The 144,179-nt window shown below is 37.9% G+C and overlaps 1 pseudogene; it reads left to right on the forward strand.

The window, feature by feature from the left end:
• The first annotated feature begins 11,348 nt into the window (after positions 1-11,348).
• Positions 11,349-91,153, forward strand: LOC110543175 (large ribosomal subunit protein uL1m-like; annotated as a pseudogene).
• The last annotated feature ends 53,026 nt before the right edge of the window (positions 91,154-144,179 follow it).

The raw sequence follows: 144,179 nt of genomic DNA on the forward strand, positions 1-144,179 counted from the left end.
AGCTGGGAGTTCCAGATTCTTAATCAAACTCTAGTAAAAACTCCAACTACCATGCAGCTTCTCTGGGCTCTCTTCTATCATCCAATGCATTGGTGATGTGGAGAGACTGAGCTTAAGCCCAAATAAAGCTCTTTAGTCTTGCATACATGTCTGGCTCCTGATGGTCTTTGGGGACCTTAAGCAAAACATTGGGGGTCTTGTCCAGGATCCTCAAAATCCCTTAGGAATCCGATACGTGGAGATGAGCACTGGTCAGTAAGTGAGCACTGTGTATGTGTCTGTCCTTGTCTGTTTGTATCTCAGAGAAATTGGTTTATGTTTTGTGTTTCCTTATGTCAGTAGATGTTTCTGGTGTCTACTTTCTTGGTCATGGTTCCTTTTGCAAAAGGAGTTGAAACAGGTATTTGGGATTGGTGGACACTCAGTATATCCCCAGGCCCAAGGAACAAAAGGCCTTTGAGCTACCTCTTTAGGAGGACCCCAGTTCTCATTGGTTTTGGGTTTGGAGAGAGCCTGGAAGCTCTCAAATTGGTTCTGGATCTGGCAAATGGTACTGCTGTAATTCTCTGGTAGATGAAGTTTCTGCAGGGAATGTTTTGGTCTATTCCTGAATGTCCTTGTTCTTTTTTTTTTTTTTTTTTTTTGGTGAGATTTCGATATTAAAAGCAGCAAGGAAAAAAAGTCCAAGAATTATAAAAAGGTAAACCTATCAGAATCACACCATATTTTTCAACAGAATCTATGAAAGCCAGAGGGGCCTGGGAAGATGTCATGCAGACTTTAAGGGAACACAGATGCCGACCCAGACTACTATACCCAGCAAAGCTTTCAATCAACATAGATGGAGAAAACAAAATATTCTATGACAAAACTAAGTTCAAACAATATCTACACAGCAACACAGCCACACAGAAGATACTAGAAGGAAAACTCCAATCCAATGAAAACTACACACAAGAAAAGATAGGATACAGATAAATTCACAACAAAAAATTTAAAAGAAAACAAGCAATGAATCACAGTAACACTAACAACTCCATAATAAAAGGAAATAACATTCACTGGTCACTGTTATCTATCACCATTAGTGTATTCAAGTCTCCAATAAAATAACACAGACTAACAGAATGGTTGCAGAAAGAGAACCCAATATCCTGCTGCATCCAAGAAACACACCTCTGTAACAAAGATAAACACTATGTCCGAATAAAGTTCTGGAAAAATGCTTTTCAAGCAAACTGACACAGAAAAAAAAGCTGGGGTAGCTACTCTAATATCTAACAAAATAGACTTTCAACCAAAATTCATCAGAAAAGATGAGGAGGGACACTTCATTCTCATCAAAGGAAAAATCCACCAGGAGTACATCACAATCTGGAACATCTATACCCCAAATATAAGAGCACTTACATTTGTGAATGAAACATTATTAAAGCTGAAATCACACATCAATCCCAAAAATTTAATAGTAGGAGACTTCAACATGCCACTCTCACCAAGAGACAGATCATCTAGACAAAGCTAAATGGGGAAATACTGGCACATACAGAAGTGCTAAATCAAATGGTCATAATAGATGTCTACAGAAATTTTCACACTTCTTTTCAGCACCTCATGGAACTGTCTCCAAATAGACCACAAAGTTGGTCACAATGAAAGCCTCAACAGATACAAGAAAATTGAAATAATCTCTTGTACCTTATCTGACTACCATGGACTAAAGCTGGACCTCAACAACAACAGAAATAGAGCAAAAAGCCTAAACACATACATAGACACTGAACAACTTGTTCCTCAATGACAGCTGGGTTAGGGGAGAAATAAAGAAAAAAAAAAAACACTTCCTAGAATTCAATGAAAATAAAGGCACAACATGCCCAAACTTATAGGACGCAATGAAAGCAGTGCTAAGAGGAAAATTTATAGCAGTAAATGCCTTCAAGTAGAAATTTGAAACATCTCATACAAGCAACTTAATGGCTTGCCTGAAAGCCCTAGGAAAAAAAAAAAGAAGAAGAAGGAGATACTCCCAAGAGGAGTAGACTGCTAGAAATATTCAAGCTCAGGGTCAAAATCAAAATATTAGAAAAAAAAAAAAAGAAAACAATTCAAAGAATCAATCAAACCAAGAGCTGGTGCTTTGAGAAAATCAACAAGATAGACAAACTCTTAGCCAACCTAACTAAAAGGCTGAGAGAAAGTGTGCAAATCAGCAAAATCAGACAGAAAAAGGGGGACATAACAAAAGACACTGAGGAAATTCAAACAATCATTAATTCTTACTACAAAAGAGTACATGCCACAAAATTTGAAAATCTAAATGAAATGGACAATTTTCTTGATAGATTCCATTTACCAAAATTAAATCACGATCAAGTAACTAGATTACATAGTCTTATATCCCCCAAGAAAATAGAAACAGTCATCAAAACTCTCCTTTCCAAAAAAAAAAAAGCCCAGGGCCGGAATGTTTCAGTGCAGAATTCTACCAGACCTTCAAAGAAGAGCTAACTCCAATTCTTTTCAAATTATTCCACAAAATAGAAAAAGAAGGAACATTACCAAATTCATTTTATGAAGCCATAGTCACCTTGATACCTAAACCACACAAAGACCCAACAGAAAAAGAGAACTTTAGACCTATCTTTCTTTTGATCATTGGTGCAAATATATTCAATAAAATACTTGCAAACCAAATCCAAGAACACATAAAAGATATCATCCACCATGACCAAGTAGGCTTCATACTAGGCATGCGGGGGTATTTCAATATGCAGAAATCCATCAATGTAATCTATGATACAAACAAACTGAAGTAGAAAAACCACAGTATCATTTCCTTAGATGTCGAAAAGAAGCATTTAACAAAATGAAACACCAATTCACGGTTAAAGTCTTGAATAAATCAGGATATAAGACACATACCTAAACATAGTAAAGACAATGCAGCAAGCCTATACCCAACATCAAACTAAACAGCGAGAAACTTAAATCAATAATACTGAAATCAGAGACAAGGCAAGCCTGCCGATTCTCTCCTTATCTCTTCAACGTAGTACTTAAAGTCCTAGCTAGAACAATAAGACATCTAACCGAGATCAATGGGATACATATCAGAAAGGAAGAAGTCAAAGTATCACTAGTCATAGATGATATGATAGTATACATGAGCGACCCCAAAGTTCAAACAGAGAACTCCTTCAGCTGATGAACATGTTCAGCAAATTAGCTGGATTCAAAATTATCTCAAAAAAAAAAAAATCAGAAGCCCTCATGTATTCCAAAGACAAAAGAGCTGATAAAGGGAAACTATACCCTTCACAATAGCCACTAATAACATAAAATACATTGGTGTGACTTTAATTAAGCAATTAAAAGACCTGTTAAAAAAAAAAACAAAAAACAAACAAACAAAAAAAACTTCAAGACTCTGAAGAAAGAAATTGAAGAAGATATCAGAAGATAGAAGATGGAAGGATCTCCTGTGCTCATGGATCAGTAGGAATAACATAGTGAAATGGCATTCTACCAAAAGCAGTCTACAGTTTCAATGAAATTTCCATCAAATTCCAACACAATTCTTTACAGACATTGAGAAAAACAATTCTAAACTTCATATGGAAAAACAAAGAAACCAGAATTGCCAAAATGATCCTGTATAACAACAGATTGTCTGGAGGTATCTCCATCCCTGATCTCAAGCTGTACTACAGACCAATAGTAATTAAAAAAAAAACTGCATGGTATTATCATAGAAACAGAGTGGTAGATCACAGGAACCAAATAGAAGACCCAGAAATAAACTGACACACCTATGTATACTTGATTTTTGATGAAGAAGTCAACCATAAAATGGGAATAAGACAACATCTTCAACAAATGATGCTGGTCAAACTGGATGTCTACATGCAGAAAAATGCAAAAAATAATCCATATTTATCACCTTGCACAAAACTAAAATCCACGTGGATCAAAAACCTCAACATAAAACCGGACACACTGAATTGGTTAGAAGAAAAATTGGAGAAGAGCCTAGAACTCATTGGCACAGGAGACAACTTCCTGAGAAGAACACCAACAACACATACTCTAAGATCAACAATCAATAAATGGAACCATATGAAACTGAAAAGATTCTGTAAAGCAAATGACAGTGTCCTCAGAACAAAATGACAATCTACAAACTAGGAAAAGATATTCACCAACCCAGTATCTGACAGAGGGTTAATATCAAGAATATATAAAGAATGAAAGAAGTTAAAAAAACAAAAAATAAGTAATATAATTAAAAAATGGGGTACGGAGGTAAACAGAGAATTCTCTGTAGAAGTATATAAAATGTCAGAGAAATACTTAAAGAAATGCTCAACATCCTTTGTCATCAGGGAGATGCAAATCCAAAGGACTCTGAGATTTCACCTTACACCCATAATAATGGCTAAGATCAAAAACTCAAGTGACAATACATACTGAAGAGGATATTGAGAAATAGGAACCGTCTTCCATTGCTGGTGAGAATGTAAACTTGTACAACCAATTTGGAAATCAATCTGGCCCTGTCTCAGACAATTGGGAAAAGTGCTTCCTCAAGATCCAGCTATACCTCTCCTAGACATATATCCAAAATATGCTCAAGGACTGAGTAAGGACATTTACTCAAACGTGTTCATAGCAGCTTTATTTGTAATATCCAGAACCTGGAAACAACCCAGATGTCCCTCGATTTTAGAATGGATACAGAAATTGTGGTACATTTACACAATGGAATATTAATCAGCAATTAAAAACAAGGAATTCATGAAACTTGCAGGCAAATGGTGGGATCTTGAAAAGATCATCCTGAGTGAGGTATCCCAGAAACAGAAAGTCACACATCATCTATTTGCACTTATATATTGATTTTAGACTTTTAATATATGATAAACATACTAAACATACTAAAATATGTACACCTTAAGAAACTAAGGAAGAAGGAGGATCCTGGGTAAGTTGATCAGACCTCACTTAGAAAGACAAATGGGATGGACATTGGACGAAGGAGAAAACAGTAAACAGGAAAGGAGCCTACCGCAGAGGGCCTCTTAAGACTCAATCCTGCAGTGTATCAAAACAGATGCTAAGACCAACCTTTGGGCAAAGTGCAGGGAATCTTATGAAGAAGGGGAAGATAGTAAGACCTAGAGAGAACAGGAGTTCCACAAGAAGAGCAACAGAAGCAAAATATCTGGGCACATGGTTTTTTTTCTGAGACTGATACTCCAACCAAGGACCATTCATGAATATAACCTAAAACCCCTGCTTAGATGTAGCAGATGGCAGCTCTGTTTCCAAGTGGGTCCCCGAGTAAGGGGAACAGGGACTGTCTCTGACATGAATCTAGTGGCTGGCTCTTTGACCGACTCTCCCCCCTCAGGGGGAGCAGCCTTGCCAGTCATTGAGGAGGACAATGCAGACAGTCAGTCCTGATGAGACCTGATAAGCTAGGGTCAGATGGAAGGGGAGGAAAACCCCCCCTATCACTGAAGTGGGAGAGGGGCATGGGTGGAGTTGAGGAAGCGAGGGTGCTATTCAGAGGGAATGAGAGAGGGGGCTACAGCTGGGATACAAAGTGAATATACTGTAATTAATATTAAAAATAAAAATTTCATCCCAATCCCACCTTCTGTCCCTCATCTCCTCCCTGCCCCTCTCTAAATCCACTGAGAGGGGAGGTCCTCTTTCCCTTTCATATAACCCTAGCTTATCAGGACTCATGAGGACTGTCTTCAATGGACTACCTCAAATAAAATTAAGAGAACCATTTAAAAAATAAAAATTTAATTAAAAGTATGATTTAACCATTGGTGAAACTTGAATTTAATTAAAACCAGTAGAGCCTTGTATCATGGTGGTTCAAGCACAGACCATGGATCCCTGTTAGTGGAGCTGAGCCATGGTCCACATGCCTTATTCCTGTAGCCTTTAGCTGTGGGTGTGAAAGAGCCTACTGGGAAGGCAGGTAGGCACACAATAATGGTCATAGCCATACGAGTTTCCCTCCAAGAGGAAAAATGGCAGCAGTGGCCACTTCTTTTCTGTGGGTCAGAATGAGAGGGCAAAGATGAAGATGTACACCAAGGGATGGCTGTAATATGTGGCATCCAAGAGCAACAATTTTAGCAAGTACCAAACTCCTTTTGTATGATCAACAGATAACAAATTGCTTGAAATTACAGCTGAATGAAATAAGCAAAATTTTGTGTATATGTTTTAAATATATGTATGGCCATTACATGTTTATATTTGCCTGATCATAAATGGTTAATATGCTCTGAATATCTTGGTTATAGATTAACAGTTATTGAATATGTTTAAAGGTTAAATTCAAACTCTTGTTTTGAACATATATATGTGTGCATTTGTGTTTGTAACATCTATAGGAACTCGGACGTTTATAAATAGCAACTTTGTAGTCTGCCATGTGGTGCAACTCCATTTTAATATTGCCACATGGTATTGGGTAGTGTAAGAAAATAATTGCAGAACCTCTTAGTCATAATGAATTCTGTTTATCATCCTATCTCCTTTTAGACTAAGAAGACAAGTCTCATTTTAAATTGGTATGATTTTAGAAATTTAATTTTTTACATTGATAAAATTTGGTTTTGACTTTTAAAATTATGGTTATGCTTTGTGACTTCACTCCTAAAAAGTCGTTTATTTTGATGTTGCAAAAACAGATTTCTTTTAAAAATATGTTTAAGGTTATGAAACATTTTAAAATTTATCAGGTATTTTACAATAATGTCTTTATGGATTTTATATGTATAAAATTTCGAGTTGTGTTTTATAGCATGCTGTATGTGTGATTCACCCCTGGTTTATAAAGTTCTATTCAGATTAAGAGGCTGATTTGAAGTGTTTGCTTGCTGCCAGTTCCTGCATGAATGCATTCATGCTCTTTATTTCTGGCTGATATGTTTGGTGTGGTCAGAATAGTAAATATAGTTTGAAATTGTTCTATACTGTCCTATTATACACTTAGTTCTAAAAGTTATTTGATTACAATGTTAGAACTTGGTTACAGAAAACTGTAAATGCTCACAGTGTTATACCTTGGGAAGTAACAACACCATCAGTGATACCTAATAGCAATATTTTAAATTGCCAGCCACAGCTGGTAACATGTGACTAGCTACTATGTTAGTTCAGGGATAAAGAGGTTGAAGCCGTGGTTTTTCCACCATATTTGTTTAGGGCTGCCAGCTGTGTTTAGTTCCCTGTTTAGTGCTACAAGCAACTTCTGTACTTTAAATATTTTTCTGTTCAGTCTTAATAATACAATGTGGTAGGATCAGCAACATTTGCTAGCCCATCTGTGAACTGTATGGTTAAAAGTTTTGCTTTGATTTTAGTTCATAAATATATTTAAAGTTATGCTAATGACTGCAGTGGGTTACAAGATTGAGCTTTCCTTGTCTCTAGTTTATGTTTTCAAGGTTGAGCTTTCCTTGTCTCTAGTTTATGTTTTCAAGGTTAAGCTTAGGATAGGTAACTACAAAGTTTGCCTACATAGAACTACTAGAAATAGATAAGGTCCTAAAACACTTATTTAAAGAATATGTCACAGATTATTGCACTCTGTTTTACAAGATGCAATTTACAGCAGATAACTGAAGACAGGTAAAGATTAATTGAGATATGGTAGCCCTCAGGCTTGTCAGAGATCTGATGAATATGGCATCCAATGCATGTAAATTTTACTGTGACAGAGAGTACCAAAATCTGGGCAGTAACTTGTCAAGGTCTCTGAGAAGATTTGAGCACAGTGACAGGTGACTTCAACTCTGGATTGTTTTTTGCTAACCACTGGGCAAGACTGCCCCAACTGACCAGCTGCTAGGGCCCAGCATAACCTGTGGAAAAAGCTGTGGACATCTGGAGATTCATGGTTTCACATTGCTGAAGCTGAGATGAGATCAGTCTCTCATGTTCTTTTTTCCACTGAAACAATTTCTCATCTTCTGTGACTGATGGCCAGACTGCCTCTGCTTGTGATGCCATGTGACCACAGGAGCCAGGGACAACTGCCTAAGTGGCAGACTGACTAGTGGTCTTTGTCATTTTGATTGGTACATTTAGCTTTCAATTTATCCTTCTCTGTCTCTGATCATATTGATGGCTTAACTAAGCTAATGGTAGGTTTGCAACTAAAGAGCTGACAGTTAGATCCTCTGTTAGTTCATTAGTTATTTCATTGGCTAGTTAAAACTCCTAGGTACCAGATTTCTTATTTAGAAAATCAAACAGGTTTGCCTTGCTCACAGGCTTCATGTTTACCGCCTGTGTCTTATGATAAAAAAAAATAGATAGAAAGATGTAAAGTTTATGTAAGGTTTCAGGATATGTAAGTTTAAGATATGAGGGTCTAAAAAATTGAGGGTCTAGGAAGATGTTTCAAAGTTCGTAAATGCAAGGAAGATTGAGGGTCTAAGTAGGTATTTTAAGGTTTATAAATACAAGTTGTAAAGTGCCAGTGGCTCCAAGAAGATGTTTTAAGGTATGTGAATATAAGTTGTAATAATGTAAATAGCAATTTAAGCATATTGAAAATGTAAAAGAATTCAGATTTCTATCCTCCCTTTATGCTATTGTTGTACATATGTTGTTATAAGATTGCAAAGGTTCAGAGTTTTGACATTTATCAATAGAGTTCTAATAAACTGATGGAGCACTGACTGCTTACTATTCCATGAGAAAGCTCGAGATTTTAATTTCTTTTTGGTTGTCTTCTGGAAATAGACTTAAAAGTGGACATTTGCTCAACCATGTTTGTAGCAGCTTTATTTGTAATAGCCAGAAGCTGGAAACAACCCAGATGCCCCTCAACTGAAGAATGGATGCAGAAATTGTGGTACATCTATACAATGGAATACTACTCAGCAATGAAAAACAAGGAAATCATGAAATTTGCGGGTAAATGGTGGGACCTGGAAAGGATCATCCTGAGTGAGTTGTCCCAGAAGCAAAAAGACACACACGGTATATACTCACTCATATAGACATACAACGTAGGACAAACCCACCAAAATCTATGTATCTAAAGAAACTAAGCAAGAGAGAGGACCCTAACTAAAATGTCCAATCCCCACCTGAAAGGCAAAGAGGATGGACATCAGAAGAAGAAAATAGGAAACAACCTAGAATCCTGCTACAGAGGGCCTCTAAAAGCCAGAAGAAGAAATCAGGAAACAAACTAGGAACATACCACAGAGGGCCTCTGAAAGCCTCTCGCCCTGCAAACTATCAAAACAGATGCTGAGCCTGATGGCCAACTATCAGGCAGAGTGAATGGAATTTTATGTAAGAAGTGGGAAATAGTAAGAGCTGGAGAGGACAGGAACTCCACAAGGAGAGCAACAGAACAAGAAAATTTGAACACAGGGAACTTCCCAGAGACCCATACTCCAACCAAGGACTATTCATGGAGATAACCCAGAACCCCTGCACAGATGTAGCCCATGGCAGTTTAGTGTCCAAGTGGGTTACATAGTAATGGGAAGAGGGACTGCCTCTGACATAATCTGATTGGCTTGCTCTTTGATCACCTCCCCCTGATGGGGGAGCAGCCTTACCAGGCCATAGTAGAGGACAATGCAGCCACTTTTGATGTGAACTGATGGACTAAGATTAGAAAGGAGAGGAGAACCTCCCCTATCAGTGGACTTGGGGAGGTGCATACATGCAGAAACGGGAGGGAGGGTGGGATCCGGAGGGGAAGAGGGAGGGGCGTATGGGGGGATACAATATTAATAAAGTGTAATTAATAAATAATAATTAAAAAAAGAAACCAGAAACTTCCACTTCAAAAAAAAAGTGTCTTCTCATCATGCTAAAACATCTCCGTCTAATGTGTATACTAAAAGTCATATGAGTTTTAGGAAATCAAAAAGTCATAAGATCTGGATATGCCAAAGATTAAATTAACCCCAGATGAGTTTTTCGCTTGGTATTGGGATTCCTCACTTTCTCCACTTACCAGATAAATTTTAACTTCTGTCTCTAGTATAAATTTGTTTCAGCAGACTTTTTTCCTAGCTGACAGACTCCATTCAGGGATCAGCTATACATTGTGATCTGAGATTTGAAGTTGCTGAAAGCTGATGTAAACCAATCCAGCTGATGTGATGGCTCCCTGTCTCTTTAACTAAATATCTAATTAGATGGTGCCCCTGTGCCTAGCTTTTGACTAGCCTTTCAGCCTTCCTGAGTCCCCAATATCTCCTTCCCAATGTCAGCCTTAAATAACAGAATAAGAGAAATTCATTAGGCCCTTATCCTACCTAACAGGCTAAAATGCACAATCAAAGGGGCTCCCTGGCATAAGGAATGGGTTTTTTATATTGTCAATTGATAAACTAGTATATAGGCCCTTACTTGTCCTTCTTCTAGTCCTGCTTTGTGCCCCTTGCACTATTATTTCTAGCATTAGAAAAGTCTCATTACCAGCCCTTGAACCCATCTCAAAAATTTGAGATTTTATCCCATTCCAAGGGCAAAATGAAAGGGCCAGGCCTTACCTCCCCCCCAACCCCCCCCCCAAATCATCCATCCCAGAAACAAGGCCATAAATTTCCCTACTCAGGGGACATCCTGAGAATAACTACAAAAATGGTAAAGTATCTTATATCAGGTTGCGACATTTGTGCTGGGCAGCCTGCCAACCTAACATTTCTGGGGTCTATAGATAGCTTGCTCAATGTTAGTTTATGTTAGTTAGCCTATCGCTTTGTAACAAGCTTGCCCTTGCTGAATGTCACCCAATCAATCATACCCAATTGTGTAACTTCTAAGCTGGAAATTCCAATAAAAAACCCTGCCATGCAGCTGCTCAGGGCTCTTCTTTCTGATCCACTGAGTTGGAGATGGTAGAGAGACCAAGCTTAAGCCCAAATAAACCTCCTTGCTCTTGCATATGTGGTCCAGCTCCTGGTAGACTTTGGGGACCATAAGATCTGGGCATAACAGCCTCACTTGAGAGGTTTATTAGGGTAGAGGAACACAGAAGCAGCTTCTGGCAGAAATGGCAGAAAGAAGAGTGAGCAAGGGAAAGAGGACGAGTTCTTTTCTAAGGTGACTCTGCACCTTAGAAAGGTAGATGTGTGCTTTGCAACTCTAACACAACTCAGCACATATTCAGACACCAGCACATGGTTCCTGGTAGCTGGGAAAGTTATTTTGCTGTTTTGCTATTGTCAGGTTTCTGGGGCTGATAGCAGACCTGCCTGAATACTAATATTCCTCCCTTCTTGATATTATTTAAAAAAAATGAAACTAAAAATTGGTTGATGTTGGATAGGTATGGGAGCATGGCTGGCTCTTCAGACTGTTTCCTGCTAATTAGGGATGTTGTCACTCTCAAGGTACAGCTGGTTCCCACCATCAAAGTATACCAGATGGCCATCAGCATCAGGTTCTGTGGTGAGAGATTGATAGTCCTGTAAAAGTAACTGATTAGTTTGATTAGAGGTGTTTTTTTTTTGTTTGTTTGTTTTGTTTTGTTTTTTTACATTTGTCATTGGAAGAATGTAGGGAGGAGGTTAATAAAGCAGGATGTGAACAGAAAAATAAAATAATGAAAAGAAAAGGGGTCAAAAAGGGCAAAATCTATAAAATCTATTTCCATACAGAGTTCTTAATAATCCAAGTATTAGAGGCATCTTTGCTTTTATAGGCCTGTCTGAAGTTGTTGAATTTTGTCCTATATTATACTCAACTGTTTGACATAGAAGCAACATTCCTCCTGGAGGAAAATGCAAATAGCGCTTTCTTTTGCCAAGAGGACATCTATTCCTCATCAGCTTTGAAGTAACAGAGCTATCAGGGAGTTGATTTGTCCCTGAAGAGTCAGTATTGTCTGAGCCACCTGCTGTAGATCTTGAATAAACTGGAATGTAACCTGGCAATTCCGAGTTAGTGAGGAAGTCAGCCCAGCTGTCCCAGTTCTTATACCTGCAGTGATTCCTGCAACAGCCAGAAGGGGCAGGATTTGAATTGCCCTTTTATCATGCTATGATAATTATGCTGTGATAATCATGCTGTGATTCATTACTAGAATCGCTAAAGACTCCTTTCCATTTATTACCTCCAATTCAGGGAAAAGAAACCCCAGAGTGCAAACTCCTGACCAACCAATGGGTAGGCAATGGTAGACCTGAGTACCACAAAGAATACAAACAATGGAGGTGTTATGGACAGTAGGTCATTGGGACTGAAAATAGTTTTGTTAAAGTAGAGGAAATCTAATTATCCCACCAAACATGTCCCAGATACTCAGAAAGTTTGCCATGCCAACGAGGATGATATGAAAAAGGTAGCAGGTTATAGCAACAACAGAGTCAGGGCAGGTAGTTAATGGTGAGGTAAGGCCATCTGACAGAGTCACTGGAGAAGCTGTCAGTGGCAGTTCTGAGTTGATTCCAGGTGCGACACAGAACCAACAAGTTATAAAATGGCATGGTTGGGTGACATTAAGGAGCTTGTATCCTGAAGTCAGAGTCTGAAGTGGGAGGCGAAACAACAAGTTTCTGTTATATAGGAGGGGGGATGCTAGAAAGGCAATGACCTCAGAAGAATGTCTAATTACCTTTTCTACTCTTCCCATCCCCAGGGATTGGTTAATTGAGACTTATTTTCTCTGGATATGAATTATAATTTTCAGTAACTGAGGAGCGTAGTGGTGGTAGAGTTTTTCAGTGATGCCTGTTTCCTGTCTGAAATTCCAAGTGTCTAAGATGGAGAAGAGAAAGAGAATCTTTATACAGATGTAGAAGCTCTGTGTGTGTGTGTGTGTGTGTGTGTGTGTGTGTGCTGGTATGTGGAAATGGTATGTGAGAACTTCCTATCTGTCCAGTCATCTTTTGCAATACTCTGTTGTTTGGTCCAAGAGAAACAAAACAGTAATTCTATCAAATAAGAAAGGGGGGATGAATGTGGGGGTTATGGAGATTTTAATCAGCACCTGAGAGCCTCCCATAGAGCAATTTCCTGACCCTATTTGGAGAGGTTGTTTGTTATCAATGAGGTCCTCTTAAACTTGGAATCTCCATATGTAAGCAGTACTCTAGACAGAAATAGATAAGAGGGAGAGGACCAAAAATATGTATTTAATCCAGTAGGGTCAAACATAGCTGCTGAAGTGAGGCCTCATTTTTTTTTTAGGAATTGAAGATAAGGTCATTGGTTTCAGTGTCCTCTAAAGCTTAAGAGAACAAGGTCTTGTTGGAGTTATAGTAGGAAGGAAAATTGTCTTGAAGAGGGGTATAAAAGGCTTGAGGTGAAATAGGTGAATCCAGTAAGGGAAACACTCAAGCATGGCAGCTGTGGGAGTCACAAGAATTACCTTAAATGAGCCCTGCCATTTAGGAAAAAGAGGTAAAGGATGTTGGTCTGGGGAGGAGAGAGAGAAGAACCTGATCTCCAATTTTAATAAGAGATGGACAGGAGTTAGTGTGTAGCCATGTTAAACAGTGGTCAGTAAAGTTCCACAGGAGAGAACAGAGGTGACAGAGTAAGGGAGTGAGGAGGTAATCAGGGATAAGCTAAGATTTAGCTGAAAAACCTGGGGGAAGGGGGAATAACCGATTGTCCATACATGAGCTCAAAGGGTGAGATGGAAAGGGGCTTTTGGGGAGAGTTTTTAGCCTAAAGAGGGCCAGGGGGAGGAGGTTTTTTTTTTTTTCCAGTATAGGTGTGAAGTTCCTATGAGTTTGACAAGGGTGTTTTTTAAGGTTCTGGTAGTTTCCTTTACCTTTCCTGTGGATTACAGGTGGTATGGGACATGAAAATGCCAAAGGATATTGAGCAATTTAGACAGATTCTGGGAAACTTGGGAAATAAATTCAGGACCATCGTCTGACTAGAGGGAGGTGGGGATTCCAAATGTGGCATGATTTCACAGAGAAGGAGATCAGAAACTGTCTGAGCTTTCTTTTTAATAGTTGTGAATGCCTCTATCCATCTCACGAAAGTGTTCACCAAGACTAGGAGGTAATGAACATGTTTGACTGTTAGCATATGGGTAAAATCAAGCTGCTAGTCAGTACCAGGGAGAGAGCTTAGAGGTATGGTAGAAGATGCAATTTCCGTGGGTGAAGAGAAAAAAGAAATTCAGTTCTGCCAGTCTTTAGGGAGACCTCACAAAGCGCAGGAGAACTAGACGTACAGGGGCAAAGTTGGCAAAGAAGGTCGTCACTAGCAGTGCCATGATCCACAGGAAAGAGTCCCAGGAGGCATAGTGTCACCTAGTACTAAGATTTTCTCATACTTCTAAAGTGAAAGTAAAGGAAAAGCCAAGACAGTGTCGGTAAGAATAAAAAGATAATTCACCCAAGGGAAGTCATCTGTGTGTGGGTAGGCAAGGAGGGCCAACCATAGCCTTGAAGGCCGTGGTTGGAGGGTACCTCTATTCCCCACAGAGATACCAGTTAATCTCTCAGAAAAAGGGGAACATTTATGACTACCATAGAAGGGAACTCACCAATCCTCTGGTGCTGGATGTATAGATGCAGTGATCAGGTAGGCGGAAAGAGGGCTTGATACTAATTGAAGGATAGGGTCCCAGCCAAGCAGATTTAACCCTTAATGGTGAGCATGAATGATGGAAGAGCCTATCCAGGGTTCCAGCACCAAATATTGGGATTTAGGCAACTGAGTGAACAATGTAATCCAGGAAGTCAGGCACAAAGCAGGCTTCACATGAGAGGTTTATTAGAGGAGGGGAACACAGAAGCAGCTTCTGGATGAATGGCAGGAAGAAGAGTGAGCAAGGGAAAGAGGATGAGTTCTTTTATAAGGTGACTCTGCACATGTGCAGGAGGTATATGCGTGCTTTGCAGCTGTCATAAAGCTGCCACAACTCAGCGCGTGTTCAGACACCAACACATGGCTCCTGATGGCTGGTAAAGATGTTGTGCTGGTTATGACATGTTTTGCTAGTGCCAGGTTTCTGGGGCTGATAGCAGAGCTTCATGATTATTAATAAATGCAAATTTTAAAATTTTATGAGACTAAAGAATTAAAAGACAATTTTTAAAATCTCATATTTTGTATGAAATCTATTGTAAGCAACATACTTGAAATAATTACCTCCTATTGGAGCAACCTATTCTATGCTAAGTTAAACTGTGATTAAGGGTTAAGAGAATAAAATGATTCTGTATGTCATTCTCTAGTAAAGTCTTATTCAGCTTTCTTAGATGTTATACAGGGTCTTCCATAAAGCCACAGGGAAATTCAGACAGCTTTAATATTAAAATCTTATCATTTTAATATAGGATCCTTACAGCATTTGCTGTGCTATTCTTTAATATGTAAAGGAAAACCTACTTTAACTTACATTTCCTGGAGCATAACCTGTCATGTAGTTTCTTAATTGCTACGAAGTTAACTCTGGATGGAGGGTAAGCAAAAAGAATATTTGAAATACATCATAGTTTTATTCTCTGGAGGAGCATGCTTTTGTATTATCTTCCACTTTCTCAAATTATTCGAAACTTTCCTTAATTAAAAATATATATGGGGTCTGGAAACATGGTTAATATAGTTTTGTGTTTGACAAGCTCAGAGCTCTAAGTTTCATCTTTAGCTTATTCTAAACTAGGTGTGTGCCACAAGATTGTGAACACAATATTCAAAGAAGAAGAGACAAGACAATTAGTAGTTCAAGTTCGTCATCAGTTGCATAATTAGTTTAATGCCATCTAATGCTACATTAAACTCTTTTTGAAAGAAGAACAACAGGGTATATATAGATAATTTTTGTGAGCCCTCTTTAATTCTTATGTTTCTGTTTTAAAAGCAGCTTCTTACTGTCTTCTTTTTGACTGCCAAGTAATTATACCCTTCTATCATGGAAGATAATTTCTATAATACCTGAATTGTGGCACTTTATTTTATACCTTTCAAAAGATTATAACTACACATATTTTTTTGTACTTTCAACTTTTATTTTGGTGATTTCTTCATACTCATGTTGGTCATTTGTACACTTTGTGTTGCTTTCCTATATTTAGTAATTTTTATACATTCTGCATAATATTCAGTTAAGTGCCTTATACTTAAGAGCTGAAAAATCTTTATTTTAGTTGTTTTGATGTATAACTGACATTTAAAAAATTCAACATTAAATGTATCTTAGTTGATGTATTTGTTCCTCTTGAAATATTTTTTTTTCTTTCACAATATCTTAAGAAAAAAAAAACTTTTAATTTAACCAAGAAAATGAAAGACCCATGTAAAATGATTTCCTTATTCTATATATATTAAATAATACAGGAAATTGTTATGGCAGCAGATAATCATAACCCAGCTATTTTCCAAATAAAAGACACAGAAATTTTTTAGTTTTATAATAAGCCTTAAAGCACTAGAGCTGGGCAGATTTCAACCATCTATACTATCTTGTCTTGCTCCCATTAAAAATCCCAAATACTGTGCATGTTCCATTTGGACTTTTTCTGCTCCATCAGCCAGTCCTCAGAGCAAGCTGCTCTTGACTACATGTTCCTGGTTAGCCCAGGGTGACATGCTGTCTCCTCTCCATTTTGTCCTCCTCCTCTTTCTCTTCCCATGGTCCTCCTGAGATCCTTTGCTCTACCTATCTTTCTTCTGCCCATGCCAGACTGTCAGCACATCTGTATTAACAAATCAGAGATAATTGGAGAGTATTCCTTACATCACATGAATACAGTAGATGGTTCAACATATGTAACAATTCCCTTGGCAAGATGGTACCCAGATCTCAGGGCATTAACATCAGCATCTGAAATCACAGTACCCAAGGTCCTCCTCCAACAGGCCCATTTAATACAAATTTCAAAATATTGAAGGAGGAAGTACAAGAAGACATCAGAAGATGTAAAGACTTCCCCTGCTAATAGTTAGGCAAAATTAATAAAAGGTGCCGCAACAATATAAACCTGTATATAGATTCAGTGCAGTTTCAACAAAAATCACCACTCTACTCTTTACAAAAATAGAGAAAACAATCCAAAAATTGTATGGGAACATGAAAAGTCCCAAACAGTCAGAGTAGCCCCAAATAAAATGTATACTACTGGAGATATTATGACAGTTTCAAGTTTATATTACAGAGCCATAGTAATAAAAGCTAGTGACACAAAAACAAATATATAGAGCAGTAGAATGGAAGACCTAGATATTAGTTCACAAAACAACAGCCATTTTATTTCTTTTCAGTGTCTAATAATACATACTGAATAAAAGACATCCTCTACATGGGGATAAAATTTAATAGTTACAGGTAAAAACTGTTAAGATAAAATTTCAGTAAATCAAAAAATATGGCCAAAGATTCGCAAATGGGACTTCAAATAAATTTGGAAGTTTCTGCACAAAACAAGTAGCTGTCTATTGAAAAAAAAAAGGTAGCCTTGGATTGGAGAAAATACTTGTAACTTATACTTTATGGCAGAGTTTAATATCCAGAATGTACAAGTAACTCAATAAAAACTAAACATTAAGAAAACAAACAACTGAATAAAAAAATGGGCTCTATAACTGAAAAGAGAGTTATTAAAACAAAAATGTTAATGAATGATAAGCACTTAAAAGGAGTTCAACATTCATAAGCTATCAGAGATATTCAAATTAAAATACTACAGTCAAGATAGCTCATATTGAAAATAAATACTAAATAATAACAGATGCTGGCAAGGTTGCTGAGAAGGAAACCTCTGTCAATGAAATGTGTGTGTGTGTGTGTCCACTATCCACTATGAAAATCAGTGATGATATTCCTCAAAAAAGTAAGAAACTGAACTACTATATGACCCTGATTTATCCATCTTGGGTATATACTCACCTGATTCTATATCCTACTACACAGATACTTACGTATTCACATTTATTATTGTTAGAAGTGTAATAAACTAGATATCTATCAACAGGTACAAGGATAAAGAAAATTTGGTACATGTTTACCATAGAACAAATTTTAAACATTATTATTATTATTATTATTTACGGTTTCTTCACTTTGTAACCTAGTTGTATCCCCCTCCCTCATCTCATCCTGGACACACCCTTCCTTTCTCTTCCTCTCCTATTCTTCTTTCCTAGTTCACTGATAAGAGAAGTTTTTCCCCTCCCCCCCCCCAGGTCTGACCCTAGCCTATCAGGTCCCGTCAGGACTGCCTGGATCCTCTTCCTCTGTTGGCTGGCTAGGTTGCCCCTCCAGGGAGAAATGATCAAAATGCACACAATCGAGTTCACGTCATGCACTGTCTCTTCTGCCCTTACCCACACAGTGACTCAGCTGACTGTAGGCTACATCTGAGCAGGGAGTCTAGCTTCTCTCTATACATGGACTTCAGTTGATACATCAGTCCTTGCAGTTGGCCCTGGGCCCAGCATTTTTGTCTTTTTTGTTCTCCTTGTGGGGCTCTGTCTCCTTAGGGTCCTTCTATATCTACCTTCTTCAAAAAGACTCTGTGTGCTCGGTCCAAAGTTTGGCTGTGAGTCTCTGCTTCTGTTTCAAAACCCTGATGGGTGGAGCCTTTTAGAAAATATCTGTAGTAGGCTCCTGTCCTGTTCCCTCTCTTCTACTGCTTACTATGTCGATCCTGTTTTCCCTTCTGAGTGAAAATTAAGCATTTTCTCTAGGGTCCTCCTTGGTTGCTTCTTTAGGTATGAAGATGTTTGTCTTATATTATATGTCAATATCCACATATGAGTGAGTATATAACATGTATGTCTTTCTGCTTCTGGAATACCTAACTCAGGATGATCTTTTCTACTTCTCACGATTTTCATAACTTCCTTGTTTTTAATTGCTGAATAATAATCCATTGTGTAAAATGAACCACAATTTCTATATCCATTCCTCAACTGAGGGGCATTTGGGTTGTTTCTAGCTTCTGGCTATTACAAATAAAGCTGGAACAAACATGGTTGTACAAATGTCCTTGTTGTATACTGGAGCATATTTTGGATATATCCCTAGGCTGGATATTGAGGTAGCACTAGTCTTAATTGTCTAAGAAAGAGCCAGATTGATTTCCAAAGTGGTTGTACAAGTTTACATTCTCATCAGCAAATAGAGGAAGGTTCTACTTTCTCCACATCTTCTCCAGCATGTGTTGTCACTTGAGTTTTTGATCTTATCCATTCTGATGGGTGTAAGGTGAAATCTCAGGGTCCTTTCAAATTGCATTTCCCTGATGACTAAAGACATTGAACATTTCTTTAAGTATTTCTCTGCCATTCAATATTACTCTATTGAGAATTCTCTTTTTAGGAATGTACCCCATTTTTTAGTTAGATTACTTATTTTGAGTTATTTATTTATTCTGGATATTAGCCCTCTGTCAGATATAGGGTTGGTGGAGGTCCTTTACTAATATGTAAGCAGTCAATTTGTTCAGACAAAAGTGTCCTCTGCTTTACAGAAGCTTTTCAGTATCATGAGGTCCCATTTATTGATTGTTGATCTTAGAGCTTGAGCTCTTGATGTTCTGCTCAAGAAGTTGTCTCCTGTGCCAATGAGATCAAGGCTCTTCCCCAGTTTTTCTTCTAACTGATTTAGTGTATCTGGTTTTATTTTGAGGTCTTTGATCCACTTGGACTTTAATTTTGTGCAGGGTGATAAATACAGATCTATTTGTATTTTTCTACATGTAGCCAGCCAGTTAGACCAGCACCATTTGTTGAAGATGCCATCTTTTTCTATTGTATGGTTTAGAGATCTTTGTCAAAAATCAGGTGTCTATAAGAGTGTGGGTTTATTTCAGGGTCTTCTATTCGATTCCATTGATCCATCAGTTGGTTTCTATGACAGTGCTATGCAGTTTTTATTACTGTTACTCTATAGTACAGCTTGAGATCACGGATGGAGATCCATCCAGAAGATCTTTTATTATAGAGGATTGTTTTAGCAATTCTGGGTTTCTTGTTATTCCATATAGAAGTGAGAATGTTTCTTCCAAGGTCTGTAAAGAATTGTGTTGGTAATGTGTTGGGAACTGCAATGAATTTGTAGATTGCTTTTGGTAAGATGGACATTTTTACTACGTGATCCTGCCAAGCCATGAGCATGGGGATCTTTCTATCTTCTGATATCTTCTTCAAATTCTTTCTTCAGAGACTGGAATTTTTTTTTTCATACAACTCTTTTACTTGCTTTGTTAGAGTCACACCAAGGTACTTTATATCCTTTGTGCCTATTGTGAAGGGTGTTGTTTCCATACCTTTTTCTTAGCCCATTTGTTTTTTATTTATTGGAGGGCTACTGATCTTTTTTGAGTTAATTTTGTATCCAGCCACTTTGCTGAAGGTGTTTATCATCTGTAGGAGTTCCCTGGAAGAATTTTTGGGGTCACTCATGTATACTATCATATCATCTGCAAATAATGATAATTTGACTTCTCCCTTTCTAATTTGTATCGCCTTGATCTCCTTTAATTGTCTTATTGCTGTAGCAAGGACTTCAAGAACAATGTTGAAGAGATACGGAGAAAGTGGGCAGCCTTGCCTTGTCCCTGATTTCAGTGGGATTGCTTTAAGTTTCTCTCCATTGAATTTGATGTTGCCTATAGGCTTGCTGTATATTGCCTTTTCTATATTAAGGTATGTGCCTGATCTTCAATACTTTAAACATGAATGGATGTTGGATTTTTTCAAATGCTTTTTTAGCACTAAGAGATTATCATGTATTTTTTTTTCTTTCAGTTTGTTTATGTGGTGGATTATATTGGTGGATTTCTGTATATTGAACCACCCCTGCATACCTGGGATGAAGCCTACTTGATCATAGTGGGTGATATCTTTGATGTGTTCTTGTATTCTCTTTGCAACTATTTTTATTGAGTGTTTTTGCATCAATGTTCATAAGGGAGATGGCCTGAAATTCCCTTTCTTTCTTGGGTCTTTGTGAGGTTTAGGTACCAAAGTAACTGTGGCTTCATAAAATGAGTTTGTGGAATAGTTTTAAGAGTATTGGTGTTAACTCTTCATTGAAGGTCTGGTAGAATTCTGTGCTGAAACCATCTGGCCCTGGGCTTCTTTTTGGATGGAAGACTTTTCATAACTGTTTTTATTTCCTTAGTGGATATAGGAATATTTAATTGATTTACTTGGTCTTGATTCAGCTTTGGTACATGGAATTGATCAAGAAAATTGTTCATTCCATTTAGATTTTCAAATTTTGTGGCATATAGGCTTTTGTAGTAAGACCTAGTGATTATTTGGATTTCCTCAGTGTCTATAGTTATGTCCCCCTTTTCATTTCTGAGTTTGTTAATTTGGATAGTTTCTCTTTGCCTTTTAGTTAGTTTGGCTAAGGGTTTGTCTGTCTTGTTGATTTTCTCAAAGAACAAGCTCTTGGTTTCATTGATTCTTTGAATTGTTTTGTTTCTAATTCATTGATTTCAGCCCTGATTTTGGTTATTTCCAGCCATCTACTTCTCTTTTTTGTATCTACTTCTTTTTTTTTCTCTATGGCTTTCAGGTGAGCCATTAATTAGCTTGAATGAGATGATTCGAATTTCTTCTTGAAAGCACTTACAGCTATGAACTTTTCTCTTAGCACTGCTTTCATGGTTTCCCATAAGTTTGGGTTTGCTGTGCCTCATTTTCATTAAATTCTAGGAAGACTTTAATTTTTTTCTTTATTTCTTCTCTGACCCAGCTGTCATTGAGTAGGAAGTTGTTCAGTTTCCATGTGTGTGTAGGTTTTTTTGCTATTTCTGTTGTTGTTGAGGTTCAGCTTTACTCCATGGTGATCAGATAGGATACAAGGGATTATTTCAGTCTTGTATCTGTTGAGGCTTGCTTTGTGACCAACTATATGGTCTATTTTGGAGAAGGTTCCATGAGGTGCTGAGAAGAAGGTAAATTACTTTTTTTTGGGTATAAGGTTCTGTAGATGCCTGTTAAGTCCATTTGATTCATGACCTCTGTTAGAGTTATCGTTTCTTTGTTTAATTTTTTTTTTGTTGACCTGTCCTGTTTTGAGAGTGGAGTGTTGAAGTCTCCTACTATTAATGAGTGTGGATCTTTGTGTGATTTAAATTTTATTAATGTTTCTTTTACAAATGTGGGTGTCCTTGTATTGGAGGCAGAGATGTTGGGGATTGTGATGTCGTCCTGGAGGAATTTTCCCCTTAAGAGTGAAGTGTCCTGCCCCATCTCTTTTGATTTATTTTGGTTGAAAGACTATTTTGTTAGGTATTAGAATGGCTACTCCTGCTTGTTTCTTGGGTCCATTTCTCTGGAAAACTATCTTCTAGCCCTTTACTCTAAGGTAATGTCTATCCTTGTGACTTAGGTGTGTTTCTTGTATGCAACAGATTGTTGGCTCTTATTTACACATCCATTCTGTTAGTCTGTGTCTCTTTATTGGAAAATTGCATCCACTGATCTTGAGAACTATTAATCATCAGTGGTTGCTAAATGCTTTGACATTGATGTTGCCTGTGGTAGTGTGTTTGTGTGCTTGGCTACTTTTTGTTTTGCTGTAGTGAGGTTATTTTTTTTCCTGAAAGTAGTTCATTTTTTGGGGTTCTATTTTTCCTTCTGGTATTTTCTGTACCACTGTTTGGTGTGTATGTATTGTTCAAATGTGTTTTTGTCTTTGAAAATCTTGTTTTCTCCATCTATGAAGCCTGAGAGTTTTGCTGGATATATTTGCCTGGGCTGACATCTGCGTTCTCTTAGGGTCTGCTTGATAACCACCCAGGCCCTTTTGGCTTGCATAGTCTTTGTTGAGAAGTCAGCTAAGATTTTGATGATTTTGCCATTATATGTTAATTGGCCTTTTTCCTTGCAGCTTTTAGTAATTTTTTCTTTGGTCTGTATACTTACTGTTTTGATTACTATGTGGAGGGAAAATTTTCTCTTCTGCTCTATTTTATTAGGTGTTCTGTAGTGCTCTTGTATACTTATAGGCCTCTCCTTTAAGTTGGGGAAATTTTCTTCTATTATTTTGTTGAAAACATTTTCTGGATCTTGGAGACGGGAAATCTTTTTCCTCTATTCCTATTATTCTTAGGTTTAGTCTTTGCATGTTGTCTTGGATTTCATGGATGTTCTTTGTCAGGAATTTCTTAGATTTATAATTTTCTTTGATGGATACATCAATTTTTTTTCCATTGTATCTTCCACAACTGAGATTCTTTCTTCCATCTCTTGTAGTCTGTTGGTTATGCTTACCTCTGCAATTCCTATTTTCTTCCCTGAGTTCTTTCTCTCCACTATTTCCTCCATTTGTGTTTTCTTTAATTTGTCCAATTCTATCTTCATATCTTGAGCCATTTTGTTGATTTCCTTCACCTGTCTGACTGTATTTTCTGGTTTTTCTTTCAATTCCTTCACCTGTTTGTTTGAACATTCTTCTGTTTCTTTTCTTTCAGTGATTTAATCATTTCCTCTCTGAAAGCCACAAACTGTTTGGCTGCAACTTCCTGTATTTCTTTATGGATGACCATAAGCTAATTTTATCTTCTTCTAATTCTTTATGCATTTTATTTGCTTCCTCCATTAACCTCTTCATAAGCATAGATGTAAGGTCATCTTCTTGAATTTTACTTATGTTAGGGTGTCCAGGGCTACTTGCCCCTGGATGCCTGGGTTCTGGGGAATTCCATATTGCTTTGCCTTTTGTTGATTGTGCTTTTAGGCTGGCCTCTGCCAGTCTGTCCATCTCAAGTGTTGTCTGTTAATTTCTGGTGCCTTCTGGAGTCCTGGGATGGGAGATTCCCCTCAGCAGGGTTCTGAAGAAGATCTCTTCAGCTTTTTGATCATGGTCAACTAAATGGTGCTGCTTCTCAGGAGTTGTCACAGTTTACCTCAGGCATTTGGACTTGTGTGGTTACTGTGGTGTTCAGGAAAGCTCTCCTCTCATCAGGAGAAGTCCTAGAGATGGCTGCCTTACTGCTGGATTTCTTGCTCTGAATTTAGTGGGCTGCAACTGTAGCTGTTAAGCTGTACTTGCTGGGCACTGCCATTGTGAAGAACCATGGAGTCCCGTGGTTTCATCAGTTTAGCTAGATATAACTGGTCACACCTTGGAACAGTGTCTGAGGGCTGCTCCAATGACTTTTAGGCTTTTGTTGGTGTGAGGTTGGAGCAGTGTGCCCCAGTACCCTAGCTGCAATCATCGGCAGGTGAGCACAGCACTCATGTGTGCAGTAGAAGGCCAGAGCTTAGGGCCTGTAGGAACCCAGAAATTTTTCTAGAGCCGGGTGTCCTGAGGGTTGGAACCGATGTTTTTCCCAAGTCTATGGTGGTTTTGGTTTTGCAGGTCTGTTTGGGATGCCAAGTAGAGCAAGCAGGCACAGGTGCCTGGCTCCTCCTTGCAGGTGACTGGGAGATTGGGTGCCTGGGCGCTTGCAGGAACCTGGGGAGTTTTGCAAAGATCTTTCCTTTTTGTTTGTTTGTTTGTTTGGGTGGGTGGGGGGATATCACTGAGTGTTCTGAGGTCAGACCTGCTCTTCTGCTCACTGTGGATTCCACCTAACAGAGAAATTCAGTCTCTGGTGCCCTGGGGACCTAAGTTCTGTCAGGGATGGTGAGTCAGACGTTCAAGTAGGACTCTGTGCTGGCAGCTAAGCACCCTTCTTTGGGCTGGCACCTGGCTGTCCACTGGATCCGGGTCTTTTTCCAGGGATTGTCTGAGTGACCTAAGGTCTTGTCCTGATGGATTCTTGTGCCTTGGGGTTTTCTCTAGACTGGAAATCCAGTTCTCTGGTGTTGTGGGGCCCATAGTTCAGTCTGGAACAGTGATCAGAGCACGCTGGCAGTGTGTGGCTCTGAGTTGAGGACTGAGCATCTGGCGGGCCCAGGGAACTGTTCCATGTTTTAGCTGGGTGACTTGAAGCTGATTGAATCACACACGGGGGGGGTGCTCTTACCTGGGAAACACAATGACTGGTGTTTTAGGGCCCAGAGTTCAGTCTGCTTGTCACTGTGCAGCTCCTGCTGTGCTGTTGGTCAGAAAGAGTGTCTTCCAGGTGCCACCTTCTTGGATCCGCCCCCACAAAATAATTCTTAATGCCATTTTGCTTACATTCATAGATCAGTGCTTTGCTCAGCCATCATCAGAGAAGCTTCCTCCTGTAGCAGATGGTAACAAATACAGATGTCTACAGCCTAAAAATTTGCAGAAAGTGAGAGACATTTAACCCTAAGTGAGATGTCTCTATCAAATTGTTCCCTTCGTGTCTCAAGGAACTCTGTGAAAAAGGAGACAGAAAAAGAGTAAGAGCCTGAAGGTATGAAGGAAAAACAAACAAATAAACCAACCAACTAACAAATAAACAAACAAAAACCCAAGGCTTTGTAAACACAATAGGACCAATGGATATATGAATTCACAGTGGATACAGCATCATGTACAAGGCCTGAAAGTGTCTGTACCAGATGGGGCTTAGAGGAGAAAGAAAGAAATGAACATGGGCCTCCATCCCTAGCCAAGAAGTTACATCATTTTGATAACCACTTAAAAATGAAAATTTAGGAAGTTTCACCTGGGTAACAAACTATTATTTAACTATAATTTGAATGCTCAACAGTGGAAGGCCAACAGAAAGAAAACTCATGGGCATTTTTAGAGGTTGTTTGTCTCAAAATGTCATGTCAGAGCTTTTTTTTTTCCTTTAATCATTTTATTTGATTCTCTCTTTTTACCCTATAGGTTCTTGGCATCCAACATATTGTTTTTATAGAATGCCTGAGTGTACCAACAAGTAGGTCACTTTGTTCTCTTGGTACTTGAGATCTTTCCTTCTGTTTTGTTTTTGGGGTTGTTGTTATTGTTGTGTTTGTTTTGTTTGTCTTATTGTGTTAGTTTTTGTTTATTTTTATTTTATAGTGTCTCTTAGAAGCCTTTCTGTTTTCTAGTGAGAGACAGAAAAGGGGTTGATCCAGATGAGAGGCAATCTGAGGAGGAACTGAGAAAAGGAAATGGAGGGAAAATAATAATCAGGATATATTATTGAGAAAAAATATTCAATAAAAGGAAGCAAACATAAAAGAGGACAAAGAAACCGGAAAGTAACTGAGATTAATATTTACAAACCCATGGTTTCACATATAGTCCGAGTTAAAATTAGTTGATCACAAAGCAAAACAAAATAATATGAAATAAATACTGGACAGAGACCTGTAGGAAGGACGGGGGGTAGCAGGAGTATGCAGAAAACAAAAGATGGTGAAGAATGAGAATAAACAGAATGTACTCTGTAAATGTATAAAATTATTAAAGAATAAATGGAAGCAACTAAAAATGGCCAAAAATTACTTAAAGTTTATTTAGAGTTAGTATCATCAGGATATAGATAACTGAGTGAGGATTCTGCCGGAAGAAATGAGAATGAAACAAGGTACAGATTGAGATCAGACTTTAGGGAATCTAATAACAGATGGTTCATTGTCAGCATATTTAAAATATAGTATTATTTTGGAAAAAAGTTTCCAGGCAACAAATATTCCAATTTCAGGTACACAATAAAGATTAAAGTGTGACTATATTGAAGCTCTTTCCAAATCTGTTTCTGTGACCATGGAGGTAGGTTATATCTTTAAAGGTCTAGAACCTAACATGGAATCTGACTAATAACATAGAGGTAGCAAGCTATAAAGTATAGGTGTCATCTCCTCTAAGGGTAGGTAATGGGCTAGGGAAGGAAGAGTCTATTATACTCATTGTAGAGAATTTGGGTGAGGTCTGCCTCCACAGATAGCAAATTGGACACCGGTTGTTAACAAAATCCACTCTACAACCTTCTTGGCCAAAAAACGGGTATTTTGTCTCCTTCAATGAGAAATGACTGCTGAATATTTAACATTCCTGGTTTTCTTAGTGAATTGTGGGCACAAGAAACTGTGCTTCCAAAAGATAAGTAGTGTGTTTATTTTTATTATTCTGTCAACTGTATTTGTTTCTATGTTTGTTACATTTATACATTTTTATTAGAATAGTGAGATAGGTTTTGAAAGATAAGTTGTGGAATCTTATACCATATTATCTTCTAAAAAGCAATCATTATTTAAAGATAGTCTTAATTAATTTGGAAATTAAGCTTAGTTCAACTCTTATTTTATGAACATATGAACCTTTTGAACCATCAGGAATTTTCTGGTCCTTTTATTTGTATAGATATATTATGTATACTTGGAAAATTCTGCACTCTATTTATTATGGATAATACCATATTAATTAAACATAATTTCTTATAAGAGTTTTAGCATTAGGTACAATGGCAACATTAAGATAATTGTTAGAGTTGCTTTACACATTCAAAATCACTAACCATTAGAGATGCATTATACATTCAAAAGGACTGCTATCTGCAGCATTGGCACAATTGAAAAATCTTAGCAACTGTGTTACACTGTTAAACCCTCTGAAGCAGGGGACCCCATTTCACAAGGTCATAGTAGCAACCATAGAAACTGTGTAAACATAACTTGTATTTGCCTAATGCAATAGTCATTGTGGAGGCTTACTGCCTCCATCTGCTAACCTTGGCCTAGTCATGGATGCTTCTAGAATCCATACAATCTAATGTAGGCCTAAAATGTTTTCAGATTCTGAGACTTACTGGGAATAAAATCACCCTTTCTTAGTCTATCTGAACTCTAGCAGACTGGTTCAACACATCTGTTCTGGCTCAAACTCCTCTCCAAGCTGACTGATTCAATCTAGCATCTCTCAATTTCTCACTGAATTGTTCTCCTTGGCCTAAATCTAAATTTTAGCAATCTGTTCTACTCTTATGTCTCCTTCTCATTCTCTGACTCATTTTGTCTTCACCTGTGTCTAGATTGTTCTCTCTTCAACCTCTCTCTGTAAAATTCTCCCAGTAAAAACAAAACAAAACAAAACAAAAAAAACCTCTGAATTCCACAAAGCCAACTGCCAAGGAACTCACTACACTACCTCTCATCTCACTCTCACCTGAAACTTACTCTATACCAGACTAGCCTGGAACTCAGATCTACTTGCCTCTGTCTTGTGGGATTAAAGTTATGTCATGTCTATATTCCATCCTGATGACACAGGCCTAGAAGGTCTTTAGATGTGATCTCTTGCTAGATCAGCCATGTTCTGAATTAAAATCCCTCTACAGGAATGCACCAAAGTTACATATATAGTTAATAGGTAACCACATTTTTACTTCCAGATGGAAAGGCAGCTATGGAATGGATTTTTGACAAAGGAAAGACAATTACCCTGATATCTTTATTATTCTGGAAGAGACAGAGAATGTTGGGTAGGAAGGGGGTGTTATTACAAGAATTGTCTCATGTGATTATTATTTGATTATGTAGATCAAGCAGTTCTTTATAACCTGGCAATGGTGGCACACAGCTTTAATCTCAGTGCTCAAGAGGCAAAGCCAGTCAGATCTCTGAGAGTTTGACTCCAGCCTGGTCTACAGAAAGAGTTCCAGAAAAGCCAAGGCTACACAGAGAAACCCTGTCTTGCAACAACATCACAACACAAAACCACAACAAAAAGGAAGTCCTTTGATACACGCCATTTGAAAACTATGGAACCCAAAAAGCAAATGACATGCCAATCAATGTATAAAGGCCTAAGGATAAATGGTGATTTTTTAAATCTATATCTGATTCCAAAGCTCTGGAATCAAGTTCACTGATAGTCTGAGGAGAAGGTAAATGTTTCCACTTTAAACAGGAATGAGCAAAATTACGATTTCTTCATAAAATTGTTCCACTATGGTTTTCAAGGGATTATGAAGAGTTTAAGTTAGTGTGGGTATAGTTAGCCTGAGTATAACTCCATTTTAAAGTAAAGAGCCATTTTGACTGGGAGTTGAATTCAGGTACCAGGAAATATCACAGAATGTATACCTGGCAGAGAACAAAGTTAACTCTTCTAGCAACAGCCTCCAGGAAATATAACAGAATAAATGTTTCATAGAAAATGGAGACAAACTCCCTGACAATAATCAATGGAAATTGGATGGGAATCGGTTGGGAGAATTCTCCTCAATGTTTCAGATATGGTTTAGAAAAATAGCCATTGTGATTATATGCCTTAGCCATTGTGAATGTGTGCCTGAGAAAAGGTCACCCCGTCCTGCTAAACTTCACCCAGTTCTGTATCACCAAGGTTTGTGCCCCCTGCTTGCTGCCATGGAAACCCCCTGTTCACAGACTTTCCCTTTAAAAATTTTGTTCACTCGGAGATTGGGGTCCCACTTCTCTACTGCTGTGTCAGTGAAACTTGGCTCCCGAGTTTGAACACTCTTGTAATAAAGCTCTCTTGCTATTGCATTGAGTCATCTCCTGATGGTCTCTGAGGGTCTTGTGAACCTGGCATTATAATTAGATGATGCACATCAGCATTGGTGATAGAAATCACATTTCCCCTATGTAGAGATTGTTATCATAATGTCTTTCATAAACAGCCTCACTGTCATACTTGAAATCTAGATTTTTATGTTCCCAGGTACCTGTTAACTTAGTCAAGATTGCCCATAATGAATCATCATGACAAACAAAGGAAAAATTATCAATTTCTGGTGTATTATAAAAAATCATGGCAGACATATTTACAATGAAAAAAAAAAACAGAAAAAAGCATAGTGTCATATGACATTTTGTTAAATTTTATAAGAAATTTTTAACATTTTGTAAGACATTTTATGACATTTTGCTAAAAGTCTTAAAACCCAGGTTGAATCTCACATATTTGTACATAGGAAACTTAAAGAATTTTCTTACAATTACAAATAGGATTGGGCAAAATTTGTATATATCAATGCTTACAGAATAAATAAAAACAAAACAAAACAAAATAAACCCCAGAAAGTCCTGTGTACTCATATTATCCTTTTCCATGTAGTGCATGCTATATTTCTTCTTTGGCCATCAGTGATCCTTGTCTGATATGGGGGATAGATAATCTAGTCTCAGACAAGGTAGATCAGATAATGTCATTCTGCTCTGCTCTAAGACAGAAAAAAACATAAGGTTATTAGATAAATATTTTAGCCTGTTTGATTGGCTTTGAAATGGGAAATTTCTAGTTTTTGTGCCTCCTTGGAGAAAACTGTAATTCATTTTTCTTTGGCATTCTTTATTTTATAAGAAAGAGTAAGAGCAGAGACTTGGAAAAAGAAGATCACAGAGAAACTTTGTTTTCAAGGCAGCATCTTAGGTCTTTATAATGCAGGATTGTTTGACTGCCTACTATCCCTTGAGTATGTTTTTGTTTGTTTGTTTGTTTGTTTTTTGTTATACCAAGTCTCACCTACTGGAGTTGAAATTACTGCCAAGAATAAAGACATCAATTAAAAGTATGAGCATATTAAATGATCCCAGACCCCCCCCAATAAAAATCATTTTATGTGTGGGCCAGTGGTCACTCATTTAATAATTTATTTGGGGGGTTGCTTATCTCAGAGTCACAATTGACACTGATTTACTTGAATAAAACTTCATCATGGTTCCTTTGATAATTTGGTACATGTGGAACAAAGTTAAGTACAGTTCTAGGCCTGTTCCAACTTATAGCATGTTCATTCAACCCATGCAATAAGTCATTACTAATTTCTGATGTCTAAAAATGCATAATAAAAATGGGAATAATGAGCATTTAGCAGAACATTTATTCTGGGTTAATGACATAATGGCTAAATGTTAGTATACTTAAGAAGATTAAGTGGAAACACCTAAATCTTTAACAGGTCTGGCAAGATTGATGAGACTAAAAAGAATTGATGGGCTATTTGTAAGCTATTAAAATGATTGTAAAGCTACTTCATGCCCTTTAAATAGTACACACGTGTGTGTGTGTGTGTATGTGTGTGTTTGTGTGTATGTATGTTCTGTATGTGTGTCTGTGTCTTTTTATCAAACTGTCCACAAGAGGAAATTGAAAGTTTTTCTTTTTTACCTCAAAATAGAATCAGAATATTATATATATATAAATACATATTTATTATATATTATATATATTATTATATATAATAAATATATATATATAAATATATTCTATTGTTTTTCTCTTATAACAGTACCATGGCCACTAGGACATTGTGTGTAACATTTTATTTTTCCACTGAATCAACAACTTTATATGAATCAGACTGGGTGAGAAAAGTTACCAAATATTATGGATATCTATCTAATTCTACTCCCTAGTGAATCACGGAAGATAACTTGTAAACAAGATGATAAGTAGTTAGTTTATTATTTGGCATAAATCACAGTGGCAATGTTGTGTGTATGTTTATGATGACAGGGAGCAGGTTATACAGACTCACTGATATCAGAAATGATATGATTCTAGATCTTAGCAACCAGGAAATACTGCTTAAATCTCTGAAACAAGGGAGCCAATTTTCTTAGGCTACTTGTGCCCTATGTTTTTGAAATGAATGCATGGATTCATAGAAAACCATTAACCATGACTTCATCTTTTTGTTCCAGAAGCTGTCCTTTAATATTTAGAGCAAAAAGTCAACCTTAGTTTTATTCATTAGCTTTCCCCAAAATGTTTGAAAGTCATATTCGAGACATTATCCATGTTCTTGTTTTCTAAGTATTCTGATTCCTGACCTCTGGAAACTTGTCTTTGGTGAAGATGAATGAAGCCTGTGGGCTCCAGAGATAGTAGAATCAACTAGCATGTTTATTAGAAAGAAAAATTCCAAAGCAGGAAAGGGTCCAAGAGAGGGTGCTATCCACACAGTAAGGATTGTGTGCCTCTCAGTAGTTACAGGAAAAAGTGAACAATAGTGGGTTAAGAGGCAAAATCTGACCTGCCTTCCCTGGATGCAAAAGATGGGTGATTTCTTCCTGCTATAGAGCTTTGTTATAAACTAAGATATTTATCTAAATGTCATCAACCGGAAATATGTTGATATTTGGAACATATACAAACAAAAGAGTTTTGATTCACGCAGCCTCTGCAAATAATGTAAGAAGAGTTTCTCCAGATGGTCAGGGTTTTGCTGGGGTCAGTCCATAACTGACTAGTCCCCTTTGTCATCTGCTCCAGTTTTGTATTAACTGTTGATGAGAAGTACAAAAATGGTCTTGATTGCATGACCATGGATGGCATGGATTGTTTTGTTTTGTTCTTTTTTGTTTGTTTGTTTGTTTGTTTGTTTTTTGTGCTGTTTTTGGAATGGACAGTAATAGTTACAGAACAAACTGTCACTGTAGCCCACCAGAATGTCAAATTAGAACAAATTTATTTTCTAACTGGCAGAATATCTTTATTGGCATTCAGACATATATACAGGGTGAAATGTAAATGAAATGGAATAAAGTAACCCCAACTTAGGAGGCTAAAGTAAAACAAAAGTAGTTCTACATTCCTGGAGAGATAGTATTACATTACTGCTACTACCAAGGAACATATATTACAGCACAATTGGGTCAATGGAACTATGGTCACAGGTTTCAGTGTCCTTCCCTAAAAGACCATGAGTAAGGATATACTTACAGAAACAAATTCAAGAGATTCAAAGCAGGACAATTTAATTTTATTTCTGCAGAACCAGGCAGACTAAAGAAAAAGCAGATTTACTGCCCCAAAGAATAAGAACAAATTTTATAGTCTTGAACTTAGGTCTGTTTTAGCCATTGCTTATGTACTGGAAGGCTCAGTCATCCTTCCTCTAGGGTAATCTCCTTTCTTGGAATTTGTTATTCGTTAAAAGATAAATATTTTTTGTTGTTGTTTTAATTAAGTTCACATTGTTTCTATTTTTGCATATGTTTAACCTTTAGGTCAGCCTTTAGGGAAACACTTCTCCTTTTGACCAGACATAATTGCCCCAGACTCCTATTTTATATGTCTTTCACATGTCACAAGTCAGATACTTAACAGGTTTCCATTCTAAAACAAGCTGACAAAACCTAGATGAGTAGATATTCAGTGGTAGCAGAGATGGAGGCCCAAAATTCCTGCTTCTTACATTTTTTTGTAAATTTTAGTCATTTCAAGGTACTATAATCTTCCTTTTTTTTTTCTTTTACCAGTCTGACCTGGATTTTCAAATGTCTCAAGCAAATGTCATAATAGAAATATGCAATGAGATCCTAATCCTAATTTTGTTTATGTTTTTTGTTGTTGTTACTTCATTTTTTAATTTTTTTAATTTATTACAATTTATTCACCTTGTATCCCAGCTGTAGCCCCCTCCACATTCTCTCCCAATCCTGCCCTCCTTTCCTTCTTCTCCTCCCATGACCCTTCCCCATTTCACCGATAGGAAAGGACCTCCATTCCTTCCATCTGACCCTAGATTATCAAGTCTCATCAGGACTGACTTCATTGTCTTCCTCTGTGGCCTGGTAAGGCTGCCCCTGTCCTCAGGGGGGAGGTGATCAAAGAGCCAGCTACTGAGTTAATGTCAGAGACAGCTCATGTTCCCCATACTAGGGAACCCACTTGGAGACTGAGCTGTCATGGGCTACATCTGTGCAGGGGGTCTAGGTTATAGCCATGCATGGTTCCTGGTTAGAGTATCAGTTTCAGAAAAAGACCCCTGTGCCCAGATATTTTGGTTCTGTTGTTCTCATTGTAGAGCTCCAGTCTCCTCTAGATCTTTCTATCTCCCCCTTCTTTCATAAGATTCCCTGCACTCTGCCCAAAGTTTGGTTATGAATCTAAGCCTCTGCTTTAATTCTCTGCTGGGTAGAATCCTTCAGAAGCCTTCTGTGGATAGACTCTTATCCTATCTTCTTCCTTGTTTTCATCCTCTAGTAATTGCTAAATATCCTTAGTCATCAGGGAAATGCAAATCAAAATAAACATAAGGTTTACCTTACACATATCATAGTGGCTAAGATCAAAAACTCAAGTGACAACACATGCTGGAGAGGATGTGGAGAAAGGGGAAACCTTGTCAATTGCTCGTGGGAATGTAAACTTCTGCAACCACTTTGGAAATCAATCTGGCACTTTCTCAGACAATTAGGAATAGTGTTACCTCAAGATCCAGCTATACCACTCTTAGGCATATATCTAAAATCTGGTCAATTATACAAGGACATTTGATCAACCATATTCGTGGCAGCTTTATTCTTAATAGTCAGAATCTGGAAACAATCCAGATGTGCCTCAATTGAGGAATGGATACAAAAATTGAGGTATATTTACACAATGGAATACTACTCAGCAATTATAAACAAGGAAATCATGAAATTTGCAGGAAAATTGTGGGATCTAGAAGAGATCATCCTGAGTCAGGTATCCCAGAAGCAGAAACACACACATGTTATTTGTTCACTTATATTATATGTAAATATTAGACATATAATATGGATAATCATTACAAAATCTGTACACCTAAGGAAGCTAAGCAAGAAGAAAGATCCTCGGTAAGATGTTCAATCCCTTTTCAAAAAGGCAAAATTGATGCTATTTTAAGACAAAGTTTTGCTATTTAGCCCAGGCTGGCTTTGAAATTATGATCTTCTATCCCCAGGCTCATGAATGCTTAAAGTGTTGAAACATACCACCATACATGGCCCATAATAATGGTCTTTTGTAATGTGACATTGCAACACTTGATCCAGGCAAGGCTTTCCAGAAGACTATATATGCTCTCAATAAACGTCATAGGCAGTACTCATTGCTTTAAGGAATCAAAGGAAAAAATGAAAGTAGCACTGTGATGCCTGTGCAATCTCATTTTTGAAAAAGAAACTCTGTCATAAGGGTATATGACCTAGGTATAAACTCCAGTTTCAAAAGGTAGCAAACACACACACACACATACACACACACTCACTCACACACACACACACACAAATTTGCCTCTACCATTTACCTCTGGTAATATTTAACCATCACCCCTAGCAATGGCTAATCAGTGAATACATGAAGTTTACCAAGGTGTTCTTTACAACAGGATAAGTAAAGCAGTTAGTTTGGCCCTCTGGGCAAACAATTTCCTCCTGACACCCGATATTTGCTAAATATCAATCAATCATGAAACTGCTAAGCTGGAATTCCAGAACCTTGATGTAACCTTAAACAAAAACCCCTCTCTCCCAGAGCTCAGTGCTCTACATTCCAAGAACCACTGTGTTGATGACTGTGTGGGGCTCAGCTTGACCATGTAATTAAAAACAACAACAACAACAACAACAAAAACCTATTGTATTTATATCAGAATCAGCTCCTTGATAGGCTTTGGGGACTGTGAGACTTATAACATCTTGGGGGCTTGTCCGTGATCCTGAAGACCCTCAGGACCCCAGAACTGAAGGGTTGAGGACTGGCCAGTAATGGTCTTGTCTGTATCTATTTGTGTCTGTTTGTCTGTGTCTGTCTTGGTGCTCCTCTACTTTCTAATTTGGGGCTTAAGGTATCTGTAATCTGTGTTGTCTGAATGGTCAGAGCAGACAACCTGGACAACCGAGGGCCACAGGAGCCTGGAAGACATTCTAGACCCCATCAGAGGCAACAAAGACAATCCTAATGTTTTTGTAAGGGAGAATAGAGCACTTTCGTTTTCTTTGATCTCTGGAGCTCTGTGAAAGAAAAAAACTGGTTGCTCTCTGTAGTGGCAATTAGATGATGCTGCTGTACTGTTGATTTTTCTGTGGCAGAAGAGGATCTGTTGTCTGGTTCTCTGTGTGGCTTCTTATCTTGTCTGTTGTTGCCTGTTTTTTTTTGTTGTTTGTTTGTTTGTTGTTTGTTTTTTGTGACTGAATCTAACAACATGGGTAAGACTCCTTCTAAACCCCTACACTTAATTCTTGCCAATTTCAGGGAAGTTAAAATGAGATCTCGCAATTTTTCTGTGAACATCAGGAAGGGTAGGTTAACAATATTTTGCCGGTCATAATGACCTACTTCCAAAGTGGGCTGGCTCTCCCAAGGGGTCATTTGATTCTGATATTATCCAGTTGGTTGAGAGGATCATCTTTGCCCCCATGGTGGTCATACTAGGTGCCATACATCTTGATTTGGGAAGATCTAGTGAATAATCTCTCTCCTTGGGTCAAATTCTCCCTACCCCCACAAAAGTCAAAGTGATGGCAGTACTGGAAAAATAAATGGCAGCTCTCAAAACTCTCAGACACCCAAAACCAAGCCTTCAGAGCCACTATTTCCCGTTTTGCAGGGCAGCCTGGAGGAAGATTTGATTATTTCACCACCTCCTTAGATATCCTACCCCTGTAACAGGCATCACCCACAGAGGGAACTGAGGTGGATCCCATACAACTAGCAGAAGGGTCAGGCCCAAAGGCGGAATCTGGACTAGCCCAAGGGACAAAGAGCAGCCTCACCAGAGGCTCCCGATTCTACCATCATGCCCTTGAGGGCACCTAATCCAACTGATGAGCATGGCAACCAGCCTCATCAGTATTGGCCTTTTAGCACTGGTGATCTTTATAATTGGAGGTCTCAGAACACACCCTTATCTGAGAAACCCAACGACCTCATTAGTTTATTAGAAACTGTCTTGTTTACCCACCAGCCCAACTGGGATGACTGTAAACAGTTATTACAGGTGTTGTTCACCATGGAGGAAAGGGAAAGCATCCAGAAGGAAGCCAGGAAATTGGAATCCTACCATCAATCAGGTGCAATTCAATGCTGGTTTCTCCTTGACTAGACCCACCTGAGATTATAGCACTGCTGAAGGTAAGGGGAGGCGTCTGGTCTATCACCAGGCTCTGTTGGCAGGTATCAAGGCAGCTGCTCACAGACCTACCAATCTGACCAAGGTATACAATATCAGTCAGGGACCAGATGAGAGGCCAGCTGCATTTTTTGGAGTGGATCATGGAGGCTTTCTGTAGATATACACTACTCTGTCCAGAATACAGGGATAATGTGGTTGCAGTGGCTATAGATTTTTTTCCTTTTTTTTATTATTATTATTGTTTTACATTTTATACACTTTGTATCCCCCCCCATAAGCCCCCTCCCTCCTCCCCTCCCGATCCCACCCTCCCTCCCCCTTCTGCATGCATGCCCCTCCCCAAGTCCACTGATAGGGGAGGTCCTCCTCTCCTTCATCTGATCTTAGTCTATCAGATCACATCCGGAGTGACTGCATTGCCATCTTCTGTGGCCTGGTAAGACTGCTCTCCCCTCAGGGGGAGGTGATCAAAGAGCAGGCCTATCAGATTGTTGTCGGAGGCAGTCCCTCTTCCCATCACTACTTCCCACTTAGACACTAAACTGCCATGGGCTACATCTGTGCAGGGGTTCTAGGTTATCCCCATGCCTGGTGCTTGGTTGGAGCATGGGTCTCTGGGAAGACCCCTGTGTTCAAATCTTCTAGTTCTGTTGCTCTCCTTGTGGGGTTCCTGTCCTCTCCATAACTATATCCCACTTCTTACATAAGATTCCATGCACTCTGCCCAACAGTTGGCCATAAAGTATCAGTGTCTGCTTTGATAGTCCACAGGGCAGAGGCTTTCAGAGGGCCTCTGTGGCAGGTTCCTAGGTTGTTTCCTGCTTTCTTCTTTTTCTGATGTCCATCCTTTTTGACTTTCGGGATGGGGATTGAGCGTTTTAGTCAGGGTCCTCTCTCTTGAATAGTTTCTTTAGATGGACAGATTTTAGGTTTATCCTATAAGTCTATATGAGTGAGTATATACCGTGTGTATCTTTCTGCTTCTGGGAAAGCTCACTCAGGATGATCCTTTCCAGGTCCCACCATTTACCTGCAAATTTCATGATTTCCTTATTTTTCATTGCAGAGTAATACTCCATTGTGTAGATGTACCACAACTTCTGCATCCACTCTTCAGTTGAGGGGCATCTGGGCTGTTTCCAGTTTCTGGCTATTACAAATAAGGCTGATACAAATATGGTTGAGCAAATGTCCTAATTGTGTACTTGAGCCTCTTTTGGATATATGCCTAGGAGTGGTATGGCTGGATCTTGAGGAAGCACTATTCCTAGTTGTCTGAGAAAGAGCCAAATTGATTTCCAGAGTGGTTGTACAAGTGTACATTCCCACCAGCAGTGGAGGAGGGTTCTCCACAACCCTCCAACATGTATTGTCACTTGAGTTTTCCATCTTGGCCATTCTGATGGGTGTAAGGTGAAATCTCAGGGTTGTTTTGATTTGCATTTCCCTAATGGCTAACGAGGTTGAGCATTTCTTCAAGTGTTTCTCTACCATTCGATATTCCTCTACAGAGATTTCTCTGTTTAGCTCTGTTCCCCATTTTTTAATTGGATTACTTGCTTTGCTGCTTTTCAGCTTCTTTAATTCTTTATATATGCTGGATATTAGCCCTCTGTCAGATAAAGGGTTAGTGAAGATTCTTTCCCAATCTGCAGGCAGTCGCTTTGTTTTGATGACGGTGTCCTTTGATTTACAGAAGCTTTTCAGTTTCACGAGGTCTCATTTATTAATTGTTGCTCTTAGAGCCTGTGCTGTTGGTGTTCTGTTCAGGAAGTTGTCCCCTGTGCCAATGAGTTCTAGGGTATTCCCCATTTTTTTTTCTAGCCATAAGTGTGTGGGTTTATTTCTGGGTCTTCTGTTCAGTTCCATTGATCCACCACAAAACAGTGCGCATATTTCAAGGAAGGCCACTGTCATAATTTCCCACAATTTCTTTTTAGGTATACCATGCCTATATCTCTTTTTGTTGCTTTCTCAGCTAATTCTTCTAATAGTCTTTTAGTTTTCTATTTTCCATTACTATTTTTAAAGTATTATTTACCCCATTAATTCTTCTTTTTTACTTTTTGTTCTTATCTTTAATTTAAATATACATATATCATTTAAAATATATACTTCTAAAAATGCCTCGATCTGGATTATTTTCCATTTAATTATTTTATTTATTTTCAATATTCCTCACTACTTATCAAATTATTACAGTTATTATTATGAGTTTTATTTTTAGCTTTTAAAATTATTATTACAGTTTTATTTTCAGCTTTTAAAACTTGGATTATTTACCATTTTTTGCTCTGAATTTTGGAATTAAATATTTTCTATAAATACTTTTATATGCAAGAATCTTGTTTGGAATGATAAAAAGCAGTTTTATATTTTTATTTTATGAGATTATAAAATAATTTTACTATGTCCCATTTCCCTTTCCAACTTCCAATGCCCCTGTGTACCTACCCAATGCTTTTTAAAAGTTTGGCTCCTAGTGGGATCCAAGATGATAGTGACCAGGGTGCACTTTATCTGAGGGGTAGAGTATCTGAAACTCTGAAATTGGTGAGGGGAAGAACAGCTGAAGCCAGAATACCAACATTAAGGTTTCCTGGGAGAGATATGACAACCTGTGAGCTGAGAACATTTGGATCCAGGTAACCCGAGGACTTCTTCAGGGACTGAGAATGGCGAATATTCAATCTCCCTGCACTTCCCCTTGATGTGCTTCCTTCCTCAGAAGAGGCAGTCCACAGTGCCCTCTGCTCCTAACATAGAACTCTCTGCTCAGTATCTGAGACAGAGAAGGCAAGCCTTCAGTTGTACTGCCCTCCTGTGTCCTGGGTCCTTGAGCAGCTCCCAAGAGCCTCCATACAGAGATACGTACCAGCCTCCCAGTTCTGCAGCTGCAGTACTGCTGAGCTGACAGATCTCCTACACTCACATTTGCCATGGAAGGCACAAATCTGAGAGTAGAGAACAGTAGTAACCACTGTGCTTTCCTAGTAGGCCTGCTAGAGTGTGAGTGCAATTTCAAGTGAGTACATGCAGAGCCTCAGATCCAGGGTCCCTCTTTGCTAGCAGCCAGACATCTGATCCCTCCCACCCACAGCTCCACTGTGGGAACCATAGGGATTCTTGGGACAGAGTTCTCAACATTGAAGACTCTGTTCTGTGGGTCTACCAGTTAAGTCCAGACAAACAATTCCTAGAGCCCAGACAGATCTGAATACCAGAAGGAAAGTATGACAGGCCAGTATGGCACTAAGGTATTCAGGGAACCTGTGCATGTAAATTATGCCTGTGAACAGAGCCAGTGACTACACCTTCTACAGAGCCTGCACCCCTTCCAGGCCCACAATCCAGGCATCTACACTCTCTAGCACCTTGTCCTTCAAGGCACACTTCCACACATGCACATGCCCATGCTTACTCATTCACACTTGTGCACATGCACTAGGACAGTTCTCCCTTAGCTACAGCTGAAACACCAACACACACTCTCAAACCAGTGGACTACTCTCATCTTCCCTGAAGAATACTCCAGAAACCAGAGAAAGACCTGGTCAAAAGTATAGACTCCAAGAACAAAAAAGAGGTTGGCATAAGAACACATCAAACAAAAATCAGGACATTGTGGCTTCACCAGCAACCTCCAAAATAAATGGATATTTTAATCCATCAGAAACACAGGAAAATGATTTTAAGTCTATGCTTATCCAGTTATTAGAGGCCCATAAAGAGAAAAAAAAATCTCTAAAAGAAATACCCACATAAATGGAGGCAAATAAAGAGGAAATGAACAAAGCTCTCAAAGATATACAGGAAACTACAACCAAACAAATAGAGACACCAGTAGAGGCATAATGAGTGGCACATAGAAGGAAACAAACAAAAAAATAGAGGCCAACATAGAAAGACAAGAATCCACAATCAAACAGATGGAGGAAATGGTATAAGACAGGAAACAGAATATTAAAATCAATAAAGGAAACACAAAGAAAACCCTGGAGCTCAAGGACCAAATATATCTAGCCACAGAGGTCTTTTCTGAGACTGACACTCCATCAAGGACCATGTATGGATATAACCTAGAACCTCTGCTCATATGAAGTACATGGTAGCTTAGTAACCAATTGGTTTCCCATAGTAAGGGGAATGAGGACTATTTCTGACAGGAACTCAATGGCAGGCACTTTGACCTCCCCACCCCCAAAGGGAGGAGCAGGCCTGTTAGGCCACAGGGGAGGACTTTGCAGCCAGTCCTGAATATACATGATAAAACAGGGTCAGATGAAAGGGGAGAAGGTCCTCCCCAATCAGTGGACTTGGAAAGGGGCACAGAGGAGATGAGGGAGGGAGGGAGGGTTTGGGAGGGAATGAGGGAGTGGGATACAGCTGGGAAACAGAGTTAATAAAATGTAACTAATAATATGGAGAAAACAAAATATTCTATAACAAAGCTAAATATAAATAATATCCATGCAGCAACCCAGTCCTACAGAAGAAAATAGAAGGAAAACTCTAATCCGATGAAAACGAGTACATGCAAGAAAACACAGGATATATATAGACTCACAACAACACCAACAAAAAAAATTAAAAGAAAGCAACAATAGAAACATAGTAACTCTACCAATTCCACAAAAAAAAGGAGCTAACATTTGTTGGTCAATCTTATCTATCAATATCAATGTACTCATGTCTCCAATAAAAAGGCACAGACTAACAGAATGGTTGCATCAGAAACCAACATTCTGCTGTATCTAAGAAACATATCTCTGCAACAAAGATAATCACTACCTCAGAGTAAAGGGCTGGAAAAGTTTTTCAAGGAAATGCACACAGAAAACGAGTTGTGGTAAGTATCCTAACATGTAATAAAATAGACTTTCCACCAAAATCAATCATAAAAGATGAAGAGCAACACTTCATTCTCATTAAAGGAAAAATCCACCAGGAGATCATCACAATCCTGAACATCTATGATCCCAATACAAGAGCACCTGCATTCCTAAATTAAAAATTATTAAAATTATTTAAAGCTTAAATCACACATTGGTCCCAACACCTTAATAGTGGGAGGATTCAACACTTCACTCTCACTTCACTCTCACCAAGGGACAGAACATCTAGACCAAAGCTAAATAGGGAAATAATGACACTTACAGAGTTCCTAAGTGAAATGGACCTAATGTCTACAGAACTTTTCACCCAAATTCAAATGAGTATACCTTCTTTTCAGCACCTCTGGGAACCTTCTCCAAAATAAACCATATGGTTGGTCACAAAGCAAGCCTCAACAGATGCAAGAAGATCAAAATAATACCTTTTTCCTATCAGACCACCATGGCCTAAAAGTAGACCTTAACAACAACAGAAATAACAAAAAGCCTACATACATATAGAAACTAAACAACTCTTTACCCCATGACAGCTTGGTCAGGGAAGAAATTAAAATAAGTAAATAAGTAAATAAATAAATAAATAAGTAAATAAATAAATAAGTAAATAAATAAATAAATAAATAAAATGAATTAGAGACTACCTTACATTCAATGAAAATGAAGGTACCACTACCCAAACTTATGGGACACAATGAATGCAGTGCTAAGAAGAAAGCTCATAGCAACAATGACATCCAGAAAGAAATTGGAGACATTTCATACAAGTAACTTAAGGCCACACCTAAATGTCTTAGTAGGAAAAGAAACAGAAAACCCAAGAGGAGTAGATGATTGGAAATAAACTCAGAGCTGAAATCAATGAATTGAAAACAAATAAAACAATGCAAAGAATCAATGAAACCAAGACCTGATTTTTTTTTGATAAAATCAACAAGATAGACAAACCCTTAGCTAAACTAACTAAAAGGCAGAGAGAATCTATACAAATCAACAAAATCAGAAACTTAAAAGGGGATATAATAACAGAAACTGAGGAAATCTCAACAAAAATTAGGTCTTACTACAAAAGCCTATATGCCAGAAAATTTGAAAATCTAAATGAAACGGACAATTTTCTTGATAGATTCCGTTTACCAAAAGTAAATCAAGATCAGGTAAATAGACTGAACAGTCCTATATCCACCACAGAAATAGAAGCAGGCATCAAAAGACTCCCTCCCACCTCACCTCCCAATAAAAAGCCCAGGGCCAGATGGATTCAGGGCAGAATTCTACCTTAACTTCAAATAAGAGCTAACTCTAATTCTCTTCAAACTATTCCACAAAAATAAACAGAAGTAACATTACCAAACTCATTCTCTGAAAACACAGTCACCTTCATAACTAAAAACCACAAAGACCCAACCAAAGAAAAGAGCACTCCAGACCTATCTCTCTTATGAACATTGATGAAAAAATACTCAATAAAACACTTGCTTACTGAAACCAAGAACACAATCAATAAATGGGACTTCATGAAACTGAAAAGCTTCTGTAAAGCAAAGGACACTGTTGTCAAAACAAAATGAAAACCTACAGATTGGGAAAGGATCTTCACCAACCCTATATCTGACAGACGGCTAATATCCAGTATATATAAAGAACTAAAGAAGTTAAAAAGCAACAAATTAAGTAATCCAATTAAAAAAAAATGGGAAACAGAACTAAACAGAATTTTTGATGGAGGAATATCGAATGGCAGAGAAATGGTTAAAGAAATGCTTTATGTCATCCGTCATCAGGAAAATGCAAATCAAAACGACCCTGAGATTTCACCTTACACCCACTAGAATGGCTAAGATCAAAAACTCAAGTGACAGCACATGCTGGAGAGGTTGTGGAGAAAGGGAAAACCTCCTCCACTGCTGGTGGGAATGTAAACTTGTACAACCACTCTGGAAATCAATCTGGAGCTTTCTCAGACAATAAGGAATAGTGCTTCCTCAAGATCCAGCTATACCACATCTAGGCATATACCCAAAAGAGGCACAAGTACACAATAAGGATATTTGCAGCAGCTTTATTTCTGGGAGCCAAAGCTATCTACTGAAGCCAAAGTCAAACAGTGAGCCAAAGCTATCTAGTGGAATACCTTGCTATCTTCAAGGAGAAGGCATGGTAGAGCGTGCCCACTAAACAATTAACATTTACTTGCAAAAAAAAAAAAAAAAAAAAAAAAAAACCACTCCCCTGGACACCTAAATTTTCTGAAAAATTTGGATAAGCATGGTAAATCTGCAACAGATAGATTTTGGCATACAAAAGCCAAAAAACTTTTGCTAAAGTAAAATGGAGAAATCCTTTAACAAATCAATGGCATAGACAAGACCCTGTACTCATATGGGGACAAGGAGCAGTCTGTGTTTCTTTCACAGGAAAAGGATGCAGCTTGATGGCTAATGGGACACCTGGTGCAACAAGTGGATGAGGAGTTTTCTCCTGACAATGATAATAATGTCAAAGGAGACCCCTCCAGTCAAGATGACTGCTTATATGCTGCCCTTAAGGAAGAGTGCTGCTTTTACACAGATTACTGGGATTGTAAGGGACAGCATGGCTAATGTTTGGAAGGCTTAGAAGAGAGAAAGAGACAGAGAGAACAAGAGAAAAGTTGGTTTCATAATTGGTTTTAAACCTTTCCCTGGCTCACCACCCTCCTTCCTTCAATCTTGGGACCCTTGGTGGGTTTCCTTCTCCTCGTATCTTTCTACCCATGGGCCATTAAAAGACTTACTGGCTTTGTAAAACAGCAAATTGACTCCCTGGCATCTAAACCCATACAAGTTCATTATCACAGACTTGATTTGGCTGACAGAGGCTTAGCTGAGCCGGAGGAAGACTGCTGACAGTCCATCACATGGGTCTTGACTGCTTATGTTTGGCTTTCATGAGAACAGCATGAAACTCAGATAAATGCTTTCCTGGGTACCTGTAATGGGGTGCAAGATGACATTGCAAGGGGAGGGCATAATTGCCCGCTTCTGAGTCCCCTGAGGAGCAAACCTGATTGCATAGAGGTTGGTGTCTGATTACCCCTAACCACAACCTGCTGGGGATGCCCTCATGTGTTGATGGGGTCTTCCTCTCCTCCCAAAAAAGGCACACAAAAAGGCTGCAAAAAGCCTTGGGAGGATTAGGTCACTACTTCCCCCCTCTGGTTAATGCCCATCATCTGCAAAAGACCTCATGTCCAGAAAACTACCTGCTAGCCTCTTAAATTGTTTTAGAAGGGAGGAGATGCCGGGAGCCAAAGCTATCTACTGAAGCCAAAGTCAAAGCTATCTAGTGGAGCCAAAGCTATCTACTGAAGCCTAAGTCAATTAGTGAGTCAAAGCTATCTAGTGGAGACAAAAGGTGTTTGCTAGGCCAAAGCCAAATAGTGAGCAAAGGTCATTTAGTGGAGACCTAAAGCTATTTAGTGAAATTTATCTAGGACCCTAACTCATGTGAGGACATCCGTTTGTTAGAGCATGTGTGAGAAAACATCCCTAAGGCATCTTGCAGGTGCAATATTTAACCCATTTAAGCACTCTTCCTGTCTCCTGCAGCAGCTAATCACCTTCCCCCTTTTCCTGCCTTTTCCCTATATAAGTTGGGTAAAAATTTCTAATAAATGAAGCCTTGATCAGACAAGCAGACTTGGCTTTCTTCCTTGCACTTCCCGTCCCGCCCCCCCCCCCCATTCCTTCCATTCTCCTCCCTTAGGAACCCTGTTGAAGCCCCCCTGGATGGGGCACTTTATATTTGTAGCAGCTTTATTAGTAATAGCCAGAAACTGGAAACAACCAAGATGCCTCTCAAATGATGAATGGATACAGAAAGTATGGTACATTTACAAAATGGAATACTACTCAGGAATAAAATACATGGAAATCATGAAATTTGCAGGAAAATGGTGAGATCTCGAAAAGATCATCCTGAGTGAGCTATCCCAGAAGCAGAAAGATGCACTTGGTATATACTCACTCATATAGACATATAAGATAAACCAACTAAAATCTGTACACGTAAAGAAACTAATCAAGAGAGAAAACTCTGGGTAAAATGCTCAATCCCCATCCAGAAAGGCAAAGAGGATGGACACCAGAAGAAGGAGAAAACTTGAAACAAGTCAGGAGGCTGCCCCAGAGGGCTCTGAAAGGCTCTGCCCTGCAGACTATCAAAGCAGATGCTGACACTTATAGCCAAACTTTGGACAGAATTCTCTGAATCTTATGAAAAAAAAAAAGTGGGAAATAGTAAGATCTAGAGAGGACAGGAACTCCACAAGGAAGGCAACAAAACCAAAAAGTCTGATCACAAGGGTCTTCCCTGAGACTGATACTCCAAACAAGTAACATGCATTGAGATAACCTAGAACCCCTGCACAGATGTAACCCATGACAGTTCAGTCTCCAAGTTGGTTCCATAGTAATGGGAACAGGGACTGTCTCTGACATGAAACGATTGGCCTGCTCTTTGACCACCTCCCCCTGACAGGGGGCAGCCTTCCAGGCCACAGAGGAAGACAATGCAGCCACTCCTGATGAGACCTACCAGATTAGGATCAGAAGGAAGGAAAAGAAGCCCTCCCCTACCAGTGGACTTGGGGAGGGGAAAGTGTACAGAAGGGAGAGGAAGGGAGGGATTGGGAAGGGAGAAGGGAGGGAACTAGAAAGAGGATAGGATATAAATAAAGTGTAATTAATAAAAAATAAAACAAACTAACAAAAAAGATATCATCCAACATGACAAATAATCTTCATCCCAGGTGTGCAAGTATGGTTCAATATACGGAAATACATCAATATAATCCACCATATTAATAAACTGTAGGAGGAAAAAAAACACATGATCATCTCATTAGATGGCAAAAATCATTAAACAATATCCAACACCCATTCATGTTTAAAGTCTTGGAGAGATCAGCGATACAGGGCTCATACCTAAATATAGTAAAGACAATATAGAGCAAGCCTATAGCCAAAATCATACTAAATGGAGAGAAAATGAAATCAAGCCCACTGCAATCATGGAGAAGGCAAGGCTGCCCACTTTCCCCCTATTTCTTAAATATAGTACTAGAAGTCCCAGCTAGAGCAATAAGACAACTAAAGGAGATAAAGTGGATAAAAATTAGGAAGGAAAAGGTCAAAGTATCACTATTTGCAGATGATGTAATAGTATACATGATTGATTCCAAAAATTAGACCAGAGAACTCCTTCAGCTGATAAACATTTTCAAAAAAGTGGTTAGATACAAAATTAACTCAAAAAAATCAGAAGCCCTCCTGTATACCAAAGACAAAAGCACTGACAAAGAAATTAGGGAAACCACAGACTTCACAATAGCCAAAAATAATATAAAATACCTTGGTGTGACTCTATCCAAGGAAATGAAAGACATGTTAAAAGAAATTCAAGCCAATGAAGAAAGAAATTGAAAAAGATATCAAAAGATGGAAAGATATCCTATGGTCATGGATTGGTAGGATTAACATAGTGAAAATGGCCATCCTGCCAAAAGCAATCTAAGATTCAATGCAATTCTCATCAAAACACCAACACAATTTTTAAAGGCTTTGACTAAACAATTCTCTAATTCATATGGAAAAAGAAAAAAAAAAAACACAGAATTGCCAAAATGATTCTATACAACAACAGATCTCCATCTGTGACCTCAAACTTTACTACATAGCAATAGTAATAAAGACTTCATGGTACTGGCATAGAAACAGAATGGAGGATAAATGGAATTGAATAGAAGACCCAGAAATAAACCCACATACCTATGTATTCATGGTTTTTGACAAAGAAGTCAAAACCATATAATGGAAAAAAAATGGCATCATCTTTAACTAATTGTGCAGTTGTAACTGGATGTCTACATGTAGAAAAATTAAAATAGATCCATATTTATTACCCTGCACAAAACAAAAATTCAAGTGGATCAAAGACCTCAACATCAAACCAGACACATTAAGTCTGCTAGAAAAAAAAGTGGGTAAGTGTCTAAAACTCATTGTCACAGCAGACAACTTCCTGAACAGAACACTAACAGCACAACCTTTAAGATCAACAATTAATAAATGGGACCTCAGGAAACTAAAAAGTTGCTATAAAGCAAAGGACACAATCATCAAAATAAAATGACAGCCTACAGACTGGAAAAGGATCTTCACCAACCCTATATCTGCCAGAGGGCTAATATCCAGAATTTATGAAGAACTCAATAAGATTAAATGCAACAAATAAATATTTCAACTAAAAATGGGGTGCAGAGCTAAATAGAAATCTCTATAGAGGAATATAGAGTGGCAGAGAAACGCTCAAAGAAATGTCCAACTTCTAATGGGTGAAAGGTGAAATCTCAGGGTCGTTTTGATTTGCATTTTCCTGATGGCTAATGAAGTTGAGCATTTCTTTAAGTATTTCTCTGCCATTCGATATTCCTCTACAGAGAATACTCTGTTTAACTCTGTTCCCCATTTTTTAATTGGATTTACTTGGTTTGCTGATTTTCAGGTTCTTTAGTTCTTTATATATACTAGATATTAGCCCTCTGTCAGAAAAAGAGTTGGTGAAGATTCTTTCCCAATCTGTAGGCATTCGTTTTATTTTGATGACAGTGTCCTTTGCTTTAGAGAAGTTTTTCAGTTTCATGTGGTCCCATTTATTGATTGGTGCTCTTAGAGCCTGTGCTGTTGGTGTTCTGTTCAGAAAGTTGTCTCCTGTACCAATGAGTTACACCCGTCAGAATGGCCAAGATGAAAACTTAGAGTGACAACACATGCTGGAGAGGTTGTGGAGAAAGGGGAACCCTCCATCACTGCTGGTGGGAATGTAAACTTGTACAACCACTCTGGAAATCAATCTGATGCTTTCTCAGACAACTAGGAATAGCACTTCTTCAAGATCCAGCCATACCACTCCTAGGCATATATCCAAAAGAGGCTCAAGTACACAATAAGGACATTTGCTTAACCATGTTTGTAGCAGCTTTATTTGTAATAGCCAGAAACTGGAAACAGTCCAGGTGCCCCTCAACTGAAGAATGGATGCAGAAGTTGTGGTACATCCACACAATGGAATATTACTCAGCAATAGAAAGCAAGGAAATCATGAAATTTGCAGGTAAATGGTAGGACCTGGAAAGGATCATTGTGAGTGAGCTATCCCAGAAGCAGAAAGACATACATAGTATATACTCACTCATATAGACATGTAATAGAGGATAAACCTACTAAAATCTGTACATCTAAAGAAACTAATCAACAGAGAGCACCCTAAATAAATTCTCAATCCCAATCCAGAAAGGAAAAGAGGAAGGACATCAGAAATAGAAGAAAACAGGAAACAAGCTAGAAACCTGCCAGAGAGGGCCTCTGAAATGCTCTGCCCTGAAGACTATTAAATCAGATGCTGAAACTTATGGCCAACTGTTGGGCAGTGTGCATGGAATCTTATATAAGGAGTTGGAAATACTAAGATCTGGAGAGGACAGGAACTCCACAAGGAGAGCAACAGAACCAGAAATTTGAACACAGGGGTCTTCCCAGAGACTAATATTCCAACCAAGTACCATGCATGGAGATAAACTAGAACCCCTGCATAGATGTAACCCATGGCAGTTCAGTGTCCAAGTGGGTTACATAGTAATGGGAAGAGGGACTGCCTCTGACATAATCTGATTGGCCTGCTCTTTGATCACCTCCACCTGAAGGGGGAGCAGCCTTACCAGGCCACAGAAGATGACAATGCAGCCACTCCTGATGAGATCTGATAGACTAATATCAGAAGGAAGGAGAGGAGGACCTCCCCTATTAGTGGACTTGGGAAGGGGCATGTGTGAAGAAGGGGATGGGAGGGTGGGATAGGGAGGGGAGGAGGGAGGGCCTATGAGGGGATACAAAGTGAATAAAGTGTAATTAATAAAAAATTTTAAAAAAATTATAAGACAAAAAAAAAAGAAATGTTCAACTTCCTTGCTCATCCAATAAATGCAAATCATAACGACCATGACATTTCACCTTATACCCTTCAGAATGACTAAGATCAAAACTCAAGTGGAAATACATATTGGTAAGGATGAAGAGAAAGGGGAACCCTCTTCCACTGCTTGTTTTAATGTAAACTACAACCACTTTTTTAATCAAACTGTCACTTTCTCAGACAATTAGGAATAGTGCTTCCTCAAGATCCAGCTATACCACTGCTAGGCATATATCCAAAAGATCCTCAAGTATATACCAGGGACATTTGGTCCACCCTGTGTGTAGCAGCTTTTTTCGTAATAGCCAGAACCTGGAATCAACCCAGATGATCCTCAACTGAGGAATGGATACAGAAATTGTTTTACATTTACACAATGGAATACTACTCAGCAATTAAAAGCAAGGGAATCATGAAATTTGCAGGCAAATGGTGGGATCTAGAAATAACATCCTGTGTGAGGTATCCCGGAAGCAAGAATACACAAATGGTATATACTCATTTATTAGTGGACATTGGACACATAATATAGGACAAACATACTAAAATCTGTACACCTAAAAAAGTCTAAAGAAGGAAGACCCTGGGTAAGATGATTAATCCTCCCTAGAAATTAAAACATGATAGGCATTGGAAGAGGGAGAAACAGAAAACAGGACATGAGCCTACCACAGAGGGCCACTGAAAGACTACCCAATAGGATATCAAAGCAGATGCTGACACTCATAGCCAATCTTTTGACAGAGTGCATGGAATCTTCTGAAAGAAAGGGGGCATAGAAAGACCTGGAGGGGAAAGGTGCTCCACATGGAGAGCAATTAAAACAAGAAATCTGGGCCTAAGGGTCTTTTCTGAGACTGATAATCCAACGAAGGGCCATGCATGGAGATAACCTAAGACCCCTGCACAGATGTTGTCCGTGGCAGCTCAGTATCCAAGTGGGTACCCTAGTAAGGAGAACAGGGACTATCTCTGGCATGAACTCAGTGCCTGGCTCTTTGATCACCAACCCCTGATGGAGGAGCAGCCTTCTCAGGCCACAGAGGATTACAATGCAGCCAGTTCTGATGAAACTTCATATGCTAGGATCTGATGGAGGGGGAGGAGGTCCTCCCCTATCAGAGGACTTGGAGAGGGGCATGGGATGAAATGAGGGAAGGTGGGTGTTTTGGAGGGAATGAGGGAGGGAGCTACTGCTGGCATACAAAGTAAATAAACTATAATTTTAAAAAAGTAAAAATTAAAATTTTAAAAAATATTTGTCTCCTCTTTTTTAAATAGTTGATATCTATTTCTATTTCTCTGTATATATCTGTTATCTATCTTGTGTGTGTATGTGTGTATGTGTGTGTGTGTGTGTTTGTGCTTCCCAAAAATGTAAATACCAACTTCTCAGTCTGTATAATGTTACTTGTATTATGTTTTCAAGGATGGTTCAATGGTATTGGATAACTAATTGGTCTGTTCATTCCTAGGGAAAACTTCTTCTCATATTTTCAGCTTCCTTAGCTTCCTGTTGTTCTTTGTGTAAAGATAAGGCCTCAAGGGCTTGTCTTTTCCAGTTTAGCATGTCCATTGGTGTCCTCCTTGTTCAGCTTACATTAAGGCATTCATATAGTTAAGAGTATAGTTCCTGATATTTGTAGAAGACCCAATCTCATAGGAAATTCCCTCTCCCTCTAGTTCTTACTATAGTCCAAATCCCTTTCTGCTATAATACTTGTGCTTTGGTATAGAAGTTACATTATAAATGTATTAGTGATAGTCTCCACTGCCCTGTTTTTTAATGAGTTGTGTTTTTCTTTATTGATATTCATCCATTGCAAAGAGAAGTTCTCTGAATGAGAGATTAAAACTATATTTATCTATGGGTTAAAAAGACAAATATCTGGAATAAATTTATAAATTATACTGGTTTAGTAAAGTATTGGTTGTAGGTTTTCCTCCATAATACATGACTTAAATAACCAGAGGTTGTTGACTACATTTCCGATATCAGGCATGATATCCCAGTTGTTGAGCAGGCAGGCCTTACGGCCAATTAGAGTGCTATTTGTTGCCACTGAAGTGCCATTTCTGCGCTATTAGGGTTATTTACCATGCTTATTGTTGTGGTTCATAGACATCATAGCTAAGTCAGACTTAGTTCCTTTCCTCCTTTACAAGCTTGCATGGTGCCCTCTATTACCAAAAAAAGCTAACATTTAGGGTAGAGACACTTTTGGGTCAGACTTACCTCAGGGACTCTAAGCCATAAGTCCAAAATGCATGGTATATTCAGCAATAAGGACTTATATTGAATCTCTGGAGGACAACCAAGTACAATAACATTTGCCTGTAGAATTTTTGGATTATCTTGGAAAATTGTGATCAAAAATTTAAGAGGATTTCTCATATTCAATCTTAGGTAAATGGCTTCGGGAGGAAGTATTGTTATCCTACATTGGAAAGTTATACTGAACTACATATGTAAAATTTTATTCAAATGTATGTCTGTTATAGGTACTTTTAGGTAGATGACCAACAATATGATTTCTTATGATTTTTTTATAATATTATTTACACAAATATTGGTTAACTGATAGAGAGGAGTTTTCAAATATTGGTTAACTGGTAGAAAGGAGTTTTGCTGAGCTTAAAATGACTTTATTATGTAACTTGATTTGCCAAATTTAGATCAATGTGACATTGAGGGTTCCTAGACCTTTTCAGAATTTAAAGATCCTGAACCACATTTTTTATTGGTTTACCCATATCGAAAAATTTCCATAGGAGATATTGTTATCATAACATTAGGAAACAGGATAAACATTTTGTGCATAACTGATTATATTTTCAGTGCACTGTTTTAATGCAATTGCACTCTTATATAATTCACTGCTCTATGTTTATCATATACCAGTCTATGACTTTATATTTTCTCATACGAAGGGCATTAAAATTAAATAAATCTATGTAACGACATTGCAAATCTTTCTGGTGTTTCTAAGGTTATCACTTTAATGATAAACTGTCTACTTAAAAATTTCTGTCTTTGTCTCAGATGTTCTTCTTCATTGTTATACTTTTTTTTCTGATATTCATTTCTTTAACCTTTTATATCCAGGCCTGAGTTTTTCCTATTCACTTGCTGTTTGCATGCATGTTTTACTCTTTAGTTTATACTGTTTTGGATTTCTGTTTTAGAAGTATTCTAATCTGCAGATATAAGCTAAATAGTTTTACTTTAGAAAAATAGAAAAGAAAACATAGACTGGTCATTTTATTTATTTATTTATTTATTTGTTTATTTATTGCTAGAGAAAAGTGTACATCAGGCAATCCATTAGTTTCTTTATGTAAGACATCATTGAGTTTTATTGAAAAGTTTGAAAAAAAAACTTCAAGTCTGGTTTTATGATGAGATCTTTGATCAAGGAGTTTACTTTTGTGTAGGGTGATAATTATGGAATATTTTGCATTTTTCTACATGTAGATATCCAGTTAGACTAGCACCATTTGCTATCTTTTTTCCAGTGTTTGGTTTTGGATTCTTTGTCAAAAATCAGTTTTCCCTAGGTGAGTAAATTTATTTCTGAGCCTTTGATTCAACTCCGTTGATCCTCAAGTCAGTTTCTAACACAATACCATGCTGTTTTTATTACTATTGCTCTATCTTACAGCTAGAGATTAGGGATGGAGATACCTCTACAAGTTCTTTTATTGTACAGAGTTGAGCTAGCTATACTGTTTTTGTTGTTGTTGTTGCTGCTGTTTATTTGCTTTTTCCATATGGAATTGAGAATTGTTCTTTCAAGCTCTGAAAAGAATTTTGATGGGAATCATATTGAATCTGGTTTTGGTAGGGTAGTCCTACCACTAGGTTAATTCTACTGATTGATGAACATGGGAGATCTTTCCGTCTTCTGATTTCTTCTTCAATTTCTTTCTTCAGAGACTTGAAATTTTTTTTCATACAAGTCTTTCACTTACTTGCTTAGAGTCACAACAAGGTATTTTATATTATTTGTGATATTGTAAATGGTGTGTTTTCCCTAATTTCTTTTTCAGCCCATTTGTCTTTTGTATACAGGACAGCTAGTGATTTTTTTGAGTTAATTTTGTATCCAACCACTTTGCTGAAGGTGTTTTTCAGCCAAAGGAGTTCTCTGAATTTTTGGCATCACTCATGTATACTATCATATTGTCTGTCAGTAGTGATACTTTGATTTCTTTTTTTTCTAATTTGTATCCCCTTGATCTCCTTTAGTTGTCTTATTGCTCTAGCTGGGACTTCCAATACTATGTTGAAGAGATATGGAGAGAGTGGGCAGCCTTGCCTTGTTCCTGATTTCAGTGGGATTGATTTAAGTTTCTTTCCATTTAGTTTGATATAGACTATAGGCTTGATATATAATTCCTTTACAATGTTTAGGTATGTGCCTTATATTCCTGATCTGTCCAAGACTTTAAACATGAATGAGTGTTGGATTTTGTTAAATGCTATTTTGGCATCTAAGGAGATAATCATGTGGTTTTTCTCTTTCAGTTTGTTTATATGATGGATTACATTGATGGATTTCTGTATATTGATCCACTGCTGCATGCCTGGGATGAAGCCTACTTGGTCAAGATGATTGATATCTTTGATGTGTTATTGGATTCTGGTTGTGAGTATTTTATTGAGTGTTTTTTCATCAATATTCATAAGCGAAATTGGTCTAAAATTCTCTCTTTTTGTTCATTCTTTGTATGGATTAGGTATTAAGGGGGCTGCAGCCTCATAGAATGAGTTTGGCAATGTTCATTCTGTTTGTATCTTGTGGAATAGTTTAAATAGTATTGGTATGAGGTCTTCTTTAAAGATCTCATAGAATTCTGCACTGAAACCATCTGGCCCTGGGCTTTTTTTCTGTTTTGTTTTGTTTTTTGTTTTGGAAGGGAAAATTTTAACGAAAACTTCTATTTCCTTAGGAGATATAGGACTATTTATTTTATTTACCTGATTTTTACTGAACTTTGGTAAGTGGAATCTATCAAAAAAAATTGTCCATTTCATTTTGATTTTCAAATTTTATAGCATATAGTCTTTTGAAGGAGGTCCAAATGATTCTTATTATTTCCTCAGTGTCTGTTGCTATGTTCCCTTTTTGTTTCTGATTTTGCTGATTTGGATAGTTTCTCTTTGCCTTTCATTACTTAGGCTAAGGGTTTGTCTATCTTGTTGATTTACTCAAATAACCAGAACTCGGTTTCATTGATTTTTTTTTTTTTTTGCATTATTTTCTTTGTTTCTAACTGGTTGATATCAGCTCTATGTTTGATTACTCCTAGACATCCACTCCATTTTTGTCTGTCTACTTCTTTTTCTCTGGTGCTTTCAGATGAACAGTTAAGTTGCTTGTATGAAATGTCTCAAATTTCTTCATGAATGCCCTTAGTGCAATGAACTTTCCTCTTAGCACTGCTTTCATTGTGTCTTATAAATTTGGGTAAGTTGTACCTTCATATTAATTAAATTCTAGGAAGTCTTTATTTTCTTTCTTATCTGACCCAGTTGTCATTGAGTAAAGAGTTGTTCACTTTCTATGTGTGTGTAGGCTTTTTGCTATGTCTGTTATCGTTGAGGTCTAGTTTTAGAACATAGTGGTTGATAGGGTAGAAGGGATTAATCCAATCTTCTTGTATGTATTGAGAATTATTTTGTTCTTGACTATATGTTCAATTTTAGAGAGGTTCTCTGATCCTGAGAAGATGGTATTTTCTTTTGTGTTTGGCTAAAAACTTCTGTAGCTCTCTATTAGGTCCATTTGACTTAGGATATCTAAGTATAATTATGTCTCTATTGATCTTCTGTCTCAATGTTCTGTCCCTTAGTGAGAATGAGATGTTGAAATCTCCCATAATTCAAGTGTTTGGACCAATGTGTGATTTAAGCTTCAAAAAAAATTCTTCTACAGATTTTGTAGTCTTAGTGTGTGATGTGAGAGACCAAAGAATTAAAAATTAGATTTTTGGGTTATTGTAATAAAGTTTAAAGCACAAGCCTGAACAAGGCCAGACATGCCATGATGTGTCTGGCTACCTGCAGGAAGGGACCAGCCTTACTACATTCTTTCCTGCCCACCAGAGATACCATTGCTAGGAAATTGGTCCAGACTGCCCCTCTCCCATAAGAGAGGGAAACAAAAGAAGCCAGACCACTATTGGTTTTGGCACCTTTCCACAGCCAATCAGTTTAAAATGCAACATCCCCTTTTGTGTTTCAACCAATAGACCCCTGCCAGGCTGGAATTCTACTGCTTTGGGTGTGTTGGGAGGGACTGCGATCTATAAATCATCTTCCTATCCTGAGCTCTGGGCTCTACTCTCAACCACTACTCATTAGCAAGGCTGTGGCCCCAAGCTAGAATTTATAATAAAAAGATCCTCATGTGTTTTGCAACAGACTTGACTCTCAGCCGTCTTTTGGAGGTCTCATGAACCTGGCCCAACCTCCTTGGGTGCTTGCCTGGATCTCTAAGACCGCCCCCAGGACCCCTTCGCAGGAGGATTGGAACACTCAGGTAATCACTTTGGTCTTGAGCAAGTTCTGTTATTCTGTTTATTTTTGAGATCTCAGGGCAGTACACAGTGGGTGGCCAGGAAGTGGTCATGTCAGTAATACTCTAGCTGATGAGCTGGAAGACCTTGGCCCCGAGGTCTTGAGATGTCCTAGATACCAGTGGAGACAGGGCTCCACAGTATCACTGTGAGGGACACAGGGTCCCAAGTCTGTTTGATGAGCTTTGAAGAAAGTGAATCGCTCCCACAGAAACAGGAAGTGGCACCAACATACATATTTGCCTGGTTTTTTGATTGTGTGTCTGTCTGTCTGTCTGTGATGACTGTTGTCATTTCTTTGGATGGGACTCAGACAATCTATAACATGGGACAGATTCCTTCTAAATCTCTAGACTTAATTTTTGTCCATATCAGGGAGGCTTGAGCAATGTCCCACAGGCTCTGATGACAGAAGTGAGGAGGCTTCAAGGGATGGCTACAGTATGCAGAACCCCAGGCTTGTCTCATCTGCCACTGCTCTCCGGTCTCTGGTCTGGCAGAGTTCAGCTGCTACTCTGGCCTTTGGTCTGGCAGAGCTCAACAGGTGTGTCGCTGCTGCTCCGGTCTCTGGTCTGATAGATTACAGGCAGTCTTTTCAAACTCTGCTGTAGTTGGGAGGAGCCTGATTTTGTGGAGGTCTAGCCCTAATGGAGGAGGATGGAGAGTCCATCCACAGACAGTCCACTGCTTGTTAGGTTTTAACTTCCTATTCCTTTATCTTTGCATGCATTGTACTGGTACATTGTTTTCTTTTGTTGTTCTTTTATGGGTTTGTTTGCTTATGATGGTCTCAGGAGGCCTGTGACCAAACAGCTGTGCACCATGAGTGACTTTGCCTGCCCCATGCTACCAGAACTACAAGCAGGGGCACATCTGGTCACTGGTGGGAGTATGCCTCAGGGTGGGACAGGTAGAGAATAGCCACGGTTGGCACCAGCTTGCCCAGAATGATGAGGACAAAGTACTTGAAATTATGGCTGAAGGGAGTAAGAAAAGTTTTGTCAGTCTGTTTAGATGTATGTATGGCCATTACATGTTTATCTGACTGATTTTAAATGGCTAATATGCTCTATATGTCTTGGTTATAGATTAACAGTTATTGGATATGTTTAAAAGTGAAATTCAAACTCTTGTTTTGAACATATATTTGTGTGTATATATGTTTGTAAGATATATAGAAGCACAGATGTTTTTAAATGAAAACCACCTGGCCTGCCACGGGATGCAAATCTGCCATCTTGAAATTACTACATGGTGTGAGATAAGGCAAAATATATTTTAGAACCTCTTAGTCATAATAAATTCTGTTTATCATCCTATGTCCCTTTAGACTAAGAAGACAAATCTCATTTTTAACTGGTATTGATTTTAAAGGTTGAATTATTTATACTGGTAAAAGTTGGATTTGACTTTTGAAATTATGGTTATGCTTTGTGATTTCACTCCTAAATAGGGTACTTTGTTTTGATTTTGCAAAAACAGATTCTTCTAAAAATCTGTTAAAAGCTATGAAACATTTTAAAGTTTATCAGGTATTTTATAATAATCTCTCTCTCTCTCTCTCTCTCTCTATATATATATATATATATATATATATATATACATATTTCATGTTTGTGTTTTTGTGACATACTGTATGTGTGATTCAGCCCAGGTTTGTAAAGGCCTATTCAGATTAACAGGCTAATTTGAAGTTTGTGCCTGGCTACCAGTTCCTGAATGAACATATTAATGCTGTTTCTTTCTGGCTGGTAGGTTTGGTATGGCCAGAATAGTTCAAGTACAGTTTTAAAATAGTTCTATTCAGTTCTATTACATAGTTGGTTCTAAAACTTATTTGATTGCAATGTTAGAACTTGGTTATGGAAAACAGTAAATGCTCCACAGTGCTATACCATGGGAGGCGGCAACATAATCAGTGACACCTAATGACTATGTTTTAAATTAGCCTGTAACTACATGTGGTTAGCTCCCATGTTGGTTAGCAGATAAAGAGGGTAGGGCCTTGGTTTTATTGCCATCTTTGTTGAGGGCTGTCAGCTACGTTCAGATCCTGTTTAGTGTAAAGTACAACTTCTGTCCTTTAAGCTTTTTGCTGTTCAGTCTTAATAATATGATACGGTAGGAGAGCAAGATTTGCCAGCCACTCTATGAAATGTATCTGATTGAAATGTTTTTTAATTTCATAAATATATCTAAAGTTATGCTAATCACTGCAATTGATTACAAGATTGAGGTTTACTAGTCTCTGATTTATGTTTTCAAATTTAAGCCTTAGATGGGTAACTACAAAATTTGCCTATGTATATCTACTTGAAATAGATATGGCCCTAAAACAATTATCTAAGAAATATGTCAGAATTAGTGATTATAACATTCTGTTTCACAAGATACAGTTTAGAGCAAATATCTAAAGACAGACAAAGATTAACCTTGATATGATATGCTGATCCTCAAGCTTGTCAGAGATCTGATGAATATGGCATCTAATATATGCAAGTTTTATTATGATAGAGAGTCCCAAAATCCTGGCAGTAGCTTGGCAAGGTCTCCAAGAAGATTTGAACACAAGGACAGATGACTTCAAGTCTGAATTGTGGTATGCTAATCACTGGGAAGAACTGCCCAAACTGGCCCACTGCTAGGCCTCAGCGTAAAATGTGGACAAAGCTGTGGACACCTGGAGAGTCATTATTTCATATTGCTGAAGACAAGATTATATCAGTCTCCCTTTTTATTTTTCCACAAAAACAGTCTCTCATCTTCTGTGTCTGTTGGCCAGACTGCAGAAGCTCATGATGCTATGTGACCACAGGAGCCAGGGACAACTGCCTAGGTGGTGGACTGTCTAGTCGTCTTTCTCATTTTGATTGGTACATAGATTCATTTAGCCTTTAATTTATCCTTCCCATGTCTATGATCATATTGATGGCTAAGCTAAGCTAATGGTAGCTTCACATCTAAAGAGCATACAATCAGATCCACTGTTATTTTATTGATCAAATCATGAGCCACTTAGTACTACTAGGTGCTAGATCTCTTATTTATTAGAGCAAACACTTTGCCTTGCTCACAGGCTTAATGTTAATTGCCTGTGTCTTACGATGAATAACTGGATAGTAAGATATAAAGTATATGTAAGGTCTGAGGATATGAATGGTTAAGTTACAAGGATCTAAAATATTGGGCTCTAGGAAGATGTTTCAAGGTTGGTAAATGCAAGGAAGTTTGGAGGGTCCAGTAGTTATTTTAAGTTATGTGAATACACGTTGTAAGGATATAAGAAAGTAATTTAAGGCATATTAAAATGGGAGATATTTCAGATTTCTCTCCCCCCCTCTTTGCTATTGTTGTACTTACATTGTTATAAGATTTCAAGTTCACAGTTATGACATTGATCAATAGAAACCTGATAAGCTGTTAGAGCACTGACTATTATACAATCAGAAGCTTGAGATCTCATTTCCCTTTGGTTATCTTCTAGAGAAAGACTTAAAGGAGCCTTTCGTCATACTAAAAAAAAAAAAAAAAAAAAAAAAAAAAAAAAAAAAAAAATCTGTCTAATGTGTATATCTCTGACCCAGAAGCCATAACTTTTACTAGATCTTAGTAGCATTAGTCTGCTCCTGCCCTCTTGTAGACACCTGTTACCTGCTTATTCTAATGTATGGATCTCAATACAATGGTGATACTAATATAATTTCTTTTGTAAATTAAAATTCATATGAGTTTCAGGAAATAAAAAAAAATCAAGAGACACGGACTTGGAATAGCTCAAATGAACCCCAGATGAATTTTTCCCTTGGTCTTGGGATTCCTTACTTTCCCGTATACTAGACAAATTTTAACTTCTGTCTCTAGTCCGTATTGGGATCAACTATGGACTGCAAGCTGAAATCTGGACTTGCTGAAAGCTGAACAGCTGATATGATGGTTCCCTGTCTCTTCAGCTGGATCTCTAATTAGATGGTACCCTATTGCCTAGCTTTTGACTAGCCTTTCAGCCTTTCTGGGTTCCCAATATCTCTGCCCCAAAGACAGACTGAAGAAATTAAAGAAAGGAGATTATCAGTCTTTATCCTGAAATTGCTTCTTTAGCACCTGAGATTCTTCCTTCCATCTCTTGTATTCTCTTGGTGATGCTTAACTTTGAGGTTCCTGATCTTTTCTCCAAGTTCTCTAGCTCCAGGGTTTTCTCTGTGTTTTCTTTATTGATTCTAATTATGTTTTCCTGTCTTGCATCATTTCCTTCATCTGTTTGATTGTGGATTCCTGTCTTTCCATGATGGCCTGTAATTTTTTGTTTGTTCTCTCTTATATGCTACTACTTGTGCCTCTACCTGTGACTCTCTTTGATTTGCTGTATTTGCCTGTATTTCTTTGTGAGCTTTGTTCATTTCCTCTTAATGTCACTCTAATAACTGGATAAGCATAGCTTTAAAACAATTTTCTTATCTTTCCAATGAATTAAAATATTCACTGATTTGGGGGTTTGCTGGTGAAGCCATGATGCCCTACTTTTTTGGATGTGTTGTTATGCCAACCTCTAGCCACCTCTTTATCTGTAACCTTTGCTGTTTTTTCTTGGAGTCTGTACTTCAAACTGTGTCAGTCTGTCTTCGGTGTCCGGAGTATTCTTCAGGAAGATGAACGAGGTCCACTGGTTTGAGAGTGGATGGTGGTGTTTCATCTGTAGCTAATGAAGGAAGGCTGCAGGCACATATGCTCAAGTGAGGGTGTGTTTGTGGCAGTGTGCCTTAAGGGAGAGGGTGTTAGAGTTTGTAAATGCCTGGAAATGTGGAGCTTAAATACAAGAGTCAGTGTGGGTGCTAGTGCTCTTTGTGGGTACAATGCTCATGCACATGTACCCTGGTCTAGAGGCCTGCTCTACTGTTCTTCTTGTATTCAGATCTTTCTGGGTTCCAGATATTGTTTGCCTAGTCTTCATTGATACACCCACAGAACAGGGGCTTCAGTGCTGGAAATGTTGTACCAAGGATCCTTATGTTGCCCACGCAGTGGGAGTGTGGGTGAGAGGGATCTGATGTCTGGCTGCTAGTGTTTGAGGTACCCTTGATATGGGGCTCGGCAAGCACTCACTGGAAGGTGCACTTACTCTCCAGCAGGCCTAATGGGAAAGCACAGTAGATCCCCCTGTTCTCTATTCTTAGATTTTTCCAGCAGGGGGAAAATGAGAGTTTGTGAGATCCATCAACTCAATGCTGTTCACTGTTTGGCTGCTGGGAAGGAATGTCTAAGCTTGGGGTAGCTGCCTCTGCATTCTCTTTCATGGAGGCTTCTGCATGGGCTAGCCTGTTGACCCACAGCAGCTGCTGCCCCTGGAGACCTGCCTGTGCAGTTTCAGTCACTGAGAGTGGAAGTTTGTTCTTGGGGCAAGCACTGCCCTCTCAGCCAAGCAGGGAGTCTATGCTTGAGGTGGAGGCCATTGTATGTTGCCTCTACTAAGCACAGAGACCATTGCTTGGGGAAAGGGGAAGTGCAGGGGTGTTAAATATTCACCACTCTCTGTCCCAGGATACATCCAGGGGTTACCTGTATCCAAAAGATCCCATGTCACTGGTTGTCCCCTCTTACCTAGGAAGCCTCAATCTAGATGTTTTGGCTTCAGCTGCCAGTCCACTCACCAATTTCAGAGTTTCAGATCCTATGACCTTTAGATATGTTGTGTGTTTGTCCCCACCATCTTGGACCACACCCTGGGCCTTGTATTTTACATTGTTTGATGGATTCATGAAGGAATGCTTGGGAGTGATACAGTTAATATCACTCAGATCCCATTATGGAAAAGTAAATCTGGAGAACACTAAGAGTGAGGGTGATATCTGGAAGACTCATGGTGTGTCTTCAAATGATCATGGGAAGGGGGGAATAAAAGACCTAAGAATTAAAAATTAGATTTTGGGGTTATTGGAATAAAGTTTAAATCACAAGCCTGAACAATGGCCAGACACATGGAGACATGTCCAGCTACCTGAGAGGAAGAACCAGCCTTACTGCATTCTTTCCTTCCCACTAGAGATACAGTTGCTGGAAAACCAGCCCAGATTGCCCTTCTCTCTTAGTTCAGCCAAAAAAAGTAAGCCCAATGACTAATGGTTTGGGTGCCTTTCCACAGCCAATCAGTTTAAAATTCAACATAACCTTTTGTGTTTCAACCAAGAGACACCTGCCATGCTGGAATTCCACTGCTTTGTGCATGCTGGGAGTGCCTGGGTTCTATAAATCACCCTCCTGCTCTTGTCTCGGGGTTCTATTCTTAACAGCTGCATATGTGAGGGTGTGGGCCTGAGTTTAATCTTGTAATTAAAAGATACTTATGTGTTTTCCAATGGACTCTATTGCTGGTGGTCTTTTGGAGTTCCCACAAATTGGGCACAACTGATCCATAGATGTTCAGGATTGTGATGTTTTCCTGGTGGATTTATTTATTTATTTTTATGAAAATGAAGTTTTCCTCCTTTTCTCTTTTGATTAATTTTAGCTAAAAGTCTATTTTATTATATATTAGGATAGCTACTCCAGCTTACTTCATGCATCCATTTGCTTGGAAAACATTTTTTTCAGCCTTTAATTTGAGGTAGTGTTTATATTTGTTACAGAGATGTGTTTCTTGAATGCAGCAGAATGTTGGATCTTGTTTCTGCAACTGTTCTGTTAGTCTGTGTCTTTTTATTGGAAAGTTTAATCCATTGATGTTGATAGATATTAGTGACCAATGATTGTTACTTCCTTTAATTGTGGAGTTGGTCCTGATTGTGTGTTTGTGTGCTTGATTTCTCAGGCTTTTTTGTTGTGAAGTTATCTATATTCTCTGTTTTCTTGAGTGGAGTTGATCTCATTGGGTTGGAGTTTTCCTTCTAGTATCTTTTGTAGGGCTGTGTTGCTGCATATATATTGTTTAAATTTAGTTATGTCCTGGCATATTTTGTTTTTTCCATCTATATTAATCAAAAGTTTTTCTGTATATAGTAGTCTGTGTTGACATCTGTCCTCTCCTAGTGTCTGCATGTCATCAGCTGATGCCCTTCTGACTTTCATAGTCTCTGTTGAGAAATCTGGTGTGATTATGATAGGTCTGCCTTATATATATCATGTGCCTTTTCCCCTGCTGCTTAAAATATTTTTTTCCATTTTTCTGTAGATTTAGCATTTTGTTTTTTATGTGGCAGGAAGAATTTCCTTTCTGGTGTAGTATATTTATTTTTTTATAGGCCTCTTCTATGTTTTTTTATATAATTTTATTTTTCTCATTAGTTACTTTTTGTTAATTCTGTATCCCAGCTGTATCCCTCATTCCCTCCCCAATCCTACCCTCCTTATCTCATCTCCTCCCTGCCCCTTTCCAAGTCCACTAGTAGGGGAGGACCTCCTCCCCTTTCATATGACTCCCTTTTGTCAGGTATTTTCAGGACTGGCTGCAAAGTCCTCCTCTGTGGCCTAACAGTACTGCTCCTCCCTTGGGAGGTGGGGAGGTCAAAGAGCCAGTCGTTGAGTTAGAAATAGTCCTTGTTCCCCTTACTATGGGAAACCAATTGATTACTGAGCTATCATGGGTCACATCTGAGCAGAGGTTCTAGGTTTTATCCTCTCATGGTCTTTGGTTGAGTGTCCATCTCAGAAAAGACCCTGTGCCCAGATATGTTTGGTCCTTGTGGAGCTCCTATCCTTTCCACATCAAACTCCCCTTCTTTCATATGATTCTCTGTAGTATGTTTAAGGGCATCTCTTTCTTATGGTTGGGGAAATTTTGACAGAATACTGTCTACTTGAAAATGTGCTTTTACTGTTTCCCTTAAAATAGACAATATTTTACAAAACCAATGTACATTTCTTTTAATTTTTCACTTTACAGCCTGACCCCAGCCTCCTCCCTCTTGTCCTCTCAGTCCTACCCTTGTGTACCCTACCCCTATTCTCCTTTCTCCTTCTCAGAGAAGGTGAGGCCTTGAGGATTATCATGTATATTTCAATTAAACAAAATAATTACTTTCTTATGGGCCAAATGAATAAATTAAAAAGCTACATCATTTTAAAATATTACTCTTTTAAAGCAGTTACACAGTTTTGAATTAAAAAGTAGACGTTTATGAGGAAATAAACTACTCTACAAATCTCCTTCCTTACAATAATTCTCATGTCTTTGTCTATATCTTTTAAAGTCATTGTCATAATTATAATTAAATTCCATAATTATAGAATTATAATTATATCATTCAAAAAATAATTTCACTTGCAGTTTATCTTTTAGTTCCTTATAGGGATTCATGTAAGGTTGTCCAGGAAGATTCTACTGCCTTCATAAATAAGGCAGTATGATGTGAGTTTCAGAATCCCTAAGCTCATACTGGGTAGAAACAGGAAGTGGAAATTTTCTGACTTTGTCACCAACAGTTTTTGTAATCATGGATAATATTTACGTAAGTTTATGATTCATTACCAATAAAATAAATATTTACCTGATGTGATCTGGATGGTAACTTAATATTTTCAAAGAACACAATTTTGATTTTTCCCCTCTTAATCAAATGTTTTTTTTTTTTTTTTTTTTTTTTTTTTTTTTTACTATAACTCATATTTCCCATAGATATTTTGGGGTGTATATTTCTAAATTTTTATTTGTAGTTCTAAAATGTAGTGCATGGAGATTCATAATATACAATGACATTTTACCTAAATGGCATTCTGTGCATCTGTGCAATATCATTATTTATACCATAATGACATTGGTATAAAGTACCAGTCTTAATTATATTCTGCTAATTTTACTAGTACTCACTTATTTATCTATGAGTAATCATTAGTATAATTTGTTCTGATTCAAATTTAATTAAATAATAATTTCTTTAATTTTACATGAATGAGTGTTTTGCTGCATGTATGCATGTGTACCACCTTTCTGCATGGTGTATGCAAAGGCCAGAGGAAGATATGAAATCCCTAGGAACTGGAGTTACAGGCTATTGTGAGCCAACAGATAGCATCCTCTGCAGGAATGAGTCTTCAACTGCTGAGCCATTCTTCTAGTTATTATCTATGTAGGTATACACTGGTAAAACCGTAATCAAATATTAATTTATATTGCTCTTTTTGAATATACCTTTGTCATATTTTATTATAGATCCCACCATTCGCCTGTAAATTTCATGATTTCCTTGTTTTTAATTGCGGAGTAGTATTGCATTGTGTAAATGTACCACAATTTCTGTATCCATTCCTCCATTGAGGGACATCTGGGTTGTTTCCAGGTTTTGGCTATTATGAATAAAGCTGCTATGAACATGGTTGAACAAATGTCCTTGTTGTGTACTTGAGCATGTTTTGGATATATGCCTGGGAGTGGTATAGCTGGATCTTCAGGAAGCACTATTCCTAATTGTCTGAGAAAGTGCCAGATTGATTTCTAAAGTGGTTGTACAAGTTTACATTCCCACCAGCAATGTATGAGAGTTCCTCTTTCTCTACAACTTGTCTAGCATGTATTGCAGCAAATGGCGCAGTCTAGAAAAGATCATCCTGAGTGAGGTAGCCCAGGAACATAAAGACACACATGGCATATACTCACTTATAAGTGGATACTAGACCTAAAAGATAGGATAAACATACTGAAATCTGTACACCTAAAAAAGGTAAACAAGACGGAGGACCCAGGATAATATGATCAATCCTCACTTAGAAAGAAAAATGGGATGGACATTGGAAGTAGTAGAAAGCAAGAAACAGGACAGGAACTTACCATAGAGGGCATCTGAAAGACTCTACCTAGCAGTATATCAAAGCAGATACTGAGACTCATAACCAAACCTTGGGCAGAGTACAGGGAATCATATGAAAGAAGGGGGAGTTAGTAAGACCTGGACAGGACAGAAACTCCACAAGGACCAAATATATTTGGGCACAGGGGTCTTTTCTGAGTCTGATTCTCCAATCAAGGACCATACATGGACATAATGTAGAACCCCTGGTCAGACATAGCCCATGGCAGCTCAGTATCCAAGTGGGTACCCTAGTAAGGGGAACAGGGACTGTCTCTGACATGAACTCAGTGGCTGGCTCTTTGACATCCCCCTCCCCGAGGGAAGAGCAGCCCTGCTAGGCCACAGAGGAAGACATTGAAGACAGTCCTGATGAGACCTGATAAGCTAGGGTCAGATGGAACAGTAGAAGCACTTCTCCTATCAGTGGACTTAGAGAGGGGCAGGGAGGAGATGAGGGAAGGAGAGTGAGATTGTTAGGGAATGAGGCTGGGGTCTACAGCTGGGATACAAAGTAAATAAACTGTAATTTATATAAAAAAATAATTTAAAAATTCTCACTTATATATAGAATAAGTTGGTAAGTGTTCAACTTTATGGAACACATTTTTAAATGGGATAAATTCATATAAATTTGTTAAAATAATCTGGGCCTGAAAGTTATTTTTCAGGAGAGACTTTAAAATGTAAAGTCAATATTTTATGATTATGCTACTATTCTGACCATTTACTTCCATGTAGATAATTTTTAGAATTTTATGAATAAGGAATTAGGACATTTAGTTACCAAATATAATAGCTAAATATAAAGTTATTCATAATACTCTTATTATCATTTTAGTGGCTATAGGCTTTGTAGTGAAACCTTCTACTTTATCTCAGATGTCCATGATTTCTGTCTTATTGTCTTTATTTATGTTTTCTGTTTATTTGTTTACATGTTTATTTTGAAACAGGGTTTGTTATTATAGCCCAGACATGCCTCAATTTTCTGTTAAACTACCTTAATTTCCAAAAAACTGGAATTATATCTGTGAGCCACCATAGTGTTTTTGTTGTTATTTTGTTTTTGTCAGTCGTTCTTAAAACTTATGTGCTATTTCTCAAGAACTATTTATTTTGTATAACTGATTTTATCTATTTTTATACTCAATTTTGCTTACTTTTTTATTCATTGTTTTTCCCTTTAATCTGTTGTAGGTATATTTCATTCTTTTGAAATAGAATAAAAGTTCAGTACTTATAAACATTTTTCAGTTGTAACATAATGATTTCAGGCTATAAAGCATTGTCTGAGAATAGCTTCATCCTAAATATTTGATATTTTTCCTTCAATTGTTTTATTTTTATTTTATTTTTATGTGTTTAAGTCTTATTTTTTTACATCATTGGTACATGTTGCTATGAATCATTTCCTTTATTTGCTTAGTTACTTTACTTTTACTGTTTAATTTTATACAGCGGCTATATACTGTCTTATTTTTCTTACAGTCTTATCTTTATTCCAATATACCCAGGGGACTTAGAGAGTATGATTACAATATCTGAAATTTTTTTGAGACATGTTGTATTCTATACAAAGCATATATGGGTTAATGAATGTACCATGTGCCCTTGAAAATATTATTCTCTTTTTCATAGGTTGATGCCGTGATTCATATGTTATTCTTTTGCTATTATATAGCCTTGTAAAGTAGTTACTGACAGCTTTTTTCATTAAATTTTTTATTTTTTAATATTAGTTAAAGTTTATTAACTATGTATCCAAGCTGTATCTCACTCCCTCATTCCCTCTCTTTTTTTTTAATTTTTACTTTTTTATTTTTTTATTAATTACAGTTTATTCACTTTGCATCGCATCTGAAGCCTCCTCCCTCATTCCCTTGTTTTTTTAATTTTTTTTAATCAGTTACATTTTATTAACTCTGTATCCCAGCCATGTCCCAATCCCTCATTCCCTCCCAGTCCCTCCCTCCCTCCCTCACCTCCACCATGCCCCTTTCCAAGTCCACTGATAGGGGGGACCTCCTCCCCATTCATCTGATCCCGTTTTGTCAGATATCTTCATGACTGGCTGCAAAGCCCTCCTCTGTGGCCTAACAGGACTGCTCCTCCCTTCGGGGGTGGGGAGGCCAAAGAGCCAGTCATTGAGTTCCTGTTAGAAATAGTCCTTGTTCCCTTCACTTTTGGAAACCAATTGGTTACTGAGCTACCACAGGCTACATCTGAGTGGAGGTTCTAGGTTATATCCATACATGGTCCTTGGTTGAATGTCAGTCTCAGAAAAGACCCTGTGCCCAGATATATTTGGTCCTTGTGGAGCTCCTATCCTTTCCCCATCAGACTAACTCCCCTTCTTTCTTATGATTCCCTGTACTCTGCCAAAGGTTTGGTCATGAGTCTTTGCTTTGAAAACACTGCTAGTTAGAGTCTTTCAGATGCGCTCAGTAGACTCCTGTCATACATTCAATGCACATCCCATCTGTCTTTCTAAATGAGGATTGATCATCTTACCCCATGTCTGCTCTCTTGATTATCTTTTTTAGATGTATAGATTTCATTATGTTTATCATATCTTATAGGTCTATATAAGTGAGTATATACCATGTTTGTCTTTCTCCTTCTGGGATATTTCACTCAGAATGAACTTTCCTAGATCCCACCATTTGCCTGCAAATTTCATGATTTCCTCCTTTTTGATTGCTGAGTAGTATTCCATTGTATAAAAATACTACAGTTTCTGTACCCATTCCTCCGTTGATGGACATCTGGGTTGTTTCCAGGTTCTGGCTATTACAAATATAGCTGCTATAAACATGGTTGAGCAAGTATCCCTTTTGTGTACTTGAACGAACTTTGGGTATATACCTAGCAGTGGTATAGCTGGGTCTTGAGGAAGCACTATTCCTAATTGTCTTAGAAAGCTCCAGATAGCTTTCCAGAGTGGTTGTACCAGTTTGCATTCTCACCAGCAGTGGAGGAGGGTTCCCCTTTCTCCACAACCTCTCCAGCATGTGTTGTCACTTGAGTTTTCATCTAGGCCATTCTGATGGGTGTAAGGTGATATCTCAGGGTCGTTTTGATTTGCTTTTCCCTGATGGCTAATGAGGATGAGCATTTCTTTAAGTGTTTTTCTGCCATTCGATATTCCTCTGTCGAGAATTCTCTGTTTAGCTCTGTTCCCCATTTTTTAATTGGATTACTTGGTTTACTGCTTTTCAGCTTCTTTAGTACTTTGTATATACTGAATATTAGTCCTCTGTCAGATAAAGGGTTAGTGAAGATTCTTTCCCACTCTGTAGGCAGTCATTTTGTTTTGATGACGATGTCTTTTGCTTTACAGAAACTTTTCAGTTTCATGAGGTCCCATTTATTGATTGTTGCTCTTAGAGCCTGTGCTGTTGGTGTTCTGTTCAGGAAGTTGTCTCCTGTGCCAATGAGTTCTAGGCTGTTCCCCACTTTTTTTTTCCAATTGATTTATGGTATCTGGTTTTATGTTGAGGTCATTGATCCACTTTGACTTTAGTTTTGTGCAGGGTGATAAACATGGATCTATTTTCATTTTTCTGCATGTAGACATCCAGTTGGTCCAGCACCATTTGTTGAAGATGCTGTCTTTTTTCCATTGAATGGATTTGGCTTCATTTTCAAATATCGAGTATTCATAGGTGTGTGGGTTTATTTCTGGGTCTTCTATGCGGTTCCATAGATCCTACTTTCTGTTTCTATGCCAATACCATGCAGTTTTTATTACTGTTGCCCTGTAGTATAGCTTGAGATCAGGGATGGAGATACCTCCAGATGATCTGTTGTTGTACAGGATTGTTTTGGAGATTCTGGGTTTTTTGTTTCTCCATATGAAGCTAAGAATCTTTTTTTCAAGGTCTGTAAAGAATTGAGTTGGTATTTTGATGGGAATTTCATTGAATCTGTAGATTGCTTTTGGCAGGATGGCCATTTTCACGATGTTAATCCTACCAATCCATGAGCACGGGAGATCTTTACATCTTCTGATATCTTCTTCGATTTCTTTCTTCAGAGACTTGAAGTTTTTCTCAAACAGGTCTTTCACTTGCTTGGTTAGTGTCACACCAAGGTACTTTATGTTATTAGTGGCTATTGTGAAGGGTGTTGTTTCCGTAAATTCTTTCTCATCCTTTTTGTCTTTGGTATATAGGAGGGCTTCTGATTTTTTTTTTTGAGTTGATTTTGTATCCTGCCACTTTGCTGAAGGTGTTTATCAGCTGAAGGAGTTCTCTGGTTGAATTTTTGGGTTCGCTCATGTATACGATCATATCATCTGCAAATAGTGACACTTTGACCTCTTCCTTTCCGATTTATATCCCCTTGATCTCCTTTAGTTGTCTTATTGCTCTGGCTAGGACTTCAAGTACTATATTGAAGAGATATGGGGACAATGGGCAGCCTTGTCTTGTCCTTGATTTCAGTGGGATTGATTTAAGTTTCTCTCCATTGAGTTTGATGTTAGCTATAGGCTTGCTGTATATTGCCTTTACTATCTTTAGGTATGTGCTTGTAACCCTGATCTCTCCAAGACTTTAAACATGAATGGGTGTTGGACTTTGTCAAATGCTTTTTCGCCATCTAAGGAGATGATCATGTGGTTTTTCTCCTTCAGTTTGTTTATGTAGTGGATTACATTGATGGATTTCCGTATGTTGAACCACCCTTGCATGCCTGGGATGAAGCCTACTTGGTCATGGTGGATGATATCTTTGATGTGTTCTTGGATTCGGTTTGCAAGTATTTTATTGAGTATTTTTGTGTCAATGTTCATAAGAGAGATAGGCCTGAAGTTCTCTTTTTTTGTTGGGTCTTTGTGTGGTTTAAGTATCAAGGTGACTGTGGCTTCATAGAATGAGTTTGGTAGTGTTCCTTCTGTTTCTATTTTGTGGAATAGCTTGAGGAGAATTGGAGTTAGCACTTCTTTGAAGGTCTTATAGAATTCTGCGCTGAAGCCATCTGGTCCAGGGCTCTTTTTGGAGGGGAGACTGTTAATGACTGCTTCGATTTCCTTGGGAGATATAGGGCTATTCAGTCTTTCTACCTGATCTTGACTTAGTTTTGGTAGAAGGAATCTTTCAATAAAATTACCATTTCATTTAGATTTTCAAATTTTGTGGCATATAGGCTTTTGTAGTATGACCTAATAATTGTTTGGATTTCCTCAGTGTCTGTGGTTATGTCCCCATTTTCATTTCTGATTTTGCTGATCTGGATAGTTTCTCTCTGCTTTTTAGTTAGTTTGGCTAAGGGTTTGTCTATCTTGTTGATTTTCTCAAAGAACCAGCTTTTTGTTTCATTGATTCTTTGGATAGTTTTATTTGTTTCTAATTGATTGATTTCAGCCCTTAGTTTCATTATTTCCAGCCGTCTGCTCCTCTTGGGTGTATCTGCTTCTTTGTTTTCTAGGTTTTTCAGTTGGGCCATTAAGTTGTTTGTATGTGATGTTACGAATTTCTTCTTGCAGGCACTTAGTGCTAAATTTTCCTCTGAGCACTGCTTTCAATGTGTCCCATAAATTTGGGTATGTTGTGCCTTCCTTTTCATTGAATTCTAGGAAGTCTTTAATTTCTTTCTTTATTTCTTCCTTAACCCAGCTGTCATTGAGTAGTAAGTTGTTCAGTTTCCATGTGTGTGTTGGCTTTTTGTTGTTTCTGTTGTTGTTGATGTCTAGCTTTAGTCCATGGTGGTCAGATAGAATACAAGGGATTATTTGAATCCTTTTGTATCTGTTGAGGCTTGCTTTGTGATCCACTATATGGTCTATTTTGGAAAAGGTTCCATGTGGTTTTGAAAAGAAGGTGTACTCTTTTGAGTTTGGGTGAAACGATCTGTAGATGTCTATTAGGTCCATTTGATTTGGGGATTCTGTGAGTGCTTTTATTTCCCTATTTGGTGTCTGTCTAGTTGATCTGTCCCTTGGTGAGAGTGGAGTGTTGAAGTCTCCCACTATTAAGGTATTAGGATCAATGTATGATTTAAGCTTTAATAATGTTTCATTTACGAATGTCGGTGCTCTTGTATTTGGGGCATAGATATTCAAGATTGTGATGTCCTCTTGGTGGATTTTTCCTTTGATGAGAATATAGTGGCCCTCCTTATCTTTTTTTATTAACTTGGGTTGAAAGTCTATTTTACTAGATATTAAGATGGCTACTCCAGCTTGTTTTCTGGAGCCATTTGCTTGAAAAACAGTTTTCCAACTCTTTACTCTGAGGTAGTGTTTATCTTTTTTGCATAGGTGTGTTTCTTGGATGCAACAGAGTGTTGGATCCTGTTTCCTTAACCATTCTGTTAGCCTGTGTCTTTTTATTGGTGAGTTGAGTCCATTGATATTGATAGATAATAGTGACCAATGCATGTTAGTTCCTTTTGTAATGGAGTCGGTGATCTAACACTGTTTCATTACTTGTTTCCTTTTCATTTTTGTTGGGATATTATCTGATACCCTGTTTTCTTGGATGAATTTGTTTTCATTGGATTGGAGTTTTCCTTCTAGTATCTTCTGTAGCATTGTTTTGCTGTGTAGATATTATGTAAATTTAGTTTTGTCATGGAATATTTTGTTTTCTCCATCTATGTTGATTGAAAGCTTTGCAGGGTATAGTAGTCTGGGTTGACATTTGTGATCTCTTAGAGTCTCCATGATACTTGCCCAGACCCTTCTGGCTTTCATAGTTTCTGATGAGAAGTCCGGTGTAATTCTGATAGGTCTACCTTCATATGTTACTTGGCCTTTTTCCCTTGCTGCTTTTAATATCTTTTCTTTGTTCTGTAAATTTAGTGTTTTGACTCTGATGTGACGTGATGTGTTTCTTTTCTGGTCTAGTGTATTTGGAGTTCTGTAGGCCTCTTGTATATTTATGGACATCTCTTCCTTTAAGTTGGGAAAATTTTCTTCTACGATTTTCTTGAAAATATTTTCTGGACCTTGGAGCCTGGAGTCTTCTTTTTCATGAATTCCTATTATTCTTAGATTTTGTCTTTTCATAGCATCCTTGATTTCTCGGATATTTTGTGATTGGAACTTTTCTGATTTTACTTTTTCTTTGAGAGAAATATCCATTTCTGCAAGTGTGTCTTCAGCTCCAGAGATTCTCTCTTCCATCTCTTGTATTCTGTTGGTGATGCTTACTTTTGTGGTTCCTGATCTTTTCTCCAAGTTCTCCAGCTCAAGGGTTTTCTCATTTTGTGTTTTCTTTATTGATTCTAATTCTGTTTTCATGCCTTGCACCATTTCTTTCATGGTTTGAATTTGGATTCCTGTCTCTCTACGATGGCCTCTATTTCTTTTTTCATTTCCTTTTTATATGCTACTAATTTTTCCTCTACTTGTGTATCTATTTGTTTGTCTATGTTTGCCTGTGTTTCTTTAAGGATATTGTCTATTTCTTCTTTCTTTACCTCCAATTGACTGGCCATCTCTTTGAAAGACTTGTTCATTTCCTCCTTATGAGCCTCAAATAATTAGGCAAGCATGGCTTTAAAATAATTTTCCTGTGCTTCTGCTGAATTGGAGTATCCATCGATTTTGGGGTTTGCTGGTGAAGTCATGATGTCCTGATTTATGTTGGAAGTGTTCTTTCGCCTACCCCTGGCCATTGGCTTATCTGAAACCATCCCTGTTTGTTTTTGGATTCTGCAGATCAGACTGGTGCTGTCTCTCTCTGGTGTCTGGAGAGTTCTTCAGGAAGCTGAGAACTCTCAGCGTGTGCTGAGGACTATCTGTACCTGTGGGAGGAAAGTACGCAGGCGCAAATGGGGCAAATGCAAGTGCGCGCGTGCGTGTGTGTGTGTGTGTGTGTGTGTGTGTGTGTGCGTGGACGTGTGTCTCGAGGGATGGCTAATGTTGAACCCTTGAGTGTGTGGGAGGGGCTCTGCACTGTATATGTCGCAGGCACTAATGATGATCGCAGAGCAATTTCTGGCATTAACTGCCTTAACTTTTCAGTTAGACCCACAGGGCAGGAACTTCAATGTCCCTAGTGCCCCTCTGTTTCCCAAAGTGGGTATGTGGGTGGGAGGGGGTTCGAAGCCTGGCTTCTGTTTTAGAAGGACCCATGATCTGGGGAACTGCAGATTCTCAAGGGTGCACTCACTTACAGGCAGGTCACTTGGCAGAGATCGGGGTATCCGGGGCTCTCTGCTCTCTGGTTTGGCCCTGCTTCTTTGATGTGCTCCACCAGATCTGTGCTGCTGTCACCGCCAGGTTCTGAGGTCTTGCTGCAGCTGGAGATTTCAGGGTGGTCACATCAGCAGGGATGGGGTAACCAGGCTCTCTGTTCTCTGGTTTGGCCCTGGTTAGTCTTAAACTGGAGGGTTGTTGTGCCCTGCCAGCTCAGTGCTGCTCTGCCGCCAAGTCCCACTGTAACTGGAGACTGGGTTGCTAGTCCAGATGCTTTCTGAGAAGTCCTGGGGTCTCTTCACTGTGCTCTCCAAGCTTGGGAGGCTCAGTGCCTGGTGTGTCCAGGTTGTATGACGTTTCTGCCTGGTTTTGGTGAGTATATAGTGTATTCTCTGTCACTGTGTGATTGGGTGGGCCGTACCGTCAGTGATCGCGATCCTGTGGAGCTAGTATGGTGTCTAGCAGATTTGTGCCCTGGGAGGATGGTGCACCTGCCGCGTGAATCTGGGACTCCGGGACATGTACTGCTGGCTTTTGTCTGCCGCTAAAGGGCTTGGGGTTCCACCTCAGCGGCTGTATACCCCAGGCAGTTAGGTCTGCGCTGAGAAAGATGAGTTGGCTGTGCTGCTGTGCTGAGGAGGAAGGAGGTCTGGGGGAAGGGAGTGCCGCAAGATCAAAGGATCGTTTCTCTCCTTCCCCAAACAAGTCCCCCGGGTGACCTGAGACCAAAGTTTTCACCTCCTGAGATGTTCCCTGTTGTTTAGAAAGCCTCACCGTGGTTTTCCTGGTTAGAGGTCCTTCCATTCACCAACTCAGAAGTTCAGGTATCCCACCGCTCAGAAACTGTGTGTGCTAGTCACCATCTTGGCTCCGCCCCCTCCCCTCATTCTCTCTCAATCCCACCCTCCCTCCCTCATCTTCTCCCTACTGCTTTCCAAGTCCACTGATAGGAGAGGACCTCCTCTCCTTTCATCTAACCTTAGCTTATCAGGTATCTTCAGGCATGGCTGCAAAGTCCTCCTCTATGGCCTAGCAGGGCTGCTCCTCCCTCGGGTGTGTGTGGGGGGCAGGGGAGGTCAAGGAGCCAGCCATTGAGTTCATGTCAAAAATAGTCCCTGTTCCCCTTACTATTGAACTCACTCAGATACTGAGCTACCAATGGCAATATCTGACCAGGGGCTCTGGGTTATATCCATGCATGGTCCTTGGTTGGAGATACAATCTCACAATGACCCCTGTGTCTAGTTATATTTGTTCCTTGTGGAGCTCCTGTCCTCTCCAGGTCATACTAACCACCCTTCTTTCATATGATTGTGTGTACTCTGCCCAAAGTTTGGTTATGATTCTCAGTATCTGTTTTGATGCACTGTTATGTAGAGACTGTCAGAAGCCCTCAGTTGTAGGCTCCTGTCCTGTTATTTGTTTTTTCCTACATCTAATCTCCATCTCATTTTTCTTTCTAAGTGAGGGTTGATCATCTTTCCCAGAGTCTTCTTTCTTGTTTACCTTTTTTAGGTATACAGATTTCAGTATATTTATCCTATCTCATAGGTTTAGTACCCACTTATAAGTGAGTATATACCATGTGTGTCTTTCTCCTTCTGGGATACCTCACTCAGAATTATCTTTTCTATATCCCACCATTTGCTGGCAAATTTCATGATTTTCTTGTTTTTAATTGCTGAGTAAGTATTCCATTGTGTCAAAGTACCACAATTTCTGTATCCATTCCTCCGTTGAGGGACATCTTGGTTGTTTCCATGTTCTGACTATTACAAATAAAGCTGCTACAAACATGGTTGAGCAAATGTCTTTGCTGTGTACTTGAGCATCTTTTGGATATATGCCCAGGAGTGGTATAGCTGGATCCTAAGGAAACCCTATTCATAATTGTCTCAGACTACACCAGACTAATTTCCACACTGGTTGTACAAGTTTACATTCCCACCAGCAATGGAGGAGGGTTCCATTTTCTCTACAACCTCTCCAACATGTTTTGTCATTTGAGTTTTTGATCATAGCAATTTTGATGGGTGTAAGGTAAAATCTCAGGGTTGTTTTGATTTGCATCTTTCTGATGGCTAAGGACATTGAGCATTTCTTTAAGTATTTCACTGCCATTCTATATTCCTCTACAGATAATTCTCTGTTTAGCTCTGTACCTCATTTTTTAATTGGATTGCATGATTTATTGCATTTTAACTTATTTAGTTCTTTGTATACTCTGGATATCAGTCTTATATCAGATATAGGGTTGGTGAAGATCCTTTCCCAGTATGTAGGCTGTTGTTTTGTTCTGACAATAGTGTCCTTTGCCTGAACTTTTCAGTTTCATGAGGTCCCATTTATTGATTGTTGCTCTTAGAGCCTGTGCTGTTGGTGTTCTGTTCGGGAAGTTGTCTCCTGTGCCAATGAGCTCTAGGCCCTTCCTCACTTTTTCTTCTAACCGATTTAGTCTGTTTGATTTTATGTTGAGGTCTTTGATCCCCTTGGATTTTAGTTTTGTATAGGGTCATAAATATGGCTCTAATTTCATTTTTCTGCATTTAAAAATCCAGTTGGACAAGCACCACTTGTTGAAGATGCTTTTTTTCTGTTGAATGGTTGTAGCTTATTTGTCTAAAAAATTCAAATAATCATAAGTGTATGGGTTTATTTCTGGGTTTTCTATTCTGTTCCACTGATCCTCCTTTCTGTTTCTATGCCTATACCATGCGGTTTTTATTACTATTGCTGTGTAGTACAGCTTGAGATCAGGGATGGGGATACCTCTACATGATCTTTTATTGTACAGAGTTGAGGCAGAATTTTACAGGATTCTTTTGGAATTCTGGGTTTTTTGTTTCTCCATATAAAGCTGAGAATTTTTCTTTCAAGGTCTGTAAGGAATTGTCTTGGTATTTTGATGGGAATTGCATTAAATCTGTAGATTATATTTGGCAGGATGGCTATTTTTTCACTGTGTTAATCCTACCAATCCATGAGCACAGGAGATCTTTTCATTTTCTGATATCTTCTTCAATTTCTGTCTTCAGAGACTTGAAGTCTTTTCAAACAGATCTTTTGCTTGCTTGATTAGAGTCACCCCAAGGTACTTTATGTTATTAGTGGCTATTGTAAAGGGTGTTATTTTCCTGATTTCTTTCTAGGTGCTTTTGTCCTTGGTATACAGGAGAGCTTCTGAATTTTTTGAGCTGATTTTTTATCCAGGCACTTTGCTGAAGATGTTCATCAGCTAAAGGAGTTACCTGGTTTATGTTTTGGGGTCGCTCATGTATACTATTATATCATTTGAAAATAGTGAAACTTTGACCTCTTCCTTTCCAGTTTGTATACCCTTGATCTTCTTTAGTTGTGCTTTAGCTAAGACTTCAAGTACTATGTTGAAGAGATATGGAGAGAGTGGGCAGCCTTGCCTCGTTCCTGATTTCAATAGGATTGATTTAAGTTTCTCTCCATTGAGTTTGATGTTGGCTATATACTTGCTGTGTATTGCCTTTACTATGTGTAGGTATGTGCCTTGTATCTCCGAACTCTCCAAGACTTTAAACATGAATGGGTGTTGGATTTTGTCAAACGCTTTTTCAGCACCTAAGGAGATGATCATGTGGTTTTTCTCCCTCATTTTTTTTATATGGTAGATTTCATTGTTGGATTTCCATATGTTGAACCACCCCTGCATGCTTGGGATGAAGCCTACTTGATCATAGTGGATGATATCTTTGATGTGTTCTTAGATTCACTTTGCAAGTATTTTATTGAGTGTTTTTGCATCAATGTTTGTAAGAGAGTTAAGTCTGAAGTTCTCTTTTTTTTTTTTTTTGTTAAGTCTTTGTGTGGTTTAGGTACCAAGGTGGCTCTGGCTTCATTGAATGAGTTTGGTAATGTTCCTTCTTGTTCTATTTTGTGGAATAGTTTGAAGACAATTGGAGTTAGCACTTCTTTGAAGGTCTGGTAGAATTCTGCACTGAATCTGTCTGGCCCAGGGCTTTATTTGGAAAGGAGACTTTTGATGACTACTTCCATTTCCTTGGGGGATATAGGACTACTCAATCTTTCTACCTGATTTTGACTTAATTTTGGTAAAAGGAATCTATCAAGAAAAGTTTCCACTTCTTTTAGATTTTCTAATTTTGTGACATATAGGCTTTTGTAGTAAGACGTAATGATTGAATTTCTTTAGAGTCTGTAGTTATGTAGTCTTTTCATTTCTGATTTTGTTGCTTTGTATAGTTTCTCACTGCCTTTTAAATAGTTTGGCTAAGGGTTTGTCTATCTTGTTGATTTTCTCAAAGAATCAACTCTTGGTTTCATTGATTCTTTGAATAGTTTTATTTGTTTTTAATTGATTGATTTTGGTCTTGAGTTTGATTATGTCTAGCCCTCTGATCCTCTTGGGTGTATTTGCTTCTTCTTCTTCTTCTTCTTCTTCTTCTTCTTCTTCTTCTTCTTCTTCTTCTTCTTCTTCTTCTTTTTCTTCTTCTTCTTCTTCTTCTTCTTCTTCTTCTTCTTCTTCTTCTTCTTCTTCTTCTTCTTCTTCTTCTTCTTCTTCTTCTTCTTCTTTTTCCCTAGGGCTTTCAGTTGGGCCATTAGGTTGCTTATATGAGATGTTACAAATTTCTTCTTGAAGGCACTTAGCACTATGAATTTTCCTCTGAATACTGCTTTCATTGTGTCCCATAAATTAAGGTATGTTGTGCTTTCATTTTCATTGAATTCTAGAAGTCGTTAATTTCTTTTGTTATTTCTTCCTTAACCCAGCTGTCTTCGAATAGCAAGTTGTTCAGTTTCCATGTGCATGTAGGCTTTTTGCTATTACTATTGTTGTTGAGCTCCAGCTTTAGTCCATGGTGGTCAGATGGAATACAGGGGATTATGTCAATCTTCTTGTATCTGATGAGGTTTGCTTTGTAACCAACAATATGGTATATTGTGGGAAAGGTTCCATAAGGTGTTGAAAAGAAAGTATACTCTTTTGAGTTTGGGTGAAAAGATCTGTAGACATCTATTAGGTCCATTTGAGTTAGGGCTTCTCTGTTAGTGCCTTAATTTCCCTATATGGTTTCTGTCTTGATGATCAGTCCCTTGGTCAGATTGGGGTGCTGAAGTCTCCCACTATTAAGGTGTTGGGATTGATGTGTGATTTCAGATTTAATAATGTTTCCTTTATAAATGTAGGTGGTCTTGTATTTGGGGCATAGATGTTCAGAATTGTGATGTCCTCTTGGTGCATTTTTCCTTTGATGAGAATATAGTGCCCCTTCTCATTTTTTTTTGATTAATTTTGCTTGAAAGTCTATTTTACTAGATATTAGGATAGCTACCCCAGCTTGTTTCCTGGTTCCATTTGCTTGGAAAACATTTTTCCAGCCCTTTTCTCTGAGGTAGTGTTTATCTTTGTTGCATAGGTGTGTTTTTTGGATGCAGTAGAATGTTGGATCCTGTTACTGCACCCAATATCTTAATCTGTGTCTCTTTATTGGAGAGTTGAGTACATTTATGTTGATAGAGAATAGTGACCAATGAACATTAGTTCCTTTTATTGTGGAGTTGGTGGTCTTTCTGTTGTTCATTGCTTGTTTTCTTTTAATTTTAGGGGGGGAAATTATCTGTATCCTATGTTTTCTTGGTATAGTTGTTTTTGTTGGATTGGACTTTTCCTTCTAGTATCTTCTGTAGGGCTGATTTGCTGTGTAGATATTGCTTAAATTTAGTTTTGTCATGGAATATTTTGCTTTCTCCATATATATTGATTGAGAGCTTTGCTGGTATAGTAGTCTGGTTTGGCATTTGTGCTCACTTAGAGTCTGCATGCCATCTGCCCAGGCCCTTCTGGCTTTCATATTTTCCAATGAGAAGTCCGGTGTGATTCTGATAGGTCTACATTTATATGTTATTTGGCATTTTTCCCTTGCTGCTTTTAATATCTTTTCTTTGTTCTGTAGATTTAGTGTTTTGACTATGATGTGATGTGAGGTGTTTCTTTTCTGGTCTAGTCTACTGTGATTTGTGTCTCCTTTTCCTTCCAAATTATTAGTTTTGCCTTCTATTTTCTCAAGCATTTTTGTGTTCTGTTTATATGCCTATGCTCTTGATGTTTACCTGGACTTATGCATTTATTCATATTTTTATCTACAGTAATTTGCTTTGCTTTGAAATCTCCATTGCTATCTATTTTTATTTTCTCATTTTAGTTTTGATCGTTTGCTTTCTTGGTGATTTTTACTTTTATTATAATTATTTTATATTTCTCCTAGATAAATATATTTCATATTTTGACAATAAAGAAAATATTTTTATATGTTTGTATGTTTATATGTATGTTTATATGTATGTATGTTCATGACATGAATACCTGATTTCTGCAGAGGTTTAGCAAATGCAGATGATTATGAGCAACATTGCAGGATTTAAGAGCTAAACTAGGGTCCTCTGCTAACCATAGCAAGTGATCTCATCTTACCCTGTCTGTATTGTATTTACAATTTAGTAGATAGACTCACTTATCTCATCCTTTCTTTGTGTGCTGTGATGTCAAATCATTTTGATTTTCAGAGACATTTTTTTGTCAGTGTTCTGTTGTGTTTGTCTGTTAACTCAAGACACTCACTGTCTCATTTTTGGTTGCCAGGAGTTAAGGAACTCTCTCCACCCACCTGATATCTAGGCACCTCTTAGGTGAGCAAGGTAATTTGTCAACAACAACATAATATTTCCTCTGGTTGCTTGTGTGATACACTTGCAAACTTTGAGAGGTCCAAAGTTCAAAATTAGTGTCTTAGGACAGCATAACTGAGGTTCTATAAAAAAAAAGTTTCTACAAAGCACCAGGTAAAATGAGATATATCTGGCTGGCTTCAGGGAGTAATCAGGCTTGCAGTACTCCTTCCTGTACTTAAGAGATATGGTTTCCTGGCCACCTACCAAGATGGCCTGTAGCTTTTGACCACAAAATGTGCTAATCACTTTTCCCTAGCAACAGCTAATCAGCACATTCCAGGCATTGCTTGTGATCAAATACCCTTCAGATGTTTGTGCTGGAACAAATTTATGGTCTTCTCACCTAAAGTAGACCTCCTACCCAAGGTTTGGGGCCTTTCCTTGCAGTTTTGCCCCTTATAAACCCCGTTCCCCTAGACTTTGGGACTGCACTCCTCTTGCTTCAGCAGGATGTTTTGGGATCCAGGCTAGAGCTTGTATTGAATAAACACTCATGTGTTTGCTGAGGAGTCTGTTCCTGTTGGTCTTTGGGGATCTCACGAACTGGGCATAACACCTTCATATGGGTTTTCATGCTAATTTGTCTCTATGTGAAAAAGGCAAATCTCTTATCCACAAATTCCAGGTAAGCTTCTAAGCTTACTACAAGTAGGCATACATTCAATGCATGCTTTCTGTCACCTCAGCTTTGTGTCTTCGGGCAGACTAAGATAATTTATTTTGGTGATAGCAAGGAGATTCCTTGGTCTTTACATGCTTGTGACTTTTTAGTCTGTGCTCCAGTGCCTATCTATATCTGTACAGAAAAGGAAACTCCAGCTTCATAGGAATTCAATTGGCCATTCAGGATTTTTTTTCCTGTCCAGTCTCCATGCTTTAGTCAACATCTGAATTAAGGAGTAAAATCTTGAGTCTGGGAACAAAGAGTTTTTTTCTCACTTGGTCTTTTGTTTTGCCTAGCTTTTCTGCTAATTCAGTCAACCTGCCTGATTCTAAGTGATGTTACTTGGGGGAACCTGAACTACAGACTCTTGCAGAAAGGAAAGAACCTGCCTTGAATACTTCCTTTTGTCCATTTTTAAATATAGGTTGACCTTAAAATGTCTCATAAAGGCTAAACATTTTGTTTAATAGACTCACTCTCTTGATAGATGGTGAATCTTTTAGGAGGGGGAACTAATTAGAGGAAATAAATCATCAAATCATTACCCTTAAAGGAGACAATGGGACCCTTTTTTACTGTCTTTTACTTTGTCGTTTACTCTGTCCTTTCCTTGTTTTCTGACCAGAAATGTAAAGAATCCTCCGTCTGATGCTGTTTTCACTAAGATGTTTTACTTCATGAATCCTACAATAAATGGAAGTAACTGGCCATTTACTGGAAGTTGATGAGGGTACAAAATCAATCTTTTCTCCTTAAGTTGTTTCAGCTGTTTACCATAGGCAAGAGTGGGGTTGGGATGCATAGCTTTGGGGCACTTTAACATGGAAGAAAAAATACAAAGATTTGGGAATGATGCTGCAGTTACATCTCATCATGTGGTTCAAAACATTTTAGAAGTAGATTGCTGGGTAGTGTGGAGAATTTTGGAAAATACAGATCAAAAAAACTTTAAAATTTATTAATCCAAACATAATTGAAAATTCTGGTGTGAGTTCTAAAGACCAGAATGCCAATGGAAATGGAGATTCTATTGGGACTCTGACTAGAAGTCATTCATATAACAAGATGGTAAACCACTTGATTCTGCATTGTTCATCTCTTGAGATTTTACAAATGTGTATGTGTGTGCATTTGTATAAGGAACTTGCTTTTATATAAAATAGACAAGGTAAATTATACACGACGTCAGGCTGTGAAATAGCTAACTCAGTGTGCTTTCAGCCACACCTAGAGTGATAATCAGGAGGAAAAAGCAAAGAAGAAATGCGTAAAATTGGAATAAATAAACCTTAATGATCACATATGAAATTTTGTCCTTTACATCAGAATAGGGACAACCTGTAGAGATGTAGGTAAGTTCATGGTATTGAAACTAAGTTCATAATAACCAAAAGAAATCCTATATTATAATCAGGAAAATATTACTGCATGAATGCAAAAGATTTATTTTTTCAAATGAAGAAAAATAAACCAGTGAAATATATCATTATTTATGACAGCAAAACTTTGAGAAATTATACACACACACACACACACACACACACTCATTTTCTGAATTAGACTCCATCAAAATGAAATGTTTGGTGCATTAAAATATTTTCCAACTATAGAAAGATAAAATTATGAGTTAAAATATCTTCATGACATATACTTAATCAGGTTTTATTTTTCAATTTATAGGAAATACTGCTAAAACTGAACAGCCAAAAAGAAAATAATTCAGTTAAAAATAAACAAAGATCTTATACACATCTCAAATGAAGTTATTGAAATAACTACATGTTGTCTTACTTTTTAAAGACTCTTTTATTTACATTTCTTATATCTCTTTTTTCTCTACTCCATGCCAATATCTTCCAATATCCCAACACCAGACAGGAAAGAGAAAGAGATAGTGGGAGGGGGCACAGTTTTTTTCTTACCTGCTTCCTGCTGGTTAGGGTCATAAAGTTCCTATAACCAGTCCAATCTGAGTATCAAGAGATCTCTAACTTGTTGTCTCACAGCAGCAACCAGGAGCAGCAAAGGGAAACACAGGAAATGCCTTGTTCTTTCTTGGAGTCTCCACAGTCTCTGGGCTCTGGCATTGATTCTCCCTACAGAGTCCTCAGATTTAAACTATCAGCAGCTGGCGAAGAACTCTTCTCAGAATCTGAATGAGGTAAATAGTCTGCTGCTGTGGACCATTTTAATCAGTTTCACATCCCCACACATGGTACCAAAACAGAAACATGTTTATATCCACAAAAACTATGTTAGTATTTTCTCCAAAATGTGCAAACAACTTAGAAAGTCACATCAGTAGAGAAAAAATTTATTTTTTATAACACTTTCAAAAGAGTCATTTCTTGGCTGGCTGGTTGTACTGTTTTGGAGGTTTTGTTATGTGAAACATTGTTGTAGAAGGATGGCAGAAGATTTTTTTTCTTACTTCATGGTTGCCAGGAAGCAAAAAAAAAAAAAAAAAATAAAAAAAATAAGGAAGACGCTATGGAAAAATAAAAGACTCAAAGAGCAATGTATAATCTGTTACCTATGTTCTCAAACCAGACATACCTCAAATATTATCTCTATTACTAAGGAGCAAGGCATTAATATACCCCACATAGGAGAAATTACATATTTAGCTGACTATCAGTGAAAATCATATGAGAAGTTTAGTGACATCATTAGTCTCTAAGACAGAAATCAATGAGAGTCCTTTTTATATATACCTGATTGAGTTTTAAAGAAAATAAAAGCAGAAAATATCAAGTGTTAGATGTGGAGAAAATGATCTGTATCCATTGCTTCTGGGAATACAAAATGTGCAAATTCCATACAAAACATCTCAAATCTACTTTTAAGGGCCAATATTGAATTATACATGGTCTGCCTATTTTACTTTTAAGTTTATGCATCCAAAAGAATTGAAAGCAAGATCTCAAGGTGATACTTCCATGACCATATTTAATGTAACATTGTTTAGAATATATTTTAAAAAGCCTGTGTTTATGAAACTAATTCATGGCTATCCATACTGTGAAGTATTTTTCAGTGATAAAAAATAAGGTTAAAATAAGTGGTGTGGGCAACAACATGAATTAATCTTGAAAGCACTGTTAACTAAAATAAGCTAGATACAAAATATTCATATTATGTTATTTGACTTCAATATCTGGCACTGGTAAATTCATAGGGATGGAAAATATGCAAGTGATTTCTAGAGCCTAGGTATAGAGAGAAAGATACCTACTATTTTATTCTTATAGTGATGGGAAATAGAAAGTAGTGGATGGTCATACAACAACATGAATATCATGAAAGCATTGTGCATTTGTAAATTCAAATTTCAAATTTTGTTTCATATATGTTTTATAACAAAGTGTTTATTAATATATATTTGTAAAGGTGCTTTGATGCAAACTACAAAAAGTTTATAGATACAAAAAGTTTATAGATAGCCTAGATCAGTTTCTATTTCAATAAATGAAAGGAAAGACTCAGAAAAATCACAGAAAGCTATTATAGCCATGACTCCAGTTTATTAAATATAAAAGATGTATGTTACAAAGCACCACAGAGAAGCATATAAAGCAGAGTCTGGGAAATACAACAAACTCAAAGCTTCCAAAACACTATTCTTTCTCCATGGAGTCAATACAGCATTACTCATTGAGCTTGGAGATATGAAATTATACCTGTAATATTGCCAGAGTTAAAACTTTTGATCACCTTTAATGTCTCCTGCATCCAGATCCTCAGAATATTTTACGTGATATCAGGTAAAAGAAAAAAAGAAGTTATGAATTCAAAATCATGTTTTAAATTTCTGGTTTCTCCAAACATTTCCAAGCAATAAAAGGAAATTTCTGTTAAGTGTTGCATTTGCAGTGTTTTAAAGTTTCATTCTTTAATATAAGAAGAATGGCAGTCTGTGTGTACATAGGACACACAATGCAAATCTTCATAATAGCCTAATGTTCTCACTTGCTTTGCCATTTACTACTTAGATGATTTATCATGTTTCTCTATGTTTGATACCAACTAACCTGCTATTCTCTGAGCATGCTGAGCATGTGCTTTCATTAGGACCATTGCTTCTGCTGCTTGGTATCTCCAATCTGCAATGCTCTGCCACAGGAGAGCTACATCTCCTTATTTTCTCCATGTCTGTGATCAAGTATCAAGTATTTTCTGATCAATGAAAATTTTACTGACCAATTATATAAGTGCCAAATTGATACTCCTTATTTTAATTATTCAACTTGTTAAAGTTTGTTAAATTAAAAACATATTCATTGCAGGAATTAATTATATGTTGTCTCTTTATTTACTACTATAATTGTACATGCTTGAGCAATAGTATTTGTTCTACTTTTTCAGGTTTTTGTTTGTTGATTTTTTATTTATTTCAGGGCAGAGAGAAAGTTGTTTGACTCTTTTGTCTCCTCAAGACTCAAGCAACAAGTGCGGATGTAACACAGTAAATTTTGATATGAATTGAAATTTAAATATTCCCCAAATTAACCAAGTCTGGTGTTGCAGGACTGTGGTCCAGGTTACTTGGGAGGCCTAATAACTTCAAGCTCTTCCACTGTCTCACCTATACAGCTAGATTAAAATATCAAATTATAAAACAAAAGATAAAACATGAAGAAAGGGCTGGTGGTAGACCATTTTCTGGTATGAATGAAGTGCTAGACATACAATCCATATTCCTACAAATAAGTAGTTCCCCAAAAGAAAGTGTGTTAATTGTGTTTTTATCTGTAAGGCCATTATTAAGAAGTTGTCTAGACTTTAAGAGTTATATTGCTTATGAAGGCATTCAGGAACTGAGAGGATGGCATGTAATAAAGAATTGTGTGAATCACAATCCTCCCTCTTTTTCACTTTTAATTTTTATACATTAATTACAATTTATTCACTTTGTATTCTAGCTGTAGCCTCCTCCTTCATTCCCTCCCAATCCCACCCCCCTTTCCCATCTCCTCCCATACCTCTCTCCAAGTCCACTGATGGGGGAAGTCCTCCATCTGACCCTAGACCCTAGGTCTCATTAGGACTGGTTGCATTGTCTTCCTCTGTGGCCTGGCAAGGATGTTTGCCCCTCAGGGGGATGTTATCAAAGAGCCAGCCACTGAATTCATGTGAGAGAGAGTCCCTGTTCCCCTTACTAGGGTACCCACTTGGATACTGAGCTGCCATGGGCTCCATCTGAGCAGGGGACTATTCAACTATTAAAATCAAGGAAATCATGAAATTTTCAGGCAAATGGTGGGATCTAGAAAAGATCATCCTGAGTGAGGTATCCCAGAAGCAGAAAGACACACACACAGTATATACTCACTTATAAGAGGATACTAGAGAAATAATATAGGATAAACATCCTAAAATCTGTACACTTAAAGAAGCTAAGCAAGAAGTAGGACCCTGAGTAAGATGATCAATACTCACTGAGAAAGGCAAACAGGATGGACATTGGAAGAAGGAGAAAACAGGAAATGGGACAGAAGCCTACCACAGAGGGCCTCTGAAAGACTCTACCCAGCAGTGTATCAAAGCAGATGCTGAGGCTCATAACTGAACTTTGGGCAGAGTGCAGGGAATCTTATGAAAGAAAGAGGAGATAGAAAGATCTGGAGGGGACAAGAGCTCCACAAGGAGAATAACAGAACCACAAAATCTAGCCACAGGGGTCTTTTCTGAGACTGATACTCCAACCAAGGACTGTTCAAGGAGATAACCTAGAATCCTTCCTCTATTTCACTTTTTGCCATGGTATGAGTAGCTTTGTACCAACATGTTTCCTAAACATGATGTTCATCCTCACTACAAGCTTAAAAACAAGTGAATTGACCCTACACTAGAATCTCCTAATATTTAAGGAAAAGCATATCTCTGAACTTTATTAATTGATTACTTGGTACTTTTTAATAATAGTTAATTCATAGAACCTCTTAGGAACATTTAGTAAATGAATTAACAGAAAAATGACAAATTATGCTGGCAACATTTCTGAGTGGGAAAGGACAATTGTTACCAAGACTGATAATCTAAGTTATATCCATGGACTCATATGATAGGACATAACTGAATATATTAAGTTACCCACAGACCACCACAAAAAAACTTTAATGACAGACTGAAACACACACACACACACACACACACACAAACACACATACACACAAATGGAAAAATGACAATTATGTTTTGGAGTGACTAGTAAGGCTATAGGAGAACCATAATTATAGACTCTCATACCTAAAGTGATGTCAGCAACTCAAGAAATAGTAGTCAGTCATACTGATAAGTAGACAATGTGACAACTGAAATATAAAGTGTTATATTTGTCAAATTTGTGAAGGAGTGAAAACACTAACAAAATAAATAATATAAAGATATTATTAGTGAGGTAACCAGTAAGCTTTAAAGATAAACAGTTTCAAATTTGAATGTGAGGATTAGATCCTGAGGACAAAATAATAGCATGAGAATTGAATGTGTTTTTTTTTCTTGATGATTTAATTTGATGATTAAGACACAAGTTAATGGTTTATGCCACTGGAAGATGATTATATTGAATTATATTGACCAAGATAGATAAGTGATAAGCAGTAGAACATATAAGTGATTTGAATAGAGTAAGAAAAAAAAAACAGATACTACTAGATGGCCTTAATGGCACAAGTCTGTGAACTTAGCTTGGGAGGTACAAAGAGGAGCTTCAGCAGCTCAAGGACAACCTCAGCCACCTCTAAGAAACTTCCTCAAGAGTAGGTTCAATGCCAACTTATGCTACACCACTGCATTCTGTCTCAAAGGTAAAAACAAAAACAAGAAAATTCCAATAAACTACAAAAGGAAGATAACTGAGTTACTTTCTTTTTTGAATTGCAATAAAAAAAAATCATAGTAAAAATAGAAAACAACATAACAAATGTTGAAAGTGCTGATATAGCAAGGCTACAAGTGTTTATTTGAAATTTGATTTTTTGTTAGAATTTTGGAACTTGGAGTTTAGAGTGCGAGTTCTCATGATTCACAGCTTTGGTGTAGCAGTGTCCTCTAAAATTAATATGCTCCATATGGAAGGAAGCTCTTTAAGACAAAGGTCTTAATCATTGTTCTATTGATCTAAAGAGACACCGTGGCCATGACAACTCATAAAAGAAAGTATTTAATTGAGACTTGCCTAAAGTTTCAGAGCTTTTGTTCATTTTCACCATGGTAAGGATCATACAGGAAGAGATGGTGCTGGAGAAGCAGCTGAGAGTTCTATATCTGGATCCACAGGCAGCAGGAAGAGAGAGAGCCACTATGCTTAGCTTGATCTTCTGAAACCTCAAAACCCATGAGTAACACCTGCCATGATAACACTAGACTAAACATCTGAAACTGTAAGCAAGCCCCAATTAAATACTCTCTTTGTTAGAGTTGTCATAGTTATTATGTCTCTTTACAACAAAAGAAAACTGACAAAGATAGAAGTTGGTACCGGGATAGAAGGGTATTGCTACAACAGACCTATTTATGTTGTTTATGGGAGGATTGTAGAAAATTTGGGGGATAGAAAAGGCATTGGGTGTGGGCTCAGTGAACTGTTCTATAGGAACTTGAAAGACAAGTTTTACTTTATTTATTTATTTTACAGAACCTCACAGTTGATAGTCTTTGAATTTTAAAGGAAATTGGATTTTAAAAGAGACTTTAGATTTTTTGCAGAGACTGAACTTTTAAATTCAGTTTGTAAATACCATGGAACTTATGAGATTATTTAGGTTTTCTATTATGCTATTAATATTAATGTGCCATCTTTGGAATAAATGAAAAATAAAAGAAGGTTATAACTGAAAATTGATGTATTTCTGTGTCAAGTTGACAAGGGACCAGTAGTACTAGCTAGTTTTATGTCAACCCGACAAAAGCTAGAGCCATCAGAAAGTAAATAGCAGCAGCTGAGAAAATGTTTCCATGAGAGCTGGCTGTAGGCAAGTCTGTAAGGTATTTTCTTAATTAGTAATTGATGTAGGAGGATCCCCCCTCCTATTGTGTGCAATGCCACTTCTGGGCTCGTAGTCCTGAGTTCTATAAAATGACAAGCTGAGCAATCTATGTGGGCAAGCCAGTAAGCAGCACCTCTCCATGGTCTCTGTATCAGCTCCTGCCTCCAGGTTCCTTCCTTGCTTTTGATGACAAACTATTATTTGCCACTGTGCGTGAAATAAACCCCTTTCCTCCTATGTTGCTTTCGGTCATGGTGTTTCATCACAGCAATGATAACCCTGACTAGGACAGGTAGTATCCTTAGTTTTGTCTGTTGTTTGTTTCCTATCTTGTATAAGCAAATGTTTCTACAAATCCTCCCCTAAATAGTATCACATAATAATAGCAATGGTAGAAATTTCTCATTTCTGAAGTGTGTGTGTGTATATATATTCATATGTATGTATGTATTCTACTGTTGAATTTGCTTTGTATCATTTGAACTTATGCTTTAGGGAAGTCTTTATACTAGATATAGCAGGAAAATGACAAATTTTATTATGATCACATTAAATATCCAATAATTTAATTCTCAAAATAAAGATGAAATAATGGTCCCTAAATTTGTATTTTAAAAGACACATTAAAACAAAAGTGAATTTTACTTCAGTGAAGAAACTTAACACTCAATAACGAAATTACATGATTTCAGTAAATAGTAAGGAAAGATAAAATCCAAATATAATACACAGCAATATGTAAAAACAAAAGCTTTAGAACACAATCTGAAAGAGTCCACATAATGACCATTGTAAGTTGCTTAGGTAGAATCTTGATTTAACATCAAAGGCAAATTCTTTCCAAGATAAGGTTTGTCAGACACTTCTTTACCCTTGTTCTGTAAACAGTCTCTTCCCCAACAATCATTTTGTTGTTGCTACTACAAAGCATGTAAGGAATTTTTAAGAAGACATCAAGGATAAGATATAAGATGAAAAACGAGATGACAGAAAAAAAATAGTCATATATCTATAAAAGTGAACCTTAAGATGATGTGTATTCAAAACGCTTATACACAACAGAGATCTATGAGGTGGAAAAAACTGTTAACTTACTTAAGAATTTTGAAGTTCTGGACTTTACCAATCCAAAGCAGTGTTTATATGGATTTAACATTAGATATGGGGGAAAAAAGAAACACAGGAGCCATTTGCCAGTTTTATTATTACCTTTATGCTTCAGAAGTCAAAAAGTTACTTTATTTACAGAGAATGCATCAGAAGTTATTACAGTGGCAGAAAAAAATGGAGATGTCATTGCAGGAGGAGCTGGTCTTGTTCAAAATATCTTGAGTGAGGAGATTGTTGTGGGCTTTTAGGTAGCTGTTCTGGAAATAATGACTGAGCTTAACTCATTGTGGATGAAACTGGGGGAAAACAATTTCTAAAGGCTACTAGAAATTAGGAATTCCACTGATCATAGTTTCATCCCCCAAATGATTAAAATATTTCAAATGGACATAACATTATGGTAGATGAAGAAAGGTAAAACTTTCTTAGCACCAAAGTAGCAACACTAGATATGTCATGTGACCAATTACGTGTCAATGTTCAAGCAGTTATAAATAAAATCTGTAGGCACAGAGCACTGTAGCTGTGTCCATTTGTGGTTTGGACTTCCTACTTAGTTCAAATAGTGAAGGTTTGCTATGTGAAGACTGACTCATGTTGCCCAAAGAAGCTTAAAACAAAACAAAACAAATGCTGACTAAAGGTCTTTTATTGTGAAATTATTGTGGGGTGTAATAACAAGAAACAACAGAAAAAAATATAAATCTGTATACTTTCTTTTTTAGTTTCTCATGATTTCTTTTCTTTCTTTTTTTTTTTTTTCAATGCAGTTTATTCAGGAACATTTTTGTGGTTTTGTTTTGTTTTTTTGAGACAAGCTGTGTAGCCCTGGTTGTCCTGGACTCACTTTGTAGACCAAGCTGGCGTTGAACTCACAGAGATATGCTTGCCTCTGCCTCCCAGTGCTGGGCTTAAAGACATGCAGCACCAAGCAAGACATGTCTACTGATTTTTTGATCATTACATTTAGAAATAAGTTTCAACATTAACATTTTTTGCATTTTCAAAAAGCAAGCAAAAAAACAAACAAACACACAAAGGCTTTAAATGGTAAAGTTAATTTAAATAACAATGAATGGTTACTATTTTTGTAAATGATGTAAATTACAATTTTGGTAATACAAGAAACTATGCTCAAACCCCAATTTCTATGGCATACTTACATATTTATCCATTTATTTACTGATTTTTAACACAAGGATCTTTACCCTAAATAATAGTAGTTGCACTTAAATGCCAGATTCCACAGTTTGAAAATATCAGGCTATTCTTCTTTACTTTCTCTGGGAAAAAGTATTAAGCGAGATTTGTGTTGTGGTCTAACAGGAGCCCCTGCTTTATGGCTCTAACTGGTAACTGACTTCTCTATTCCCATTGTCATGTATTCTACATTTAACTAAATTACTAGCCCTAAAAGATAACAAAAGTCAAGTGTTTTCTTATATTCAGGGAAATCTTCCAGAAACATATCAGTAGGATTTCACTCAGGGAATTACTCTGAAGATAATTCTCATACAACACTCTTGTGGCTTCCTTCATCAATGTCTCTAATGCCATCTATTTCTTTTCCTTTATTTCTCATTCCAACTCATAATGAAGCTCCTTCTCACATTTTAAAGACAAGTTTTCCCTTCCCTTTAAGGGCATATCATGTTTAGATCTCTATATATCTTATTGTTTCTGCCTAAACCTCTTTCTCTTATTTTGCGATCTGAAGGAAATTTTGACTCAACTTGTTTCCTGACCAAACACTGTTGACTTACCTTTAAAATATTTCTTTTAGCGTTGGGTACAGGAGGCATTTGCCTGCCACATTGTGTTTGTGTGAATGTACATCAATAGTCAACTTACTATGCAGGTGTTCTCCTTTCACCATGTGGGTTCATAGGATCAAACTTATGTTAGGCTTGGCAATAGATGTCCTTAACCTACTGTAACAGCTCAATAAAGCTCTAGGCATTTTTATAATGTATTACCATTACTAGGGAACCAGGTTTTGCTTACCCACATAGACACCGCTCCTCCAAGACCATACTCCCATACCCTCTGATCCTTTCCCCACTGTTTCAGCTGTAGGCAAAGCATTCAAACATACTAAGCTGTTGGATTCATTCTCATTCAAACAACTATGAGGAGAGACAATACAATAGCAAAATAAATTTACAGAAGAAATATTGTGTGCGCGCGCGCGCGCGCGCGCGTGTGTGTGTGTGTGTGTGTGTGTATGTGTTGTGATTTCTGAGGGATAAGATAACATCATGGTATAGTGGCATAGCAGAAAATAGCAGACCTGGCAGCAGGAGTGCGGAGAGGTCTTATCATTAGCTGCAGTAGTGAATCAGAGAGAGAAAAACTGGAATTGAGGTGACTGTGTACTCTTAATGCCAACCTCTGGTAACATATTTCCTCCAGCAAAGCTGCACTACTTCCCAAAATGTTGCCAGCAACTGGGTAATCAAGGACTTAAATATTTGAGCCTATGCTGGAGGTGGGGCTCATTCTCACTAAAACTGTCACATATGAATTTACAACGGGATTTGTCAAGCAGTGACATGGCAAAATATGAAGGCTTAGAGCTTCAGAAAATGAGTGAGAAGGCTTAGTTCGTCAGGAAACACATGCCTAGGTTTCGTTCATTATTCAAAGAAAAAGAGATAGGAAAGAAGGAAAAATAAAATTTAGGACTCAGAAAAGCAGGCAAACTGTGTGGCAGACCTCCTTCAGTACTGCCTGATAGAACCACTGCAAGAAGCTCCACTGAGGAGGGACTTCTGGAATGAAAATGAACATTGTGTCATCCCTCCCTTCTCCTTAGCATGTCTTCAGGTGTGACTCAGATTTCCTGGGAACAGTGCAGGTAATGGAACATTAAACCTGTATTAACACTTAAAAAGGGTAAAATCAGGGACAAGACAAGGCTGCCCACTCTCTCCATATCTCTTCAACATAGTGCTGGAAGTCCTTGCTAGAGCAATAAGACAGTTGAAGGAGATCAAGGGGATACAAATTGGAAAGGAAGAAGTCAAATTATCACTATTCGCAGATGATATGATAGTATACGTGAGTGACCCCAAAAACTCTACCAGGGAACTCCTACAGCTGATAAACACCTTCAGCAAAGTGGCAGGATACAAAATTAACTCAAAAAAATCAGTAGCCCTCCTGTATACAAAAGACAAAAGGGCTGAGAAAGAAATTAGGGAAACAACACCCTTCACAATAGCCACAAATGACATAAGGTACCTCGGAGTAACCCTAACCAAGGAAGTCAAAGACTTGTATGAAAAAAATTTCAAATCTCTGAAGAAAGAATCAGAAGATATGAGAAGATGGAAAGATCTCCCATGCTCATGGCTTGGCAAGATTAACACAGTAAAAATGGCCATCTTACCAAAAGCAATCTACAGAATCAATGCAATGCCCATCAAATTACCAACACAATTCTTTACAGACCTGGAAAGAAAAATTCTCAACTTCATATGGAATAACAAGAAACCCAGAATTGCTAAAACAATCCTCTACAATAAAAGATCTTCCGGAGGTATCTCCATCCCTGATCTTAAGTTGTACTAGAGAGCAACAGTTTTAAAAACTGCATGGTACTGGCATAGAAACAGAATGGTGGATCAATGGAACCGATCAGAGGACCCAAAAATAAACCCACACACTTATGGACACCTGATCTTTGACAAAGACGCCAAAACCATACAATGGAAAAAAGATAGCATCTTCAACAAATGGTGCTGGTCTAACTGGATGTCTACATGCAGAAAAATGAAAATAGATCCATACTTGTCACCCTGCACAAAACTGAAGTCCAAGTGGATCAAAGACCTCAACATAAAACCAGACACATTAAATCGGCTTGAAAAAAAAGTGGGAAATACCCTAGAACTCATTGGTACAGGGGAAAACTTCCTGAACATAACACCAACAGCACAGGCTCTAAGACCAACTGTCAATAAATGGGACCTCATGAAACTGAAAAGCTTCTGTAAAGCAAAGGACACCGTCATCAAAACAAAGCGACTACCTACAGATTGGGAAAGAATCTTCACCAACCCTTTATCTGACAGAGGACTCATATCCAGTATATATAAAGAACTAAAGAAGCTGAAAAGCAGCAAACCAAGTAATCCACTTAAAAAATGGGGAACAGAGCTAAACAGAGAATTCTCTGTAGAGAAATACCGAATGGCAGAGAAGCACTTAAAGAAATGCTCAACCTCACTAGCCATTAGGGAAATGCAAATCAAAACAACCCTGAGATTTCACCTTATGCCCATCAGAATGGCCAAGATCAAAAACTCAAGTGACAACACATGCTGGAGAGGTTGTGGAGAACGGGGAACCCTTCTCCACTGCTGGTGGGAATGTAAACTTATACAACCACTCTGGAAATCAATCTGGCGCTTTCTCAGACAACTAGGAATAGCGCTTCCTCAAGATCCAGCCATACCACTACTGGGCATATATCCAAAAGAGACTCAAGTACACAAAAAGGACATTTGCTCAACCATGTTTGTAGCAGCTTTATTTGTAATAGCCAGAAGCTGGAAACAACCCAGATGCCCCTCAACTGAAGAATGGATGCAGAAATTGTGGTACATCTACACAATGGAATATTACTCAGCAATGAAAAATAAGGAAATCATGAAATTTGCAGGTAAATGGTGGGATCTGCAAAGGATCATCCTGAGTGAGTTGTTCCAGAAGCAAAAAGACACACATGGTATATACTCACTCATATAGACATACAACATAGGACAAACCCACTAAAACCTGTGCATCTAAAGAAACTAAGCAAGAGAGAGGACCCTAACTAAAATGTCCAATCCCCATCCGGAAAGGCAAAGAGGATGGACATCAGAAGAAGAAGAAAACAGGAAACAACCTAGGAACCTACCACAGAGGGCCTCTGAAAGCCTCTGCCCTTCAGATTATCAAAGCAGATGCTGAGCCTGATGGGCAACTGTTGGGCAGAGTGAATGGAATTTTAGGTAAGAACTGGGAAATAGTAAGAGCTGGAGAGGACAGGGTCTCCACAAGGAGAGCAACAGAACAAGAATATTTGAACACAGGGAACTTCCCAGAGACTCATACTCCAACCAAGGACTATTCATGGAGATAACCCAGAACTCCTGCACAGATGTAGCCCAGGGCAGTTCAGAGTCCAATTGGGTTACATAGTAATGTGAAGAGGGACTGCCTCTGACATAATCTGATTGGCCTGCTCTTTGATCACCTCCCTCTGGGAGGGAGCAGCCTTACCAGGCCATAGTAGAGGACATTGCAGCCACTTTTGATGTGAACTGACAGACTAAGATCAGAAAGGAGAGGAGAACCTCCCCTATTAGTGGAATTGGGGAGTGGCATGCAAGCAGAGGAAGGAGGGAGGGTGGGATTGGGAGGGGAGGAGGGAGGGGCTTATGGGGGGATGCAGAATGAATAAAGTGTAATTGATGAAAATTTAAAAAAAAAAAGGGAAAAAAGTAATTTAAGAACCTTAAATGACTTTCAAAAGTGGAGGAAAACATGGAGTTAGTCAATTGGCATGGAGCATGTCTCGCCCCTGGGGGCAATGGTCTCCTGAACCTACTCAGACCTCGGACACCACCACTGCTAGTTCTAGAACTGATGCAGGATGTTCCAACGAGGGGGTTAAGGCTTCCCATAATATTTCCTATAAGCCCACACCTGTTTGTTTATATCCCCCATTTCTATTCATTATTAGCCAGATAGAGCCAAGTAATTGTGGTAATGATACTTGCTTTTTTGCCCAATGCTGGAATGCTAGTAAATTTAGGTATGCCCTGGTTACTCGCATGCCTCACTGGGTGCCTGTGCCCGTTGATGCCCCTCACGCTATGACTCTCTTCAGACAGAAAAGGGATCTTGGAACTACAGCCACCATTGTTACTACCATCTCATTGGCGGCTGTTGGAGCTACCACCGGGGCATTAGCCATGAGTCATACTGGGCAGACTGCTCCAGACCCTGAATAATCATTTAGCCAATGTAGCTCATGCCTTAGTTGTACATAAAGGAATTAATGCTCAACTAAAAGGAAGCTTGATGGTGTTTAATCAGAGGATTGACCTCTTGCAGGAGCAAATTGATACCCTATGACAAATCGCTCAACTTGGCTGCCAATGAAAATATGCTGGACTTTGAGTCACTAGCATATAACATGAGAATTTTTCCTGTGCTGCAAATCTGTCTAAACAATTGTCGAGCTATATTTTAGGTAATTGGACTGGAGAATTCGATACTACGATGGAGCAGCTGAGAGTGGCCATGGTCACAGTAAATTCTACCAGAGTGGACGCAGGACTAGCCACAGGATTATCAACATGGATTGCTGCAGCCATGAATCATCTGAAGGAATGGGCGGGCATGGGAGCGTTAGCAGGCCTTCTGGTGTTGGTCTCCTTGGTTTGCCTGTGGTATATATGCAAGATTAGAGTCTTACAACAGTGTGATGCAGCCATGATCATTCAGGCCTTTACAGCCATTGAAGCAGGACATTCTCCCCAAGCATGGTTGGATACCATAAAAAGCTAAAATGTTACGCTCAGGATGCGAGGCTAAGCACTGCACTCAGGGTCAGCCGCTTTGGACCCAGAGAAGAGCATGTCTGATTGCATGTGGGTTGATGCCCCAGGTCCCGCCTCTGAGAAAAAGGTATCGGTCGGGTCTGATGCTCTTTGGGTGGATGACACCTAAATGAACATCAGTACAAAATCCCAATTTATTTCTAATATCAGAGATCAGACCTCTACTCTTGCCTTATGTGTCTAAAACAAAAAGGGGGAACTGTAGAGAGCTGCAGAATGCTATGCCTTAAAGATGGAGCTGGTTTCTGCCTTCCACCTTCCTGATGGTGAGTGCTCTCTGTCACGAACAATTCCACATTTGGCTAAGGCTGAGGATCTGGCTTGCTTCCATGTATGTGGACCTATCTGCATTGCCCCCGTGGCACGCCTGGGTTGGCTACCCAGAGGCTATTTAAGCTGTGGGCTGGCTTTCCTCAGGGTCCGAGGATTGTTCAAGGTTCCTGAATAAACTATATTGAAAAAAAAAAGAAAGATAACTATGATAAAGCTCATACAATATTTTCCTCTATATTTAAGACAAAACAAATATTTGTGCCTTTGAATGGTATAGGCCAGGAAGAGGTAGAATTGTGAATAGACCAAAATAATAGCTATGACTGAACTATGATTATTTCTATCAGAAGGCTTCTCAGAATAATACAAATAAAAATTGAACACAGTGAATTACAAAAAAAAAAAAAGGGGGGTAACAATAGTACCCATTTTTTTCTAGTTATGATAACATCTTTCTTTTCTTTTCTTTTTTTCATTATTAGTTACATTTTATTAACTCTGTATCCCAGATGTATCTGCTCTCTCATTCCCTCCCAAACTCTCCCTCCCTCCCTTATCTCCTCCCTGCCCCTTTCCAAGTACACTGATTGGGCAGGACCTCCTCCCCTCTTTCATCTGATCCTGTTTTATCAGGTATCTTCAGAACTGGCTGCAAAGTCCTTCTCTGTGGCCTACCAGGACTGCTCCTCCCTTGGGGGGTGGGGAGGCCAAAGCGCCTGCCATTGAGTTCCTGTCAGAAATAGTCCCTGTTCCCCTTACTATGGGAAACAAGTTGGTTACTGAGCTACCACGGGCTTCCCATTTTTTGGTAGTTTAAAATATCAGGTCTCTATTGAAAAGGAGAAATAGAGCTCAGATTCTATGCTTTAAAACAGGATGAAATAGTTTTGCTTTAATGGGTCTCAACAATTTACAGATTACTGTCCCTTTTTATATGCTAATTTAAGTTATCAGGTGTTTCAAAGATGATGTTTACTTTTATAATTTTTATTTTTTTCTTCATAATATATTCATTATAATTCCGGATTAAAGTCCCCTCACTCAACTCCCCCAGTCCCACTCTCCAACCTTCTTCCCCTCATTTCCTTCCCCTAGTCCACTGAAAGCAGGGGTTCTCCACTACTGCCATCTGCCTATAGCTTGAAAGGTTCAGCCAACAGGGGATCTAAGTAGATGCTAAGAGTCAGGGCCAAACTTTCTGCAGAACACAGAGAATAATCTGGTGGAGGAAGAGAGTGGTGGGATTAGCAGGACATGGAGGGGACAGGAGCCCTACAAGGAAACCAACTGATGCACAAAGGGAGGACCATGAATGAAGAGGACCTAGACCCTATGCTTAGATGTGGCCAATTTGTATCTCAGTCTCCATGGGGATTTCTGAGTGAGGCAAGCAGGGGCATCCTCTGCCATGAACTCAGCTGACTGCTCTCTGATCTTTTGCCCCTGATGATGCAGGCTTGCCAGGTCATGGAAGATGTTTACTTTCATATTGTTATCTGGGAAATAAAAAAAAATGGGATTCATATTAGACACATGATATAGGGTAAACATACTAAAATCTCTACACCTAAAAAAGCTAAGCAAGAAGGAGGACCCAGGGTAATATGAACAATCCTCATTCAGAAAGGCAAACAAGACTGAAATCAAAAGAGGGAAAAAACAGGAAACAGGAAAGAAGTCTACCAGAGAGGGCCTCTGAAAGACTCTACCCAGTAATGTACCAAAGCATAAGTTGAGACTCATAAACAAACTTTGGGTAGAGTACAAGGAATCTTATGAAATAAGGAGGAAATAGAAAGACCTGGAGGGGATAAGAGCTCCACAAGGAGAGCAACAGAACCAAAAAATCTGGATCCAAGGGTCTTTCCTGAGACTGAGACTCTGACCAAGGACAATGCATGGAGATAACTTAGAACCCCTGCACAAATGTAGCCCATGGCAGCTCAGCATCCAAGTGGGTTCCCTAGTAAGGAGAACAGGGACTGTCTCTGACATGAACTCAGTGGCTGGCTCTTTGATCATATCCCCATGAGGGGGCAGTAGCCTTACCAGGCCACAGAGGAAGACAATGCAGACAGTCCTGTTGAGACCTGATAAGCAATGGTCAGATGGAAGGGGAGGAGGACCTTTCCTATCAGTGGACTTGGAGAGGGGCATGGGAGGAGATGAGAGAGGGAGGAAGGGATTGGGAGGGAATGATGGAAGGGGCTACATCTAGGATACAAAGTGAATATACTGTAATTAATATAAAAAGAAAAAATATTTAAAAAAAGTAAAAAAAAATGGAATTCAAAGGCTGTACAGCCTCTAAGTATATCATAATACACCACAGAAACAAAAGTTAAAACAATAATATATGAAAAACAATGATTCTTTATAATTGTTAATATTAAATATTGAAATACAAGTAGATAACATTAGAATATATATTTACAAACTTGATATAAAATTCACAATTTATGTTATAATTTCAAAATATAGAAGCTTTATGAGTTTTTTAACCAGTACTTTAGTACCAAAGTACTGCTATCATAAATATCATGAAAAATAAAACTGATGAAGGCAGAATGAACCAGAGAATGAGAAGGAGCCAGGAGATCAGAGCATATTACTGGAGTTAGCATGAGGCCAAACAGAGCAATTCAGAGGCCCAGAGAAAATCCAGATTGAAGAGGAGAGGAGTTTGAGCCAGAACAACTGTGTTAAGCCAACCAACAAAAATCTCATTAAGAGCAAGAAGGGGTGAGCATATTAAGCAGTAAGTCTCAAAGGTTGAAAACATTCTAGGCCTAGGTTAGATTGTATGGAGACTAGAACTCCAGGACTAGGCCTAGGTTAGCAGAAGGAGGCAGTAAGCCTCTGAGACAACAATTGAACCAGTTGAATAAAAGTTCCTGTTACATATTTTTTAGTTTTGTTGATTTCCTTGTGATGCTTCTGACCCTTCCATGTTCCTCTAATCCCAACCCTTCTCTTCCTCCATAAGACTCACTTTACTCTGCCCAAAGATTGATCCTTAGTCTCAGCATCTGCTTTGACCCCCAGATGGGTGAATCCTTTCAGAGGACCCTCTATAGCAGGCTCCATTCCTGTATCTTTTCTTCCACCACTGTGGTATCTATCCCATTTGACATTATGAATGCGATTTAAGCATCCTCCCTAGAATCCTCCTTAGTGTTTGGCTTCTTCAGATTTGTACATGGCTGTCCTATATTATACATCCAATGTACACTCAGGATGATCTCTTTTAGTTCCTTCCATTGGCCTGAAAATTTCATGATTTCTTCAGTTTTATCAATTTTTATTTTTTATATTAATTACAGTTTATTCATTTGTATCCTAGTTGTAGCCACCTCTCTCATTCTCTCCCAATACCACCCTTCCTCTTTTACCTCCTCCCATGTGCCTCTCCAAGTGCATTGATAGGGGAGGTCTTCCTCCTTTCCAACCTACCTTAACCTAACAGATCGCATCTGGACTGGCTGCATTGTCCTCCTCTGTGGCCTTGTAAGACTGTTCCTCCCTCAGGAGGTGGTGATCAAAGAGCCAGCCACTGAGGTCATGTCAGAGACAGTTCCTCTTCCCCTTACTAGGGCACCCACGTGGACACTGAGCTGCCATGGGCTACATCTGTGCATGGGTTCTAGGTTACCTCCGTGCATGGTACTTGGTTGGAGTATCTGTCTCAGAAAAGAACCCTGGGCCCAGATTTTTGGTTCTGTTGCTCTCTTTGTGGAGTTCCTGTCACTTCCATGTCTTTCTATGTCTCCATTCTTTCATAAGATTCCCTGCACTCTGCCCAAATTTTGGTTATGAGCCTCAGCATCTGCTTTGATAAACTCCTTGGTAGAGTCTTTCAGAGGCCCTCTGTGGTAGGCTTCTTTCCTGTTTTCTCCCTCTTCCAATGTCTGTCCAATTTGCCTTTCTGAGTGAGGATTGATCATTTTACCCAGGGTCCTACTTGCTTAGCTTTTTTAGGTGTACATATTTTAGTTTGTTTATCCTATATTGTATGTCTAATATCCACTTATAAGTGAGAATATACCATGTGTATCTTTCTGCTTCTGGGTTACCTCTCATTCAGTATGATCTTTTTTCTATCCCACCATTTGTCTACAAATTTCATGATTTCCTTGCTTTTACTTGCTGAGTAGTATTCCATTATATAAATGTACCAAAATTTCTGTATCCATAACTCAATTAAGGGGCATATGGGTTGTTTCCAGCTTCTGGCTAATTACAAATAAAGCTGCTACAAAAGGGTTGAGCAAATGTTTCTGTTGTTTACTTGAGTATATTTTGGCTATATGCCTAGGATTGGTATATCTGCATCTTGAGATAGCACTATTCCTAATTGTCTGAGAAAACACAAAATTGATTTTCAAAGTGATTGTAAAGTTTATATTCCCACCCGCAATGGAGAAGGGTTCTCCTTTCTCCACATCCTCCCCAGCATGTGTTGTTACCTGAGTTTTTGATCTTAGCCATTCTGATGGGTGTAAGGGTGAAATCTCATGGTCCTGTTGATTTGCATCTCCCTGATGACTAAGGACTACACTGAACCTTTTTGTAAGTGTTTCTTTGTATTTCAATATTCCTCTACAGAGAATTCTCTGTTTAGTTCTGTACCCCATTTTTTAATTAGATTACTTGATTTGTTGCTTTTTAACTTCTTGAATTCTTTATATATTCTGGTTATTAGCATTCTGTCAGATATAGAGTTGGTGAAGATCCTTTCCCAGTCTGTGGCCTGTAATTTTGTTCTGATGACAGTGTCCTTTGCTTTACAGAAGCTTTTCAGTTTCATGAGGTCCCATTTATTGACTGCTGATCTTAGAGCCTGTGCTGCTGGTGTTCTGTTCAGCAAGCTGTCTCCTGTGCCAATGAGTTCATGGCTCTTTCCCACTTTTTTTTCTAACGGGTTTAGTGTGTCTAGTTTTATATTGAGGTCTTTAATCCACTTGGAATTTTTTTCCCTTTTTTTTTTTTCACTCAGGGTGACAAGTATGGATCCATTTGCCTTTTTCTTCCTGTAGATATCTTTTTTTCCACTGCATGGTTTTGGCTTCTTTGTCAAAAATCAGTTATCCGTAGTGTGTGGGTTTATTTCTGAGTCTTCTATTCAATTTCATTGACCTACCAGCTGGTTTCTGTTCCAGTACCATGCAGTTTTTCTTACTGTTGCTCTATAGTACAGCTTGAGATCTGGGATAGAGATACTTCCAGAAGATCTTTTATTGTAGAGGATTGTTTTAGCAGTTCTAGGTTTCTTGTTATTACATATGAAGTTGAGAATTTTTCTTTCCAGGTCTGTAAAGATTTGTGTTGGTAATTTGATGGGAATTGTATTGAATTTGTAGATTGCTTTCTGTAAGATGGCCTTTTTTACTATGCTAATGCTCCCAAGCCATGAGCATGTGATATCTTTCCATCTTTTGATATCTTCTCCTATTTCTTTCTTCAGAGACTGGAATTTTTTTTCATACAAGTCTTTGACTTGCTTGGTTAGAGTTACACCAAGGTACTTTATGTCCTTTGTTGCTATTTTGAAGGGTGTTCTTTCTCTAATTTCTTTCTCAGCCTGTTTGTCTCTTCTGTACAGGAAGGCTATTGATTTTTATTGAGTTAATTTTGTATCCAACCACTTAATTTCTTCTTAACGTTGATACATGCATATATGGAAAATACCACATAAATATAAATTTTATTTAACATGAAGCTTTCATGAATTTAGGTGCAGAGAAATTAGTTTCACTGGGGTTTTATAATGAAATGTTAATATACTTTTGACACTTAGCTTAAAGATGGCCAATCAATATTTTAAACATTTCAATCAGAATAACTAATAGTATATGTATATAGATTTAACATGAAGAAAACATTTTAAAAATGCTATTATCACATTTAAATTACAAAAATCATTGTTATCAACATACTGCTAACAAAATACTTTCAGATAGAAGTATGAAATTTATCAACTTCCCTGAATAAAAAAGCATTTTCAAGTATTTCTGCTTTAAAACAAAAGTCTGTTTTCTTCACTTAATAAATTGTACACAAAATTTTAACACATGTAAAGAAATGTTTCATAAGAGTCTGAAATTTTACCTGATCTGGGAGATCACAAGTAAACCTGTAACAATTTAATAGAAGATACTAGAATTTCAATTCATAGAGAAGAAAACATTACATACAGTAATTGTTACAGTATCAGTGAGATTTTCTGGAAAGAAGGAAGTGCCTGCAAAGAACAATTGACTGATTAAAACTGCAGTGATGTGGATAGGTTAGAATACTCCAGGTCCAGAGGTTAATTTCCTTATTTGGGGCTATCATTTTTCTCCCAAATGGGCAACCGTTCCTGAATTCTGTGTCAGAACCAACATCCTGTTACAGATAGATAAAATCCCTTTGAAATCTATTGACTAGGTAGACTACAGTCTAATAACCCCAAAACTAACCAAGGACCATGCATGGATATAACCTAGAACACCTGCTCAGATGTAGCCTATGACAGCTCAGTCTCCAAGTGGGTCTGGGACAGTCCCAAGGAACAGGGACTATCTCTAACATGAACTCAGTGGCAGGCTCTTTGACCCCTCCCCCACCGAAGAGCAGCCTTGCTGGGCCACAGAGGAAAACAATGCATCCAGCCCGGATGAGACCTTATAAACTAGGGTCAGATGGAAGAGGGGAAAGACCTCCCCTATCAGTGGACTTAGAGAGGGGCAGGGAGGAGATGAGGGAGGATGAGGATGGGTGGGGATTGAGAAGGAATGAGGGAGAGGGCTACAGCTGGGATACAAAGTGAATAAACTGTAATTAATATAAAATAAACATTTGGAAAAAGAAATCTGAAGCCTGTCAAAAAGACTCCTCCATTTTGCTATATCCATCCACCTCTCTGATGTACCTACCAAGGTATTTTAAACTTCATTCATGACTTTCTTTGTTCTGTAAAACTACAAAACTTCATGAAGCTGCTTTCATACTGAATTTGAAATAACCTTAATATGTGTTTCCAGGTCATGGATACTCCAGAATAAACTCTCTTATTCTCTTTATAATGAGACCTGTGTTTTTTGTATTAACACATTTTCTATATTTTACATTTCACCTCAGGAGTTCCTAGTGATACTGAAAAGGTAAACAGCAGCATTCACATTCCTTAGTATTTAAGTCAGCATGTGAAAAGGTGAAGATATCTGGCCTTTGTTGAGGTCCATAAAGGCAAGATTATTTTTCCGCTGTCAAAATAATAGAATCTAAACTCTGACATTCCAAGCTTCCCAAAACATTTTATACAGTGTGTTGGTATAAAGTTCTTGTGAACAGTATACAATTTACCCTTGCTCATTCAAATGCTAATTTCTCTATCCCACTACCTGGTTTCAATTGGACATTGCATCATGATGCTTATTCTATGCATCACCTGATTCAAGTTTGTGTAAACATGCTATAATTTGATCTCTGTATTGCCAATAAAAACCACCAGACAGTGCTGAGCAATGGAAAGAATAGGAAAGGAAATCTTGGTCTGAAGGGGAGGAGAAAGAAAGAGTGGGAAGAGAGATCTGAGAAGAGAGGTCCAGGAAACATCAGGAGAAATGAACCAGACCTAAGCTATGACTAAAAAGCAAGTATAATGTGGAAAATTTGAATAGGAGGAAACTATGCAGGCTTGGAGGTTTAGGATGGAGAAATTATTGCCCAGCATTGTGCTCTAGGTTAATTAAATAAACCCTAGGCTCTGTATGGTGATTTGAGTATAGAGCTGGTTTAGGAATAACAGCCGTTTAAGTAAAATATAAATTAATATTAAGTATTAATAATCATCAGCAACAAACATCAGATAGGTGAGGATTTTTGAAAGATTCTTACACGTTTGTAAAATGTCTTCGAAGAGATGTGTAAAATGTTAGCCCAATCTGCTTTGCCTCTTTTGCTTTCAGGTCACTAAGTACTTAATAGTATTGGCATTCACATGCCCACCAGAGTCAAAACGCAATGAGCCTGTACCACTTAGGGAAATGACATCGAAATCCAAACCAAAAGTAATAGAATTTTTCTTAGTTATATCAAATATCTTATAATAGCAATGTAAACTTTTTGCAAATGCTAATAGTTGCACATATTAATAATAAATTCAAACACTGCCACTACGCTTAAGAAAGTATAGATGCCTATCAAATGGGGAGTGGTAAAGCAAATATAGGTTCATAAGTAGAGTGTGTTTTCCTGTTCCTCTTTGCTATAACAATGTTTGATTGGGACACGGCTGGGATACAGAGTTAATAAAATGTAACTGATAAAAAAAATAAAATTAAAAAAAAAACAATGTTTGAGAGACAGTCATCTTTATATAAAAATAAATTAATTTTTAACATTTCTACAGGCTCAGAAATCCAAGATTAAAGTGTCAGCATCTTTGATGCTTGGTCAGTGTCCTTTCTCTGCTGTAAAGATGGTACTTTGAATGTTGTATACTATGTAGGTTAGAGAAATTATGCCTCATATAGCAGAATAGTACAAGAAGATGAATTTAATATTCAGAGTGCCTTTTACTGGAGTCATGATATTCATAAAGTCTCTGCCCTCATAACATAAATTAACATTCCAATCACCAGCGTAGTTCCATTGAGAAAAACTTTTTTTTTCCTTTTCTATGAGGTATTAATCAAAGCAGATGCTGAGACTCATAGCCAAACTTTGGGCACAGTGCAGGGAATCTTATGAAAGAAGGGAGAGATAGAAAGATCTGGAGGAGACAGGAGCACCACAAGGAGGGCAACAGATCCAAAAACAGATCTGGACCCAGAGTTCATTTCTGAGAGTAATACTCCAACCAAGTACCTAGAACCCCTGCTCAGATGTAGCCTATGGCAGCTCTGTCTCCAAATGGGTTCCCTAGTACTGGGAACAGGGAATATCTCTGACATGAACTCAGTGGCTTGCTCTATGATCAGCTCTCCCCTAGTGGGGGAGTAGCCATACCATTTCACAGAGCAAGACAATGCAGCCAGTCCAGATGAGACCTGGTAAGTCAAGGGTCAGAGGGAAGTGGAGGAGGACCTCTACTATAAGTGGACTTGCGGAGGGACATGGAAGAAGTGGGTCGGTTTGAGAGGGGACTATGGCTGGGATACAAGGTGAATAAACTGTAATTTATAAAAAAAATAATTAAAAAAAAAGAAATGAACTTCTTGGTCAGGAATGGGACTGTGTACCTACTTTCCCTTTTCCTTGCTGGGACTGTCTTTGGGTTGAAGTTGTGCAGATATAATGCATGCTAATACTGTCTCTCTGAGTTCATATGTGCCTCAGCCTTTTTTGTGTCAGGAAGATATCCACTCCTAAAAACCTTTATTCAACTCGTTTCTTTAACACAGATCTCTGAACCTTGATTGGAAGGTTTGATAAAGACATCCCACTTTTGGCAGACTGCTTCAAGGTCTATCAGTCTATGAACATGGCTCATTGTGGGTCTCTGTGTTAATTACTATCTACTGTAGGAAGAAACTTCCCTGATAAGGATTGAGTGGTGCATTGATCTATGAACATAGCAATTAGGAGTCATTTTAATGCTATGTTTGTTTAGCAGAATAATAGGAGTAGGTTTCTCATAGGCTCATCATTTCATTAGAATATTATTTATTTTTCAATATAGTGTCATTAGAAGTAATTTTCAAGACAGGGCATTACCATGTAGCTCTGGTTTTCCTACAACTGACACGGTAGACCAGGCTGGCCTCAAACTCATAGAGATCTGCCTATCTTTACCTCCCAAGTGCTTTGATTAAAGGCTTACACCACCATTCCCAGCTTAGAAGTATTTGTTTCCAAACATTTAAAGAAAATCAATTGTTTCTGTATCAGCAGCTAGAAAGGAAGAAGATGTGATTGATAGATGAATAAATGCATTGTGAACTGTATTGTTTGGGATATGATCTGAGAAGAATCTGAAATGTAACTTAGCCTACTTATCTTTAGAATATAACGTATTTCTGTATATTAATACTGTTACAATCATTATAATAATAGCTAATTACTGATGGAGCTTACTGTTTACTAAATAATTTTCCAAATACATATGGTAATTAATTTAATCTGCATATTACCCCTAAGAGATAAGATTTGTGTTCCTTCCCAGTTTAAGTGGAGGAACTAAAGCATAAAAGGATTTTAAAGAATGCCTACATTTGCTTTTCAATAGAGCTTACATTACAACCTGTGAACACATGCTGTAATGTTCATTTTTAAAAATATGAAAAATATAGTACTCATTTTTTCAATAAGAAATTCAATCTGAGTTTTGTTTTAGCTGAATTGAGATGCATATACAAGCAAAGGATGATATATATCTAACAGTAAATTACATATTATTACATCTTCACAGTATCTTAAACCTGTTTATGCCAATGGATCTACTAAGCTTTTTGTTGTACATTTATAATTTTTAATCATCGTGACTGTAAAATATGTACATTTTCTCCCACTAATGACATATGGTATTATTCTCCTCTTGTAATCTTCATGCTAACAACACATTCTGTCTAATATTTGTTCACATATACACCCAAGGTTATCACAAGACTAACTAACTACATAAAGTTTTCAGGAAAGCCACAGAGAATTGGCACTGAAAGTATGGTTTTAGTAGTAATATGACTGTATTGGCAAATAGGAAACTAAGCTTTGCTACGATCTTTACAACATTATTTAAATTCTACAAGCTTTAGTTTCTTATCTGAAAAATTGCAAGCATACTAGTACATGCTCCATGAAGTTTCTTTGAAATTAAAACCACAAACCTTGAAGTTAATTGAAACCATTGTCATATTCAATTGTTCTACAACATTATATATTTTCATCATCATTGAGGAACAAGCTTTGACTACGGACAAAGCAATATCACAGTATTTCAGCCTCCTTGTCAATAAAATAAGGTGAATGTCAGTACCTAACTTGCAGAGTATTTGATGAAATTAGACGAAACATAAAATAAAAATGCCTGGCATTATATGGTTGAAGATTAATAAAGAAAAATATGGAAGTTACTGGACAGCAAAATGAGAGGCAATAAAGTCAACATCTTTTGCTCTGTGTAGAGAAACATTGAATTGTTATGGGTAGAAATAATGGATTAAAAAGCAGGTTATAAAAATAGCCCAATTACACAAATATCAGTTAATCATGCAATTCAATAACCTACTTTCATTAAACTTCAGAATATGACCAAATTAGCAGGATTTTTAAAAATTTTCTAGAGCATGAAATTTAGGCACACATGAATTTAGAGTCTTTTATTCTGCTCTGGAGGAAAAATCTGGCTTTCAAGACTGTAGGAATATCTACCAGAATTATGGTATGATATTTTGGTATGAACTAGAAGTACAGAGAAATGAACAAACCCAAGACATACTTACAAGGCAAAAATATTCCGACTGTATCTTGATGGTGGTGGTATTGAGTTAGAATATTGTTATTAATCACTCCAAGATTTCCATTGGTGTAGGTGTACTATTGTATTCAATAACAGTCTCATTAAATTACTTATATTAAATTTTTTTCTTTGGTGTACTGAAGTTTTAATTTTAAGAGTTTTATTATATGGATGAATGAATTCAAACTCTTTTAAAAATCAAGTACCTATATTGTATATAAACATAGGACATCTATAGATACTGTTTTATTTTTCATCATTATTATTCTTGAAATTTATTCACTTTGTATTTCTGCTGTGGCCTCCTCCCTCATCTCCTCCTGGTCCCACCCTCATTCTCTCTTCCTCTTCTATGTTCCTCCCCTAGGCCACTGATAGGGGAGGCCCTCCTCCCCTGCTATCTGACACTAGCCTATCAGGTCTCATCAGGACCTTCTGGATTTTTTCTTTGTGGCCTACTAAGGCCACCTAGCCAGGGGTAGGTGATCAAAGTGAAGGCAACTGAGTTCATGCCATTGACTGCCCCTGCTCCTCTTACTAGGAAAGCCACATGGAGACTGACCTACCTATGGACTACATCTTGGCAAGGCGTTGAGGCCCTCTCCATGAATGGTCCTTGGTTGATTCATCAGTCTCTGCAGGTCACCCTGGCCCAAATGTTTTTCACTCTGTTTGTCTCCTCATAGAGCTTTTGCACCCTCCAGGTCTTTCTATATCCTTCTTCCATAAGATTCCTTGCATTTTGCCCAAAGTTTGGTTATGAGTCTCAGCAATTGCTTCATTACCCTGCTGGGTAGACTCTTCCATAGGTCCTCTTTGGAAGGCCCCTGTCCTGTTCCTTATCTTCTCCTACTTCTGATGTCTATCTTGTTTGCCTTTCAGAGTGAGGTTTCAGTCTCTTCCCTAGAGTCCTCTTTACTGTTTAGCTTCTTTAGCTTCTGAATGATATTTCAGCCTCTTTCCTAGGGTCCTCTTTGTTGTTTAGCTTCTTTAGGAGTATTAATTTTAGTATGTTTATCCTATATGTGGCTAATATCCACTTATAAGTGAGTATATACCATGAGTGTCTTTCTACTTCTGGGTTACCTCACTCAGGATGATCTTTTCTAGTTCCTACCATTTGCCTACAAATTTCATGAATTCCTTGTTTTTAATTGCTGACTAGTATTCAAAACAACCATGAGATTTCATCAGAATGGCTAGAATAAAAAACTCACATGACAACACATGCTGGACAGGATGTGCAGAAAGGGGAACAGTCTTCTATTGCTGGTGGGAATGTAAACTTGTACAAACATTCTGAAAATCAATCTGGTGTTTTCTCAGAAAATTAGAAATAGTACCACCTCAAAATGCAGCTACCTCTTCGCTTTTCTGGATAGGAATTGAGCATTTTAGCAAGAGTCCTCCCTCTTGATTAGTTTCTTTAGGTGTACAGACATGCAGAGGGTGGAGGAAGGGAGGGATTGGAATGGGAGGAGGGAGAGAACCACAGGGGGATACAAAGTGAATAAGGTGTAATTAATAAAGAAAAAAAAAAGGAAAAAAAAGAACAAATTAGAGTGAGCAGGGAAGGGTGGGATCTGCATGTTCCACAGTTGCTTCAAACTGAAAGAAGTTTCAGAGGAAAGCGCTTTACGAGATTCCTAGTGTATATCTGAGAACATTCATATCCAAAGGGAAGAAACTAAGTCATGTGTCTTAACACAATAAACTTTAGAGCCTGAGTGAGGGAGAGGGTAGAAAAAAACAAGATGCAGATATACCACTCCTGGGCATATATCCTAAATATGCTAAACCATATAAGAATATTTATTCAACTATTTCCATAGCAGCTTCATTCATAATAGCCAGAATCTGGAAACAACCTAGATGTCCCTCAATCAAAGAATGGATACAGAAATTGTGGTATATTTACACAATGGTATATTGCTCAGCAATTAAAAGGTATAGTTTTCAGAGAGCCTGCCACTGAGTTCATGCCAGAGATAGCCCCTGCCCTGTGCAGCCTTGCCAGACCACAGAGAAAGACAATATGGTCAGTCCTGATGAGACTTGATAGGCTAGGGTGAGACAAAAGAGAAGGAGGACTTCCCTTTTAAGCAGACGAGGGGAGGGGCATGGGTGTGAAGAGGGAGGGAGGATGAGATTGGGAGGACACATGAGAGGGGGCCACAACAGGTATACAAAGTGAATAAATTCCAGTAAACAATAAATAATTTTTTTAAAAGAGATAAAGTTTTGAATTTTTAAAAAATAATGGAGCAACCTAATATTTATTGATTTACTAAATAAAACACTATGTATAATATATATATATATCCCATCAATTCTCATAACACCAAAAGCAAACCCTATTCATATCCATAATTTATACATGAGAAAATAGAGATTTGTCAAGGTTGTAAGGACTATGCTAAGGTCATACAAATAGAATCAGCAGTAACATTTCAGTTTAGATTGCCCACTAAAAATATGTTCTCTTTATTATTAGGAAATATATGCTAATGTTTGCAAATGATTAAAAAACAATCAGAATACTTTAGGAATTAAGAAAAAAGAAATTGATTTCTCCAAATACAGAATCTTAATTGTGTTCTCTAACTCTGTTTTGTTACTGAGGTTGATAGTTCTTTTGAAAACTGCATACAATAAGAATACTCCCAGAACATCTTAGAATTGTCTGTTGATTCATTTTTTTGTTATTTAACCCTTAATATATTTATACTTGAAAACTCATATCATGTACCTGATCAAATAATATTACTATATTTTCTCATTACCAAAAAACATGAATGAAGTGACTGACATCATTGTGTGTATTTTATAAATAGTTTCGCTTTATAATTTAAAAAAAAAGGAAAACCTGTATGTATTGAATTATTTTTGTATTGCCTTCATCAGTGAATATTAAAGTTATAAAGTTAAAAGTTAAAATATTTTATGTCTCTACTAAGATACAGTTTGGGAAAATTCCTTTCTTGTAAAATTTATAACAAGCTGTTCATGTTAAATATCAAGGTGAAAACTTTTGTTTTTAAAGAAAAATTAAATGAAAAATGTGTGGCAACTTGGAGGAAAAATGTTCTCCATAGGTTCAGGCATTTAAATTCTTTCTCACATGTTGGGAGGTTTGAAAAAGATAACATTGCTGGAGGCTATTAGAGTTAATATATGAGTATTATGTTTACATTCTTTCCATGCACCCTTCTCTCCTTTTAACTCCTTCTCTGCATGAGCCACTCTATTTTAAATTCACACAAACTCTCTTTCTTTAATTATGGTTTGCTTGTGTATGTGTCTATGCAAATATAACCTGCTGAGTCTATTTAGCATAGTTTTTATGTGTATTTATAATTATGGTTTTCTCATCAAGACCTACACTATGACAATACCAGATGACATGCCAACATGGATAGAAGAAATTTCACAAGATTTTATCCTTAGATTAAGAGCTCCAGATAATTGCTGGCTACGAAGTGAGAATCAGGATTAATACAGTAAAAATAGCCATCCTAAAAAAGCTGTCTATAGATTCAATGCAATTCCCATCAAAATTCCAACACAGTTCTTTACAGACATTGAAAAAACAATTCTCAAATTCATATAGAAAAACATAACAAACAAACAAAAATTAGAATAGCTACAACAATCCTTTCCAATAAAAGATCTTCTGGAGGTATCTCCATCCCTGATCTCAAGCTGTACTACCGAGCAATAGTACTAAAAACTGCATGGTACTGGCATAGAAACAGAATGGTGGATCAATGGAATTGAATAGAAGACCCAGAAATAAACCCACACACCTATGAGTGCTTGATTTCTGACAAAGAAGCCAAAACCATTCAATGGAAAAAGACAGCCTCTTCAACAAATGGTGCTGGTCCAACTGGATGTCTATATGCAGAAAAATGAAAATATATCCATATTTATCAGCCTGCACAAAAGTAAAGTCCAAGTGGATCAAAGACCTCAACATAAACCAGACACATGAAGTATGTTAGAAGAAAAGTTTGAAATGGCCTAGAACTCATTGGCCCAGTAGATAACTTCATGAACTGAACACCAACAGCTCAGGCTGTAGTATCAACAATACATGGGATGCTATGGAACTGAAAAGCTTCTGTAAAGCAAAGGAAACTGTCAAAAGAACAAAATGATAGCCTACAAAACCAGGAAACATCTTCAACAACCCTATATCTGACAAGAGTCTAATATCAAAATATATAAAGAATTCAAGAAATTAAACACCAACAAACCAAATAACCAAATTACAAAATGGGGTACAGAGCTAAACAGAGAATTCTCAATAGAGGAATATCCAATGGCAGAGAAACAATGAAAGCAATGTTCAGCATTCTTAGACATAGGGGAAATGGAAATCAAAACAACTCTGAGGTTCCATTTTACACCCATTAGGCTGGCTAAGATAAACTAAAGTGACAGCACATGCTGGCAAGGGTTCTGGGAAAAGGAGAACACTCCTGCATTATTGGTGGGAGTACAAACTTTACAACCACTTTGGAAGTCAAATCTGGTGCTTTCACAGAAAATTGGGGTAGTGCTACTCCAAGACCCAGCTAGACCACTCCTGGGCAGTTCAAATGATGCTCTACCATACAACAAGAACATTAACTCAACTATGTTCATAGCAGCTTTCTTCATAATAGTCAGAATCTGAAAACAACCTAGATATCCTTCAATTAAAGAATGAATCAATAATTGTGAGACATTTATTCAGCTATTAAAAAGAAGGAAATCATAGAAGTCACAGGCAAATTGCTTTAATTAGAAAATATCATCCTGAGTGAGGTAATCCAGAAGCAGCAAGACACACATGGTCCATGCTCACTTATAAGCGGATATTATCCATATAATACAAGATAACCATACTAAATTCCACAGACCTAAAGAAACTAAACAACAAGGATGACCTTAATGAAGTTGCTTATCACTTATTAAGAAGGGAAAATAGAATATACACTGTAAGTGGTTGAAGAGAAAGGTACAGGACATGAGTCTACCATAGATGTCCTCTGAAAGGCTCCACCCAGTAGGGGATCAAAGCAGATGCTGAGACCCACAAGAAAATTTGGGAAGAGCACAAGGGGTCTTAGGGAAGACTTGGGTTATAGAAGGACATGAAGGGGACAGAAGCTGCACAAGGAGACCAAAAAAAAGTCAAGAAATCTGGCAACAGGGCATCCTGAATAGACTGAGGTACCAACCAAGGACTATGTCTGTAGAAGTCCTGGACCCTTGCTGAGATGTAGCCCATAGGCAGCTCAGTCTTCATGTGCATGTCCTAGTAAGGGGAAAATTGGTTATCTCTGACATGGACTCTATTACTTGCTCTTTGATTGCTTCCCCCTGGTGGGGTGGCTTTCTAAAGTAACAGAGGAAGAGGATCCATGCAGTCCTGATGAAACTTTATAGGCTGTGGTCAGGTAGTAAGGAAGGAGGGTTCCCCATTTCTGTGGTCTAGGGGAAGGGGAGAAGAGGGTAGGAGGTTGGGACGGGGACGAGAGAGGGAGAGGGATACAATCAGGATATAAAGTGAGTAAAATGTAAAAAAAAATAATAAAGATTGAAATTTTAATAAAAAGTTTTGTAATGGGAAAAACATAAAGATTAGGTAATGAGTTATTTAAATAGACACAAAAGGAACAAAAAAAATCAAAATAACCACATGAAAGAGAGACATAAATTAGTCAAATTAGACACAAAAAGAAAGACATTGCAACAAATATCAGTTAAATTCAAAACATTAGCAACATTTAGTTAGAAAACCTATATGCTAATAAAATAGAAATTAAAAAAGAAATTAGTAATTTTAGGCATATATGCCCCACCAAAACTAAAATAAGCATATATAGACAATTTAAACATATATAGCAAATATTTAGACTACAGGGGTAATAAGAAAAACCAAAACCAAGACTCTCAAATTTTTAAGCATATATATATGTATATATATATGTATATGTATATATATATATATATATAGTGAGTTTTAACATACATGAAATATGAAGGAAAAGAATGGAATTCACAGGCAAATTGCTTTAATTAGAAAAGATTATCCTGAGTGAGGTACAGTACTACAGTCATGAGGAAGCCAAACTTCACTGACAACAACTCAGATATGAAGAAAGGAAAGAAGGGAAGAAGGAAGGAAGGAAGGAAGGAAGGAAGGAAGGAAGGAAGGAAGGAAGGAAGGAATTTATAAAGAGATCTTCCAATAAATAGGGAAACAAAGTTGAGGAGGGACCATACTACATGAATTCAAAACATACTACAAATATGAAACAACTAAAAGAATGTGCTATTTGGCACAATCAGACTCATAAGCCAGTGAAACAAAATAGACAGCCCGGACATTCATAGCCAGCTTAATTTTGGAAAGAAGCCAAGAAACCACAATGAGGAAAAGATAGTATGTTTGATAACTTTTCTCATTACTATGCCCAAACACATCCTCATGAAATCGTTTATTAAGAAAGGAATGGTTTATTGTGAGTAACAATTTGAGCATATACCTCATTATACTCAGCAAGTGGTTGTGATAAATGCTGCTTTGGCTATAGTGACAGCATCATGTAGTAGTATCCATAATCTGGAATAGAGATGAGTACTGGTCTTCAGCTGACTTGCTCCTTGTTTCTTTTTTTTTTTTAATTTAGTATTTGACATTAGATCACAGGATGGTGCCAGCTACATTCAGCACAGATCTTCCCTTCTTATTTAAACATCTTTAAAAAATTCTCACAGCTTTTCCCAGAGGTATATCTCCTAGGTTATTTCAAATACAGTCAAGCAGACAAGATTAACCCTCATAGCTAATACCTTCTAGCATATAAAAGTAAAACTCAAAATGGGTAAGTTACTTTAGATAATGCTGCATTGTTTAGTTTTACTGAAAAATTAATAATTTCATCTCTTCTTACAGTTTAATAAAATTCTAAAGTGTATGCATACCATATTTTCATTATCCCTTCTTCTGTTGATGGACACACAGGTTGATTTTCTCATGAGTCATACTGGGCAGACTGCTCAGACCCTGAATAATCATTTAGCCAATGTAGCTCATGCCTTAGTTGTACAAAAAGGAATTAATGCTCAACTAAAAGGAAGCTTGATGGTGTTCAATCAGAGGATTGACCTCTTGCAGGAGCAAATTGATACCCTATGGCAAATCGCTCAACCTGGCTGTCAATGAAAGTATGCTGGACTTTGAGTCACTAGCATATAACATGAGATTTTTTCCTGTGCTGCAAATCTGTCTAAACAATTGTCGAGCTATATTTTAGGTAATTGGACTGGAGAATTCGATACTATGATGTATCAGCTGAGAGTGGCCATTGTCACAGTAAATTCTACCAGAGTGGACGCAGGACTAGCCACAGGATTATCATCATGGATTGCTGCAGCCATGAATCATCTGAAGGAATGGGCGGGCATGGGAGCGTTAGCAGGCCTTCTGGTGTTGGTCTCCTTGGTTTGCCTGTGGTATATATGCAAGATTAGAGTCTCACAACAGCGTAATGCAGCCATGATCATTCAGGCCTTTACAGCCATTGAAGCAGGACAGTCTCCCCAAGCATGGTTGGCTACCATAAAAAGCTAAAATGTTATGCTCAGGATGCGAGGCTAAGCACTGCACTCAGGGTCAGCTGCTTTGGACCCAGAGAAGAGCATGTCTGATTGCATGCGGGTTGATGCCCCAGGTCCCGCCTCTGAGAATAAGGTATTGGTCGGGTCTGATGCTCTTTGGGTGGATGACACCTAAATGAACATCAGTACAAAGTCCCAATTTATTTCTAATATCAGAGATCAGACCTCTACTCTTGCCTGATGCATCTAAAACAAAAAGGGGGAACTGTAGAGAGCTGCGGAATGCTGTGCCTTAAAGATGGTTTCCGCCTTCCACCTTCCCGATGGTGAGTGTTCTCTGTCACGAACAATTCCATATTTGGCTAAGGCTGAGGATCTGGCTTGCTTCCATGTATGTGGACCTATCTGCATTGCCCACGTGGCACGCTGGGGTTGGCTACCCAGAGGCTATTTAAGCTGTGGGCTGGCTTTCCCCAGGGTCAGATGATTGTTCAAGGTTCCTGAATAAACTGCATTGAAAAAAAAAAAAGTTGTAGTAATTTCATATATGCAATGACTTCTGTAATAGGATATAGTATTTTTTGAGAATATTTCTGGGAGTGCTATAGCTGGTAATATGGTAGTAACAAGGATTTAAATATGAGATTTTATGTATAAAACTCCAGTTATGACATCTTTGTGGATGCTTTATTTAATGATATGCTACATATGGAATGGTATCCATAGAAGGTTACAATGTAGCTCAGAATCCAATTGTGTACACTAGTAAGGAGAACAGGGACTATTTCTGACAGGAACTTGATGGCAGGCTCTTTGACCTCCCCACCCCTCAAGGAAAGAGCAGTCCTGCTAGGCCACAGAGGAGGACTTTGCAGCCAGTCCTGAAGATACCTGATAAATCAGGGTCAGATGAAAGGGGAGGAGGTCCTCCCCTATCAGTGGACTTGTAAAGGGGCAGGGAGGAGATGAATGAGGGAGGGGCGATTGGGAGGGAATGAGGAAGCGGGATACAGCTGGGATACAAAGTTAATAAAATGTAACTCAAAAAAAAAATTAAAAAATAAAAAAATATATATATTGTTTTTCAAAATATTTTATCATGAATTTATGATGATACTTGTATAAATTAATATATTGCTCTGTAAGTGATTTAAGATGTCTCAAGTATGCAATTACATGCAGCTCATATATTTGAAATATATTGACAGCAAATGATTATTTCCCTGTTTAATATATTTGTAACATACTAATTTGTCCTTCTTTTAAATAATTAGTAAACTTATTTATTTATTTGTGTATGGGTGGGCATACACATTATAGACCATAAGGAGAGGAGATCAGAGGTGAATTTTCTGTTATTGGATATTTTCTTTCACATTTGTGTAGATTCTGGGAATCCAAATCAGTCACCAGGCTTATGCAGCAAATACCTTTACTCATTGATCCATTTTAATTTTTCTCTTTACTGTTATTTTAAGCTACCATTCTAATACTTCTTGAAAAATGCTTACTATGAAACAATATACTACTTTCCCTTGGTTTTGGCTGCATAATTTTCTGTTAACTTCTTTCATTTTCTCTAATTTTTTTTGCACTAGATTAACCCTCACTATTTTTGTTTACTATGGTGCTTGCAGAAATGATATGCAGATGAATGATAGGTGAAAAATGAATACAGAGGTACTACACAGTCACATAGACAAACAGAAATTATAGGTACATACAGGATGTCACATAAATTTGTATAAGTATGATGTTTGTCCAACAAAAAAAAATGCATAACTATTATTTCAGGATGTGTTCTCATCATTCAGTGATATATAACCAAATGATATAAAAAATGGAATAGTTAACAAGAGAACATTGATCTTGAAAGTAATATTTTTCTTTATATGAGAGTCAAATTTACAGACAATAGAAAAAAACAACAGACCAGTACAACTACAATAAAATAAATTTTCTTCGAAGAAACCAAGAACATTGTTAAAAATACCTAAATAATAGAATAAAATATTTTTCTAATTTTCCAACCATGTAACTGTCAGTTTTCCATAACTAAAATGGAATACCAGATATAATAAACTTGTAAGGAGGAATGACTTATTTTGTATGATGGTTTCATGGTTTCAGTTCATGTCAATAGGCCATATTCTGTTGGGCCTAATGCAAAGCTAAATTTTCAGAGTGGGAAGTGAATGGTGAAGCAAGTTTAATCATACTATGTTAGCCAAAAAGTAAAACAGAGAGAGTGAGAGAGATAATTGACCATGGCAACAAAACCTTATAGGTTGTGCCCCTGGTGGCCTACTTCTTCCAGTTAGGCTCCATCTCTTACGAGATTCCACCATCTTCCAATTACAGCATCAGCTTCAGAACAAGTCATATGGGCTTTGGGGTTTATTCATAATCTGTAACATAGCATACCTTCTCTGGATCACAAAGGCCCATTTAGTTCATCTCCAAGCACGTTATCAGCTTTGTTCAAAATCTCATGAATAAAAGTGTGTTTCAAGGTGTTTTGAAAGTTAACAAAATCAGGGTATATGTTTACAAAAGTATGGTGGTACAGGGTAACTCTCTCATTAAAAACAGATGAACAAAACCAAAATAAACAGACTACAACAACAACAAACAAAGAAGACAGGGAAATAAATAGCAAGAAAAACTTAGGGACAATGGATATTGAAGACTAGCAGGAAAGAAATTCAATCAAATATCTATGTAAAGCATTTAGATTCTGGTGTGAATTATAAAAGGTTTGAGAACTCAGCATGCACTCTGAACGTACACATGGCTTGTGATGGGCTGGCCCTGCTCACTTCCTGCTGCTTTTTTTGGCAGATAATTCACTTTTTTAATAATTATTTTTATTTTTATTAATTACAGTTTACTCCCTTTGTATCCCCCTGTAGCTCTCTCCCTCCTCCACTCCCAATCCCACCATCCCTCTTCCCCACCCATGTCCCTCCCCCAGTCATCCTCACCTTCCCTCTGATCATAGTCTATCAGGTCTCATCAGGAGTGGCTGCATTGTCTTCCTCTGTGCCACTTTTAACATCACCAAATTCCTGAGGTCACACATGAGACTTCAGTCTTACTCTCATGACATCATACATCACATTTTCAATAGATACTTACAGAGACAGATCTAGCCCTTCACAAACTGAGCTCCCAGGCTTCCCTTTTAAGTATTGGTGGAGGTCTTGAAGTCAGTAAACCTTCTGTATTCTCTGTGCTTGCAAAATCTACACCACATTGATAATTAAAGTCTACTGCCAGCAGGAACAGTGCTTCCTCAGAACAAGACTGCAAGGATCTCTCAGTTCCTGTGTGGTTGTATTTCAGGAAGAGAATCTCACTGAAAAACTCCCTAGATAATTCTTGGGAAGATAGGCAATTTGGAGCTCTTTCCTCAAACAAGATTATGCTTTCAAACAGGTTTATGCTTCAGTAGCCTTGACCTTATGGTAGAGGGCATCCAACCAATTTCTAAAATGCCCTCCATGCATATTCTCATTGTCCTGATGACTACTACTGGGCTAGTTTGACTACACTAATCTTTTTAGCAATCACAACTTCTTTAGTTGCTATTTTAAATATGTTCTCTTTTTCCTGGACAAATGGCTAGTTTTTCTCCCCTGTCTAATCATGTTTCTTGTTACTAATACAAAACAGTATATTAGACTAAAAACTCGAACAACACTCTAGATAAAGTAGTCAATCACTTTTCATCTAAGCTTCCCATAAATCTCAAAGAATGTACAAAATGAAGACAAATCATTTGTCACAGTGTAATAGACATTTCTTCTACTGCAATTACCAATACAATCTGTAAGTCTATCTAAAACCTTGCAAACACTGACTTCTCTGTATACACTGCTCCCACACTGGTGGTCTACCATCCAATAAGGTGTCCATCAATGGAGGAATGGATACAGAAATTGTGGTCCATTTACACAATGGAATACTACTCAGCAATTAAAAACAAGGAAATCATGAATTTTTCAGGCAAATGGTGGGATCTAAAAAAAAAAAAAAAATCATCCTGAGTGAGGTATCCCAAAAGCAGAAAGACACATGGTATATACTCACTTATATAGACCTATAAGATAGGATAAACATACTAAAATATCTACACCTAAAGAAGATAAACAAGAAAGAGGTCTGGGGTAAGATGATCAATCCACATCTAGAAAGACAAAGGAGATGGACATTGGAAATAGGAGAAAACAAGTAACAGGACAGTAGCCTACCACAGAAGGCACCTGAAAGACTCTACCTAGCAGTGTATCAAAGCAGATGCTGAGACCCATAACCGTATGTAGGGAATCATATGAAGGAAGGAGAAATTAGTATATCCTAGAGGGGACAGGGAGCCCCACAAGGTCCAAATATATCTGAGCACAGGGGTCTTCTATGAGACTGTATCCAACCAAGGACCATGCATGGATATAACCTACAACCCCTGCTCAGACATAGCCCATGGTAGCTCAGTATCCAAGTGGGTTCCATAGTAATGGGGGACAGGGATTTTTTCTGACATGAACTCATGAGCTTTCCCTCCCCCCTGAGGGAAGAGCAGCCTTGCTAAGCCACAGATAAGGACATTGCAACCATCCTGAAGATACCTGATAAGCTAGGGCAAGATGGAAGGAGAGGAAGACACACCCTCTCAGTGGACTCAGAAGGGGACAGGGAGGAGATGAGGGAGGGATGGAAGGATTGGGAGGGAAAGAGGGAGTGGGCTACAGCTTGGATACAAGTGAATGTATAAAATTCTTAAAAATAAAAATTATATATATATATATATATATATATATATATATATATTTACTCTTTGCTATACTTTCAGCATGCCAGGGTTATGCTTTCTTGTACCTCCAGACTTCTACAAATTCCTGTAGTAAATCATCTGGGAATGCTTCTGAACCACTTTAGGAGTAGTTATTAGAAGTATGACTCCATTTTGGTATCAGTTTTCTTACTTGCTCTTGTGTGACTTTCTCAATGTTCTGTTGTTATGAAGTGACACTATGACCAGGGAAACTATTATAGAAGAAATATTTCACTGGGGCTTACTTACAGTTTCAAAGATTTCCACTCCCTCGTGACTAAGCATTCCAATACATGAGCCTCTTGTAGCCATTCTTATTCAAACCACCATAAGCATAATTCAGGTCAAAACTATATTATCCAAAGAATACAAGGTGCTCAAACAACTCAACAGTGAGAAAACACCCCACATTCATTTAAAAATATGAAATTAGTCTGAGCAGAAGTTTCATAAGAAACAATATACAAATGAGCAAATAACATAAAAAAATCCAAAACATAGATAGAAAATGCAATTTAAAACATGGTGAAATGTCTTAATTCATACAGAATGGCTGTTTCTAAGATATACCTAAAGCAAACATAAGAAACATTGTTGTAAATTTGCATCATTGACCATTTTTGATAGTACTATGTAGAGTAGCATAGCCATGAAAAACAGCAGCGAGTTTCCTCAAAAATTAAATGCAAAAGGGCTATATCTTTGAAAATTCTGCTACTGAGTGTGTACACAACAGAAAGGAATTTAACATGTCAGACAAATATCTCTGCTTCCCTGATTATTATTGTACTTTCTATCCACAGTAGTAAAGATACACTGTTTACCCAAGTATAAATTAGTAGAATTTGTTACAAACACTGTGATAGTTTTACACGATGAAATATTATAAATTTATAAAAATGATAAATTTCTATTATTTTAACTTTTAAAACTTCAGGGCTTTTATTTTGATCTGCCTCCATGGATAAGAATTGACAAGTAACATTTACAGAAATATATTTTACCCAAATAAATATTGGATAACAGCCATAATGTACTACATGTGAGGAGAGGCAAAATATATAGCCTGCTTTAGCAATTGTTAAATGGATACATGTTCCCATTGGGGCTGTTAATAAAACATTCCAATACCCAATTTAATAGTTATATGCTTGACCAGATAACTTCAGGATATTATAATTAGGACACTTAAGCTATTGTAGTTATATTATTATCCAACAATGTAGTTAAAATGTTTGAGTTGTCTTTAAAAATAATGTCAAAGTAGTTAATGAATGAAAATATCTTACCATACATTGATGAATTTATTTATAAGAAGTATTCTGAAGTGTGAAGTTGTCAAGTATCTAAATTAATTCATCATGTATTCTTTAAAATGATCATAATAATTCATTTCTAAGTGAGTTTTATTTATAAATGTATTTGTTAGCAAGAATATTTCCAAAGCAATAATATATGAGCTGGTTTCTTTTGTTAACCAGATCTGAAACTCACTACAGTGGAAAAAAAATTTCTTTTTTTTAATTAAATATTTTTTACATTAATTACATTTTATTTGCTTTGTATCCCAGCTGTGACTCCGTCCCTCATTCCCTCCCAATCCCACCCTCCTTCTCTCATCTCCTCCCATGCTCCTCTTTAAGTCCACTAACTGGGAAGTCCTCCTTCCATTCCATCTGACCCTAGCTTCTCAGGTCTCATCAGGACTGGCTGCAATGTCTTCTTCTGTGGCCTGGCAAGACTACTACTCCCACGGGAGAAGGGGGTGTCAAAGAGCCAGCCACTGAGTTCATGTCCCTCTTCTCCTTACTTGGGAACCCACGTAGATACTGAGCTGCCATAGGCTACATTTGAGCAGGGGTTCTAGGTTATATCCATCAATGTACCTTGGTTGGAGTATCAGTCTCAGAAAAGACCCCTGTGCCCAGAAATTTTGGTTCTGTTGCTCTCCTTGTGGAGATCCTGTCCTCTCCAGGTCTTACTAACTCCCCCTTCTTTCATATGATTCCCTGCACACTGCCCAAAGATTGGTTAATAGTCTTAGCACCTGCTTTGATACACTGATAGGTAGAGTTTTTCAGAGGCCCTCTGTGGTAGGCTCCTGTCCTGTTTCTTATTTTCACCTTCTTCCCAGGTCCATCCCATTTTTCTTTCTAACTGAGAAGTGATAATCTTACTCAGGGTCCTCCGTCTTGTTTAGCTTCTTTAGGTGTACAGATTTTAGTATGTTTATCCTATATTATTTAGCTATTATCCACTTATAAGTGAGTACACACCATATGTGTCTTTCTGCTTCTGAGATACTTCACTCAGGATGATCTTTTCTAGATCCCACCATTTGCCTGAAAAAATATGATTTCATTGTTTTTAATTGCTGAGTAGTATTCGATTGTGTAAATGTACCACAATTTCTGTATCCATTCCTCCACTGAGGGACATATGGGTTGTTTCCAGACTCTGGATATTATGAATAAAGCTGCTATGAATATGGCTGAACAAATGTCCTTGTTGTGTACTTGAGAAGCTTTTGGATGTATGCCTAGGAGTGGTGTAGCTGGTTCTTGAGGAAGCACTATTCCTAATTGTCTGAGAAAGCACCAGACTGATTTCCAAAGTGGCTGTACAAGTTTACATTCCCACCTGCAATGGAGGAAGGTTCTCCTTTCTCCCCAACCTCTTCAGCATGTATTGTCACTTGAGCTTTTGATCTTAGCCATTCTAATGGGTATACAGTAAAATCTCAGGGTAGTTTTGATTTGCATCGCCTGATGGCTAAAGATGTTGAACATTTCTTTAAGTGTTTCTCTGCCATTTGATAGATATTCCTCTACAGAGAATTCTTTGTTTAGCGCATACCCCATTTTTAATTGGATTACACAACAACAAACACATTTTATTTTGCTCATTTATTTTCTTATTTTTCCCCCTGTATTGGAGTACCTAAAACTTATAGTACTATTATCAAGAATAGTGTAGATTTAGAGCATCTTTGGTATCTTCATTACCACAGAGGAAAAACATACAGTCTTTCTCAGTTAAAATCAGATGTCAGCTATAATATTTTTAAAGGCTCTCTTTATCAAAATGAAAAAAAAAAAATCTACTATATTCCTAAAATGTAGATTGCTTTTGGCAGAATGGTCATTTTCACTATGTTAATCCTACCTATCCATAAGCACGGGAGATCTTTCCATCTTCTGATATCTTCTTCAATTTCTTTCTTTTTTTTTCATAATGAAAGGTATTTTTTTAATTATAAAATATTTGCTTCAGAAATTTCCCTCTTAACATTCTTTTGTAAAAATAATTTAATTTTATTTTGTGTGCATTAGTGTGAAAGTGTCAGATCCCTTGAAACTGAGATCACAGACACCTGTGAGCTGTCGTGTGGGTGTTGGGAACCGAACCCAGGTCCCTTGGAAGAACAGACAGTGCTCTTAACCACTGAGCCCTCTCTCCATCCCCCCTTAACATTCTTAATTATAGTTGAGCATGTGTAACTGAGTTCAGAAGGTAAAGCCACAGAGAAGAACAGACAGGTACAAGACTGGACACTGATCATGCACTGTAGCAATGAAATTGCCGACTCTCGTTATTTGAAATTATTCCAGGATAAAATAAAGTTTTAAAGGTCGGTCCTGATTTTTAGCGAGCAATAGTGTTAGGAGGTTGGTCTGATGATCTGATGGGCTAATTTGCTCTTCAATTTCTTAAGAGACTTGAATTTTCTTTTTTTCAAACAGGTTTTTCACTTGCTTAGTTAGAGTCACATCAAGGTACTTTATGTTATTAGTGGCTATTGTGAAGGGTGCTGTTTCCCTAAATTCTTTCTCGACCCTTTTGTCTTTGGTATGCAGCAGGGCTTCTAATTTTTTTTTTTAGTTAATTTTGTATCCAAACACTTTGCTGAAGGTGTTTATCAGCTGAAGGAGTTTTCTGGTTGAATTTTTGGGGTCACTCATGTATGCTATCATATCATCTGCGAAAACTGTTACTTTGACTTCTTCTTTTATGATTTGTATCCCCTTGATCTCCTTTAATTGTCTCATTATTCTACCTAGAACTTCAAGTACAATGTTGAAGAAATATGGAGAGAGTGGGCAGCCTTGTCTTGTCCCTAACTTCAGTGGGATTGATTTAATTTTTTCTTCATTTAGTTTGATGTTAGCTATAGGCTTGCTCTATATTGATTTTACTATGTTTAGATATGTGCCTTGTATCTCTGATCTCTCCAAGACTTTAAACATGAATGGGTGTTGGATTTTGTCTAATGCTTTTTCAGGATCTAAGGAGATAATCATTTAGTTTTTCTCCTTCAGTTTCTTTATATGGTGGATTACATTGATGGATTTCAGCATATTGAACTACCCCTGCATGCCTGGCATGAAGTCTACTTGGTCATGTTAGATGATATATTTTCTGAGTTCTTTGATTCAGTTTGCAAGTATTTAATTGAGTATTTTTGCAACAATGTTCACAAGAGAGATAGGTCTGAAATTCTTTTTTGGTTTAGTCTTTGTCTGGTTTAGGTATCAAGGTGACTATGGCTTCATAAAATGAGTTTGGTAATGTTCCTTCTGTTTCTATTTTGTGGAATAGTTAGAAGAGAATTAGTTAGCTTTTCTCTGAAAGTCTGATAGAATTCTGCACTGAAAACATCTGCCCCTGGGATTTTCTTGGAAGGAAGACTTTTGATGCCTGCTTCTATTTCCTTGGAGTATATAGAACTATTCAATCTTTCTTCCTGATCTTGATTTAATTTTGGTAGATGTAATCTGTTATGAAAATTGTCCATTTCATTTAGATTTTCAAATTTTGTGGTGTATAGGCTTTTGTAGTAAGACCTAATGATTGTTTGGATTTCCTCAGTGTCTGTTGTTATGTCTCCCTTTTCATTTCTGATTATGCTGATTTGGACAGTTTCTCTCTGGCTTTTAGGTAGATTGGCTAAGGGCTTGTCTATCTTGTTAATTTTCTCAAAGAAGCAGCTCTTGGTTTCATTGATTCTTTGAATTGTTTTGTTACTAATATACTGATTTCTGCCCTGAGTTTGAATATTTCCAGCCATCTACTCTTCTTTAGCGTATCTAATTAATTTTTCTGTACTGCTTTTAGGTGAGCCACTAAGTTGCTTTAATGAGATGTTTCAAATTTCTTCTTGAAGGTGCTTATGGCTATGAAATTTCCTCTTAGCATTGTTTTCATTGTGTCTGATAATTTCAGGTATGTTGTGCTTTCATTTTTATTCAATTCTAGGAAGTTTTAATTTCTTCCCTAACCAAGTTGTCATTGAGTTGCAAGTTGTTCAGTTTCCATGTTTGTGTAGGCTTTTTGCTATTTCTATTGCTGTTGAGGTCAGATAGGATACAAGGGATTTTTTCAATCTTCTTGTATCTGCTGAAGTTTGCTTCGTGACCAACTATATGGTCTATTTTGAAGAAGGTTCAATGAGATGCTGAAAAGAAGGTATACTCTTTTGAATTTGGGTGAAAAGTTCTGTAGACACATATTAGGTCCATTTGATTTAGGGCCTCACTAAATATCCTTATTTCCCTGTTTAGCTTTGCTCTGGATGATCTGTCCCTTGGTGAGAGTAGAGTGTTGAAATCTCCCACTATTGTTGTGTGATTTCAGCTTTAATAATGTTTCATTTACAAATGTAGGTGGTTTTGTAAAAGTTGGTTTTAGCAATTCTGGGTTTCATTGTTTTTCCATATAAAATTGAGAATTGTTCTTTCAATGTCTGTAAAGAATTGTGTTGTTATACAGATGACAATAGCATTGAATCTGTAGAATGGACATTTTCACTATCTTAATCATACTGATTCATGAGCATGGGAGATCTTTCTATCTTCTCATATCTGCTTCAAATTCTTACTATACAGACTTGAAGGTTTTTTTTGAAGGTTTTTCATTTTCTTATTTAGAGTCACACCAATGTACTTGTCATTACTAGTGGCTATTGTGAAGAGTGGAGTTTTCCTAATTTTTTTCTCGGCCCTTTTGTCTTGAAAATACAGGAGAGCAAATTTTTGTTCATTTGTTTGTTTGTTTTTTGTGTTAATTTTTGTATCCAACTATTTTGCTAAAGTTATTTAAAGGCTTTAGGAGTTCTCTAGTTGAATTTTTTGGGGTCACTCATGTATACAATCATACCATCTGAAAATTGTAATACGTTGGCCTCTTTGTTAGGAAATGTAGAAAAGATGTGAGGTTACACAGATCACACCACGAGATGTAGAGGTTACAGAGAGGGAGGTAGATAGAGATAGAGAGAGAGAGAGAGACAGACAGAGAGAGGCAGAGGCAGAGAGAGAAGGAAGGAGAGAGAGCTGCAAAGCATAGCCTTCAAGGTGTTCAGAGACCTGAGAAGGATAAATTATAAGCTAAATAAATATATTAATTTATGTGCCAATCAAAATGACTAGTTAGCCCATTACCTAGCCAGTGTCCCTGGCTCCTGTGGTCTCACAGCATCCTGAACAGAGGCAGTTTTGCCAGGCACATAAGATGAGAGACTGTTTCTGTGGAGAAAGAAACAAGAGAATGTCCTCACCTTGCCCTTAGCAACATGAAACATTGACTCTCCAGGTGTCCACAGTTTAGGCTGGGCCCTAGCAGTGGGCCAGTTGAGCCAGTATTGTCCAGTGGTTAGCATACCACAATCCAGAGTCACACTCATCTGTCGTTGTGCCCAAATCTTCTTGGAGACCTTGGGGAGCTACTTCCAGGACTTTGGGACTTTCTGTCACAATAAGCTTACACATGTTAAAATGCCATATTCATCAGATCTCTGACAATCTTGAGGGTCAGCATATCTGAGTTACTTTGTCTGTCTTTATTATCTACTCCAAACTGTGTTCTATAAAACAGAATGTCATCATCTCTAATTTTAGCATGTCCTAGAAGTATATATTTTGAGACAAATAGGCAAACCTCATAGTTACCCATCCTAGGCTCAACCCTAAAAAAAAACTTGAACAAGGAGACTAGGTAAGGCTCAACTGCAGCATTTAGCATGACTTTAAATCTGCTGTTTTTGAACTAAAATCAAAGCAAACCTTTTAATTAGATATAATTTATAGAGAGGCTAGCAAATTTTGCTGCTTCTACCACTTGCATTAAAATTGTACAGTAAAAAGCTTTGCACTTAACAGTGATATGACTAGACATAACTGAGATACCTGAACAAAATGGTGGCGAACTCATAGCTCCCCCTCTTTATCTCCGGACCAGCATGGCGGCTGGCCACGTGCAACCGAACTCAGCTGGAATCCTTAAGCAAATATGGCAGCCAAACTACAGCTTTACATGCTTTCCATTGCTGAACCATCATGGTGGCAGGCCATGTGCTAGCATTAGCACAGGCTGCGACTGACAACACCAAGCACAGCTACTAGGTGCTGCTGATACAGCAAACACTGTGGAGCATCTATAATCCCCCACAACCAAAAGTTCTTAATGATAAACAAGCTTTAGAATCAACTGCATAACAGAACAATTTTAAACTGTAAGAATTATTTTAGCCATACCAAACCTATCAGCTAGAATTTTTTCCTTAAAAGAGCATAAAAAATATTTTATAATGAACAATCACCAGCCCTTTAAATGAATTATAACATATTTAAAATACATTTTTTTAAAAATCATATTAACTCTCTGGCTTTTTATAACACATCGACTAATCTTTTGCAACATTCTATATACCTTTAGGTTTTTAGCTTTCTTTTTCTGGCTTAACCAGACATGCTTACTTTCTTGCTTTTCAGACAACATAGAAACTCTTATTAAAATCCTTTACATTGTGACATGATCCTGCTGAAGCCCAGAGTCTACGTACGATTTGCTTTCTATAGGCAAAGCAAAAGCAAGTTACATTACTATAAAGAGGTGTTCTGAAACTGCCAAATTTTTAAAGTAACTTTTCTGTATCAGGTAACAAACAAACTCTAAGGAACTTGGTGAAACTTCCCCTTTTCTTTGTCTCAAGGTAAAGAACAGGGCGTAAACATGTTTTTTATAAACAAAGCAGCTTATCAAACAAACAGCTCTCCATAAGATATATTTTAAAAACTGCAATTTTACCTTAATTAGCACAGACAATATGGCAGGGTTTTATTTAGTAAATTGATAAGAAACCTAAGAGCATAAACCCAGTGAGAAAATTACGAGGGCATTGAAATAGAAGCAGCTTGGGAAAGGGGCTGGGTTATTGCAGGGGAAAGGGAGGCACACGGAAGGCAGGGCCTCTTTTCCCCCCGAATCAAAGATGGTGCCGGCCAAGTGGGGCGGGGCCTCCTTGCCCGAACTAAAGATGGCGCCGGCCACATGGAAACCTCTGATGTAACCAATGTCCCGCCCATTTTTCCCAAAGCCAAGATGGCTGCGCCCAGTTACTGGCCACATGGAAGCCTCTGATGAAAGCCAAGTTGGCTGCGCCCAGGCATTTAGCGGGAATTTTAAAGTTTGGAAAACTCCCTACCAAGTTTTGAAAAGTCAGTTACGGCGCTGTGTCCAGGCGGGAGGGGCGGGAACGGCAGGAACAACGGCGGGAACAGCGGGAACGGCAGGGGTGGTGGAGATGGCAGGAGCTGCGGGTGCGGCGGTGGCAGCGGGAACAATGGCGGGAATGGCGGGAACGGGGGAATGGCTGGAATGGCAGGGGCGGTGGCAGCGGCAGCGGGGGTGGGAGTTTTAGAGAGAAGGAGAAAGAATGTTGAGGCGAGTTTGAAAAGGAATTGGAGGCAGGAGAGTGGGGATCTCAGGCGGATTTGGAAGGAATAGGTTCCCCAGAAGCTCCGGTGTGTTTGGTAAACTAATGGGGGGTACCTAATCTGGCCTAATGCACCAATGTTAGGAAATGTAGAAAAGATGTGAGGTTACACAGATCACACCACGAGATGTAGAGGTTACACAGAGGGAGGTAGATAGAGATAGAGAGAGAGACAGAGAGAGGGAGAGAGAGAGACAGACAGACAGACAGAGAGAGGCAGAGGCAGAGAGAGAAGGAAGGAGAGAGAGAGAAGAAAAAGCGCAAGAGGAGGGGCCCCAGTTCTCTTATAGCGTGATCCAGAGCATGCGCTAGTGGTTCCAGGTGGTCAGCAGGTGGTCTGGGTGTCTTTCCAAATGCCTGATACCCGCTGGGTCTGCCAGGCCCCAGGGGCTGCCTGTAGAAATGCCTGCTTGCTGATCCCAACACTCTTCCCTTTTGATTTGTATCCCATTTCTCTCCTTTCGTTGTCTTTTTGCTCTTGCTAAGATTTCAAATACTATGTTGAAAAGATACAGACAAAGTTGGATGTCTACATGTAGAAAAATGCAAATAGATCTATATTCATCACCCTGTACAAAACTAAAGTCCAAGTGGATTAAAGACCACAACATAAGACCAGATACAGTAAATCTATTAGAATAAAAATTGGGGAAGAGGCTTGACCTCATTGGCACAGGACACAAATTCCCAAACAGTAGACAAAGAGCATAGGATGAAGATCAACAATCATTAAATGGGACCTCATGAAACTGAAAAGCTTCTGTAAAGCAAAAGACACTGTCATCAGATCAAAATGGCAGCCTATAGACTAGGAAAGTATCTTCACCAATCCTATATCTGACAGAGGGCTAATATCCTCAATATACAAAGAACTCAAGAATTTAAGTAGCCACAAATCAAGTAATACAATTAAAAAACTGGGTACAGAGCTAAACAGAGAATTCTTTATAGAGTAATATCGAATGACAGATAAACACTTAAATTCTTGGAAATCATGAAATTTGTAGGCAAATTGTGGGATCTAGAAAAGATCATCCTGAGTGAGGTATCCCAGGAGCAGAAAGACACACATGGTATATACACACTTATATAGTCCTATAAGATAGGATAAATATACTAAAATATGTGCACCTAAAGAAGATAAACAAGAAAGAGGACCTGGGGTAAGATGATCAATCCTCACTTAGAAAGACAAATGGGATGGACATGGGAAGTAGAAGAAGACAAAAAACAAGACAGGAGCCTACCACAAAGAGCCTCTTCTAAATGACTTTACCTAACAGCTTATCAAAGCAGATGCTGAGACTCATAACCAAACCTTCAATAGAGTGCAGGAAATTACATGATAGAAGGGGGAGTTAATATGATCCGGAGAGGACAGGAGCTCCACAAGGACAAAATATATCAGGGCATGGGAGTCCTCTATGAGACTCTTTCTCCAACCAAGGACCATGTATGGATACAACCTAGAACTCCTGCTTGGATGTAGCCCATGGTAGCTCAGTATCCAAGTGAGTTTTCCTAGTAAGGGGAACAGGAACTATTTTCTGACATGAAATCAATGACTGGCTCCTTTACCTCTCCCTCCCCACTGTGGATGGAACAGTCTTGCTAGGCCATAGAGGGGGACAGTGCAGCCAGTTCTGAAGATACCTGATAAGCTAAGGTCAGATGGAAGGGGAGGAGGTCCTTCCTTATCAGTGGATTAGAAAGGGAGAGGGAGGAGATGATGGAGGGAGGGTGGGAATGGGTGGGAATGAGGGAGGGGGCTATGGCTGGGATACAAAGTAAAAAACTTGTGATTAATATTAAAAAAAGAAAAATAATAAAATAAAAAAGAAACTTAAAAAAAAAACAAAAGAAAAAAATTCTAAATGTCCTTTGTCATCCAGAAAATGCAAATCAAAACAACCCTGAGATTTCACCTTACAGAATGGCTAAGATCAAAAACTCAAGTGACAACACATGCTGGAGAATATGTGAAGAAAGGAGAACCCTGAGTCATTGTTGGTGGGAATGTAAATTTGTACAACCACTTCGGAAATCAATCTGGTGCTTTCTCAGAAAATTAGGAATAGGGTTTCCTCAGGATCCAGCTATACCACTCCTAGGCATATATCCAAAAGATGCTCAAGTATACAACAAGGACTTTTGCTCAGCCATGTTTGTAGCAGCTTTATTTGTAATAGCCAGGATCTGGAAAGAACCCAGATGTCCCTCAACTAAGGAAAGGATACAGAAATTGTGGTACATTTACACAATGGACTACTACTCAGCAGTTAAAAACAAAGAAATCATGAAATTTACAGGCAAATGGTGGGGACTAGAAAAGATCACCCTGAGTGTGGTAACTCAGAAGCAGAAGACACACCGGGTATATACTCACTTATAAGTGGATATTAGACATATACTATAGGATAAACATACTAAAATCTGTACACCTAAAGAAGCTAAGCAAGAAGGAAGACCCTGGATAAGATCATCAATCATCACTCAGAAAGGCAAATGGGATGGACATTGGAAGAGGGTGAAAACAGGAAACAGGTAAGGAGCCTACAACAAAGGGGCTCTGAATGTCTCTACCCAGCAGGGCATCAAAGCAGATGCTAAGATTCATAGCCAAACTTTGGGCAGAGTACAGGGAATCCTATGAAAGCAGGGGGAGATGAAAAGACCTGGAGGGGACAGGAGCTCCAGAACAAGGGCAACAGAAGCAAAAAGTCTGGGCACAAGGATTTTTATCTGAGACTGGCACTACAAACAAGGACCATGCATGGAGATAACCTAGAACCCCTGCACAGATGTAGGCAATGACACCTCAGTCTCCAAGTGGGTTCCCTAGTAATGAGAACAGGGACTTTTGCTCACATTAACTCAGTGGCTGGGTCTTTGTTCACCTGCCCCTGAGAGGGGAGCAGTCTTATCAGGTCACAAAGGAAGATAATGCAGCCATTCCTAATGTGACCTAATAGGCTAGGGTCAAGTGGAATTGGAGGAGGACCTCCCTTCTCATTGGAATGGAGGAGGTGCATGGGAGGAGAAAAAGGATGGAGAGTATAATTGGGAGGGGATGAGGGTGGGGACTATTGCTGGGATACAAAGTGAATAAACTATGATTAATAAAAAGTAAATAAATATCATAAAACAAAAGAACAAAGTTGGGATGACTGCAAATCCATTGAGAATAACTGAAACATTCCAAGTCAACTGATTCAATGATATTCTGACAATGAGAGTTAATATTCTTAGCTACTTCTTTTAGAATGCTGGTTGTTAGAACAGTCTTTACAAATATGCTATTAAGAAAGTGTTATATTTATATACAAGCAATACATAGTTCACTAACTAACAAATAATTTAAATAAAAATAGGATGCTTAAATTTTATTACATTTGACTCAAACGTTTCAAAGATCAAAAGAAAATTTAGGGTAAGCTTTTCATTGTACTGGGTTTGATTATTTTTTTGTCCATAGAGTAACAAAAATCAGAAAAAATATAAAATAACAATAAATTGGAATATAATAGATCTTCAAAATATGGTCCATCAAAGGATAATGTCAATAGATTAAAACGATTACAAAGAGATTTTGAGCAATTTTTAAATTAATAAAAATAAAATATAAAAAGTTTACCAATTTTCTTTGTTCATGACCTGTAATTTTAATGCTAATATAGTTTGGATCTAATCATTTGGTTAAGATCCATATCACTTGAGCATAAAGATTTGTCTACAAATATATAGAAAGAAAACAGGAATGGCAAATACTCATGTCTTCTGTAATGATTTTGTATTTCTATAACTTGTTGTTAGTATCTAGTTTACATGTATGTGTAAGATAACATAGTATTTTTTTCCTGGTTATTTGTTACATCTATCTATTCTAATGCCATCTTTACTTTTGGAACCTCTCCTGTGTAATATTTCCAGTAAGTATAATTTGAACATGAGCTGTTTCCCTTTATGTAGTGTCATAATTTGTGAAATTCAGATTTATTGAGAAATGACTGTTCTGATAAGTTATAAAACAAAATGACTATTAAAAATATGTAAAAATATTAATGACTATTAAAATATGTATATACATTAACAATGGTAGTAATTGCACAACTTTATTTTCTTGATAAATTCATTCTTTCAACAAGTTCTTCATTTATCCTTACATTTCTGTATCTTCTGGATATTCTAATAGATTATACTGTACCTTGAATGGATAAATGCATACTTTATTTTAGGGAAAATACACTTAATTACTATATTCTAACTTAAATTTGCAATAAAAGATACACTATGTGATCTTCTGAAGACATATTAATTTTAATTTTTACTGTTTTTTTTTAGAATTTATTCATTAAATATCCCTATTGAAGCCCCTTTCCTCAACTCACCCCAGTCCCACCCTTCCTCCATCTTCCCCCATTTCCTTCCCCTAGTCCACTGAAGGAGGGAGTTCTCCACCATTGCCATCTACCCAAAGCTTGTTAAATCTCATCAGGACTGTCTGGATCTTCTTCTTCTGTGGCCTTGCAAGGCCTCATCACCAGGGATGAGTAATCAAAGGACAGTCAACTGAGTTCATGATAGAGGCAATGCCTTCTCCCCTCACACGGAGATCCACTTTGAGACTGAGCTGCCAATATGCCACATCTGAGCAAGGGTTCCTAGGTCCTCTAGTGTGTGGTCCTCGGTTGTGGCATCAGTCTCTGCATGACCCCCTTTGCTCAGATCCATTAACTTTGTTGGTCTTCTTGTGGTCTCCATGTCCCTCTATCTCCATCCTTGTCTTCTTTTCATAATACTCCTTGAGCTCTGCCTAAAGTTTGGCCTTGAGTCTCAGCATCTGCTTCCATCCCCTATTGGGTAGAGCTTTCCAGAGGACCATCTATAAAGGCTCCTGTCCTGTTTCCTCTCTTCCACCACTTCTGAAGTGTATTCGGTTTGCCATTCTGAATGAGATTTAAGCATCCTCCCTAGTGTCTTCCTTAAGGTTTAGTTTCTTTAAGTCTATAGATGGCTATCCTATATTACATGGCTAATATTGGCTTACAAGTCAGTGCATACCATCCCTGTCTTTTTGCTTCTGTGTTACCTCACGCAAGATGATCTTTTCTAGTTCCATCCATTTGCCTGCAAATTTCATGATTTCCTTGTTTCTAATAGCTGAGTAGTATTCCATTGTGTAGATGTACCACAATTTTTCTATCCATTTCTCCATGGAGAGACAGCTAGGTTGTTTCTAGATTCTGGCTATTACAAATATTTTTTATTTTTACTAATCATCCTATTGGATAACATGAAAACCTTTTGCAATAATCTTTTTTTTCTCTTACTTTGAGATAGTGAGGGATAGATATTGCCCTTTGTGAAATTTTTAGTTCATGTAGACTCAATGTATCAAATTGTACATAAGAATTCATTCCTGTGCCAGAATGGAGAAGAGATAGTGTTTTAAATATTTTTAAAATAGTATATGACATGTATATGGGAAAGATCACATTTTATTCTCATAATTATGATAATATTAGAGAACTATGGCTAAACTAGTTTACAATCATTGCATGCTATACATTTTGTTATAATAATAATCTGTTTATAATCGTAAAATTCCTTTTAAAAAAGATTTTTTTTTATTTGTTATGTAGATAAGTGCTCTATCTGAACGTACACCTGCATGCAATAAGAGGGAATCAGATTACAGTGTAGATGGTTGTGAGCTACCATGTGGCTGCTGAGGATTGGACTCAGGACCTCTGGAAGAGGAGGCAGTAATTTACATGCTAAGCCATCTCTCCAGATATAATTGTAAAATTTCTTTTTCTTTCTTTTCTTTTCGTTTTTTTTTTTTTTTTTTGAAAAACTCACCAAGATTCTTTCCTTCTTTTTTTTAAATTTTATTTTTTCTTATCAGTTACATTTTATTAACTCTGTATCCCAGCCATGTCCCGATCCCTCATTCCCTCCCAGCCCCTCCCTCCCTCCCTCACCTCCACCATGCCCCTTTCCAAGTCCACTGATAGGGAGGACCTCCTCCCCATTCATCTGATCCTATTTTATCAGGTATCTTCAGGACTGGCTGCAAAGCCCTCCTCTGTGGCCTAACAGGACTGCTCCTCCCTTCGGGGGTGGGGAGACCAAAGAGCCAGTCATTGAGTTCCTGTTAGAAAGAGTCCTTGTTCCCCTCACTTTGGGAAACCAATTGGTTACTGAGCTACCACAGGCTACATCTGAGCGGAGGTTCTAGGTTATATCCATACATGGTCCTTGGTTGAATGTCAGTCTCAGAAAAGACCTTGTGCCCAGATATATTTGGTCCTTGTGGAGCTCCTATCCTTTCCCCATCAGACTAACTCCCCTTCTTACTTATGATTCCCTGTACTCTGCCAAAGGTTTGGTCATGAGTCTTTGCTTTGAAAACACTGCTAGTTAGAGTCTTTCAGATGCTCTCAGTAGACTCCTGTCATATGTCCTTCTTTTTTTAATTTTATTTTTTTAATATTCATCACAGGTTATTTACTTTGTATCCCAGCCATAGCCCTTCCCTCATTCCCTCCAATCTGCCCTCTCACCATCATCTCCTCCCTGTCCCTTTCCAAGTCCACTGCTAGGGGAGATACTCCTCCCCTTCCATCTGACTGTCCCTAACTTATCAGGTATCTTCAGTACTGGCTGCAAGTCCGCCTCTGTGGTCTACAAGGCTGTTCCTCCCCCGGGGTAGGGAGAGGTAAAGGAGCCAGTCCTTGAGTTCATGTCAGAAATAGTTCCTGTTACACTTAGTAGAAAAATTCACTTGGATACTGAGCTACCATGAGCTACATCCGAGCAGGAGTTCTAGGTTATATCCAAACATGGTCCTTAGTTGGAGAAACAGTCTCTTTGGAAGTCAATCTGGCACTTTCTCAGACAATCAGGAATAGTGCTTCTTCAAGACCCAGCTATACCATGGCTAGGTAAATACCCAAAATTTGCTCAAGTACAAAACAAGGACATTTGCTCACCTATGTTTGTAGCAGCTTTATTCGTAATAGCCAGAACCTGGAAACAACCCAGATGTCCATGAACGGAGGAATGGGTAAAGAAATTGTGGTATTTTTACACAATGGAATACTACTCAGCAATCAAAAAAAAAGAGGAAATCATGAAATTTGCAGGCAAATGGTGGGATCTAGAAAAGATCATTCTGAGTGAAGTATCCCAGAAGGAGAAAGACAAACATGGTATATACTCACTTATATAGACCTACAAGATATGATAAACATAATGAAATCTATACACCTAAAGAAGATAATCAAGAAAGCAGACACAGGGTAAGATGATCAATCCTCACTAAGAAAGACAAATGGGATGTGCATTGAACATATGACAGGAGTCTACAGCAGAAGGCCTCTGAAAGACTACCTAGCAGTGTTTCAAAGCAGATACTAAGACTCATAACCAAACCTTCGGCAGAGTACAGGGAATCATAGGAAAGAAGGGGAGTTAGTATGATGTGGAAAGGATAGGCACTCCACAAGGACCAAATATATCTGGGCACAGGGTCTTTTCTGAGACTGACACTCAACCAAAGACCATGAGTGGATATAACCTAGAATCTCTGCTCGGATTTGGCCTGTGGTAGCTCAGTAACCAAGTGGTTTCCCATAGTAAGGGGAACAAGGGCTATTTCTAACAGGAACTCAATGGCAGGCTCTTTGACCTCCCCACCCCCCAAGGGAGGAGCAGTACTCTTAGGCCACAGAGGAGGACATTGCAGCCATTCCTGAAGATACCTGATAAAACAGGGCCAGATGAAAAGGGAGGAGGTCCTCCCCTATCAGTGGACTTGGAAAGGGGCAGGGAGGAGATGAGGGTGGGAGGGTGGGATTGAAGAGGGAATGAGGGAACAGGATACAGCTGGGATACAGAGTTAACAAAATGTAACTAATAAGAAAAATAAAATTAATAAAAAAAAGAAACAATCTAATAGAGGACTCCCATGCCCTGATATATTTTGTCCTTGTGGAGCTCCTGTCCTCCCTTAGTCATACATATTAACTCCCCCTTTTATCATATGATTCCCTACACTCGGCCAAAGGTTTGGTTATGAGTCTCAGCATTTGCTTTGATAAGCTGCTAGGTAGAGTCTTTCAGAGGCCCTTTATGGTAGGCTCCTGTCCTGTTTCTTGTTTTCTCCCTAGTTGTCTGAGAAAGCACCAGATTGATTTCCAGAGTTGTTGTTCAAGTTTACATTCCCACCAGCAGTGGAGGAGGGTTCCCCTTTGTCCACAACTTCTCCAGCATGTGTTGTCACTTGAGTCTTTGACCTTGACCATTCTGATCGGTGTAAGGTGAAATCTTAGGGTCATTTTGATTTGCATCTCTCTGACGGCTAAGGATGTTCAGCGTCTCTTTAGGTGGTTCTCTGCCATTCGATACTCCTCTAGAGAGAATTCTCTGTTTAGCTCCTTACCCCATTTTTAATTGGATTGCTTGATTTATTACTCTTTGATTTTTTTAGTTCTTTATATATTCTGGATATCAGCCCTCTGTCAGATATAGGATTGGTGAAGATCCTTTCCCAGTCTGTAGGCTGTCGTTTTGTTCGGACTACAGTGTCTTTTGCTGTATAGAAGCTTTTCAGTTTCATGAAGTCCCATTTATCAATTGTTGCTCTAAGAGTCTGTGCTGTCGGTGTTCTGTTCAGGAAGTTGTTGCCTGTGCCAATGAGTTCCAGGGTCTTCCCCACTTTTTCTTCTAACTGATTTACTGTATCTGGCTTTATGTGGAGGTCTTTGATCCACTTGGACTGTAATTTTGTGCAGGGTGATAAATATGGATCTATTTTCATCTTTCTGCATGTAGTCAACCAGTTGGACCAGCACCATTTGTTGAAGATGCTGTCTTTTTTCCATTGAATGGTTTTGTCTTCTTTGTCGAAAATCATGTGTTCCTAGGTATTTGGGTTTATATCTGGGTCTTCTATTCAGTTCCATTGATCTACTTTTCTGTTTCTATGCCAATACCATGTTGTTTTTATTACTATTGCTCTGTAGTACAGCTTGAGATCAGGGATGTAGATACCTCCAGATGATCTGTTGTTGTACAGGATAGTTTTTGAAATTCTGGGCTTTGTTTCTCCATATGAAGTTGAGAATTTTTCTTTCAAGGTCTGTAAAGGAATGTGTTGGTAATTTGATGGGAATTGCATTGAATCTGTAGATGGCTTTTGGCCAGATGACCATTTTCAGTATGTTGATGCTACCAATCCATGAGTATGGGAGATCTTTCCAACTTCTGATATCTTCTTCTTCTTTTTTTTAAAAATTTTTTCCAAACAGATCTTTTACCTGCTTGGTTAAAGTCACCCCTAAGTACTTTATATTATTGGTGGCTAGTGTGAAGGATGTTGTTTCCATGATTTCTTTCTCGGCCCTTTTGTCTTGTGTATACAGGAGGGATTCTGATTTTTTTATAAATTAATTTTGTATCCATCCACTTTGCTGAATGTGTGCATCAGCTGAAGGAGTTCTCTGGTTGAATTTTTGGGGTCACTCATGTATACTGTCATATCATCTGCAAATAGTGAAACTTTGACCTCTTCCTTTCCGATTTGATTTCCCTTGATATCCTTTACTTTTCTTATTACTCTAGCTAGGACTTCCAGTACTATGTTGGTAAAATTTCTATAAGTGGAAATTCTATGTACCACGTAGGACTGTCAAATTTCCCACATATTCATGTTGACATTCAACCTTGTGAATACCTCATGATGGTTTCTAAAGAATATAAGTTTAATAAAACATTCTGAAAATAAGTAGCCAGCATCTAGGATATAGTAAACATAAATTTTATTTTGTGGAATATATTATTTGTTTTAAATTATCAAAGATTCATTTTCTAATAGTGATATTACTTGTGTCACACTAATTGTTCTCCCCACAATATAATTTTAAGGCACATGTCTCCTCCTAATTAACAAAGTCTTTCATCCATATTCTTCTTACATTTTTTCATAGTCACTTGTGGCTGAACCTTATGACTGATAGAGTATTGCCTTTGTCATTTCATGAAATATGTTATCCGCCCATGGTTAGATAGGCCAGTTTAGAACTAGTTTGAATAAAAAAAAAATGACATCAATAACTTTTTTACATTTCACTAATTTTTCATGATGGATTCAGACCATGCTTTTCATTTACTTTAGATAAGATAACCAAACCGCAACTATGGTTCTGCTATCCCTTTAACTGTTCCCCAAAAGCAATAACAGTTTAATAATTGTCAGTGGTTTCCAGGCAAACGGTAATGTTTATTTAAAATGTGGACAGCATGAGTATAATTTGAAAAGAAAAATTTGTAATGAGGAAACTGAATTATTTTGTTTTCTGACAAATGATATTCAATTTCCTTAAAACATCTGTTCTTTAAAGTTTTCTATAATTTGTGAATAAATACAAAATTAAAAGTAAACAAAAGCTCTAGTGAAATATGAAAATATTTAAAATATTTCAATAAAAATTTTAAAGATTCATTTCCTGTCATTTTAAGTATATGTATGTGCATGTGTGTGTGTGCATGTAGATAGGTAAGTGCTCCTGAAAGTCATAGTTGTCAAATATCAGATCACTGGGAGCTAGAGTCAGACAGCTACCCTGAGCCTGGGTCCTCAGAAAGAACACCATGAATTCTTAACCATTAGTCTTCTCTCCAGCGCCTAACGTAATTCAGTCCTTTTAATAAAATAATCATAATTGGTGAAAATGAGTCAGGACATTTACTTTTCTTAAAAATCATTAGAAAAAAACTAAAAAATATATTTATTAGAAAAATTCAGTGACACGAATTCCTTTTTTAATTAAATTTTTATTTTTTAAAATTAGTTACACTTTATTAACTTTGTATCCCAGCTGTATCCCCCTCCCTCATTCACTCCTAATCCCACCCTCCATCCCTCATCTTCTCCCTACCACTTTTTGAGTCCACTGATAGGGGAGGACCTCCCTTTTCATATGACCCTAGCTTATCAGATACCTTCAGGTATGGCAGCAAAGTCCTCCTCTGTGGCATAGCATGGCTGCTCCTCCCTTGGGTACTAATTAATTCCATTCCATTATAAATAAGCAAACCAAGCCCTCAAATAAATTCGTGTTTACAAGGCCAATGGAAATATAAAAGAGTTTTACCTGTCTGTTTTTCAATCTCTGTCTGTAGTGTACCATAAATATGGTACAGGAGATAGGGCTAATAAAAATGATGAAGGCTGCAGAGCTGGTTCAGCAGTTAAAGTGCTTCCTTCCCTGCCAGAGAATGCAAGTTAGGAAACCAGCACTCATGCAACACATATATAACACATATATAACAACCACATATATAACTCCGTGTCCCAGGGATCCAAGCATCCTTCTGGCAACTGTGGATACCTGCACACACAAAACCACACACACACATACACACACACACATGTGTGTGTGTGTGTGTGTGTGTGTGTGTGTGTGTATGTATGTATCAAGGTATATAAATCTTTTCTAAAAAGAAAAACACAGCATTGAACATTAAATAAAATAAATATCAAGTAAAAAGTTTTCTGTGACAAACTCCTGTCTATTTAATTGTGGTGTGGTGGTACTTTTTAGCATATGTGAAATTGTATTACTATTGTATTCACTTTTTAAAATGTTTTACTATTTAAATCTGTTGCATTCATTTCTCCCAAGTGTGTTTGTGGGGGAGGAGATTTCTTCATTCTACAGTGGTTGTTATTAATTCATTTAAAACATCATTTAGAATGACTTCCCATCATCCTTCACTGTGTAGACGGTGTTCCTGTTGAGATGCATGCATACCCAGCTTTGTACTTGAAGTAAAGTTTACTATTTAAATAAAGAACTTCTAATAATAATAAAAAAAAGTTTTCTGTGTTGGATAGTCATACAATATATTTCAACTTTATGTTTGTCTTTTAATCTTGAGCCACTATAGTAATTCTTCTTTTTTCAAAGAAATTTTCCATTTTATTTAGAAAAAAAAAGTGATGCATCTTAAAAAATGTAAATTGAATGTTCTCCTTAACATAAGTGTATTAAAAATAAATGTTTATGAATTTTGTAGTGGATTTTATCATCAAAGTACAATACAGAAATGAAAATTGAATCAAAAGTTTTAAATACTTAAACACAGAAACATTTTTATTCAAGTAAATGTCTAAAAGTAATACTTCCATTTGTTTTCTTCCTGAAAAGGAATTACAATATAAAATTTGAATATCTACACTTTAAGAATGTGATATTGAGATTTTTAGTTCAAAAGAATTAAAAGTCCATTTTCCTTTCTATTTTTATTTAAAATATATTTTTTATTAATTAGAGTTTATTCACTTTGCATCCCAGGTGTAGCCCTCTCCCTACTCCCCTCCCAATCTCACCCTCCTTCCCTCATCTTCTCCTATTCCCCTTCCCCAGTCCAATGATAGGGAAGGTCCTCTTCCCCTTCCATCTGACCCTAGTCTATCAGGTCTCATCAGGACTGGCTTCATTGTCTTTCCCTGTAGACCAGTAAGGCTTCATCACCCGCAAGTGGAAATGTTTTAAGAGTCAGCCCATGAATTCATGCCAGAGACAGTCTCTGTTACTTTTACTAGGGAACTCTTGGACACTGAGCTGCCATGAGTTATATCTGAACAAGGGTTCTAGGTTATGTACATCCATGCTCTTTGTTTGGAGGCTCAATCTCAGAAAAGATCCCTGTGCCCAGATTTTTTTTTTTTTTTGGTTCTGTTGCTCTCTTTGTGGAGCTCCTGACCCTTACAGGTCTTTCTATCTTCCTCCTTTTTTTCATAAGATTCCCTGCAATCTGCCTAAAGTTTCGCAATGAGTCTCAGCATTTTCTTTAATGCCCTGCTGGGTAGAGACTTTCATAGGCTCTCAGTGGTAGGCTCCTGTCCTGTTCCCTGTTTCCTCCCTCTTCCAATGCCCATACCATTTGCATTTTTTAATGAAAATTGAACATCTTACACAGGATCTGCCTTCTTGTTTAGTTTCTTTGGGTGTACAGACTTTAGTGTGATTAACCTATATTTTATGTCTAATATCCACTTATAAGTGAATATATATGAAGCGTGTCTTTCTGTTCCCAGAATACCTTAATCAGGAATGATCTTTTCTAGATCCTACCATTTACCTGCAAATTTCATGATTTCCTTGTTTTTCATTGCTGAATAGTATTCCATTATATAAAAGTACCACAATTTCTGTATCCATTCCTCCTATGGTGGATAGCTGGGTTGTTTCCAGGTTCTGGCTATTACAAATAAAGCTGCTACAAACATGGTTGAACAAATGTCCTTGTTGTGTACTTGAGCATCTTTCAGATAAATGCCTAGAATTTGTGGTATTTTTACACAATGGAATACTACTCAGCAATCAAAAAGGAGAAAATCATGAAATTTGCAGGCAAATGGTAGGATCTAGAAAAAATCATTCTGAGTGAAGTATCCCAGAAGGAGAAAGACAAACATGGAATATACTCACTTATATAGACCTAAAAGATAGGATAAACATAATGAAATCTATACACCTAAAGAAGATAATCAAGAAAGCAGACACGGGTTATGATGATCTATCCTCATTTAGAAAGACAAATGGGATGTGCATTGAAGGTATGACAGGAGTCTACTGAGTGCATCTGAAAGACTCTACCTAACAGTGCTCCAAAATAGATACTAAGACTCACAACCAAACCTTCGGCAGAGTGCAGGGAATCATATGAAAGAAGGGGAGTTTTATGTGGAAAAGATAGGAACTCCACAAGGACCAAATGTATCTGGGCACAGGGTCTTTTCTGAGATGGACACTCAACCAAAGTCCATGAGAGGATAAAACCTAGAACCTCTGCTCGGATGTGACCCGTGATAGCTCAGTAATCAATTGGTTTCCCATAGTAAGGGGAACAAGGACTATTTCTAACAGGAACTCAATGACTGGCTCTTTGACCTCCCCACCTCCCAAGGGAGGAGCAATACTGTTAGGCCACAGAGGAGGACTTTGCAGCCAGTCTTGAAAATACCTGACAAAAGGGAGTCATATGAAAGGGGAGGAGGCCCTCCCCTATTAGTG

This window comes from Meriones unguiculatus, chromosome X, assembly GCF_030254825.1.
Source record: "Meriones unguiculatus strain TT.TT164.6M chromosome X, Bangor_MerUng_6.1, whole genome shotgun sequence".
Taxonomy (NCBI): Eukaryota; Metazoa; Chordata; class Mammalia; order Rodentia; family Muridae; genus Meriones; species Meriones unguiculatus.